At 42.2% G+C, this 139,317-nt stretch overlaps 5 protein-coding genes and 2 pseudogenes across 11 annotated transcripts; 3 read left to right on the top strand and 4 right to left on the bottom strand.

Moving 5' to 3' along the window:
• The first annotated feature begins 43,682 nt into the window (after nt 1-43,682).
• LOC110499122 (eomesodermin) lies at nt 43,683-63,573 on the top strand. 2 transcript variants are annotated; one of them, XM_036955946.1, is made up of 6 exons: nt 43,683-44,847; nt 55,417-55,571; nt 56,254-56,375; nt 61,677-61,835; nt 62,145-62,206; nt 62,506-63,573. In XM_036955946.1, the coding sequence occupies exons 1-6, from the start codon at nt 44,300-44,302 to the stop codon at nt 63,332-63,334; spliced, it is 1,875 nt and encodes a 624-aa protein (XP_036811841.1). In that variant the 5' UTR covers nt 43,683-44,299; the 3' UTR covers nt 63,335-63,573. The 2 variants fall into 2 exon arrangements, with proteins under 2 accessions (XP_036811841.1, XP_021431720.1); XM_021576045.2 differs by having other exon boundaries at nt 44,300-44,847; nt 62,539-63,334.
• A 3,144-nt stretch (nt 63,574-66,717) lies between these two features.
• On the bottom strand, nt 66,718-89,067 carry LOC110499123 (oxysterol-binding protein-related protein 7-like). The gene is made up of 21 exons (XM_021576046.2): nt 88,876-89,067; nt 81,445-81,688; nt 81,046-81,186; nt 80,913-80,966; nt 80,709-80,822; nt 79,165-79,326; nt 78,849-79,002; nt 74,996-75,117; nt 74,484-74,573; nt 74,161-74,184; nt 73,508-73,679; nt 73,314-73,405; nt 73,019-73,181; nt 72,131-72,414; nt 71,712-71,849; nt 71,543-71,606; nt 71,291-71,369; nt 70,902-71,197; nt 68,940-69,066; nt 68,642-68,764; nt 66,718-68,482 (listed from the first exon to the last, which is right to left on the bottom strand). Exons 2-21 carry the CDS (start codon nt 81,583-81,585, stop codon nt 68,374-68,376), a joined length of 2,649 nt encoding a protein of 882 aa, XP_021431721.1. The 5' UTR covers nt 81,586-81,688; nt 88,876-89,067; the 3' UTR covers nt 66,718-68,373.
• Nucleotides 89,068-89,777: 710 nt separating this feature from the next.
• Nucleotides 89,778-90,575, bottom strand: LOC110498763 (annotated as a pseudogene).
• A 593-nt stretch (nt 90,576-91,168) lies between these two features.
• On the top strand, nt 91,169-97,704 carry LOC110499124 (pyridoxine-5'-phosphate oxidase). The gene is made up of 7 exons (XM_021576047.2): nt 91,169-91,735; nt 93,463-93,587; nt 93,685-93,784; nt 94,669-94,722; nt 94,916-95,044; nt 97,119-97,189; nt 97,304-97,704. Exons 1-7 carry the CDS (start codon nt 91,547-91,549, stop codon nt 97,467-97,469), a joined length of 834 nt encoding a protein of 277 aa, XP_021431722.1. The 5' UTR covers nt 91,169-91,546; the 3' UTR covers nt 97,470-97,704.
• Nucleotides 97,705-101,669: 3,965 nt separating this feature from the next.
• On the bottom strand, nt 101,670-103,876 carry LOC110498764 (annotated as a pseudogene).
• A 2,842-nt stretch (nt 103,877-106,718) lies between these two features.
• LOC110499125 (endoplasmic reticulum membrane sensor NFE2L1) lies at nt 106,719-118,486 on the top strand. 5 transcript variants are annotated; one of them, XM_021576049.2, is made up of 6 exons: nt 106,719-106,929; nt 108,458-109,294; nt 114,167-114,385; nt 114,480-114,572; nt 114,683-114,829; nt 114,911-118,486. In XM_021576049.2, exons 2-6 carry the CDS (start codon nt 108,740-108,742, stop codon nt 116,288-116,290), a joined length of 2,394 nt encoding a protein of 797 aa, XP_021431724.2. In that variant the 5' UTR covers nt 106,719-106,929; nt 108,458-108,739; the 3' UTR covers nt 116,291-118,486. The 5 variants fall into 5 exon arrangements, with proteins under 5 accessions (XP_021431724.2, XP_021431723.2, XP_021431725.2 ...); XM_021576048.2 differs by lacking the exon at nt 106,719-106,929 and adding an exon at nt 107,082-107,672 and having other exon boundaries at nt 108,738-109,294; XM_021576050.2 differs by lacking the exon at nt 106,719-106,929 and adding an exon at nt 107,083-107,672.
• Nucleotides 118,487-118,647: 161 nt separating this feature from the next.
• Nucleotides 118,648-126,066, bottom strand: LOC110499126 (chromobox protein homolog 1). Of its 2 annotated transcripts, none has more exons than XM_021576051.2 (6): nt 125,597-126,066; nt 124,524-124,610; nt 120,115-120,340; nt 119,821-119,983; nt 119,643-119,737; nt 118,648-119,375 (listed from the first exon to the last, which is right to left on the bottom strand). In XM_021576051.2, the coding sequence occupies exons 2-6, from the start codon at nt 124,579-124,581 to the stop codon at nt 119,231-119,233; spliced, it is 687 nt and encodes a 228-aa protein (XP_021431726.1). In that variant the 5' UTR covers nt 124,582-124,610; nt 125,597-126,066; the 3' UTR covers nt 118,648-119,230. The 2 variants fall into 2 exon arrangements, with proteins under 2 accessions (XP_021431726.1, XP_021431727.1); XM_021576052.2 differs by having other exon boundaries at nt 120,115-120,292.
• Between the last annotated feature and the right edge of the window lie 13,251 nt (nt 126,067-139,317).

Below are 139,317 nucleotides of genomic sequence, written 5' to 3'. Positions count from 1 at the left end.
TTCAGATTTTTAATATTACACAAAGATAACCCAAGTAAAAACAAAATGCAGTTTTTAAGTGATCATTTGATTTATTAAGGGAAAAAAACTAAGGGGAAAAAGCATGGCCCTAAGGTGACAAAGTAATTGCCCCCCCTTGTTAAATCATGAATTTACTGTGGTTAATCACATTTTTTGGAAAGCTGAGTTCAATTTCACTAGCCACACCCAGGCCTTAAATAGAACCTGTCTGACAAAGTGAAGTAGGCCAAAAGATCTCAAAAAGCAAGACATCATGCCGCGATCCAAAGAAATTCAGCAACAGATGAGAAACAAAGTAATTGACATGTATCTGTCTAGAAAGGGTTACAAAGCCATTTCTAAAGCTTTGGGACTCCAAAGCCATTATCCACAAAGAGAGAACCGTGGTGAACCTTCCCAGCCTACCAGAATTACCCCAAGAGCGCAGTAACGACTCATTAAAAAGGTCACAAAAGAACCAACAACATCTAAAGAACTGCAGGCCTCACTTGTCTCAGTTAAGGTCAGTGTTCATGACTCAACCATAAGAAAGAGACTGGGCAAAAATGGCATCCATGGCAGAGTTCCAAGGCGAAAACCACTGCTAACCAAAAAGAACATAAAGTCTCTTCTCACTTTTGGCAAAAAACATCTTGATGATCATCAAGACCTTATTGGGAAAATATTCTGTGGACTGACGAGACAAAAATTGAAATTTTTGGAAGGTGTGCATCCTGTTACATCTGCCGTAAAAGTAACACAGCATTTCAGAAAAAAAACATCATGCCAACAGTCAAATATGGTGGTGGTAGTGTGATGCTCTGGGGCTGCTTTGCTGTGATTGATGGAACCATGAATTCTGCTCTCTACCAAATAATCCTGAAGGAGAATGTCTGGCCATCAGTTCGTGACCTCAAGCTGATGCGCACTTGGGTTCTGCAGCAGGACAATGATCCAAAACACACCAGCAAGTCCACCTCTGAATGGCTTTAAAAACAACAAAATGAGTCTCGTCAAAGTCCGGACTTGAATCCAATTGAGATGCTGTGGAGTGACCTTAAAGAGGCGGTTGATGCTCAAACCCTCCAATGTGGCTGAATTAAAACAATTCTGCAAAGAAGAGTGGGCCAAAATTCCTCCACAGCGATGTGAAAGACTCATTGCCGGTTATCACAAACGCTCGATTGAAGTTGTTGCTGCTGAGGGTGGCACAACCAGTTATTAGGTTTAGGGGGCAATTACTTTTTCACATAGGGCCATGAAGGTTCAGATAGCTTTTTTCCCCCTTAATAAATAAAATCATCACTTAAACTGCATTTTGTGTTTACTTGGGTGATCTTTGTGTAATGTTTCAATTTGTTTGATCTGAAACATTTAAGTGTGACAAATGTGCAAAAAAATAAGAAATCAGGAAGGGGGCAAATACTTTTTCACAGTACTGTATATACATACACATACGTGTGTGTGTGTGTGTGTGTGTGTGTGTATGTATATATATACACACATGTAATCTACTTGTATACCTTCATAATAGTCTGTATGACAAGTACATCAATGAATCTGTAAAACATTTTTAAAATGCTGTATTTGAAGTGTGCTGTGGTTAGATGCTTTAAAACTACACAATTTCCTTAAAAAAACAACTAAAGAAGACCTCGTAGTGAGGTTAACACCGGTAAAAGTATTTTACTGTGTTGTGGTGTGTCAGCTTTGCACCCTAAAGTGCGAAGAATATCTACAAGTGTGATCCTTCACATTTTTTAAGAATACAGAGTGGGCCTAAGCACAACAATTGCCAAGTGTTCGACTTTTATGTGGGCCCAAATTGATCACAGCTCCAAAATATAAGTTTGGTCGAAACACACAAGTATTACAAATATATTAAATAAAATGTGTCATGTAAACTTGTTTTTAAATCAATTAATATTGTAGCATGAATTACAAATTTTAACATTTTGAAATGGCAAAGAAAGAAGAGGTGGAAAACATGTTTTTATGTCTCTTGAAAAGGAAACAGGAACTGAGTAAAGAGAAGCTGTGCTGTTCGACACATTTTTTATAACATTTCACCTTAGCCAATAACATATTAATTTTATTCAGCCACTGTTTTAATTTAGAGCTATGCAGCCTAACAAAAAAAATGAGTAATCATCTCTTCTCTGTTGGGCCCTAGCTTTTAGCTGTACAGCAAAAAAACGATTTTGTTTTATTTTGCATTCCTTAATTTTACACTCATTTGGTATTAACAATTACTTGAAATGATTCAACAAAAAGTCCCTATGTACCGGAGAAGTAATTGTTAGTGAATAACTATTAATTATTGACAAATCATTGTCACACTCTGACCATTATTTGAGTTGTTTGTTTCTATGTTTTGTTTGGTCAAGGTGTGATATGAGTGGGCATTCTATGTTTCATGTCTAGTTAGTCTGTTTCTATGTGTTTTGGCCTGATATGGTTCTCAATCAGTGGCAGGTGTTTGTCGTTGTCTCTGATTGGGAACCATATTTAGGTAGCCTGTTTTGTATTGTGGTTCGTGGGTTATTGTCTATGTGTAGTTGCCTGTGTTTGCACGCGGTGGCATAGCGTCACTTTGTTTAAGTGTTCTTCATGTTTTTTCGTCATTCAATAAAATAATGGATTCATGCTGCGCTTTTGTCTACTCCATACGACGATCGTGACAATCATAATGTATACTGTTGGTCTCATGTTTTCATGAGCTGAAATAAAAGATCCCAGAAATGTTCTATAAGGACATAAAGCTTATTTCTCAAAAATGTTGTGCACAAATGTGTTTACATCACTGTTAGTGAGCATTTCTCCTTTGCCAAGATAATCCATCCACCTGAGAGGTGTGGCATATCAAAAAGCTGATTAAACTGCGTGATCATTATGCAGGTGCACCTTGTGCTGGGAACATTAAAAGGCCACTCTAAAATGTGCAGTTTTGTCACACAACACAATGCCACAGAGAGAGCATGCAATTGGCATGCTGACTGCAGGAATATCCACCAGAGCTGTTGCCAGAGAATTGGATGTTCATTTTTCTACTAAAGCCCCCTCCAATGTCATTTTAGAGAATTTGGCAGTACGTCCAACCGGCAAACGACATCTAACCACGCCAGCCCAGGACCGCCGCATGCGGTTTCTTCACCTGCAGGATCGTCTGACACCAGCCACCCGGACAGCTGATGAAACTGAGCATTTCTGTCGGTATAAAAGCCCTTTGTGGGGGAAAACCAATTCTGATTGGCTGGGCCAAGTGGGTGGACCTTTCCCCTTCCAAGCCTCCCCATGGCTGTGCCCCTGCCCAGTCATGTGAAATCCATAAATTAGGGCACAATTAATTTATTTCAATTGATTTCCTTAAATGAACTGTAACTCAGTAAAATTTTGATTTTTTTGCATGTTGCGTTTATATTTTTGTTCAGTATACAATGCATTCAGAAAGTATTCAGACACCATTACTTTTTCCACATTTCGTTACGTTACATCCATATTCTCTATGTATTCTAATAGACTGAGCAATCGGGGGAGAAGGGCCTTGGTCAGAGAGGTGACCAAGAACCCAATGGTCACTCTGACACAGCTCCAGAGGTTGGGAGAACCTTCCAGAACCATCTCTGTAGCACTTCACCAATCAGGCCTTTATGGTAGAGTGGCCAGACGGAAGCTACTCCTCAGTAAAAAGCAGATGAAAACCCACTTGGAGTTTTCCAAAAGGCACCTAAAGACTCTCAGACCATGAGAAAGAGATTCTATGGTGTGATGAAACCAAGATTGAACTCTTTGGCCTGAATGCCAAGCGTCACGTCTGGAGGAAACATGGCACCATGCCTAAGGTGAAGCATGGTGGTGGCAGCATCATGCTGTGGGATCGATGGAAAGATGAATGGAGCAAAGTACAGAAAGATCGTTGATGAAAACCTGCTCCAGAGCGCTCAGGACCTCAGAATGGGGTGAAGGTTCACCTTCAAACAGGACAATGACCCTAAGCACACAGCCAAGACAATGCAGGAGTGGCTGCGAGACAAATCTCAGAATGTCCTTGAGTGGCCCAGCCAGAGCCCGGACATCTCTGGAGAGACCTGAAAATAGCTGTGCAGTGACGCTCCCCATCCAACCTGACAGAGCTTGAGAGGATCTGCAGAGAAGAATGGGATACATCCCCAAATGCAGGTGTACCAACTTGTACCATCATACCCAAGAAGACTCGAGGCTGTAATCGCTGCCAAAGGTGCTTCAACAAAGTATTGAGTAAAGGGTCTGAATACTTTGTAAATGTGATATTTCTGTATTTTATTTGTAATAATTTTGCAAACATTTCTAAAAACCCGTTTTTGCTCTGTCATTATGAGGCATGGTGTGTATATTGATTCTGAAAAATTAGAATAAGGCTGTAATGTTACAAAATGTGTCAAAAGTCAAGGCGTCTGAGTACTTTCCGAATGCACTGATTTGTAAGTAATTTCCAGATAATTAAGGGACTGTAAAGTGTTACTTTCTATCACTGCAGAATGTGAGCGGTTTCTGCCCTGTCTCTGCTCTCTAATGCTCCTTCTTTCACTTCTGACATGACTGTTCTGCCACATTGGGCTCTACCTTCAAACAGAAACCACTGCGGGATCAACACTGGGTGAAATGTTTTGTAAGATGAGTAGTTAGTTGCAAAATGATTGCTGTACACTACACTCCTGGAAATGTACTCAATGCTAAGCTATATTCAGCATTATGGATTCCAAAAGGCTTCTTTGCCTGTTCTTATAGGAGAAACCTTTTTGTTTCCAGAGTGAACCCTTTTTGGTTGCAGGTATAACCCTTTTGGGCTCTATGTAGAACCCTCTGTGGAAAGGGTTTTACATGGAACCCAAAGTGGTTTTTACCTGGAACCAGAAGGGTTTTTTCCCTTTTAGGTTCTATATAGCACCTTTTTTTTCTAAGAGTGTGATGTTGTTCCAATGCATCCCTGTCTTGTCCTGTATCCATGGCCAGAACATTCCACCCAGCCCACTAGGTGGCCATCCAGACCACAACAACCACCTTACACAGGGCAACCTCCAACTCCACTGTCATCATAACCTATTGAATGTCAAACATAACCCGTACATGTACATCGTGGAGCATTTGCACGTTCAAATAGCATTTGATTTCAAGCAGGATATAAAACAATATTATTTCAATGATAATGAGAAAGTAATTATACAAATCAGAGAATAGGGTTTCCCAAAAGTGTTACAGTTACATTTGCAAAAGGATACAAATATATTGATCATGGTAATAAGGATGAGAAAGATGTGATTATGGTTATTCTGTCCGTCATCATTCACATTATGACCGTTGCTCTTTTATCAGTCAGTAGTTTTATTTTTTTAACTAGGCAAGTCAGTTAAGAACCAATTTGTATTTACAATGATGGCTTAGGAACAGTGGGTTAAATGCCATGTTCAGGGGCAGAATGACAGATTTTTACCTTGTCAGCTCAGGGATTTGATCTAGCAATCTTTCGGTTGCTGGCACAACACTCTAATCACTAATCTACCTGCCGCCCCCCAGTATGTTCTTATAAAAGTTAGCCTACTATTTATTTTACAGTCTAAGATCTCTGATGAACAGCAAATATACAACACAGCATCGGAGAATCACTGCCTCTGATGTGCCCCCGTCACATGTTCATTGCATGTTAATTGGAAACTAGCCCAGTGAAGGGATCGAACCCTGGATGCTGAGACTCAGTCAGTTAACACACGTTGGCATAAATTATGAGCTGCACACACACACACACACACACACACACACACACACACACACACACACACACACACACACACACACACACACACACACACACACACACACACACACACACACACACACACACACACACACACACACACAGAAGCTCTTGGGTAGAGATGTCGAGCGTCGCCGTGACGCTGTGACCTGCGTTTGAACCGCCGACCTGTGTAACCCACCCCTATTGATGGCGGGCCACGCTCTCGCTCACTCACAGCATTGCGCTTCAGCAGGCACAGCATGGCCCAAGGGGCAATGGGTGTCAGAGTGGAGGGGGAGTGAGACGTGTGGGGAAGGGATGGAGAGAGAGAGAAAGAGAGAGAGAGAGATGAGCCCGAGTCAAAAACAAACAGAGGCAGGAGTGCTAGTCTGCCAGCGGAGAAGAGTGGGGTTGATATGTTGAGTTTTTACACTACAATAATTACTGAGGCAAAGAGAAAAGATGCAGAGAGAGAGAGAGAGAGAACAATGAGCACACAATGTGCCCCCCAGGCAGGGTTAGTGAAAGTTAACTGGATAATGCCACAGTTTAAACTCATGCCCTGCCTTTCTGTCCCCAGTTCAAAATGCAAAATTAAAGCTAGGAAACAGGGCTATGGTGCAGGGGTAGAGAGGGGGAGTTAGGCAGAAATACTTACTGCAGCAGAGGATGAACATACAGTGTCTTCAGAAAGTATTCACACCCCTTGATTTATTCCACATTCTGTTTTGTTACAGACTGAATTCAACATTTATTAAATAGATTTTTGCCTCACCCATCAACACACAATACCCCACCCCATAAAAACCAAATGAAAACATGTCTTTAGAATTTTTTGCAAAAATGAAATATGAAATATGAACTATGAATTTCTGGGTAAGTCTCTTTCTAGGTAAGTCTCTAAGAGCTTTCCACACCTGGATTTTGCAACATTTGCTCATTAATTCTTTTCAAAATTCTTCAAGCTGACTGTCAAATTGGTTCTTCATCATTGATAGACAACCATTTTCAGGTCTTGTCATAGATTTTCAAGTAGATTTAAGTCAAAATTGTAACTCGGCCTTTCAGTAACATTCATTGTACTGTAACGGTCTTCTTAGTAAGCAGGATTTGGCTTTGGAAAGCAGACTGAAAAGCAGACTGAACCAGATTTTCCTCTAGGATTTTGCCTGAGCTTAGCTCCCTTCCTTGTATTTTTTTATCCTGAAAAACTCCCGTCGATTACAAGCATTCCCATAACATGCTGCAGCCATGCTTGAAAATATTGAGAGTGGTACTCAATAATGTGTTGCATTGGATTTTCCCAAAACATAATGCTTTGTATTCAGGACAAAAAGTTAATTGCATTGCCAAAATGTTTATCAGTATTATTTTAGTGCCTTGTTGCAAACAGGATGCATGTTTTGGAATATTTTTATTATGTACAGGCTTCCTTCTTTTCACTCTGTCAATTAGGTTAGTATTTGGGAGTATCTACAATGTAGTTGATCCATCCTCAGTTTTCTCCAATCACAGCCATTCAACTCTGTAACTGTTTTAAAGTCACCATTGGCCTCATGGTGAAATCCCTGAGCGGTTTCCTTCCTCTTTGTAGTGACTGGGTGTTTTGATGCACCATCCAAAGTGTAATTAATAACTTCACCGTGCTCAAAGGGATATTCAATATCTGCTTATTTTCTGTTTACATTACCCATCTACCAATAGGTGCCCTTCTTTGTGAGACATTGGAAAACCTCCCTGGTCTTTGTGGTTGAATCTGTGTGAAATTCACTTCTCGACTGAGGAACCTTACAGATAAGTGATGTGTGGGGTATAGAGATGAGGTAGTCATTCAAAAATATTAAACACTGTTATCGCACACAGAGTGAGTCCATGCAACTTATTATGTGACTTGTTAAGCAACATTTTACTCCTGAAGTTATTTTTGGCTTGCAATAACAAAGGGGTTGAACACTTATTGACTGAAGACATTTCAGCTTTTCATTTTTAATTAATTTGTAAACATTTTGAAAAACATAATTCCACTTTGACACTATGGGGTATTGTGTGTAGTTCACTGGCAAAACATCTACATGTAATTACATAAAATTCAGGCTGTAACAAAACAAAATGGGGGAAAAGTCAATGGGAATGAATACTTCTGAAGGCACTGTAGGACGTTTGAAAGGAATAGCAAGCACAAAGATAACAAATATAGCCTTAGGATGATCAGACAAAAGTGTGGTTGATCACAAGTTGTGTGTGTGTGTAAATGTAGTGTGTGCCTGTTGCAGTCGGTTCTGCTGCTAGCCTGTCTGAACCACTCAGAGCCATAGACTCGCAGGGATTCTTCTCTACACAAGCACAGTTGACAGAGAGGTGAGCTCCTCTCTCTCTCTCTATGAATCATTAATTTCATTTCCATGTACATTTTCAAATTTTGCATTAGGCGCTGGCTGCAATGTTTGTCATTCTCGAGAGTTCTATCTGAAATATTAAACAGACAGAGAGTCCGGGAAACGCTGTATCCTCAATGACACAATATCAATGACACATTTACACACCAGCAACCCCATATGTACAGCACACTGCCGGCCAATAGTAATTATGAGGAAGGTTAGTATTGGCCCTGATCTTTTTTTGTGTCAGGAACATCCAGGTATGGTACTGTAGCTACCTAATGATCTTAGACCCAGTTCTCTATGAGAATCCTAATATCAAAAACAATTGCTAAATAAGTGGAGGGAGTGAAAATGCTAAACACAATTGGTGTAAGAAGTGGGATCTACCAAAACGAACAACTAGCTCCATACTGTATCCAGGAGTGCCATTCTTTCTCTATTGTGAAAAACACGGTTTAGCGGTTTAAAGACACGTTAACAATCCTGTTATTTGGGTATCAAATAAGAGATATCATAATCGTGTTGTACCCTCAAGCCTGGCACTTGAAGTCAAACAGTTTGTTTTCAGGAGTGTAGGCCTATCCTCACACTTGTAACTTTATTCTCAGATACAGTATGTACAGTCAGTGACTGTCACTTGCGGAAAAGTAGGGTCATGTCCGCTGACGTGTGATGACAACAGAGAGATAGGGAAATGTCCATCTGAGAACACATCAGCCCAGTGATTGCCGCGTGGGCATGTTGATCGACTAGGGCCGTTCCTTTTCATCATTAGGCGGCGCCGCATGGCAAACGGGTGGTGTAGGCCCTTTTTTTCCCACACGGCAGTATCACAGCTCCGATCTGTCACCCTTCGCTCGCCCTAATGTGCGAAAGCAAGACGTGTTGTGCCTATTAGCACTTCCTGGTAAGGCTGGCACGCTGATCCCCCATCCCCAGGGAGCCTTGCAATATGGTGCCGCACGGTCACCGCCCGCCAGCTCTGGCTCCCGCTGTCACAATATATCACACATCCCCCACCAACACTGTCACTGCTACCACAGCTCAGACAGTGTAGTGTAGCACTATGGCAGGGGCCCCACTGCATACATACGGACACCAGCATCAGGGGACACTGGGTAGAGCAGAGCAGACTGTCAAGGTGGGCTGAAGTTCACATCTTGGGTGAACAACTGCTATGAACATGAACAGCCTCAACAGGAGGATAGCGTAGATGATATGGACGAACAAATCAATTCTACAGCATAGAATGCACACAGACAGGTTCGTCCGAACAAAACCTAAAAATGGAAGGCCGAGAGTGTCTCTGAAAGTCCATAGTGTGTTGAGAGAGATGCAGTGGATGTCGGTGAGGTCTCTACTCATGCAGGAAAGACAGCATAATACCTCGACTTCCACTGACTCAGTCATCTTTGTGGGTAATTTATTTTTTACAAACAACAAATGTACGTGTGAAAAGAACCACAGCGTTTCATTCTTGTAGGAGACTAAAATGGCGTCACTTTGATACTTTCCATGACAAGGATTTCCCTTCTAACGGCAAGCTGGTGTTACACTTTCGTATGAGATCATGCTTTACCATCAGCATTTAGGAACGACTTGCATGTGAAAAGGGTAATATTTCTGCCTGGATTGCACTGTTCCCACTTGACCTCAATTATATCTAAGTGGTGTTTTGTGTGAAATGCTGCATCTGAATATGATTATACTCACACTTGGCTTGCATGGACAACTTAACATGCACAACAAGAATTATACAGTTTTGAATCCAATTGCTGCAAAATAACACTCTTGAATGTGGGCATAAGGATTGTGCAGAGAGGCATTGGAAAGGTGGAGCTGGAGGAATGTTACTTAAACATTCTGACAACATCTGTTGAGGCTGCCCTACCTGCTCGTTAAAGGCCAATAAGTACCTAACACATAAACTCAGCAAAAAAAGAAACGTCCCTTTTTCAGGACCCTGTCTTTCAAAGATAATTTGTAAAAATCCAAATAACTTCCAAGACTTCATTGTCAAGGGTTTAAACACTGTTTCCCATGCTTGTTCAATGAACCATAAACAATTAATGAACATGCACCTGTGGAATGGTCGTTAAGACACTAACAGCTTACAGACGGTAGGCAATTAAGGTCATAGTTATGAAAACTTAGGACCCTAAAGAGGCCTTTCTACTGACTCTGAAAAACACCACAAGAAAGATGCCCAGGGTCCCTGCTCATCTGCGTGAACATGCCGTAGGCATACTGCAAGGAGGCATGAGGACTGCAGATGTGGCCAGGGCAATAAATTGAAATGTCTGTACTGTGAGACACCTAAGACAGTGCTACAGGGAGACAGGACAGACAGTTGATCGTCCACTCAGTGGCAGACCATGTGTAACAACACCTGCACAGGATCGGTACATCCGAACATCAAACCTGCGGGACAGGTACAGGATGGCAACAATAACTGTCCATGTTACACCAGGAACACACAATCCCTCCATCAGTGCTCAGATTGTCTGCAATAGGCTGAGAGAGGCTGGACTGTGTGTCACAGGATCATCGGACTGAGCTTGTTGTCATTGCAGGCAATCTCAACGCTGTGCGTTACAAGGAAGACATCCTCCTCCCTCATGTGGTACCCTTCCTGCAGGCTCATCCTGACATGACCCTCCAGCATGACAATGCCACCAGCCATACTGCTCATTCTGTGAGTGATTTCCAGCAAGACAGGAATGTCAGTGTTCTGCCATGGCCATCGAAGAGCCCGGATCTCAATCCCATTGAGCACATCTGGGACCTGTTGGATCGGAGGGTGAGGGCTAGGGCCATTCCCCCCAGAAATGTCCGGGAACTTGCAGGTGCCTTGGTGGAAAAGTGGGGTAACATCTCACAGCAAGAACTGGCAAATCTGGTGCAGTCCATGAGGAGGAGATGCACTGCAGTACTTAATGCAGCTGGTGGCCCCCCTTTGTTCAGGGACACATTATTCAATTTTGTTAGTCACATGTCTGTGGAACTTGTTCAGTTAATATCTCAGTTGTTGAATCTTGTTATGTTTATACAAATATTTACACATGTTAAGTTTGCTGAAAATAAATGCAGTTGACAGTGAGAGGACGTTTCTTTTTTTGCTGAGTTTATATCTATTAAAGCATTGTTTAACAAGCTCACTCTCAATCACATAGATTTGCACGCTACTGTATGAGAGTTTATCCCCCCAAAAATCTGAAGTGGCTCGTTGTGACACTATGGCTCCTAGCGGTGAGTAATACTGCCGAAAGGTGCCTCGTTATCCCAGACATCATCGCTGCTCCTACCTGCCACCCTGGCAGTACCCGCCGGGCACCGCGTTACATGGTGCTGCATCCTAGCCCAGTGCCAGAGACACAGCCCGGCAGGTTCTGACCTGAAATTAAATTAAGATTTACGTGTGCCAGGGGTGATGCCCGGGCAGGCAGGGATATTAGAGCTGTATGCTGGGAGCAGGGGAAGGGGGGGGGGGGGGTGGCAGGGGTTGTCTGCTGATCTGTCACAGCTCCACGCCTGGCTGGCCACGCTCCTATTAACATTGACGAGACAAAGGGGTGACACATCCCAGCCCGCAGCGGCAGATACACCCACACATGCATACACACACATGCACCGCATACAAACACCCATACACAAAACACACTCAAGACAGTATACACACAAAATGATATAAAATATTCTCATGCACAAAAAAAAATATACACATACACACACACACACACACACACACATAAAAAGCTATAAAAAAAAATACCAATGCGTACGCAAACCAAAATCTATTGCTCGACTCACAGCTGGGGAAAGAGCACAGTGGAGGGCAGGGGGGCCGGCACACACACGGTTCGAAAACAGCTTGGCTGATGGATGGGGGGTGGCAGGAAGCAATGCCAGAGCATGACAAGATTGAACTTTGGGACATCTCTGCTCTCGACAGCTTCAACAAGCAGAGGGCACCCGGCGGTCACGAGGGGCATGGCTTCGGTCAACGGGGGATGGCACAACACAGGAACACAGGGGGGAAGGGGAGGGGACGGATTTGGGGGAAGAGGAGGATGGGAGGGACACATGAGGCGTCACAGTGTCACCGTAATGTCAGCCGATGTCATGTGTAATCATCGTTAGCTGTCATTTTCTGAGCAATTAGAGCACTTTATATTGAGAACACTGGCTGGCAAACAGAGAGGGGCTGTTGGAGCTGTCCTTGTAGACATGTAGAGACACGCGCCATCCTCACAAGCACTGCCAGCTATAGTATCACTTGCTTTGGCTGATTTCTTACTTTTCTCACTTTCGTTCAACGTTTCTGTTCTCTTTTTATCACACCCGTCATTTTCCAGTTGTTTCTTTCTTTTGGTCACTCCGTCTCTCTTTAAAACAATGCAAAACATTTCAAAATGTTCCTGTGTGTAGTGTATAGTTATTTTACATTTTAGATTCATTTTCTCGGCATTGCTAAAATGCTGCTGCATGTAGCGACTTCTGTGTGACCGAAGGATCTGATTTGAGGAGTGCATGTCATTTTGACACAGCTAATATCAGCCATGTGGTCCCAGTCCTGTTTCTCACACCCTGGGTGATGCCTGCCCCCCTTTTTGACCTTACTCTGGCTCCCTGCACAGCACCCTCTCACCCCTCACCCCGCATGTACACACTCTATCCTCCCTACACTGCACCATGCACACCACTATGCCAGCTTCTGTCAACAGCATCCATGGTGCCTAAGTAGACATAGTGGATCGTGTGACATGAGTAAAATGAAACAATAAAATATAGTGATTTGTGTATTACTCTGTACAAAGGCATTCATGTTATTTTGTTATTGACGGCTTGGTTGTGTAAGAAAAGACAGACTGGGAGAGAGGGTTAAATAGTGATAGTGAGTGAGAGTGAGAGAGTGAGAGAGAGACAGAGAGAGACAGAGAGACAGAGAGACAGAGAGACAGACAGACAGACAGACAGACAGAGAGAGAGCGAGAGAGCAAGAGAGAGAGAAGTGGGTTGCTGAGAAGGTCAGGCGCCAGTGCGGTGTGCTGGTGGCTGGTTGCTCTGGGTACCTGCATGTGGGCGTCTGGCTGAGCAGGGTTATATATCCGGTACAGCTTCACAGCTCTGCTGCTATCATGGGCTGCCTGACTCATGCCTGGCTGACTGATTCACCAGGCCACCAGTAGGAGAGAGAAGCTGGGCATGTCTACTGGTATCAGACTGAAGCCCCTCTCTATCCCTCCGTCCTTCTATCCCTTCGCCTCCTCCTCCTCCACCTTCACAAAGCCTTAGCGTCTCTCTCCACTTGGGTGTCCTCACGCGTCACCCAGCGAGTTAGTGACATGCGTCTATCCTGGGCGCTGCTGCCATCCCATTGCCCCCTGTGCCCATGTCCTGTCTGCTAACATTGGCACCACCCGTGTCACCACCAGCCACCCGCCTCCTCAGCGCCTGTGCCCAGACTGTCTCTGTCTCTCTGTGCCTGCCCCGGCAAAGGAGAATTATTGTCGCTGGAAGATTTCCAGTCCCCTCGCCATAGTAAGCCAAAGATGATATGACACCAACACATTAAACTCTTCAGTGGTTGTCACAGGGCCTATTAGAGGGGACAAACAGCTCTGGTTATGAAACTGGCATGGTTGTGTGAGCCATGGTGGTGCAGAGTTGTTGGAAAAGAGCACCAGCAGTGACAAATGCCTGCAAGACTAAAATCGGAAGCAGTTTACGAAATGAATGGAGAAGGGGTGAGGAAACTCAAGGTTACTTTCGTAACCCTGGTTGTCACATGCGCCGAATACAAAAAGTGTAGACTTACGAGCCCTTTCCCAACAATGCAGTTAAAATCTGTTGTGACTAGGGAGCAGTATTTTCATTTTTGGAAAAAAAAACGTTCCCGTAGTAAACGGGATATTTTGTCAGGACAAGATGCTAGAATATGCATATAATTGACAGTTTAGGGTAGAAAACACTCTAAAGTTTCAAAAACTGTAAAAATATTGTCTGTGAGTATAACAGAACTGATGTTGCAGGCGAAAGTCTGAGAAAAATCCAATCCGGAAGTGCCTCCTGTTTTGAAAGTGCTGCGTTCCAATGAGTCCCTATTGAGCAGTGAATGGGCTATCAACCAGATTACTCTTTCTCCGTATTCCCAAAGGTGTCTACAGCATTGTGACGTAGTTTTACGCATTTATGTTGAAGAATACCCGTAAGCGGCTACATTGCGCAAGTGGTCACCTGATGCTCCCAGAGAGATTCTCGCGTAAAATACAGAGGTAGCCATTACTCCAATCGGTCCTACTGAAAAACGAATTGTCCCGATGGATGTATTATCGAATAGATATTTGAAAAACACCTTGAGGATTGATTATAAACAACGTTTGCCATGTTTCTGTCCATATTATGGAGCTAATTTGGAATATTTTTTACTGTTTTCGTGACTGCAATTTCCGGGTGATTTCTCAGCCAAACGTCAAGAACAAACAAAGCTATTTCGCCTAGAAAAATAAACTTTTTGGAAAAAAGGAACATTTGCTATCTAACTGGGAGTCTCGTGAGTGAAAACATCCGAAGCTCATCAAAGGTAAACGATTTCATTTGATTGCTTTTCTGATTTCCGTGACCAAATTACCTGCTGCTAGCTGGACAAAATGCTATGCTAGGCTATCGATAAACTTACACAAATGTTTGTCTAGCTTTGGCTGTAAAGCATATTTTGAAAATCTGAGATGACAGGGTGATTAAGAAAAGGCTAAGCTGTGTCTCAATATATTTCATTTGTGATTTTCATGAATAGGAATATTTTCTAGGGATATTTATGTCCGTTGCGTTATGCTAATTAGTGTCAGGTGATGATTACGCTCCCGCATGCAGGATGGGGAGTCACTAGAGGTTTTAAAAAGTATGGAAATTAACAAACAGATACAAATAAAATAGTAACACAATAAAATAACAATAACAAGGTTATATACAGGCTATATACAAGGAGAACCGAAACCGAGTCAGTGGGGTGCATGGTACTGTAGTTGGGATGATTGATTGAGGTAATATGTACATGTAGCAGTGTTATGGCTTTGGGGTAGAAGCTGTTCAGGAGCCTTTTGGTCCCAGACTTGGTGCTCCGGTACCGCTTGCCGTACCGTAGCAGAGAAAACAGACTGACTTGGGTGGCTGGAGTCTTAGACAATTTTTAGGGCCTTCCTCTGACACCGCCTAGTATAGAGGATGTGGAAGGCAGGAAGCTTGGCCCCAGTGATGTACTGGGCCGTAAGCACTACCCTCTGTAGCATCTTGCGATCAGCTGCCGAGTAGTTGCCATACCAAGCGGTGAGACAGCTAGTCAAGATGCTCTTAATGGTGCAGCTGTAGAACCTTTTTCGGATCTGAGGTCCCATGAAGACCTGAGGGCTCTGATAATATGAGTGAGATGTATCACATATGGGAAGTCTCCTTGCGGATTCACTACAGGAAGTAACCAATCACACAGCGTCTATTGGAGACACTGGTCATTCTCAAGCATGTCTCTCTTCCTTGCGCTCTGCGAGGAGGAAGAAGCTGTGATATATCTCACTCATATTATCAGAGAACCTGGGTTACGAAAGTAACCTTGAGTTCTCTTTAAAATACTTGTTTTGATGTACTGTATCACATATGGGATATGGCCAACTCCCGTATCGCAGATCTGCTCTCCAAAGCCAAGACAATTACATTTATCGCTGACCTTAGGCATAATTTAAAAATATATATATATATATATATATATTTCACCTTTATTTAACCAGGTAGGCCAGTTGAGAACAAGTTCTCATTTACAACTGCAACCTGACCAAGATAAAAAGCAAAGCAGTGCGACAAAAACAACAACACAGAGTTACACATACACAAACATACAGTCAATAACACAATAGAAACATATATGTACAGTGTGTGCAAATGTAGAAGAGTAGGGAGGTAATAATTACGTAATAATTACAATTTAGCATTAACACTGGAGTGATAGATGTGCAGATTATGATGTGCAAGTAGAGATACTGGGGTGCAAAATAGCAATTGGACAAGTAACAATATGGGGATGATTTAGTCGAGTGTGCTATTTACAGATTGGCTGTGTACAGGTACATTGATCAGTAAGCTACTCTGACAGCTGATGCTTAAAGTTAGAGAGGGAGATATAAGACTCCAGCTTCAGTGATTTTTGAAATTCGTTCCAGTCATTGGCAGCAGAGAACTGGAAGGAAAGGTGGCCAAAGGAGGTGTTGGCTTTGGGGGTGACCTGTGAAATATACCTGCTGGAGCGTGTGCTACAGGTGGGTATTGCTATGGTGACTAGTGAGCTGAGATAAGGTGGTGCTTTACCTAGCATAGACTTATAGATGACCTGGAGCTAGTGGGTTTGGCGACAAATATGTAGTGAGGGCTAGCTAATGAGAGCATACAGGTCGCAGTGGTGGGTAGTATATGGGGCTTTGGTGACAAAACGGATGGCACTGGGATAGACTACATTCAATTTGCTGAGTAGAGTGTTGGAGGCTATTTTGTAAATGACATCGCCGAAGTCAAGGATCGGTAGGATAGTCAGTTTTACGAGGGTATGTTCGGCAGCATGAGTGAAGGAGGCTTTGTTGAGAAATAGGAAGCCGATTCTAGATTTAATTTTGGATTGGGGAGCCTTAATGTGAGTCTGGAAGGAGAGTTTATAGTCTAACCAGACACTTAGGTACTTGTAGTTGTGCACATATTCCAAGTCAGAACCGTCCAGAGTAGGGATGCTAGTCGAGCGGGCGGGTGCGGGCAGCAATCGGTTGAAGAGCATGCACTTAGTTTTACTTGCATTTAAAAGCAATTGGAGGCCTCGGACGGAGTGTTGTATGGCATTGAAGCTCATTTGGAGGTTTGTTAGCACACTGTCCAAATAAAGGCCATATGTATACAGAATGGTGTCATCTGCATAGAGGTGGATCAGAGAATCACCAGCAGCAAGTATCATTGATATATACAGAGAAAAGTGTCGGCCCGAGAATTGAACCCTGTGGCACCCCCATAGAGAATGCCAGAGGTCCTGACAACAGGCTTTCCGATTTGACACACTAAACTCTATCTGAGAAGTAGTTGGTGAACCAGGTGAGGCAGTCATTTGAGAAGCCAAGGCTATTGAGTCTGCCGATAAGAATGCAGTGATTGACAGAGTCGAAAGCCTTGGCCAGGTCGATGAAGACGGCTGCACAGTACTGTCTTTTATCGATGGCGGTTATGATATTGTTTAGGACCTTGAGCGCGGCTGAGGTGCACCCATGACCAGCTTGGAAACCAGATTGCATATTCAGATTGGGTCAAGATTGTCTAGCCCAGCTGATTTGTAGGGATCCAGATTTTGCAGCTCTTTCAGAACATCAGCTGACTGGATTTGGGTGAAAGAGAAGTGGGGGGGGGGACTTGGTCAAGTTGCTGCAGGGGGTGCTGAGATTTTGGCCGGGGAAAATAGAAAAATGCTTATTGAAATTATCGATTTTCGTAGATTTATCGGTGGTAACAATGTTTCCTATCCTCAGTGCAGTGGGCAGCTGGGAGGAGGTGCTCTTATTCTCCATGGACTTTACAGTGTCACAGAACTTTCTGGAATTAGTGCTAGAGGAAGCAAATTTCTGTTTGAAAAAGCTAGCCTTAGCTTTCATAACTGACTGAGTATATTGGTTCCTGACTTCCCTGAAACATTGCATATCGCGGTGGCTATTCGATGCTAATGCAGAACACCACAGGATGTTTTTGTGCTGGTCAAGGGCAGTCAAGTCTGGGGTGAACCAGTTCTTAGTTCTACATTTTGTGAATGGGGAATGCTTATTTAAGATGGAGAGGAAAGCACTTTTAAAGAGCAACCAGGTATCCTCTACTGACGGATTGAGGTCAATATCATTCCAGGATACCCGGGCCAGGTCGATTAGAAGTGTTTTAGGGAGAGTTTGACAGTGATGAGTGGTGATCGTTTGACCGTGGACCCATTACGCACGTAGGCAATGAGGCAATGGTCGGTGAGATCTTGGTTGAAGACAGCAGAGGTGTATTTATAGGGCAAGTTGGTCAGGATGATATCTATGGATTTAGGGTTGCACCTGGTAGATTCCTTGATAATTTGTGTGAGATTGAGGGCATCTAGTTTAGATTGTAGGACGGCCGGGGTGTTAAGCATGTCCCAGTTTAGGTCACCTAACATTACGAACTCTGAAGATAGATGGGGGGCAATCAATTCACATATGGTGTCAAGGGCACAGCTGGGGGCTGAAGGGGGTCTATAACAAACGGCAACGGAGAGACTTGTTTCTGGAAAGGTGGATTTTTAAAAGTGGAAGCTTGAATTGTTTGGGCACAGACCTGGATAGTATGACAGAACTCTGCGGGCTATCTCTGCAGCAGATTGCAACTCCACCCCCTTTGCCAGTTCTACCTTGTCGGAAAATGTTATAGTTAGATGGAAATTTCAGGATTTTTGGTGGCCTTCCTGAGCCAGGATTCAGACACGGCTCGGACATCCGGGTTGGCAGAGTGTGCTAAAGCAGTGAATAAAACAAACTTAGGGAGGATGGTTTTAATGTTAACATGCATGAAACCAAGGCCTTTAGGGTTACAGAAGTCAACAAAGGAGAGCGACTGGGGAATGGGAGTGGAGCTAGGCGCTGCAGGGCCTGGGTTAACCTCTACATCACCAGAGGAACAGAGGAGGAGTAGGCTAAGGGATCAAGGCTATAAGAACTGGTTGTCTAGTGCGTTTGGAACAAAGAGTAAAAGGAGCAGATTTCTGGGTGTGGAAGAATAGATCCAAGGCATATGTACAGACAAGGGTATGGTAGGATGTGAATACAGTGGAGGTCAACCTAGGCATTGAGTGACGATGAGAGAGGTTTTGTCTCTAGAGGCACCATTTAAGCCAAGTGAGGTCACCGCATGTGTGGGGGGTGGAACAAAATTGACTAGCTAAGGCATATTGAGCAGGGCTGGAGGCTTACAGTGACATAATAACAATAATCACCAACCAGAACAGCATTGGACAAGGCATATTGACATTAGGGAGAAGCATGCGTTGCCGAGTCATCATAGGGTCCAGTGAGTCGCTAGGCGAGCTGGAGACACGGCGATTCAGACAGCTAGCTGGCTGGGGCTAGCAGGCTACCAGAAGGGCATTCGGGGGACGTCGCGACGGAAGAGCCTGTTGAAACCCCCTAGGACGGTTACGTCAGCAGACCAGTCGGGATGGATCGGCAAGGCTCTAGGATACTACCCCTAGGGGAGTACCAGAATGAAGATTGTGGGGCTCTGCCAATGACAGAGAGCCGAGAGACATTCCAAGGTTGCTGTTATGCTTAAATAGAGGTGACGTCCTGTACACAGACGTTGGGCAGATACCCAACGCTGGAGGTCTCTCATTCTCAGTAGACCCAGTGGTACTACTGAGCTGGTGGATGTCATTAACCCAAGGACTCAGAGACACATATTGAGCATGACCGAGCACCCCCTGTGGAACAGGGAGAGGCACTGTCGGAACGACATGATGTGGTCGTACGATAGTGTAGCTCAATAAGAGAGAGAATCCAGCTTGACTCCTTGGTATTCTATTCTCTGTGTCGGCATCAAACAGATCTTTTTCTGGTTGATCTGGAAGCCTAACTTGTTGAGGTGGGATACAAGGAAAGCCGTGTCTCGTACCACTTGCTCCTGTGTCAGGGAGCAAACTAGGTAATCGTTTATGTAGGTGGAGACTCCTATCCCCCTGATTGCACTAGAGCCGCCTCCACACACTTGCTGAACGTCTGGGGAGCTAATGCTAGTCCGAAGTGGACAGCGAGGTATTTGCAGGCTGTGCCTTGATAGACAAACCTGAAAAACCTCCTGTTTGTTGGCAAAATACTTACGTGAAAATAAAAGTCCTGCAGGTCGACTGAAGTGAACCAGTTGCCTGGACGAATAGAGCGAGACAGCACTTTGAGCATAAGTCTATGAGCTTTCTCAGATGGCTGTTGGGGACCCATAGGTCCAGAATGGGTGCAACCATAGGACCAGAATGGGGTGCACCCCCTCCCCCCATTTGGCAACCAGGAAGTACCGGGAATAGAACCTGGTATGGCTCTGATTGCCCCTATGCTCAAATAGAAAGGAGATGTCCCGGTCTAGTATGCAAGCTGAGTCGCCACATGCTACTGAAGCTAGAATCCCATTGAAAACGGGTGGCTTCATAGCGAGCTGCAGTCTGTACCCCTTGTAACTGTGGTCAAGACCCAGGGCTGAACTGCGCATGAACGCCAGTTCCCTGCTCTAGTGGTGAGTCTCCCAAAAGTGAAATGACTCTCACTCACCAGTGGTGCCAAAGCACCTTCTTGCGGCATTTATCGCGAGTCGCCCTTTTTATTAATGAGAGTAGTGTAAAAACACTGGGATATGAAGACAGTGCTTGGTGGCGACTGTCAATTAGTCTTCCTGCCTCGGCTGCTTGAGAAAAGCCGAAGGGAAAGCTGTGGCACAGAGTGCACTTGGGGGTTGAGTGGGCTCCCTAGGTCTTCCCTGGAATGAGCCACTGCACGAGGGTTAGGGTTTAAGGAGCACAGATGTGCCTTAATGTGTTCCACTGCATGCCCCCACTGTATGCTTCTGTCCTGAGACTTGGACTGTGGGTTTGCAGCCTGTTGCCTCGCTGGTCACTCAATTAACACTGGCTTTAGCAAACTGCCCTCAGAGAGGGAAAGACCTGGTTGCCATGGTACCCATGCCTACGGGGTAGGTGGTGGCAAGGCTAGCATTGACGCTGTAGCTGACCTGGTTTTGGAGTCGAGTAGGTGGGCATGGTTAAGCACAAAAACAACTGAACGTTATCTGAACTATGCAAGAGAGCTAAGCTTCAAAGCTGGGACCGAGAAACTGAAAAACAGCTTCTATCTCAAGGCCATCAGACTGTTAAACAGCCATCACTAACATAGAGATGCTGCTGCCAACATACAGACTCAAATATCTGGCCACTTAAATAAATGAACTTAATAAAGGTATGACTAGTCACTTTAAACAACGCCACTTAAATAATGTTTACATGTCCTACATGACTCATCTAATATGCACAGTTGAAGTTGAAAGTTTACATACAACTTAGCCAAATACATTTAGACTCAGTTTTTCACAATTCCTGACATTTAATTCTAGTAAAAATTGCCTGTCTTAAGCCAATTTATTTTAAGAATGAAATGTCAGAATAATAGTAGAGAGAATTATTTATTTTAGCTTCTATTTCTTTCATCACATTCCCAGTGGGTCAGAAGTTTACATACACTAAATTAGTATTTGGTAGCATTGCCTTTAAATTGTTTACCTTGGGTCAAACGTTTCAGGTAGCCTTCCACAAGCTTCCCACAATAAGTTGTGTGAATTGTGGCCCATTCCTCCTGACAGAGCTGGTGTAACTGAGTGAGGTTTGTAGGCCTCCTTGCCTAGCACAAGGAGGTTCTGCCCACACATTTTCTATAAGATTGAGCTCAGGGCTTGGGGTCATTGTCCATTTGGAAGACCCATTTGCGACCAAGCTTTAACTTCCTGACAGATGTCTTGACAGGTTGCTTCAATATATCCACATCATTTTCCTACCCCATGATGCCATCTATTTTGTGAAGTGCACCAGTCCCTCCTGCAGCAAAGCACCCCCACAACATGATGCTGCCACCCCCGTGCTTCACAGTTGGGATGGTGTTCTTTGGCTTGCAAGCATCCCCCCTTTTCCTCCAAAAAAGGGATTATGGGGAGAAATGGCCAAACAGTTCGATTTTTGTTTAATCAGGCCATAGGACATTTCTCCAAAAAGTACGATCTTTGTCCCCATGTGCAGTTGCAAACCGTAGTCTGGCTTTTTTATGGCGGATTTGGAGCAGTGGCTTCTTCCTTGCTGAGCGGCCTTTTAGGTTACATCGATATAGGACTCGTTTTACTGTGGATATAGATACTTTTGTACCTGTTTCCTCCAGCATCTTCACAAGGTACTTTGCTGTTGTTCTGGGATTGATTTGCACTTTTCGCACCAAAGTACGTTCATCACTAGGAGACAGAACACGTCTACTTCCTGAGCGGAATGATGGCTGCGTGGTCCCATGGTGTTTATACTTGTGTACTATTGTTTGAATAGATGAACGTGGTACCTTCAGGCATTTTGAAATTGCTACCAAGTATGAACCAAACTTGTGGAGGTCTACAATTCTTTTTTCTGCGCTCTTGGCTGATTTCTTTTGATTTTCCCATGATGTCAAGCAAAGAGGCACTGAGTTTGAAGGTAGGCCTTGAAATACATCCACAGGTACACCTACAATTGACTCAAATTATGTCATTTAGCCTATCAGAAGCTTCTAAAGCCATGACATACATTTCTGGAATTTTCCAAGCTGTTTAAAGGCACAGTCAACTTAGTGTATGTAAACGTCTGATCCAATGGAATTGTGATACAGTGAATTATAAGTGAAATAATCTGTCTGTAAACAATTGTTGGAAAAATGACTTGTGTCATGCACAAAGTAGATGTCCTAACCGACTTGCCAAAACTATAGCTTGTTAACAAGACATTTGGCGAGTGATTGAAAAATAGTTTTAATGACTCCAACCTAAGTGTATGTAAACTTACGACTTCAACTGCATACTGTTTACTGTTTTCTAAACCATCTACTGCATCTTGCCTATGCCGCACAGCCATCGCTCATCCATATTTCTATATGTACTTATTATTTTTCATCCCTTTACATTTGTGTGTATAAGGTAGATGTTGTGAATTTGTAAGATGACTTGTAAGATATTACTGCATTGTCAGAACTAGAAGCACAAGCATTTCGCTGCACTCGCATTAATATCTGCTAACCATGTGTACGTGACCAATATTATTTGGTTTGATTTGATGCTAGCGGCACAGATAGAACAACGAGACTGATATTTCACTGGATATATACAGTGCCTTGCGAAAGTATTCGGCCCCCTTGAACTTTGCGACCTTTTGCCACATTTCAGGCTTCAAACATAAAGATATAAAACTGTATTTTTTTGTGAAGAATCAACAACAAGTGGGACACAATCATGAAGTGGAACAACATTTATTGGAGATTTCAAACTTTTTTAACAAATCGAAAACTGAAAAATTGGGCGTGCAAAATTATTCAGCCCCCTTAAGTTAATACTTTGTAGCGCCACCTTTTGCTGCGATTACAGCTGTAAGTCGCTTGGGGTATGTCTCTATCAGTTTTGCACATCGAGAGACTGAAATGTTTTCCCATTCCTCCTTGCAAAACAGCTCGAGCTCAGTGAGGTTGGATGGAGAGCATTTGTGAACAGCAGTTTTCAGTTCTTTCCACATATTCTCGATTGGATTCAGGTCTGGACTTTGACTTGGCCATTCTAACACCTGGATATGTTTATTATTGAACCATTCCATTGTAGATTTTGCTTTATGTTTTGGATCATTGTCTTGTTGGAAGACAAATCTCCGTCCCAGTCTCAGGTCTTTTGCAGACTCCATCAGGTTTTCTTCCAGAATGGTCCTGTATTTGGCTCCATCCATCTTCCTATCAATTTTAACCATCTTCCCTGTCCCTGCTGAAGAAAAGCAGGCCCAAACCATGATGCTGCCACCACCATGTTTGACAGTGGGGATGGTGTGTTCAGCTGTGTTGCTTTTACGCCAAACATAACATTTTGCATTGTTGCCAAAAAGTTCAATTTTGGTTTCATCTGACCAGAGCACCTTCTTCCACATGTTTGGTGTGTGTCCCAGGTGGCTTGTGGCAAACTTTAAACAACACTTTTTATGGATATCTTTAAGAAATGGCTTTCTTCTTGCCACTCTTCCATAAAGGCCAGATTTGTGCAATATACGACTGATTGTTGTCCTATGGACAGAGTCTCCCACCTCAGCTGTAGATCTCTGCAGTTCATCCAGAGTGATCATGGGCCTCTTGGCTGCATCTCTGATCAGTCTTCTCCTTGTATGAGCTGAAAGTTTAGAGGGACGGCCAGGTCTTGGTAGATTTGCAGTGGTCTGATACTCCTTCCATTTCAATATTATCGCTTGCACAGTGCTCCTTGGGATGTTTAAAGCTTGGGAAATCTTTTTGTATCCAAATCCGGCTTTAAACTTCTTCACAACAGTATCTCGGACCTGCCTGGTGTGTTCCTTGTTCTTCATGATGCTCTCTGCGCTTTTAACGGACCTCTGAGACTATCACAGTGCAGGTGCATTTATACGGAGACTTGATTACACACAGGTGGATTGTATTTATCATCATTAGTCATTTAGGCCAACATTGGATCATTCAGAGATCCTCACTGAACTTCTGGAGAGAGTTTGCTGCACTGAAAGTAAAGGGGCTGAATAATTTTCCACGCCCAATTTTTCAGTTTTTGATTTGTTTAAAAAGTTTGAAATATCCAATAAATGTCGTTCCACTTCATGATTGTGTCCCACTTGTTGTTGATTCTTCACAAAAAAATACAGTTTTATATCTTTATGTTTGAAGCCTGAAATGTGGCAAAAGGTCGCAAAGTTCAAGGGGGCCGAATACTTTCGCAAGGCACTGTACATGTGAAGCATCCAGTTGGCATTTCCACTCGACCAGTGGCTGGCATTGGGAAAAGATGGAGCAGGATGGATTTTGCTCGACATTCTGCTAAGTTTGTCATCAATGAAACATTTGATCTCAATACAGTTTTCTGTTTCCAAAACTGATATTTATTATGAACAGAGTAGTCTAAGTTTTGTAGACTTTACCCTCTGACAAAGTTTTTTTAAATGGTATTGTTTAGAAGGAGCGCAAGGGCGAATTGAGCTATTGCACACTCGCACTTCACAGAGTAGGTATTCCCTAATGGAACTATGCAAATACATGCTCGAACACACCAATAGGCCCTCGCTAGCTCATGCTTGGCCCTGCCCACCTCCTTGCTTGTTCTGCCCACTATTTAATATTTTGCTCCCATTGGAAACGACAGGCTGTGGTCTATCTTGGGTTAGTTAGAAAACTCTTTGCTAGTGGTGAGCTAACTAAGGTATTTTAGTTTATTTGATCATTGAGACAGTAGAGTATGATTTTCTGAACCCTGACTGGAATTCAAACATGAGATTATGTTTGTTTACATATTCATAGAGCTGCTCATGAATCATATTCTCTCCAACATCTTGGACGTGACACTGAGAATAGAGACTGGCCTGTAGTTCCCAGGGTTGGTCTTACTCCCCTTCTTGTGCAAAGGAATTACTTAGGCTATTTTCATATCCTTTGGAAATGTAAATTGATCAAGAGAGAGGTTAATGACATAAGAAATGTATGGGGCAATTCGAACATCTAGATATCTTAACAACTTTGCTGGTAAGCTAGTTAGCACAGCTAACATTTTAGCAACCTTGGATACTGAAATACTTTCAAATCAGAAAGAGATTGGTTGGACCCCTAACTTGGCGTAGTAGCTCTTGACTTGGTGATTCCCAAACAAACTAGTGGTGGTGGGTAAGTTGCTAACCAACTTACTGGCAACTAAAATATGAGTTGAATTAGTTAGCCACCATTGTTTTGTTGGAAACCACCTCGCCCATCTTGTCTAGGCCAGGTATTCACAAACTGGGTGTCACGCCCTGACCGTAGAGAGCCTTTTAATGTTTCTATTTGGTTTGGTCAGGGTGTGATTTGGGGTGGGCATTCTATGTTTTGTTATCTGTGATTTTGTATTTCTATGTTTTGGCCGGGTATGGTTCTCAATCAGGGACAGCTGTCTATCATTGTCTCTGATTGAGAACCATACTTAGGTAGCCCTTTTCCCATCTGTCTTTCTGGGAAGTTGACTTTGTTTAGAGCACATAGCCTTTAGGTTCACGGTTGGTTTGTAGTGTTTATTGTTGGCGTCATCTTAAATAAAGAATATGTACGCTCACCACGCTGCACCTTGGTCCTCCTCCTTCAACAGCCGTGACAGAACTTCCCACCACCAAAGGACCAAGCAGTGTGGTAAGAAGGAGGACTGGACATGGGAGGACATTTTAAATGGCAAGGGATCCTGGACGTGGGAGGAGATCCTGGCCGGGAAGGATCGCCTGCCCTGGGAGCAGGTAGAAGCAGAGAGGAAGGCGAAATCCTCCGTAGGTGGAAGAGCCAGTAGCGGCTGGCTTCCAAGCATCATCGAGCCGCCAGCGCAAGAGGGTTTGAGTGCCTGCCTCAGACGGGGTAGCAGTGACCATAATTTGTTGAATCGAGGAGTCAGTTTGGGTCTACATCCCTAATCATGGAAACCGGCCTGCTAACCCAATAGTGCCTGCTGCGATTTAGCCTTGACAGATGTGAGATAGCTTATTAGAGGCCTTGCGGCTAATGGCTAGCTGAAGTCAGCACTGTGTATTAACGCTATTGCTGTGGGGCTAGTGTAGGCATTAGCTAGCTAGCAACCAGCTCGTGGGCTAAAGGTATGCTATAGCTAGCACAGTGCTAGCCAAAGGGAACCGTGTGCTTGGTGGTTACTGGCATTCGTTTTTTGGTAGAAAATCTCTCACGATCATAATGCAGAGAGGTTAAACTGGTCAGTCTAGTCAACACAAACGAGTGAACGTAGATTGTACTAAACAAGAGAAGGGCTTCGGGCAAAGCGTAAGCTAGCTATCGTTCGCCTCGTGGGCTATAGCCTAACTAGTTAGCACAATGCTAGCCGGAGAAGCATGTGCTTTCTTTGTCAAAGCGTTTCTCTCTGACGTCGAGCTGTGAAGCAAGGACGGTCAGTCTAGTCAATATGACACAATGAACTAAACTAGAGAGGAGAGCTAGCAATTCTACAGTCTGGACAGTTAGAAAAGCTAGTTTGGTGGTATATAGCAAGCCTTGCAGCGAGTTAGCTGGGTTAGCTAAGCCTTCTAGTGAGAGCTAGCCAAGTCTCAGTAGCTAGCCATGGAGACGTAGTGACTAGAAAAAGCATAAGAGGTAAATCTACACGAAGCAAAAAACATTCCTTTCAGTCAGTTGTTCAACACAAAGAGATGAGAGACGAGATCCTATGTTTGGCAGCGTTAACCTGTCGGAAGTGACTCTGCCAATGTAGTGACTCTTCGCAAGGAAGAGAGCGAGAAATTACCAGTGGGTGAGTGGCGCATTGTCTGTCTAGATGCTGTGTGATTGGTTACTTCCTGTAGTGAATCTGCTTGGCAACTTCCCATGTTTGATACATCAAAATTAGTATTTGGAAGAGAACTGGAAACCCATGTATGTATGAAACACATTCAAAACACACCGTATGTATAAAATAACCACATTTAATGAAATACACTTTTTCATTCATTTGCAATACGTTCTCTGTTAGTCCCAATTGTCATGAGACCACCTTTTGTATTTGTAAATTGTTTTAGTTTTTTTGTGTATGGAGTTTACTGGCGGTAAATGCCACGCTGTGTCCTTTGCAGTGTAGGCTTGTCTGACCATTGACCAGATGGCGGATCACCCAGCTCCCTGGCCTGTGAGTGTTTGTGATGAGAGAAAGAGAGAGAGAGGAGGAGCAGGCACTGTCTGAGACCAGGGGCCGCTCTCTTCTCGTTTCCCTCTATGTGTAGGTGCAGGATGGAGGAAAGATGTATAAACATAAATATCCCCAGTCCCCTCAGGGGCCCGCTCGGTACAGCAGGGCCCTCTCTGCCCCCCCAGACCCCCACCCCTCCCTTATCCCCCCACACCGTCTAATTAGGATCTTGGGCCTCATTAGGGCCGGCAACCCCAGGGCCCACTGATACAAAAGTTGATTCTATCAGACGTAATAAGTCAATGCTACGGGGACGGATGCTAATTTTAATTAATTAAATGGAAGGGAAGGGTCAGCTACAGCGACAAACAAAGGGACGTGGTGGAGGTTGATGGTGGTCAAAGCTGCCCCTGATCTAAGCTAGAGGCGGGAGCAGACTGGTGCTGGAGACCTTACATCCCCTCGTCCCTTCTGAAAGTTCACCAAAGCTTTGGATGCGCTGGCATGTGCACAGTGGATCTGTGAAGTACTATGAGAGCAATGAGAATCGTAACTACCAGAACCCTTTTTGTGTAGTTGTCAGGCCCAGTTGCCCTTTGTTACATGCGTGGGGGATACCGGCAGTGGCGACCTGGCTAGGCACAACGGAGCCAGACAGGACATGGGGTGTCCATGTAAGGGCAACAGCATGGTTCCATGGTTGTCTACTACTTCCTCTTAATTTAGGATGAGGATCTGGGTGGAAATGCTAGAGGTCATGAGAAGAGGCATAAAGCGTTTCTGGTTCTGTCCATCTGCCAGTCTGTATCACCCATGTCTTCTCTCAAGCTACTTTCCTCTACCTGTCCCTCCCTCTCCTTCTTTCTCTTTCTTCCATCTCACTCTCTGCATGGGATGCTGTTGGTTTGTCACAGCTCCACATCCCTGTCCCCCCAACCTTCACGAGTCCCCTCTCGTTGTTCACCATGTTCCCTCTCTTCATCCCTCCCTTTCTCCCCTCTTCCCCCTGACCTAGTTTTAGCATTTGATCCTGACTGGAAGGTTAACCCCTAGAGGGTGCACGGAGTCAGCCTCGCGCCATGTCAATTCCCACACAAAGGGCTGCCTTTGTCACTTCATATTTTCAAGGCTCCAAATGCAATGGCTCAACATTGTCATTTTTATATACAGGGGTCATTCTCCTATTGGAACTGCCCTCGCCTCCCTTCGTCCCCTGCTTTTGGGGCTGAAAGGCACAACTGCACTCAGTGGGGATCCATACTCTATACACAAACAATAAATGAAATAGATTTGTGTTTGTATATGACTATTCAGAGTATTCAACAAAGCAGAAAAAGTTTTGCTTCCTTCAACTAGTTTCTCACATCCCTCAGTAAACCATCTCCTCTATGGCCTATGACTCTGAGAGACAGGGTGGTTTAATAATGGGAGTGCCCTTTGTCTGAGGCCAGGCACAAATTAGTCGCCGTGTTGTCTTTCCCCTGGCCCGCGTGGCTCGACAGCAGAGTGACTGGTACCAGGGCATTCCAGGGTGTTTCTGCTCCTGGTAGGAAGTGAGCCTAGGCCCTGTTGTACGTTGTCACCCACACCGGCCGCCACCGCCACCGCCAAGCTCGGCCAGGGGTCAGCACCCATCATACACTGGGGCCTAATGCTGCTGATGAGAGGGAGCCTATCCCGGAGGTCTGTGCAGCCGCAAGGTGTGGCTACTCAGCGTCAGGATAACCTTAGCCGACAGACAGGCACAGCCACACAAGCATTAACACACAGAGTGCAAACACACACACACTCACACACACAGAATAGTGAAAATACACACATTCATACGCATACACACATAATGTACACATACACAAACATACAATCATACCACCCAGACGGGGACTCAAATGCACACTCATACAAAGCTCACACACATACTGTACATATACTGTACATGCACATCAGAACTTCTACTGACAATAAATTAGTTGCGCCATCTGTTTTCTGTCAATCAAGAACGGCAGAAGTTTTTGGAATGCCCTGTAATAGCAGGAACAACGAGAATAAATGTCTATACAGTCAGTGTACTGTAAATGTGATACTTGCTGTTCACGTTCTGAAAGGAACTCAAATTGTAAAAAAAAACATGGGATAATCTGTTATATTTGAAACTATCCACTGCTTTTTTGTCAGCCACTTGATGCATGTTTGTATCAAACAAAGAAAAACTTACACAGATTCTAAAAGCTGGATTCTTTAAAGTCAATAACTTGCCCATTCTGCACGAGAGGCATTAAGATTGCATGTCAATGGATGACTTGACAATGGCGATGAATTGTAAACTCCTATTAATGACCAAGGCTTTTCGGCAAACTCTATTTGATAGATTGATTCCAGCATTCCCCTTGATTATAGCATTCCCCTGATTATAGCATTCCCCTTGATTACAGCCTTCCCCTTGATTATAGCATTCCCCTGATTATAGCATTCCCCTTGATTATAGTATTCCCTTGATTATAGCATTCCCCTTGATTACAGCATTCCCCTTGATTATAGCATTCCCCTTGATTATAGCATTCCCCTTGATTATAGCATTCCCCTTGATTACAGCATTCCCCTGATTATAGCATTCCCCTTGATTACAGCATTCCCCTTGATTATAGCATTCCCCTTGATTACAGTATTCCCCTTGATTACAGCATTCCCCTGATTATAGCATTCCCCTTGATTACAGCATTCCCCTTGATTATAGCATTCCCTTGATTACAGCATTCCCCTTGATTACAGCATTCCCCTTGATTATAGCATTCCCCTTGATTACAGCATTCCCCTTGATTACAGCATTCCCCTTGATTATAGCATTCCCCTTGATTATAGCATTCCCCTTGATTACAGCATTCCCTTGATTACAGCATTCCCCTTGATTATAGCATTCCCCTTGATTACAGCATTCTCCTTGATTATAGCATTCCCCTTGATTACAGCATTCCCCTTGATTATAGCATTCCCCTGATTATAGCATTCCCCTTGATTATAGCATTCCCCTTGATTACAGAATTCCCCTTGATTATAGCATTCCCTTGATTATAGCATTCCCCTTGATTACAGCATTCCCCTTGATTATAGCATTCCCCTTGATTACAGCATTCCCCTTGATTACAGCATTCCCCTTGATTATAGCATTCCCCTTGATTATAGCATTCCCCTTGATTACAGCATTCCCCTTGATTACAGCATTCCCCTTGATTACAGCATTCTCCTTGATTATAGCATTCCCCTTGATTACAGCATTCTCCTTGATTATAGCATTCCCCTTGATTATAGCATTCCCCTTGATTGCAGCATTCCCCTTGATTACAGCATTCCCCTTGATTACAGCATTCCCCTTGATTCTATTCTCTTTTTTTCTGAGGACAGTGACTGCTCCCTGAAGTTGAAAATGTCAAGGCAAATGTCACAGGATAGCAATGGTCGTCCATGATTCATAATGTGTAAATCCAATCCTCAATATATTTGCTGTAAGACAGAGTCTGGTATATCCGGTGGTATCTAGGGGTCAGTGCCCCTTGGTCCTTAGATGCCCATCATGGTAGCAGGGGTGTGCGTGTGTGGAGTGGGGTGGGGTGGGGGGGTGGGGGGGGGGGTGTATCAGTATATGCCTATTCTTATCCTTTATTTTAATATACCTTTGATATCACCATACCAAAACCTAAGTGCTCTGAGATGCCTTTATCCTAGTAAAGAGTCTCCGCTTACACTCACATCAACAAGGTGATGGATTTTCATCCTGTAAAAAACAGCTGTATTTCTATAAACGTAATAAAAGTCCAAATAAGCCTGATTGTAGTAAGAATGTCTTACATATTGGGGGGGTGTTGATCTCCGGGAATGCGGCATGCCAGAGACCTGGCTCGACTGGCACCAAACCCAAATACCTTTGCCCACCCCTCATCCTGTCTCTCTCTCTGCCTCATCTATCCTGGGGGATATGGAGTCGGCCCAATTCCCCCCACTGCCCCTCCTCCCTTTCCATAGCCCATGAAATGGGAGAGCACCACTCTCCACTTCCTCCAACAGGATCAGCACTCGGCTCGGCCTCCGGACGAGACTACATTCCTACCCTCAGCATACTGTTGCTGTCCGGCTGTCACACCGGGCGGCCAGAATAGCCCTGTGACGTCCGCCCTGGTTACTAGAAAACTACCCTGTCCCGGGATCCGCGGGAGCAAGGATACACAAGACAACATCCCTGGCTCAGATGTATCCCTATCTAATGCTGAGGGGGTACGGTGGCACTCACAGACACAGATACATGACATACCCACGTAGACAGTAGACAGAAGTGCGCACACACACACACTCTCTTTCTCTCTCCAGAGTTGTTATTGTGACTTGATGAACATAAACAGTTGGCAAAGTTCATGCATTGCCAATTAAACAATGTGCAGCCATCAGTTAATAGAAGTGTTGAGTTGCATTTAAACAGAGTAATATGATTGGGGGGGGGGGTGACCTGGTGACCTCCAACTCCATTGAGTGGATCAGTACAGTACGTAATGTACAATAGTGTCACGTCCTGACCATAGAGAGTCCTTATTTTCTATGGTGTAGGTCAGGGCGTGACTGGAGGGTTAGTCTAGTTTATTATTTCTATGTGCGTGTTCTAGTTTTCATGTTTCTATGTTGGTGATTTGTATGATTCCCAATTAGAGGCAGCTGGTAATCGTTGTAATCGTTAATAAGTAGTGTTTGTTCCCACCTGTGTTTGTGGGATATTGTGTTAGTGCACGTAGCACCTCTGTAGTCAAGGGTCGTTGTTAGTTTATTTGTTTTTGTCTTTGTTAAGTTTCACTTTATCATTAAATTATGTGGAACTCAACATCCGCTGTGCCTTGGTCTGATATTTATTCCGAAGACCGTGACAAATAGCAGCAGCACCATGCTCCTAAAGACACTAGGGCACGAGAGATATTGTCCAAGATGGATCTGTTGTTAATTGCTTTTCCCCAGATGGCATCTACAGGAAGATCCGCTTAACACAGATTCTCAACTCTTCGTTCATATTGGAGTTATCAAAACAAATGAACAAGGGTTTTCCACCAGCAAACTGCGGCCTCTTGGGACTGGAAGGGAAGCGTCCGAGGCAGCGTGATGTCAGTTTGTTCTTGTTGCACATGATGCGTGTTGACTGCAGCCCTGCATTTGTCAGAGAAGGTGTCTACTCTGCAGTCAAATTGCCACAGCCCAGACTGACACTCATTAATGAGGGCCTCTAAGCAAGGGGCCAGTGGGGGGCATGAGGAGGGCAGCGGGGTGGGCAGGTGGCGAGGGGGGGTGACAAGGGCGAGGGGCCACATCCCACTAAAAATAAATGATGCAAATGATTGATACAGAAAGCGGCAGACTGATAAAGACAGATGGATTGGGAGGTGGGCTGGGCAAGACCTCTGGTTGGCAAGCTGTTGTCAGTTGGAACGCCGCTTAAAGCCACCACCACATCCAGATCATCGTCCCAACATCCCCTCCTTCACCCTATGCGCTGGTTGTGTTAGACCACTCCCAAACACAGCCCCCCTCTGTCTCCTGCCACTCACATACCACACACACACCCCAACGCCTGCCCCAGCCGCAACCCAGGAGCAAGTGGAATGAGCAGGGCCAGCCAGACCTGAGGCAGACACACACGCACATACTGTACACACACACAGCACTGTGTCCTGGGCCCTTGTGCCCTAACCCTGCTGCACTTTCCATGGCTTCACAGCCAGAGCCACATGTCCATCATTGTATTTGTGCACCAGCTCAAGTCCTTCATTACGCCTGTCTGCAACTGTCAATCATTCAATCAATCATAACATTATTTCAGTGATTGTAAAATCAGGCCCCCCAGCACAGGCTAATGGCAGGTTATGGAGAAGTGGGCAGCTTATTTTTATAGTATGTTCAGAACTAATTTCCTTCAAAAGTAGCTAATTGTACAATTTATGGGATTGTTTTCAATGAGCCAAATATGACAGTTAGAATAAACGCCTGGAATAACTGCATTGGGCTATTTTCAGAGAACAATGTTTTTATTTTATTTTATTTGTTTTACCCCTTTTTCTCCCATGGTATCCAATTGGTAGTTACAGTCTTGTCTCATCACTGCAACTCCCATACAGACCCGGGAGAGGTAAAGGTCGAGAGCCATGCATCCTCTGAAACACAACCAAACCAAGCCGCACTGCTTCTTGACACAGTGCCCACTTAACCCGGAAGCCAGCCGCACCGAGGAAACACCGTACACCGGGCGACCGTGTCAGCGTGCACTGTGCGCGACGGGACAAGGGCATCCCTGCCGGCCAAACCCTCCCTAACCCGGATGACAGAGGGCCTATTGTGCCCCCCATGGGTCTCCCGGTCACGGACGGCTGTGACAAGACCCTGTGCCATGTCTGTCACCACGAATGGATGGGTAAAAAGAGGGGGAGAAAAGGGAGACGGGGAGGCAGGCCGGTCTGGAATCAGTGTTGTTTTTATACAGGTTGAAATGGCTGATGTTGATGTTGATTATCGTGTTTGATCCAAGTTTTGCTAGCTAACTGAGAACTGCACTGAGATGAGAACAAAAAAAATATTTTGAAACATTTGAACCATTTTAGCCTAGTATTAGTATTTTATGCCAAATCATGTCACATGTTATGCTCTGAGATTTCATTAAAATTACTTTGGTAGACTGCATACATTTCCTTGTTCCCTTAGGCTCAACGACAGTTGAAGTCAGAATTTTCCATACACTTAGGTTGGAGTCATTAAAACTCGTTTTTCAACCACTCCACAAATTTCTTGTTAACAAACTATAGTTTTGGCAAGTCAGTTAGGACATCTACTTTGTGCATGACACAAGTAATTTTTCCAACAATTGATTACAGACAGATTATTTCACTTATAATTCACTGTATCACAATTACAGTGGATCAGAAGTTTACATACACTAAGTTGACTGCGGCTTTAACAGCTTGGAAAATTCCAGAAAATGATGTCATGGCTTTATAGGCTTCTGATAGGCTAATTGACATCATTTGAGTCAATTGGAGGTTTACCTGTGGATGTATTTCAATGCCTACCTTCAAACTCAATGCCTCTTTCCTTGACCTCAAAATCAAAAGAAATCAGCCAAGACCTCAGAAAAAGAATTGTAGACCTCCACAAGTCTGGTTCATCCATGGGAGCAATTTCCAAACGCCAGAAGGTACCATGTTCATCTGTACAAACAATAAGTATAAGTATAAGTAAGTATAAACACCATGGAACCACACAGCCGTCATACCGCTCAGGAAGGAGACGCGTTCTGTCTCCTAGAGATGAACGTACATTGGTGCGAAAAGTGCAAATCAATCCCAGAACAACAGCAAAGTACCTTGTGAAGATGCTGGGTGAAACAGGTATAAGTATCTATGTCCACAGTAAAACGAGTCCGGTATCGACATAACCTGACAGGCCGCTCAGCAAGGAAGAAGCCACTGCTTCAAAATCGCCATAAAAAAGCCAGACTACGGTTTGCAACTGCACATGGGGACAAAGATCGTACTTTTTGGAGAAATGTCCTCTGGTCTGATGAAACAAAAATAGAACTGTTTGGCCATAATGACCATCGTTATGTTTGGAGGAAAAAAGGTGAGGCTTGCAAGCCGAAGAACACCATCCCAACTGTGAAGCACGGGGGTGGCAGCATCATGTTGTGGGTGCTTTGCTGCAGGAGTGACTGGTGCACTTCACAAAATTGATGGCATCATGATGATGGAAAATGATGTAAATATATTGAAGCAACATCTCAAGACATCAGTCAGGAAGTTAAAGCTTGCTCGCAAATGGGTCTTCCAAATGGACAATGACCCCAAGCATACTTTCAAAGTTGTGGCAAAATGGACTAAGGACAACAAAGTCAAGGTATTGGAGTGGCCATCACAAAGCCCTGACCTCAATCCTATAGAACATTTGTGGGCAGAACTGAAAAATTGTGTGCTAGCAAGGAGGCCTACAAACCTGACTCAGTTACACCAGCTCTGTCAGGAGGAATGGGCCAAAATTCACCCAACTTATTGTGGGAAGCTTGTGGAAAGCTACCCGAAACGTTTGACCCAAGTTAAACAATTTAAAGGCAATGCTAACAAATACTAATTGAGTGTATGTAAACGTCTGACCCACTGGGAATGTGATGAAAGAAATAAATGCTGAAATAAATCATTCTCTCTACTATTATTCTGACATTTCACATTCTTAAAATAAAGTAGTGATCCTAACTGACCTCAGACAGGGAATTTTTACTAGGATTAAATGTCAGGAATTGTGAAACACTGAGTTTAAATGTATTTTTGTCACGTCCTGACCATAGAAAGTCTTTATTTTCTATGGTAGAGTAGGTCAGGGCGTGACTAGGGGTTTAATCTAGTTTGGTTTTTCTATGTTGGTGTTTTGGTGTGATTCCCAATTAGAGGCAGCTGGCTATCGTTGTCTCTAATTGGGGATCATACTTATGTAGCATTTTTTCCACCTGTGTGTTATGGGATATTGTTTTGAGTTAGTGCACGTAGCATTCTCTGTAGTCACGGTTCGTTATTTGTTTTTGTCTTTGTGAAATTTCACTTTCTTTAATAAATTATGTGGAACTCAACATACGCTGCACCTTGGTCAGATATTCATTATAACGATCGTGACAATTTGACTAAGGTGTATGTAAACTTCCGACTTCAACTGTATGTTCTTTGCGCAAATGAGCCCCTCATGTCTCCTGCCTTATTGCCGTTACATCCACTGAGTCATTGACCATCATGGCATTATCCTATGCATCAAAATCTACATCAATCCACAATAAATGTATCATCAATCAGTTTGTGAGTGTCAATATGGGGAAATATGAGGGAACAAATCAAATGTTGAGACTGGAAGGAAATAAGCATGTGGAGTGTCTGAAAGTGTTGAACATGGGGGCTGGAGGAGAAAGGATGAATTATTGAGTGAACAGACAGACAGCGCCTTTGTCTGGAAGGGGAGGGGGGAAATGGAACCCTCCACAGTTTTCATCTGAACTGACAGCATCTAACACCTTGTCCACTGGGATTTATGACATGATAATTAGGCATTAGATCTATTCAAAATGGCAGCTAAAGTGTACATCCCATAGCAGTGAAAATAAAGTCAGATGTTCAGCTTGGCACTAGCCTCTGCCTGCCTCATGTAAACTTACTGTATTACTCTGTTTGTATGAATGTAATTTCATTAAGTCAGCTTCGTCCGCACCACTGTGAAAGTGACTCCAGTGATGAGGATGCTATGAATTAGTGGCTCATCTCGTTGACTCTGCTTGTTTCGGGGCTTCAAAAGCTGTTAACCTTGTTGTTTACTCTTTCATTAAAGATGTCTTGAACTCGCTGTGAACTTACTGAAATATGCCGAATCAAGCTAAGTGACTAATGTGCCCTGCTTTTCTTTGCAGACTCTTGTTGTCCTGGGTGAATGGAAGGGAGCGGAGAGTGCAGAGCCAACCCAACACTGGAGGCTGCTGGAGAACGCTGGGAGAGATACACTGCCTGGACTTAGCGTAAGGGGGCACAGGAGTTGTGTGGTTCATTCAGCTCTTCCTCCTCCAGATACAGTGGATGTGCTAAAAGCCATTGTGCAGGTAATAGGGTAGGGGCCAGTACTGTGTTCTGGATACATATCAGACACATTTAAACCTCTACCAGTGAATGACTCAATGAACAACATGAAATCAATAAACTCAGGATCCCAACATTTGATATACGATTATCCTCTTTTCACTGTGTGTCCTCCATCAATGATAGTACGGCCCTTCTTCTTCTACATCACTCCTTTCGACACTCTCATGTCTTCATTTAACAATGCGTCTGTCACACCCTGACCGTAGAGATCCTTTTATTCTCTATGTTTGTTTGGTCACGGTGTGACTCGGTGGGAAAGTCTATGCTTTCTGGTTCTTTGTTTTTGACCGGGTATGATTCTCAATCAGGGACAGCTGTCTATCGTTGTCTCTGATTGGGAATCATACTTAGGCAACTTTTTTTCATTTGTGGGTTGTTGTCTTCGTTTAATGCATGTATAGCCTTACGAAGCTTCACGTTCGTTTTTGTTGTTTATTGTTTTGTTGGCGACATTAAAAAAATAAAGAAAAATGTACCCTCACCACGCTGCACCTTGGTCCGGTCATTTTCAAGACGATGTTCGTGACAGCGTCTCTTTTCTACCATCTCTCTGCTTCTTGCCCTGTCAGATTTAGACCAACCAGATCTTCATCTAGCTTTGTTTTGACTTCTGCACAAAAGTGTATATAAACTGGGTCTCAGCACATTAACAAAGCTGTGGCTTGACATGACGAGAGAACATTTTCCAGAGCGAGCGGCCAACCGCTACGCTTCCACAGTTACACTTCATTCTGTCACGCCTGCTCCCGCTCCCCCTCTGCCCAGCACTACGCACTCCTGCCACCATCATTACGCACTCCTGCTCCCCTCGTCACACGCATCAGCGATTCATTGCACTCACCTGGACTCAATCACCTGTGTCATTACCTCCCCTATATCTGTCTGTTCCCCAGCTCTGTTCCCCATTCCAGCGTTAATTGTCATATGTCTTTGTATTACCCGGTTCTGAAGCTGTTCCTGTCCTTTTCCATGTCTGTGTAAATTAAATGTTCACTCTCTGTACCTGCTTCTCATCTCCAGCGTCGGTTCTTACACATTCATGATTTCAATCGTATATTATGTATTTTGGGGGCAACCTAATAATAATCCCTACTTGGTTTTGCTATCATTCCAGATTCAGTGTTCTCTGGTTTACCTTATATCGGGTGACCCCAGGCCTGTACTTAGGGGTCAGCGTGTACGACAGGGGCGATGATTTCTTAATGCAGTCAGTGGGTGAACTGAGGATGTACTGGGGGCATCCTTCTGTGCATTTGGGGGGTGCATGGGAAGTGAGATGCATGGTCCCTGTAAGGGAAGACTGAGACTTACTGGCAGTGTTTTGGAATGGGGGTCGCTCTGTGCCCCCCGGAGCAAGCCAGAGGAATGCGATGGAGTGCACAGCTGCCCCGTCCCATCAAACCACAGGCACTGTGCTGTCTGAGGAGCAGGACCTTTCATGGATGGAGTTTAGGGCCTGGGATGCATCATGCACCGTTCTGTATAGAAGCACTTCCTGGTGATAAACACTCAAGCCCCTCAAGGTGGGATACAATTCCTTGGCATTTGGAAACTAGGCTTGCTCATCTTAGTTTCTGATCAGTTTCTGATCCTGCAGGTGTATGGCATTTTTAGGGAGTAATGAGGGAGTAATGAGGCTCTATATATCATGGTGTACCAGTCAAGCTTGAGAGAGAGAGAGAGAGAGAGAGAGAGAGAGAGAGAGAGAGAGAGAGAGAGAGAGAGAGAGAGAGAGAGAGAGAGAGAGAGAGAGAGAGAGAGGGAGAGAGAGGGAGAGAGGGAGAGAGGGAGAGAGGGAGAGAGAGAGAGAGAGAGAGAGAGAGAGAGAGAGAGGATAAAATACTGACACTTGAGCAACCTCCAGGACATTGAATTAGATGCACTGTCTGAGAAAGAGGCATCACGTACTGTCTGCACCCCGTGAGCCATTTTTGGCCCACCACAACATTTCTTTGCAGCACTCTTCCCCGAACATTGTAACCTCATTTTATTTTAAATGGTAAGGTGCTTCTCTTGCCTTGAATGCTTTAGCACCTATAAATAGGATTAGACCATCTAATCACAGACTGTGTGTTTAATCTTAGGTCAACTGATTTAGGTTGACTGGTCCTACAGCTGGGTCTGCTGAGTGTCCACGGCGAGCACAGAGGTCTTTGTGACTGATCTCTGAACAGTTTGCTCCAATGTTAGCATTTCCAGGCTGAAAGGTCACGTCTGGAGTCTGGGTGTGTGAGGGCAGCTCTGTGTGCTTGAGAAGGTGCAGGCAGATGTCTGTGGCTTAAAAACACTCTGGGTGTTTATGGAGGTGAGCCAGGGTTCACGGGCTGACCAGAGAATGAGCACTCTCCCACTAGCCATCACAACACTGCCCTCATCTTACGCAAGCTCTCTCTGATGGCAAATGTCAAAGGGATGCTCCATAACAATGCTTTTAGAGGCCATGTCAATGGCCAGTTTTCTCTGTGAAATCACTGGTGAAGCAAACATGGCCTCCAGCTTTCTTTAATTGAAGTTATTTTCTAGGCTAGCCATGTGTGAATTCTTGAATCAGGACTTTCCAAAAATGATTTTTTTCAAGGCCAATCCATAAAGTATGCTTGTAAATACTTGTTAAGTCATGCCATAAAGACAACCTTTATTTCAAATACTGTGCCAAGAATGCATGGAAAGTGTCTCTTAATTAAGGTCAAAGAATTATATGGATCTTCTGTCCTATCTTCAGTTGTCTGTTTGCAACTGCAGGGCCGGCATTGCCCGGCCATGGCTGGAGCTCTAGTACTGAGGGAGAAACCAACCCAGCATTGATTACCATCTAATTATAAACTAAGGAAGTGGCAACTTGTTTGTTTATAGGGTTGCAGTGGAATACATTTTCACTTCTCCAAGAGTTCATGTGATATCGGGTGCGAATGCCGCCGAGTACTAAGTGCTATCTTCTCCTCTCTCACTTCTTCTCGCAGTCTCTCGCTCTTTCTCCCTATCCTTCTACTCCCTTCACCACTTAATTTGCCCTCCCTTGGTTTTCACAGCCTCGGTAGGTGGTGCCTCCTGAAGCCTCCTTTCACACTCCGCATGGAGATTTAAATAAACATATGTTGCTTTAATTAGGGCCCCGTTGCCACGGCGCACCCAGAATGGAAGGTGGTTCTCCAGGAGCCGGTTGAGAAGCATGTGTTGCCGCTAAGTCCTTCTAATCAGAACCATTTGCAGAGCGATTACGAGGAGCTTCCCGCTTCGGCTTTCACACCTGCACCGCACCGCCTCAGCAGAATCAACACACCCAAACACAAACCGAGACTTCATCACATTTTCACAGCTGCCATGAAACACGCACCAATGTATCGGTTATAACACAGTCATACGAAGATGCGACACCTGTTGTAACGTAACGACAGATTATAACAACATTCGTAAGACTTATGTCAATTGACATAACCCTGGGATTATTATCCATTTAATGTTGAACAAAGATTCTAATTCGTCATGCTTCGTAGTGATAGTGCCAAGTGTAATGACTGCAGAGTTTTTATTTGCTCCATTCAAGAGTTTTGCAGGAGCTTCGAAACCAACTTCAAGTGTGGTGCACCACAAGTCAACATTATGATTCATACAGGCTACAACTGATTCATTGATTTGAGATCCATGTGGGTCACACTTGGGAGGCCCACCCACATTGGTGAAATGTCAAGGCACTGGTATTTATGACTAGAGGTTATGCTCTCAGTGGGAAAAGTTGACACCGAACACATGGATAACAATTATATTATAAAGTTTGACAGAATTCTGGAAAGCAGCGGTCTAAGCATGTTTCTGTTTAACGAACATAAACTAGATTGTAAACAAGTGTTGTCAACTGAGAAGCATGAATTATGTAGTTCAGTTTGACATAGTGTCCCGTGTTGTAGTCCTCCGTCTAGGCACCATACTGCCCAATCAGGTTCAGTGGGGGGTTGGGGGCACTTGTTCCCTTCCTCTCCGCACTGAGCCAAAGGGGGCATGATACAGACAGAATCAATGTATCCGCCTGAAGGCATAAGGACCGTACTGTTGTCAACAGTTTGTAAATGTAATTGTAAATGTTATGGGTAACAACCAAGCATAGTGTTCATTGATCATTTGAGGTGTCGACTAATCTATCAGTAACTTTTACGATCATGTAACCCTTTGGGTAGATATCTTCAGAGGCCACTCGCTAATGTCCGATGTGATATATGTAATACTTTTCACAAAAATGTGTCACTGTTAAGTCAAGGCGCTAGATGACAATCTTGATAAAGATCTGGATTAACCAACTGACTCCACACCGGAGCGTAAATCATTCAGAGGTCAAGCACTTCTAATGTTAAATCTGTCAGCCCATGGAAGTCTTTAAAAAGCTAATGATCCATTCTAGCTTCTTCGATTGCCAGGTCAAAGACAGCTTTTAACTGCATTTTGACCAATATATAGTAAGTACATTTTTGGGAAATAGGGCCAAACAAATATCTGAAATAGGTTGTCCACACATAAAATGTGAGGTTAGTGCCTTGTAATTCTGTTGGTCTGTTTGCTCAGATCCAAAACCGAAGAACATGTTGAGAACTAGCACGTGGCCTGTTTGTAATTGTTAGAGGATCAAATGAAAGCTGATTGTGCACACCAACGTAATGTCCTGGGGAAACCTGCAGTAGGATGACATGAGAGCAATGCGGGAGAAATGGTGGCTCTGCCCCGGAGGCTCATGGGTACGCCTGGCTGGCCTGGCCGCTGTGTTGCTCAGACTGTGGCCCTCTCGCCATTCGTGTCAACAACGATGACTTCAGCGGCGTGCCCTTGTGAGCTCACCTTGCTAGGAGATACACAGGAAGTTAAGATTAGAGCAATGACAGTGTGGAGTGGGAGGACTGTGTCATACCTGCACTTGGGGGATTTCTGTGTATTAGTGTGTGTGTGTGTGGGGGGGGGGGGATATCTGTGTTTAACATAAAGATCTTCTCTTTGAGCAGATTTAACAGTGTCTGTGTTCTTGGAACACACAAGGACAGTTGCTGGAGTCAGTCATAGACAATATTTCAGTCACCTCAGTCTCTATTTCATCTTGTACACTATTCTATTGTATTCTTCACTCTGCTACTGAGCTAATACATTTATTGTAGCGGTCACATCCCATTATTTTCACTGAATTATTAGAAATAACTCCCTTCTTTGTGAAATCAATGCATTTATGTGGTTCATTTGACAGCAAATGTCACAGATTTGACCAATTTAAGTTCAAAAACAAAATTGTTAAACATTTTAAAAGTCACGGTTAGAAGAACCTCTGGACTATTATGTATTTAAATTGTATACATCCCTTTTCAACCAATCAATAACTGATCATAATCAGGCTAATTTAAATGCATCACGCTGACAATTACTGGTATTTGTTTTTTTTTTTTTTACATTTTCTAAAACATGATTGAGTCAATATATGAAATACATGTGATATGCATTAATTTACAAAACAAAAACATTTTAGAAATGGCATTTTATTAAACATGACCAAACTCTGAAACTTTTGTGAAATTGAATCGTTCACACTCGTTCTGTTACCCGATTAGACACTTTTTTTAAATTAAATCCAACCCTTGTGGGTGTGCGGATACTTTTATCAACCCTCCCTCTGATGATGACTAAAACTTTGAAAAAAAATAGCGTTTAATTAAAATGTTGCATGTAGGCTGAGGTAAGAAAGTTGGTTTAAAGTCAGAGACGGGTTGAGAGTATATTAATCACAGTCTGGTGTCAGTGTGGTACAGAACGTGTTGCGCACATCAGTGCACGCTGTCTCAGTTAACCAAAAGCGTTGTAAATGGTTGATATTTCAACATTTCAATTATGACAACATGAATCCCAGAAATGTGCATGCATTTATATCTTAAGGTTATGATTAAACGAAAGACTAACCATTAACTTGTTTTTGTTTGTTTGTTCGTTTTTAAAACAAAAGGGCAAAATATTGTGGGCCAAAATCAGAGAAGAATAGGCTATCGAAGAATAGGCTCACCACAGTTAGGGTATGACTATCTTATCAAGCTATAGGAATAATTTACATCTGATGAACAATATGTCTATATGTATGTACATGTTTATTATCTGTTTATTTTCTCTGTATGCTGTATTCAAAATGACTAATTTATCATTAGGCTATTAGGCCTAGAACAGTAGCATTATAGTAGGTTACTACTAAGTAATCATAATAATATTGTTGATGTTGTTATTATTATAATGTTCATTATAACGGGTTAATGATTTTATCATTGCCTACCTGCATCTGCCACTACAATAAAATATTGAGTTTATTTTGATCACATGCAATTCCAGTAATCAATGGACTGTATTATTTATATTTCCTAAAATGTGTTATTGACCTTAAGTAGCCTAAAGTGAGAAAACGTTGCACTCACAACCGTTTCAGAGAGTTCAATAGTTTGACAATTGTTTATCCTGTTGTCTGCTTAGTTAGAATATATGAGCCGCACGAGCAAGTCCTTGAGAAATGGGGAGGGTCTTTGCGAAATTCAAGCCTATCACGTCCAGCTTCGGCATCAGACCCACCTCCAGCCAATTACCAATCGCAAAATGTATATATCATAGGTTAGGAAGCAGGGCATGTGTTTGAGACACTGGTAGGGACTCTTGGAAAAAAAGACAAGGCAATTATTTCCGAAGGTTAACGATAAAATCATTAACCCGTGACTTTTACTAAAAATTATGCCTATTTCTTGATATATTGAAATTGATGGTGCGTTTTCCAGAAGTCGCTAGACCTATTGTTCTATGAACTTTAGAACGTATTATTTAGTTATTGGGTGAACAAAAAACGGTAGGTGGACGAAATGTTGATTTGTGTGCCTTTATCTCAAAATCGTTAAACGCGCTTTCATTCCACTCGACTTGAAACAAAAGGGGCACGGTGAACCTATGACATTGCGCATACACTGAGACTGGGGCTGCACATGGGCGGCATAGGTCCCAATCTTTATCTCAGTATGTTGAATGGGACTGATACGCAAACTTTCGGAAAAGACACCGAAATCAACAATCACCTTCAACGCAGCAAGGATTTAGCGGAGTTCAAAATGGGAATTCAGGACACCAGGTTATATTACCAAGACGCAATTCAAAACGGACAAGACGGGTTGGTACTGCCATACCACGCAGACCAAACTGTGGCAGGTTTCGGAGCACAACCCGGGAGGTTTTACTCACCAACTCCCCTCAATAGCTGCCACTTCAGCAGTGTCAGGTCGCCAACTAGAAACGGAATGGGACAGACTTATTTACCGACGGGAGGCGACGGTTTCTCGACAACTAGCAAAGAAGTTTACCCTGCCTCTCCAGAGAGTTATTCCGCACCCTTTCAACACGGGTACCCTCGCACTCCGCTCTACCCATTACCTGGGCTACAGGTGTGCGGGAAGACGCAGGCTCTCCTCAACAACTATCCTCTGTGGGCGAAGTTCCACAAATACCAAACGGAAATGATCATAACGAAACAGGGACGGTGAGTAAAAAAGCAAATTCCCTCAGAGGGAAACGTTATTGCCTGTTTATTATAAGCCTATAGCAATAGCATCTGATGTAGACACCAAATGACAATAAACTGGGCACAGACGTCAGTTCCAAATGTATTTTTTTGGTTGAGTTGTCGACTAACGTGAATTCAACATGACACCTTGACAATGGATTTAAGCTAAACGTTGGTTAAAAAAAAAAAAATCCCTTTGATGATTTTTTTTCAAATCCAATCAGTTGTCCATGTTGATACAACATCATCACACGTATTGTTTTCGGTGGAAATGAGGTGGAAACAACATGAATTCAACCAGCAAAATGTGTTAGTTCCTTCCATAGGTACTGTAGGCCTAGGTCAATCGCGCTAAAAAGTTTTTGACAGGTCTCAAGGTATGAGAACATGTGAGCTAATCATTGGTGAGAAGTTCAGGGAAAGTTGTTCCTTGCTGCATTGCTCATGTTTTCCTCAAACTCATTCCTAAACATTGTATGTGTAGGCTACATAATGTTAGCCATATCAGTGTGTACCAAACTGCCAAAGCCGAGTATGTCACACGAAAATTAATTGGGCCTATAAGAATGAATCCAGACACGGCATGAGACTATTGACCCGCTTCAGACTAACAAAGTGCTCAGAAATATTCCGGCTTGTTTATTAGATATTAATTCATATGATGCACAAAACATAATAATGTACATGTTAAACTAGCTGGCTATTTTAGTTGTTGCTTTTTGCCCATCATGAAATCTGCATGCTATTTAAGCTTAACTTTAAATAAACTCCAACATTGTGAGCTTCTCACATATTTTTCTAGTTTTCCTTTGCATATTTTTTTTAATTACATGTTCTAACTGATTTAACTTGTGCAACATGAACATTTTAGGCAAAGCAATCCAAGTTCTCATGCGCTGGTTTGAGTCCAATGTGCTATGATGAGGAGCATAAATACTAGCCACAATATCATGGAAATATTGTTGCTGGAAAACATTATGATACTTCAGCCTGACTCCCTGAAGTGCATGCCGAGTGTATCACCACGCTGGCATAATCCGCCGTCTCTAATTGAACCATTTTCCTATTTGTTTCAAATGCAATTTTGTGCTGCTACAATGGTAAATATGAAAATAAAACCTTATTCCAAATTAAAAGAACACTCCCACTTCTCTGTAATGGTTTAAATCAGTGACAGTTGGTTCAGGTTCTGTCAATCGCATTCATCTCTCTACTCTAATCATTACTATCATGATTGTGTAGGCCTACAGTATATTGGTGCTCTGTGTATGTCTGTGTGTGCGTTTGTCAGTTTTTGATATAACCTCTCCTGGCAGATAACCCTGTGGAAAATGACAGTCTGGTCATGGTTATCTCGGCTCTTATAATTAAAGTAATTAATGCATATCTTAAAATACACATATTGCCGTGCCCCCCGCCACCCCCCTTCACACACACACACACGCAAACACAGAGGCACAGGCAACATACATGCCTACATAATCATGATATTAATGATCACATGCACATTGAATTTAAATACTGTATGTGTAAACAGACTTACCACTAAATAGCTACTCTCATGATAACATTTTCCACTGATAGTGAAAGAAAAGTATTGGAACCATTGGGTTCTCTAATGCTACTCACTTCCAATGGAGCCAAGTGAAAGGGTGAGAGAGAGACACAGAGAGAGACACACAGAGAGAGAGACAGAGAGACTCGGAGAGAGACATAGACACACAGAGAGAAAGACACAGAGAGAGACTCATAAAGAGACAGAGAGAGACCCAGAGAGAGACAGAGAGAGAGACTCATAAAGAGACAGAGAGACTCAGAGAGAGACTCATAGAGAGACAGAGAGACTCAGAGACTCATATAGAGAGACTCAGAGAGACATACTGTAGAGAGAGAGACATGGAGAGACACATAGAGAGACATACTGTAGAGAGAGAGACATGGAGAGACACATAGAGAGACATACTGTAGAGAGAGAGAGCACGCAAGTGCACAAAAGAAAGGGAGAGAGAGGGGTAGGGGGTGAAGGGCAGAGCAGGCACCAGCGAGGTTTCAGATGGCCATACACAGAGCAGTGGTGCTAGGCACCTTTTGAAGTCCAGGAAGGAAGGCAAGCTTTTTTTCCTCTTTCTTCACTCACACCTCTTCTCTGGTACAGTTAAGAGTATAGGGAGTGAGGATCCCATTCCCTCAGAAGAACAAGTCTGGCCTTTTGAAATGTGCAGCAATCCCTAGGCATGCAGCAGGGGCAAGGGTTCTCCTGCTCTTTTCAAGTGTTCCTGTAAGACAAGACCAATTAATTTAACATGGGCTTGGACCAGCCATCTCCACCACCACTGACTCTTTGACTCATGGCAGTGGCAATGGAACCATATCTGTTGGTGAGAGGTTGCTATTGATTGTGATAGTGGTCCACCATGTACTTAGATTGCTGATAGAAACATGATTGAGGAGATTATGTTAGGTGCTGGTTCAACATGATTGGAATTTAAAACTTCTTGGCGCACCCATCCTTTTAGCTGGATCATTTTCGTCAACATCCGCTGAATTGCAGAGCACCAAATTCAAATTAAATTACTAAAAATATTTAATTTTCATGAAATCACAAGTACAATATAGCAAAACACAGCTTAGCTTGTTGTTAATCCACCTGGCGAATCAGATTTCAAAAAAGCTTTTCGCCGAAAGCTATCCAAGCGTTTATGTAATGGCATCTCTCTCAGCAGACAAAACATTACAAACAGCTAGCAGCAAAGTAGATTGGTCACAAAAGTCAGAAAAGCAATAAAATGAATCGCTTATTACCTTTGATGATCTTCGGATGTTTGCACTCACGAGACTCCCAGTTACACAATAAATGTTCCTTTTGTTCCATAAAGATTATTTTTATATCCAAAATACCATTTGTTTGGCACGTTATGTTCAGAAATCCACAGCCTCGAGCAGTCACGACGGGGCAGACGAAAATTCCAAATAGTATCCGTAAAGTTCGTAGAAACATGTCAACCGTTTTTTATAATAAATCCTCAGGTTGTTTTTACAATAAATAATTGATAATATTTCAACCGTAGCTTCTTCAATAGGAGAGAGAGAGAGAAAATGTCTCCTCCAAGCTGCTCACACATGCAAAACGCTGCTGGCACCCAGCCATCCACTGATGTGATGTGATCTTTCTCGCTAATTTTTTCAGAATAAAAGCCTGAAACTATGTCTAAAAACTGTTCACACCATGTGGAAGCCATAGGAAAATGAATCTGGTTGATATCCCTTTAAATGGAGGGAAGGGATGCAATGGACCAGGGAGCTTTCAAAATAGAAGGAACTTCCTCTTTGGATTTTCCTCAGGTTTTCGCCTGCAGTATCAGTTCTATTATATTCACAGACAATATTTTGACAGTTTGGGAAACTGTAGAGTGTTTTCTATCCTAATCTGACAATTATATGCATATTCTAGATTCTGGGCCTGAGAAATAGTCAGTTTCATTTGGGTACGTTTTTCATCCAAACATCAAAATACTGCCCCCTACACTCAAGAGGTTTTAACCAAGACATGCATTTTTAGCAACAACTGCATTCAGCCATTGTTAGGTTTCAGAAACGTCTCTTGTCAAAGAAGACATGAGCATTATGTTGTGTGCTTTTTGGATTGTTGTAGTATTAAAATTTTGAATACTCTATAATTTGATGACATCTCTAACTGTTATTGATCAATAGCAAGATGTTTTCTTGGACGGAGATATGATTGAGTAAGTTCTTACAGTGTAGGCAGCCCATTTCAGAGGAAGAGTTCTGCCCTAACCTGAGACTCATGGGAATCATGGTAACCTGCTCAGAGAGAAAATACATCTCTGTCTCTCTGGTTCAATGAATCTCTGTAATGTTGTGAGAAACACATCAAGTATATATTTCTCACTTAATATGTTCAAAATTGTAACTAGGATCAATCAATCACAATGTAATTAAACCATTGTGTTTTGACTGTTTATAACCCATTTATAAATAAACAAGTAATGAACACGCCTCAAAGGATAAAGTAGAGTTTTTGTTGATTGTTTTAAGTGTCTTTGGTCCTATAAAAGTACTATATAAATCCAATGTTTGTAATATATTTTTTCACTATTCAAGTTCATGGAGTAATACTATGTTGGCCGTTGACACTGTAGCAGAAAGTGTTGGACGTTTTAGGCTTTTAGGTTTATTTACTGTAGCTGTCGAGGTGTTTCTGAAAACTGGGGTTAAATAAAAATGCACATAAGCGTTTGTAGAGATATAGCAATCAATGTCTGTCAACATCAAGTGCAACCTAGTCTGTGTCTGGGTAATGCATATATGCTCCACCTCTCTCTCTCTCCAGTGAAGCAGAAGTAGGACTATTTCAAGGTTTTGATGTCTTAGGCTTTTTAAACAACTTGTCACATCCTGTACAGATGTTAGTGTGTGCATACATAAAGTATGCAGTGTCTTGCAGAAACCTCTAATACCAACTTTTCAGAAGGAACTAACCCAAGTACTTCCTATATGCTCTGATGTTTAGGTTCTCATCGCCTCTTGAAAGATGTCGAGAATGGGGAGCATGTCAGGCCTCTACAGTGTGACCATTTTACTCACACTGTAGTAAAATAGTTTAGGAGCACAAATTTCTTTGTGTGTGACTCAATTTTTAAACTTAGGAGCACACATGCTACTTGTAAAAAAAAATATTAAAAAAAAGTCTGCGTTGCCATAGAGCCCTGCATGTATGATGGCACCCACTCATTGAAACCTTTGATTTGAAGTTCATTAGTGATGCACCCATATGACATTTTTGGCCGATACCGATATCCAATATTTTCCTTGCCAAAACAAAACTGATACCGATATCCGATATTTACAATTCTAGCAGCCTTTTAAGCATTCTACTACAGTTACACACACACACACATGGACGCAACACATGGACGCAGCGGTCTAAGGCACTGCATCTCAGTGCAAGAGGCGTCACTACAGTCCGTGGTTTGAATCCAGGCTGTATCACATCCGGCCGTGATTGGGAGTCCCATGGGGCAGCACACAATTGGCCCAGCGTTGTCCGGGTTTGGCCGGGGTAGTCTGTCAACTGACTTGCATAGTTAAATAAAGGTTACACACACGCACACACACCACACTGACCAAAAAGTTATTTTGTTGGCATTTACGTATGTCCCCATTACCAGTAAAACATAATCAAAACCTATTTCTTTCACATACTTGCTGTGCTGTTTCGTTGTCCATTTGTTCAGTCATTTCATTCTCAACCAGGACTTCTATGGAATGCCGTTTGGGTCTTTGCATGTCTATAAATATACTATTTAACACTATTTGGCGTGTGAATAACACTATTTGACATGTTAAGTAAGCTTGTTGACCAATCAGGACTTGAATGTGACTGCACATCACATAATAATTTAACGCTTTCATACATTTTTTTACGTAGTTATTACACATTGATTACACTATCACTCGTATTTCATATGTCACAATGAGTCATCGATATGTATGCTATGATGCTGGTAAAGTTGTCTCGCACACCTACAGTGCTGGCCATTTTTAAAAAAGCTAGCTAGCTCATGGATGCAAACAATGTTCTTCCCCAAAAATATAGCAAAATGACATAATCTGTTTCAATAGCTATAGTTAGCTAGCTCATAGCTAGTCATCATCTAAAATTACCCTAATTTTTAAGACCGTTCTTATTTGACTAATGGTGGTCGGACCCATCTGTAAAGCTAGCCACAATAAGGATTAGCCACAATAGTGGACTTTAAGGTTAGCCTTCAAAATAAAGTATGACATAATTTACTATTCATATTCATTTGCATCACTGTCAATTACATATTTTTATTTTGAAGGCAAACCGCAAATTCCACTATTGTGCCTAATCCTTATTGTGGCTAGCTTCACAACACATAAGCTAGCTGGCTGCTTATAATGTTTGCTTTTGGCCACAGGGTTAAGTAGCTGGCTAGCTATTTAGTTTCATGAATTGAAGTTCAATTTCAATAGGCGAACAACAAGTGGCAACTTAGCAAATACTTACTCACAAGGATTCCTAAATCATTGCTAAGAATAATGAAAATGACTGCAGTTTCTACTGGTCATTGTTTTCAGGCTGGTTGTATTGATGCTAGCTAGGTGCCAAGCTAAAGCTATCTACCCCGAAAGTTGCGGTTGAACAAATTATGCTTAATTACCAACACGGTATTGTAAACACATCGTTCGTGGCCGGTGTTTACTTGTTTCCTGACTTTTTTGTACAGCTTTGACAGTGCTATTGTATCTTTTTTGACACGCAAAGATCAAAATGGCGTTCCACAGTATGTATGTCGTGAAGCTGATAGCAGTGAGGCTATTACTGTGTAACTCCGGTAGGGCAACATCTGAAAAATAGAGCACTTGGTAGTGTTAACCGGTGCTCGACCAGTCGGCGAAAGCCAACATCACCCACGACTGAGAATGGTTGATTGTCAAGGGCAATGAATTCCATTATCTTGGCTATAATGGATTTTGCCTTTGCGTTGTCTCACTGAAATGTTCTTACTCTTTCAAATGACTGCTTGACTTGTTGACTGCTCGATCCACACAGCAGACATTGTGGGCTAGTTTAGGAATGCTGTGTGTTGCAAGTATAGTGCAAAATTTTACGTGGTGTCTTTACGTCATGTTCCTTCGTTATATATGCACGTCAGCTTTGACATCGGTTTTGCACATTGGGCGTTAAACTAGACATCGATTCCGATATGTTCACAGATATATCGTGCATTCCTAAAATTCATGCTTTCAGCAAAAATATGTTGTTTGAATATATTCTGTGTATTTTAATTACTGTCCAGCCAAAATCTAAAGTCCAATGCAAACAGTACATTATCAATCATATCTTCATAGTGTATCAAATAACATCATCTGACTATATTCCTGAGCTGCTGTTCGGTTTTCTGTCTACACAAAGGTTCTCTGTACTGTACCTCGATCCATTGGATAGAGAATAGGTGCCTATAAATACTGTGATACTCTCCTTGTGTCCAGCAGCAGCTGTAGACTGGCATGTTTTCATCACCGATGATCAAGTGTACATGTGTGGTGACATAAACTGGACCTGAAATCCTGTCCTGTTGAATCAGTGGGTGCACTCAAGCAGAAAAGTCTTCTCCCATGTGAATATGCAGTCACTCACCGGCTTCTGCTTCATTTCCCCAGGGCTACCCCCTTTCTCTTTCTCTCTAACCCAGCCGATGTTTGTTTGTCATTGAGCTTTGTTTTTCCCAACTACACCCACATGTTGAATGATTGGCTGTCTGGCAAGTATTTGACTTAAATATGCTGATTTAGTTAGAACAGGTACTACCTGTGGCACCACAGTCCCTGTCCTTCCAGACAGGTTTCGGCTAAAGACAGTAGTGTAGGAGTCAATAGACATGGACTCGTGGCATGGCTAGACCAGTCTGTGGCTGCCCACTCTCAGTCAGGCTCTCTGCCTTTCAGACTCAGCCAGAGAAGTTTCCAGATCTCATCCTGCATAATCAATCATGAAAACCCCTGAACCTCCCCCACATCTCTGTGGCTTCTGATTTCCTATAAAAGGCCTCAGTTTAAATAAGTCTGACAATATCAGTGAAGGAAAATGTCAGCTATCAGTGTTCTTGTTTTCTGTTTTAGGGTAATGGGGTTCCACTCATGACTCAAACAGTGCCAGTGTCTGTTTTCACTTATATTAAACACAGCCATGGAAGGAGAAACCTATCACCTGTTATGTCCTAGCAGCTAAGGAGCTGCCACAATATTTGGGTTTCACAGAGATTTGAGATTGATTGTTGCACTGGACTGCCCATGATTCAGGTAGACATATTCATATCCAACAGTGTGGAGATTTACTGTAAAAGGAAAAAATATCATCACCCAATTGTCTTTTGTCTTACCATAGGGTATGATGTGTGTAAGGTCTCGTGTGGGTTTTGTCAATGGCACATTTCCTCGTACAGATATGACAGCCTCTTCCATCTTGTCACATAAAAGCATGCAGAACAAACACAAACCAAACAGATTTTATAACAATGTCACAACCTAAGGTGGTCTGTTTTCTGAATACATTTTAATTTATTATATAGTATTCTGGCACAGATCCTTTGGGTTCCCTAATGTCTGTCATTGAAGAGGAGAGGTTAACGCTGTCTCAGCAGAGTACAGTTTGCCTTGACTAATTGACTGTGGTATTGAAATCTGTGAGATACACACATATGCCATGCACACACACCCAATTGGAGTAGGAGTTACCCTCCAGAGTGGATGCCCCCCCACACACACACACACACACACACACAAACAAACATTTGCCCCCAAAAGAAATGTCTCTTTATACACCTCACTTGTTTTACACTGCTAAATGCTGAAAGAGCTTGAGGGTCGAGCAGACTGAATTTAAATGAGCTGACTTTATAGGCTCACACCAAGTGGAAAAGGTAATGCCCCTTCTGTCATACCGAGGTAGACAGGGCTGTCAGTGTAAGAGGCAGAGAGTAGCTCTCTCTCAATCTCTGCTATAGTATTGTAGAATTACATACGTTACCATGGTTTCATTTAAAGCAACCTACATATAACCCTATAAAAAGTAAGTGCCTTCAGTATTAATTCGGAATATTATAGCAGAAATTGCCTTCATATTCTCACCATAGTAGTCAACCAACAAATAACCCTCTAAAACGTAAGCACCTTCAGTATTAATGATGAATATCGTAGCAGAAATTGCATTCAGGTTCTCACCATAATAGTAATTTCCTGAGTTGGCTAGTTGGTGGTGGTGATGAGAGTATCTGGAAAGGAAGTGTGTTTTTAGCACAGCTTTTTGAACCACTAAGGAGTGGGCACAGCCTTATCTGATCAAGTATCTACCTTCACTAGAGGCACACTATCTCGGTCTATGTGTTGCGTTGGAAGTGCTATACAGCTATAGCCTCAGGTACTATGAAGTATCAAAACAGCGGGCCAAAAGCATGCCGCGAATCTTGAGCAACATCAATTACCCTGTGCTTATCTCAAACAGCCGTAACCTGCAGTATCATAATGAAGGCATATACAGCCTAGTGTAAACTGATATGTATAGTGTATATGCCAGGGCGTCAAAGGGCAAGGGGTTATAAAATGTACACAGGCTTAGAGACCGTTAATCCACGCCGACAGAAAGTAATCCTGTGGTTGTGTTGTGCCATGCTGTTCCGGTAGCCTTGTGTGTGTGTGTTTTACAGTACATTATGTATGTATGAGTGTGTTTTTCCTGTTTATGGACAAACTTTACCCTCCATTTCCCCACTGTATTGCCTTGGGACAGGCTGACCTCCCCGTTACCTCCTCAGTGACTGCCCCGGTGATCAAATCAGTTCACCAAGTAAAGCTCCAGCAATCAGACGCTGCTTTCTGGCCCATCTTTTATTAACAGCCATATTAAATATTCACCTCCACTACAACACCCTGCCCCCCCTCTCCTATCACCCCGCTCTGCCCCTCAGCCATCTGACCTCACACAGAAGAAACACACACAGAGCTTTTAAAAAGAAATCCCCTCTCTATCTTGCTCGATGTTGTTTCTGACAAAGATGCCTTGGGGTTGGTTCAGATTGTAGTACAATTTGTAGCTCGAAGTAGATTTAGTCATTCTGATGGTAGTGTTGTAAAAGCTGTCAAGTCAAGAAATGTTTGTGTATTTTAATTCCAATTGTTTGTACTGTGTATATCCACATTGGAATAATGGGGGTAAAACGTTATACATGATAAGGTTATTAGAAAGAGCAATACAGTATCATATTTGTGTTTCTCTCTGAAATAATTCCACTCAAACTATATTTTGCTATTTGTTTCATTAGTCAACTGTCTTTTTGACTGTATGTGGACCAATAAAACAAATACCAAGAAATGCATTTTTTAGTGGTATTTTCCTTTCAATTAAATCTTGCCCTATAAGAATGTACTACATCTCTTTTGTTGTATTTTTTATTTATTTTTAATTTGACCCCTTTTTCTCCCCAATTTCATGGTATCCAATTGTTTTAGTAGCTACTATCTTGTCTCATCGCTACAACTCCCGTACGGGCTCGGGAGAGACGAAGTCATGCGTCCTCCGATACACAACCCAACCAAGCCGCACTGCTTCTTTACACAGCGCGCATCCAACCCGGAAGCCAGCTGCACCAATGTGTCTGAGTGCACCTGTGCACCTGACACCGTGCACCTGACAACCTTGGTTAGCTCGCACTGCGCCCGGCCCGCCACAGGAGTCGCTGGTGCGCGATGAGACAAGGACATCCCTACCTGCCAAACCCTCACGATGCTAGGCCAATTGTGCGTCGCCCCACGGACCTCCCGGTCGCGGCCGGTTACGACAGAGCCTGGGCGCGAACCGAGAGTCTCGGTTCGAGTCTCGGTTTGAGCACAGCTGGCGCTGCAGTACAGCGCCCTTAACCACTGCGCCACTCTTTTGTTGTAATTTTAACCAAATATATCTCCCTCTTCTCTCATCTGACCATGATCTCTCTTCTACTCTAGGAGGATGTTCCCCTTCCTGAGTTTCAACATCAGCGTTCTGGACCCGTCAGCCCACTACAATGTGTATGTGGACGTGGTCCTGGCTGACCAGCACCACTGGAGGTACCAGGGAGGCAAGTGGGTCCAGTGTGGCAAAGCAGAGGGCAACATGCCAGGTATGATTGTACTATAATTAAGCAATAAGGCCAAAGGGGTTGTGGTATATGAACAATATACCACTGCTAAGGGCTGTTCTTAAGATTCACTGTGGTATGTTGGCCGTATACCACAAACCCCTGAGGGGCCTTATAGCTATTATAAACTGGTTACTAACATAATTAGAACAATTAAAAGTAAGGTTTTGTCACACCCGTGGTATACGGTCTGATAAACCACGGCTTTCAGCCAATCACTATTCAGAGCTCGATCCACCCAGTTTATAATATTTCCACACCACACTCTCTGTCATCCATACAGCTCCAATCAATGACATACAGTGGTACAATCAGTGAATCCCCAATACTCCTCCAGAGTAGCCTTGAGAGTTAGAGCATCAATTTGAACTACCACGCAGCACTGCAGTCATCGAAATAGGTCAACCTGTGTCATAGCAGGTATGGTGGCTGTGTGGCACCGGACTTATTACAGTGTAGTGGTAGTTGTGGTAACATTGCCATGGTAGCTAACGATTATGTGGTGGTGGGTTAGAATGTTGTTGTGCCGATGTTAACTGGAGCTGTGATTGTGTAGTAGGGCATTTGCTTGTAAATGATTTGTGAAGCATTTATGTAGGCTTATGTAGACTTATAAAGGGCTCAAGAAGGCTTCATTAATGTTGTTATTAACTCTGTCCCATAGGGAACAGGATGTATATGCACCCAGACTCTCCCAACACAGGGGCTCACTGGATGAGGCAGGAGGTGTCGTTTGGCAAGCTCAAGCTCACCAATAACAAGGGCAGCTCCAACAACGTTGCACAGGTAACAGAATACAGTATGCTCAGAAAGTCATTTAAATACGTCATAAAATCCTAATGTTTTATGTTGTTGCTTTTTTGCTATTTGTGTGTTTGTTCAGTAGTTTGAATATTTATCCAAATTAGATTTTCTTTTGATGGTGCTTTTGATCGTATTTCCCCCCAGAAAAAAACTAGAAATAATGAAAAATATATCTATATAATGTGAGGTCGACCGATTATGATTTTTCAATGCCGATACCGATATACCAAAAAAAGCTGATACCGATTAATCGGACGATTTTTATTTATATATATATTTGTAATAATGACAATTACAACAATACTGAATGAACACTTTTATTTTAACTTAATATAATAAATACATAAATAAAAATCAATTTAGTCAAATTTAGTCAATTTTACTCAAATATATAATGAAAAATGTTCAATTTGGTTTAAATAATGCAAAAATACAGTGTTTGAGAAGAAAGTAAAAGTGCAATATGTGCCATGTAAAAAAGCTAATGTTTAAGTTCCTTGCTTAGAAAATGAGAACATATGAAAGCCGGTTGTTCCTTTTAACATGAGTCTTCAATATTCCCAGTTAAGAAGTTTTAGGTTGTAGTTATTATAGGAATTATAGGACTATTTCTCTCTATACCATTTGTATTTAATATACCTTTGACTATTGGATGTTCTTATAGGCACTATAGTATTGCCAGCCTATTCTCGGGAGTTGATAGGCTTGAAGTCATAAAGAGTGCTGTGCTTCAAGCATTGCGAAGAGCTGCTGGCAAACGCAGGAAAGTGCTGTTTGATTGAATGCTTACGAGCCTGCTGCTGCCTACCACCTTTGTCAGACTGCTCTATCAAATATCAAATCATAGACATAATTACAATATAATAAACACACAGAAATACGAGCCTTAGGTCATTAATATGGTCAAATCTGGAAACTATCATTTCGCAAACAAAACGTTTATTCTTTCAGTGAAATACGGAACCGTTCCGTATTTAATTGAACGGGTGGCATCCATAAGTCTAAATTTTGCTGGCTAAAATTCAGGCAAGTCTTTGTTAAGAAGAAATGGTCTTCACACGGTTTGCAATGAGCCAGGCGGCCCAAACTGAAGCATATACCCTGACTCTGCTTGCACTGAACGCAAGAGAAGTGACACAATTTTCCTAGTTAATATTGCCTGCTAACATGAATTTCTTTTAACTAAATGCAGGTTTAAAAAAAAAAAAATATATATATATATATATATATATATATATACACACACAGTGCTTTCGGAAAGTATTCAGACCACTTAACTTTTTCCACATTTTGTTACGTTACAGCCTTGTTGTAAAATGGATTTAGAAAACAATTATTGTCAGCAATCTACACACAATACCACAAAATGACGAAGCAAAAACAGTTTTTTTAAAAATTTTAGCAAATGTATTAAAAATAAAAACATATACCGTATTTACATAAGTATTCAGAACCAATTCTGTGAAACTCGAAATTGAGCTCAGGTGCATCCTGTTTCCATTGATCATCCTTGAAATGTTTCTACAACTTGATTGCAGTGCATGTCAGAGCAAAAACCAAGCCATGAGGTCGAAGGAATTGACCGTAGAGATCCATCATACTTAAATGGAAGAAATTTGGAACCACCAAGACTCTTCCTAGTGCTGGCCACCCAGCCAAACTGTGCCATCAGGGGAAAAGGGCCTTGTTCAAGGGAGGTGACCAGGAACCCGATGGTCATTCTGAAAGAGCTCCAGAGTTCCTCTGTGAAGATGGGAGAACCTTCCAGAAGGACAATCATCTCTGCAGCACTCCACTAATCAGGCACTCCTCAGTAAAAGGTACATGCCAGCCCACTTGGAGTTTGCCAAAAGGCACCTAAAGACTCTCAGACCATGAGAAACAAGATTCTCTGGTCTGATGAAACCAAGATGGAACTCTTTGGCCTGAATGCCAAGCGTCACATCTGAAGTAAACCTGGCACCAGCCCCCACATTTACATAAGTATTCAGACTCTTTACTCAGTACATTTGTTGAAGCACCTTTGGCAGCAATTATAGCCTCAAGTCTTCTTGGGTATGACGCTATAAGCTTGGCACACCTGTATTTTGGGAGTTTCTCCCTTTCTTCTGTGCAGATCCTCTCAAGCTCTGTCAGGTTTGATGGGGAGCGTTGCTGCACAGATATTTTCAGGTCTCTCCAGAGATGTTCAAATCTGTTGAAGTCCAGGCTCCAGCTGGGCCACTCAAGGAAATTCAGAGACTTGTCCCGAAGCCACTCCTGCGTTGTCTTGGTTGTGTGCTTAGGGTTGTTGTCCTGTTGGAAGGTGACCCTTCGCCACAGTCGGAGGTCCTGAGCGCTCTGGAGCAGGTTTTCAACAAGGATCTCTCTGTACTTTGTGCCGTTCATCTTTGCTTCGATCCTGATTAGCCTCCCAGTCCCTGCCCTTGAAACATCCCCACAGCATGATGCTGCCACCACCATGCTTCACTGTAGGGATGGTGCCAGGTTTCCTCTAGATGTGACACTTGGCATTCAGGACAAATAATTCAATATTGGTTTCATCAGACCAGAGAATCTTGTTTCTCATAGTCAGAGTCATTTAGGTGCCTTTTGGCAAATTCTAAGTGGGCTGTCATGTGTCTTTTTAGCGAGGAGTGGTTTCCATCTGGTCACTCTACCAAAAAGGCCTGATTGATGGAGTGCTGCAGAGATGGTTGTCCTTGTGGTTGTCCTTCTCCCATCGCCACAGAGGAATTCTGGAACTCTGTCAGAGTGACCGTCGGGTTCATGGTCACCTCCCTGACCAAGGTCCGCCTCCCCCGATTGTTCAATATGGCCAGGCGGCCAGTTCTAGGAAGAGTATTAGTGGTTCCAAACTTCGTCCATTTAAGAATGATGGAGGCCACTGAGTTCTTGAGGACCTTCCATGCTGCAGAAATCTTTTGGTACCCTTCCCCAGATCTGTGCCTCAATACAATCCTGTCTCGGAGCTCTACGGACAATTCTTTCTACCTCATGGCTTGGTTTTTGCTCTAACATGCAACTGTGGGAACTTACAGTGCCTTGCGAAAGTATTCGGCCCCCTTGAACTTTGCGACCTTTTGCCACATTTCAGGCTTCAAACATAAAGATATAAAACTGTATTTTTTTGTGAAGAATCAACAACAAGTGGGACACAATCATGAAGTGGAACGACATTTATTGGATATTTCAAACTTTTTTAACAAATCAAAAACTGAAAAATTGGGCGTGCAAAATTATTCAGCCCCTTTACTTTCAGTGCAGCAAACTCTCTCCAGAAGTTCAGTGAGGATCTCTGAATGATCCAATGTTGACCTAAATGACTAATGATGATAAATACAATCCACCTGTGTGTAATCAAGTCTCCGTATCAATGCACCTGCACTGTGATAGTCTCAGAGGTCCGTTAAAAGCGCAGAGAGCATCGTGAAGAACAAGGAACACACCAGGCAGGTCCGAGATACTGTTGTGAAGAAGTTTAAAGCCGGATTTGGATACAAAAAGATTTCCCAAGCTTTAAACATCCCAAGGAGCACTGTGCAAGCGATAATATTGAAATGGAAGTAGTATCAGACCACTGCAAATCTACCAAGACCTGGCCGTCCCTCTAAACTTTCAGCTCATACAAGGAGAAGACTGATCAGAGATGCAGCCAAGAGGCCAATGATCACTCCGGATGAACTGCAGAGATCTACAGCTGAGTGGGAGACTCTGTCCATAGGACAACAATCAGTCGTATATTGCACAAATCTGGCCTTTATGGAAGAGTGGCAAGAAGAAAGCCATTTCTTAAAGATATCCATAAAAAGTGTTGTTTAAAGTTTGCCACAAGCCACCTGGGAGACACACCAAACATGTGGAAGAAGGTGCTCTGGTCAGATGAAACCAAAATTGAACTTTTTGGCAACAATGCAAAACGTTATGTTTGGCGTAAAAGCAACACAGCTCATCACCCTGAACACACCATCCCCACTGTCAAACATGGTGGTGGCAGAATCATGGTTTGGGCCTGCTTATCTTCAGCAGGGACAGGGAAGATTGTTAAAATTGATGGGAAGATGGATGGAGCCAAATACAGGACCATTCTGGAAGAAAACCTGATGGAGTCTGCAAAAGACCTGAGACTGGGACGGAGATTTGTCTTCCAACAAGACAATGATCCAAAACATAAAGCAAAATCTACAATGGAATGGTTCAAAAATAAACATATTCAGGTGTTAGAATGGCCAAGTCAAAGTCCAGACCTGAATCCAATCGAGAATCTGTGGAAAGAACTGAAAACTGCTGTTCACAAATGCTCTCCATCCAACCTCACTGAGCTCGAGCTGTTTTGCAAGGAGTAATGGGAAAAAATTTCAGTCTCTCGATGTGCAACACTGATAGAGACATACCCCAAGCGACTTACAGCTGTAATCGCAGCAAAAGGTGGCGCTACAAAGTATTAACTTAAGGGGGCTGAATAATTTTGCACGGCCAATTTTTCAGTTTTTGATTTGTTAAAAAAGTTTGAAATATCCAATAAATGTCGTTCCACTTCATGATTGTGTCCCACTTGTTGTTGATTCTTCACAAAAAAATACAGTTTTATATCTTTATGTTTGAAGCCTGAAATGTGGCAAAAGGTCGCAAAGTTCAAGGGGGCCGAATACTTTCGCAAGGCACTGTATATAGGCAGGTGTGTCCCTTTCCAAATTATGTCCAATCAATTGAATTTACCACAGGTGGACTCAATCAAGTTGTAGAAACATCTCAAGGATGATCGATAGAAACAGGATGCACCTGAGCTCAATTTCGAGTCTCATAGCAAAGGGTCTGAATACTTATGGAAATAAGGTATTTCTGTTTATAATTTTTAGAAATTAGCAAACATTTATAAAAACCTGCTTTTCCTTTGTCATTATGGGGTATTGTGTGTAGATCAATGAGGGAAAATAATTATTTAATCAATTTTAGAATAAGGCTGTAACGTATTGTGGAAAACGTGGAAAAAGTGAAGGAGTCTGAATACGCTGTTTGTGTGTGTGTGTGTGTGTGTGTGTTCTCACAAATGTAGTGCACTGGGCCTTTACTAGTCCTGTATTAGCAGACCGATATAGCCATCTGTAGCGCGGACAACACATTTGTTTCAGCGCCGCCCCCCTCCCCCTTTGACCCCAAATTCTCAGCATCCCCCCTCCCCTCCCACAGCGAAAAATATCGCAGCACCCCCCACTACTTCCTAAGGCTATGATGGTCATAATGCTCTTCTATAACTAACTCTACAGTGCTGTTCCCTCCTAGATGATCGTGCTGCAGTCACTCCATAAGTACCAGCCGCGGCTGCACATCATTGAGGTGAAGGACGATGGTTCTGAGGACCCCTTCCTCACCACCAAGGCCCAGACTTTCATCTTTCCGGAGAACCAATTCATCGCTGTCACAGCCTATCAAAATGCAGACGTGAGTCACCTCGCCTGACCTCAACAGCTCATTGGGCGTGCCCTTTTCCATAGCGTATCATAGACAATTATAACTTAATTAGGAATAGAAGTATACTCGCACAAAGGTGCCAAAGCAGAAGACTTTCCCATGATAAGAAAATAAACTGTGTGTAACCCTCATTAATTATTTCATGCAGTCAGTGATCTCTCTCTCTCCCTCTCTCTCTCTGTTTCTAATGCATCTACGCTCTCACACTCTCTCTCCAACGATCTGTCTGTCCTATCCTTGCCCCCTCTCCCATCCTGTCTCCTGCTATTTCTTACACAGATCACTCAGCTGAAAATAGACCATAACCCCTTTGCTAAAGGTTTCCGGGACAGTTATGACACGTGAGTATGCCAGAAAATAACTGAATTAATAAAGAGAAAACAAAACCCTGCTCTCCAGAGGGGCCTCTAGTCTTGAATGAGAATGTTTAAAGCCGCTCTATGTCTATACAAGCAGGCGCTGAGGCACAGTGTTCACACACCTACTCAGTCCAACCGTATCAACACTAGATATCTCCATCTAATATATCATGTAAAATTGCTAACGCTAGTAGGCCTATGTATTTCTATCTCACAAAGATGTGTTGATATGAGTAGGCGTTAGAAGCCTTTTAGTTGATTGAGAGATATTTTTGGCTTAGGTTTTGTCAGGAAGTAACACCTCCCCTGCCTAGGCTGTATGCACCGCCTGACACGGACCGCCTCACCCCGTCCCCCACCGAGGGCCAGCAGTTTTTGCCGGGGACCTGCTACACACAGGGGTACCTGACGGACCAGTACATGAACCCGCTGCCCCAGAGCCGATTCTACAGCCGGGAGCACATGGCTGCCATGGGCCAGCAGTCCAAAGACCCCTCAGCCAGCCCCCACAGCCGCTGGTACCTTTCCCCCCAGCAGAGTGTCACCTCCAACCGGCTGGACTTCAACACCTACGAGAGTGACTTTGCTAGTAACAGCTTCTACAAGCCCTTTCCCCTGCAGACGTCGGCCCACCACGCGCTGGGCTACTACGGGGACAGCCCCTTCGCCTCTGCCAGCGTATCCGTCTCGGGAGCCTCCTCAGCAGCCTGGACCACCAGCCGACCCTCCCCTCAGTACCTTAACCACCCCCACCCCAGTAAAGCCGGCCCCAGTCTAGGCTGGTTCAGGCCTGTGTCCTCTTCCAACTCCTCCTCTTCAGGTCCCGCCAGGCTCCACCCCCCATCCCTGCTAGAGCCGCTCCGCCCCCCACCCCCACTACAGGACAAGCCCAAGGAGGTGGGGGGAGAGGACCCCTGGCTGGAACCCCCCTCGGTCAAATCAGTGGACTCGGCCGACTCCGGCCTGTTCGAGAGTGGGGTAGAGAGCAAGAAACCGCGAGTGTCGCCCTACGCCTCTAGCACGGAGAACTCGCCACCCACCCGCAGTGCGGAGGTCTGTGAAAAGGACAGCAGTAGTGACGCCGGCTACTACGGCTTTTACACCCACTGAGCCCCCCACCCACCACGTAAATACCCTCTCCTAGTGTCCTACCCGATCCTCTTTGTGCTTTAGTATCTCCCACATGGCCGTGTGTCTCTGCCTGTCCAATGAAGTCATGTAATGGCGCTGGACTGGAGCTCAATTGGCTACGGAAGTCCAACAACAAAAGGGTGAAGACAAGTCAGATATCTTGTACCTCAGCTATTTTCACACACACACACACACACACACACACACACACATATATATATATATATATATATATATATATATATATATATATATATATATATATATATATATATATATACTTACTTTAGAAATAGAGTAGACCTCTCTATAGCCCAAACGTGTGGCTACTCTACTCATAAGGCCCTCTCTTTGTGTGTTGGCTACGTGTTTCAGAACAAGGACCCTTTGAGGTCAGACACTAACACTTTGAAGGTGACTGTCAAAGTGTGTGAGGGCCAAAGAGCCAAGGCGATTTGACTGGGTCCACTGACACTGCCCTAGAGACACGTAGACACAACGACACGCAGACCTGTGACTTAAGTCTTTCTAACGTTTGGGGATTAGAAAATAAGACGTCTGCACACCTGCTGACAGAACCCTGCAGGGACTGTCCGGTCTTCCCACGTCACACACACACACACACACTTACACAATCGCCCACACACTTTCTCTCACACACACATGCTCACGCACAGACATTTCTCTATTCTCCCAACTCTTTTAGTATATGATCACAATTACATGCCCCAATGTACTAAGATGCAGACAAGACTGGTTGCATGTTAATAACATAATTGAATAATTTCTGACTTATCCTCCCTCTACTGTCTGAGGAGATTCCAACTCCCCCTTGTGACAGCAGTGAAAAACTGCAAGCTGAGGGTCGAGCACACAGGCGAGAGGCCAGAGGTCAGGTGTCAGAGGTGAGGGGGACCTTAGCCCTGAAGTGGCAACGCTAATCAGCCTCAAGCCCGACGGGACAGTCTTCCTCTGGTCTTCTGAAGCCTACAGCAGGTCTGTCATTTAGAACTATTGGCCTTAGCAGCCAATAGGAGTCGCCACTCTGAAAGACTCACAACACAATGGAATTCAACATATCTCACAGACACTCTGGAGGCAACTTCATTTGAATTTGTAAGCGCACAAAGGGAACCTAAATCATTGGATGAATTTACTCTCAGGCTTCCATCCCAGACCATTTCAGGGAGCTGCGTTCAGTTTTACAGGGTAAAAGTTTTTGACGGTTTCACTGTAACAGAGGTCGCCCTCTGTGTGATTTAAATCAATCTGAGAGTGCCCCCGTCAACACACAAATAAAGACCACAATCAATAACTGCATTAAAACGGGGGCCACTCGGACAACACACACTGGAAATCCTACTAACAGAGAGCTGATAATGACACACACAAACACACAGACACAATCATAATGCCAAAAGCCCATTATATGGCCTACACAGGGTAATAGTAATATAGGGTAGTATTTGTATTTATTTATTGGATTTGATGACCTCTGTTGCTTCTCCATTTCCACCCACCCTGATACCAGGCAAATATGTATCCTAGGGCTAAGAGAGAGCCAAACAGACAGGGTACATGTAGCCTATGTATTGTCACTCCCAGGCTTGGTTAGGGTGACCTGACAGACCATGTCCACCCCCAGACGTTAGGTTCATCATGTCGTGACAAAGGCGCAGCTTCCTGGCAAGGTGACAAGAGATCTATAGAGAGAGAGAGAGCCTCCAGTCTGAGCTGATCAGAGCCCTGGCCTTCACAAGGTGCTAATGACCACAGACAACTATTGGGTGACAGTCAGCCACTCACTCAGAGGACCCTGGGATAGTGGTGGTCTTAAACCACGTATTGCTGGGTTTGTGTGCTCCAATTGCAAGGCCATCAGAAAAGAGACAGGAATGTAATCAAGGCAAGACCTCATTATTTATCACACTTCTGTAGCTAAAGTATGTGATTACAGTATATGATGCACAGAGGACAGACATGGTATAATTAGCATTTAGTGAGTGACAGGCCAACCATGAAAACATGACTCATAAACACAGTCAACCACTCACACTGGAAGGTGACAAACACATCCACTTTAAAATAAAAAAAAAGAATAGAGGTCTGTGTGTCTATAGTCAACACTGCTGGCTAAGATTGAATATACTTCATGTAAGATATAATTGTATTTAAAAAAAACATACATATACAGTATACTAGATGTTCATTTTGTTGACCTCATCAAAGTGTTTTTATATTATTCATTCATGACTTATATACAGTAGGTGCCAACTTTCAAAAGGAAATTCTGCCATTTGTGTCAGGCTAATCAGGGATTCTCTGACAAAAACTGGAGCAATAGGATGGAAAAGACAATCAGGTCTGTGGTATTGCAGAACTCTATATTAAGTATGTTTGTAAACAGAAAGACATCCCTAAACGGAACTAATCTTGACTACTGTGACACCATCATAATGGAATAATGCTGCAGCACAGTAAAGGTCTCGCACAGGACATTGGACTGACTTCATGTTTTTAAATAGGGAAAGGGAATAAACTGGAACTTGAAAAGTCAAGCAAGATGTTTTCTTATGCAGAATCTTATGCTGGACACTGTACAAAAATATTATATTGCTTCCTGAACATTTTGGTTTTACCCTTAAGCAGTTTAAATGAAAAAAACAAAAAAAGGACGAGGTTTCTTAATATATCTTAACTTAAAAATCAGAGTTATTTGATAAGAGGTGGAGAGTTATTTACGTTATTTAAGTGCAATTATTTATAAGGTGTTCAATATGGCAAGAGCAATTAAAAACGTTGGTTTTATCAAATGCTATGGAAATGTGCTGACATTTTACTCTGTATCTTTTTGTATGTTACACTGGCACTGAACCTGCACTAACATGACAGCTAGTGAGTGTCTCTGTTGGGGGAAATAGAGAATTCTGTATGTGTGGTGTGGACTCCTCAGAACTGCCACCTAGTGGTAATCTTACTCCTTACAATGAGCAAAACAAACCCAACTCGTGACAATAGAAATCTTCCGTAAACACTCCATAACCGATGATATTTTCCATCCTTTAACGTTCATGTCCCCAATATCAGAATAAACCTGTGAATGGGAAATGTAGTCCCCTGGGATTGCCATTGTCTACAGAAGTAATGATGACTTTAAAAGGCTTAGAGAATAAGGTGTTGACTTGAAAGGTCAAATTCTCCATCCAACATTGGATAGTGAATCATCTTCCTTTGTGTTTAATGTGCACTGTTTGTCTTGGAGTAGGGCACCTTCCATTCTGTGAGATGAATTATCCTCACGTTTTATAGAGGTGTATAAATCATCATGAACTCAATCGGTCCGAGGAGGCTGGAAAGGGATACAGACTCAGATGATTCAGGAATGCAGTAGAGAAATGCAAAATATTGTGTTTGATTTATTCTAATGTAAAAAAAAGACTTGAATGGCAGAAAACAGAGGGGGAAAATGTTATTTATTAAAGGTGGCTTACGTGTGTATTGTACTGTTGTTTTTTATTCATGAATTAAAGTTTAACTATCTTAAATCACAACTGTTTGGTTTGGTATCTCATTGAATGTAAATACAAACTATTGAATAATAGCCATATATCCATTGTACAGTATATTACACATGTTGATATTAAGTCTAGTTTGATCATAATTTGATTATACTCATAATTCACCATTATAAAAGGTACCATAAAGCAGATGAATTATGATGAATACAGTACATTCAGTTCCCACTCAACCAGTTTCGACTTGGTAACCCCTTTCATGAGAAATATCTTTAATCATCACAATAGCATTATTAGTGTTAACTAAAATCACAAATCAAAAGCACAATTTATGCAAGCTAGATGACAAGTTATAGGTTATATTCCCATGTCAAATTGTTTGACTTACTAAAATTAACTCTTGTAAAAGAGAGGTATTTAATACACTAGTGCCACTGAAATAAATATGATTCAACAATAATTCATAAAGGGTTGTATCTTAACTTAAGATCCACTCACGTAACTAAGAATCATGCATAGATGTCTTTGGGAGATTTATGTGAAAACGTTGAGTGATGAAACACAAAAATCTAGTTAGGATTCAGCCCAGAGAGTATAAAATACACATTTCAAAATATACAATCTCTGAATATTAGTCCACAGTAAATGTTTTCTTGACCTGAGCAAATTAACCTCACACTTCCACCCCTCGAGGCCGCTCAAACTCAAACTCTGGACCGCGAAGCCAGTCCCACTGATTGTTTTCATTGATCCCCTCTAATCAGGGACTGATTTAGACCTGGCACACTAAGTGGTTGCAATTAATGATCAGGTAGAACAGAAAACCAGCTAGCTCCGGACCTCATGGGGCAAGAGTTGAATACCCCTGCTCTAGACAGTGTTTCTCAACTCGAGTCCTCCAGTACCCCCCAACAGCACACATTTTTGTTGTTGCCCCGGACTAACTCACCTGATTCAACTCATTGAGGGCTTTGCTGATTAGTTGACAAGTTGAGTCAGGTGTGCTTGTCCAGGGCTACAACATAAATTTGTATTTTTGGGGTATTCGAGTACTGGAGTTGGGAAACACTGCTCTGGACAGCAAATGCATCCTGATAGAGGAACATAAATGTACACAAACAATAGGGAATGATCGTAACTACATTGCAATGGACAATACAAGTACCAGTAGAAATGCATTAGAAAAATGAACAAAGTCTCTCTTTATCCTTCTTAGGTGATGGAACAGGTGATGCTACACTTTCAGGGAATTCTGGGAACTATTTTCAACTTGACTGTTCACTGATGACTGTTCAGTGGATCCAAGTAGTTTCCAGACTTTCCTGGAAGTTTTCTTTGTCTTGGGAGTGCATATAAGATGGTGATGATAGAAGGTGGGCTTCTCAGGACAGTTCATCCAAGCCTTCATCAATTCCCACCACGTATCCTCTGGGTTTCAATACAGACTTGGGTAATTTTGTCATTTGATTCTCGCAGGCCACCAAATGGCCCCAGTGTGTTTCCTCACCATAGTTCCAGGTTGTTTGTGTTAGCAAACCCCGGGTTCTCTCTGAATTTCCAATAGGTTCCGTTGGTCAGCCACACATCCCTCCCAGAGGAATCCACGGCTTTCCTGAATATGGAAAAGGAACAGAAAATGTAAATGACTGAATGCATACCTTGAAGTTAGGGCTACAAACTATTTTTTGGTGAAGTATTATCCTAGATATAAGATGACACACTGATTGTTATTGCTTCAGTATCACTGAAGACTAAAAGAGCAGGGACTTACTTGAAGAAGCGTGGCTTGTGCTCTTGTCCTTTCTTAGCCAGTTGTTTCCTCCGCTCCCTCTGCATGTCCTCCACTTCTTCTTTAAACTTATCACAATCATCCACCCTCCCATCCTCCAGCATCCTGAGGAAAAGAAAAACCTCATAACAAAACGCTCCAATTCATCAAACCTATCACATCGTATCAACAAGTAAGGCCCTGAATTTTTCCTGGTTTAAAAATGTAAGGACCTATCAATATAAAAACATGATTTGTAAAATTGTTTCATAATAATCAGGCCCATTGAGGCACCACTCACCTCTGGTCAGGGCGAAGGCGTGAGTCTGTGGGGGGCAGAAGAGGCTTCAAGCCTGGGGTGAGCTCGTTCAGCTCCAGTGCGAAGTTGGAAAAGCCGTAATACAGGTAGTAGTCCTTGGGCTGGGGATCTGCACAGTGAAAGAAGAGGTCAGCTACAATAATAAGCTAATGTAACCACAGTCTCAAACCACAATGTCTTTAGTTAGCATACCACTAACCATGAGAAAATGTCCTAAAACACCGATTCATCTTAACATGTGGTGTGTATTCATGGATGCCCAGGGAAACCAGGCCTCCCCAAAACATTTATCAAGAAAAAAAATAAACAAACATAAAAAACTGTGTTCATACATTTCCTTCAATATGCAAAAGACTGAATGTATCTCACCGGAGAAAGCATCAAAGCGAATGAAACAGTGCCCCTCTGTCTCAGTATGTGTAGCATATCTATCTGATGCTGTCTGGGTAAAAAGAGTATGACATTGTTGCTGCCCGTAGCATTGAATGTAAGGGGAGACAGCGAGCATTTGGCCTACCTTGATATATATATATAATATATATAATATATAACAATAAAAATAATAGCCAATCAGTGTTGAGCTAAACTGAGTGGGCTCCGCTGTGAATGGTCCTGGCGCACCCAAAAAAAAGTGTCATGACTGGGAATACAGATATGCATCTGTTGGTCACAGATACCTTTAAAAAAAAAGGTAGGATCAGAAAACCTGTCAGTATCTGGTATGACCACCATTTGCCTCATGCAGCGCGACAGAGGGGCGGCAGGGTAACCTAGTGGTTAGAGAGTTGGACTAGTAACCGAAAGGTTGCAAGTTCAAATCCCCGGTACAAATCTGTCGTTCTGCCCCTGAACAGGCAGTTAACCCACTAGGCCGTCATTGAAAATAAGAATTTGTTCTTAACTGACTTGCCTAGCTAAATAAAGGTACAATTAAAAAATAAAAAAAACATCTCCTTCACATAGAGATGTTGATTGTGGCCTGTGGAACGTTGTCCTACACCTCCTCAATGGCTGTGCGAAGTTGCTGGATATTGGAGGGAACTGGAACACCGTCGTACACGTCGATCCAGAGCATCCCAAACATGCTCAATGGATGACATGTCTGGTGAGTATGCAGACCATGGAAGAACTGGGACATTTTTAGCTTTCAGGAATTGTGTACATATCCTTGTGACATGGAGTCGTGCATTATCATGCTGAAACATGAAGTGATGTCGGTGGATGGATGGCACGACAATGGGCCTCAGGATCACGTCACGGTATCTCTGTGCATTCAAATTGCCATCGATAAAATGCATTGTCCGTATCTTATGCCTGCCCATACCATAACCCCACCGCTACCATGGGGCACTCAGTTCACAACGTGAATCAGCAAACCGCTCGCCCACATGATGCCATACACGCTGTCTGCCTTCTTCCCGGTACAGTTGAAACCGGGATTCATCCCTGAAAAGCACACTTTTCCAACGTGCCAGTGGCCATCGAAGGTGAGCGTTTGCCCACTGAGGTCAGTTACAATGACAAACTGCAGTCAGGTCAAGGCCCTGATGAGGATGGCGAGCACACAGATGAGCTTCCCTGAGACGGTTTATGACAGTTTGAGCGGAAATGATTCCGTTGTGCCAAGTCCCAGTTTCATCAGCCGTCGTGGTTACACGTGGTAACAGCTCTGGTGGACATTCCTGCAGTCAGCATTTGAATTGCATGCTCCCTCAAAACTTGAGACATCTGTGGCATTGTGTTGTGTGACAAAACTGCACATTTAGAATGACCTTTTACAACTTGGTCTTTCTAAAATAGGCTTCCTACATACTAAATATTTGTATTCAATGGGCGTCGAACATAATGAGTCCAATTTTCTTTACAGGAGAAATAAAGCCTTTATACAAGATTTCTGTTTTAAACTCTCTTTGAGTTTTTTCATTGTGTGGGTGGGATACTCACTTGGCTTCCAGATACACTGCGGAGTGGGAAAAGTGTCACAGAAGATGCCCTCATGCCACAACCCCCCAAACCGGTGGATAACACTCCCAGTCTGGTCCAGCACAGTGCCCTGCACCTCGTTCTTGATGGTGTCCGACCCCCAATAGCGGGACTTGACAAAGGTGATTTTACAAGTGCACGCGTTGCTGTTGAGGTTACGGATGATAACCTCCCCATAGTGCTCCAGGTAGCGTTGCTGGCTCAGGACATTATGGACACAGGTCACTACTTTGTTCCACTCATAGTGGTCCCCGAACCTGAAAGAGTGATTGAAGGTAGAGCATTTCACATTTTATTTTATAACAGCTAGAGAGAGTAGACAGTAAAGAAATGGCCACCAGGACACTTACCTTGGGAGAGTGACGTTCACGATCCCTGTTGGCATGATCTCCAGTGACTTTCCCCAGAACTTATTCTTCCATCGCTGGTCTGTTCAGGTGACATAAATATGTTGAGTTCCATGAGAAACAGTATTGATACAAGTGTACGATAGTATAGTTACAACCACAAAAAATCTAAAATGGTTCAAGGCAAATGTTAAGACGCTTATCGCTAGCTGACTAGAATAAATGTTTTGCTCATTTATAATCAAGAAATCTCACCCTGCCACAAGGAGAAGTTATCTGAGTCAGCGTGACACGCAGAGATGGGGGGATGGTGGCAAACCTGATGAAAGACAAGAACGGTCTAGTCTGAATCTGACAGAACTAGTCTGGCCTGGTCACTCTTCAGTCCTGCTGAGGGATGTCAGAGAAGGTTCAGTCCTCCTACCTGCTCACTGATGTAGCGGAAGCCCTTGTCCTCTCTCAGACATTCATAGGTCTCCCCCAGGAGTGGATTAAAGGGCTTGTAGCGGTTGCGGTAGTGAGCTGTAGCATAACCAGAGATGGCAAAGGCACCAATGTAGACCTACGCAAGAACAGAGAAACACCTTCAGTCTTCTAATCTAACATACTGCAGCTGTCGTTACGGGGTTTCCTTTCAATCCTGAGGCTCAATGTATACTGTACTCTAGCATATACCTTTGACAGTATGGAAAATCTTTATCGTAGTTTATTGATGTGAAAAAATGCTGCTACTTTGAGCACTTTCCCATTCAGTGTCTTTAAGATGTATCTAAAAGCCGTACATCCTTTGCGTTACCAAATATTGAAGACATATACATTAATGTATTTAAATAAAATCTTTACCATCCTCTGGTAGGGGTCCTGTGTGTTGTTGGCAATGTCCAGCAGCTCGGAGTACTCCAGCTCCTCACACAGTCTTTGTATCAGGTTGATAGGCTCGTTGAGAGCAGCAGGCATGGAGACACGGGACAGGTCCTTGCCTATATTGTTGTAGAGGATCTGCATCAGGCCCACATGGGCATTCTCTGGGCAGTGGGCAGGCAGAGTGGTACGGCGACCAGTGTTCATGGGCACAACACTGTTGGGAGCCTTAGAGATGCTGGCACGGTACTCACGAGTGGCCGAAGCTGTGAGGAAAATGTATAAATGTTTCAATACATTGAAAAACAACATATTTCATTTTTGTACATTTTTACCCCCTTTTTCTCCCCAACTTCGTGATTACGATCTTGTCTCATCGCTGCAACTTCCCAACGGGATCGGGAGAGGCGAAGGTCGAGTCATGCGTCCCCCAAAACATGACTCACCAAGCCGCGCTTCTTAACACCCGCTCGCTTAACCCGGAAGCCAGCCGCATCAATGTGTCGGAGGAAACACCGTTCAAGTGACGACCTAAGTCAGCCTGCAGGCGTCCGGCCCGCCACCTTGCTAGATCGTGATGAGCCAAGTAAAGCCCCCCTGGCCAAACTTTCCCCTCACCCGGACAACGCTGGGCCAATTGTACGCCGCCCTATGGGACTCCCGGTCATGGATCGAACCCCAGGCTGTAGTGACACCGCAACACTGAAAAACTACTTCTAATTGATAACTGGTTACAGTGTGTGTGTGTGTGTGTGTGTGTGTGTGTGTGTGTGTGTGTGTGTGTGTGTGTGTGTGTGTGTGTGTGTGTGTGTGTGTGTGTGTGTGTGTGTGTGTGTGTGTGTGTGCATGTGCGTGTGTGTTCACGCTCACCATGGCCCTCCTCGGGTTCAGAGTTGCTGGTGGTCCTGTCGCTCAGACCAGACTCGTCAGACTCAGAGGAGCTCCCATTCAGGACGTCGTCACTCGCATCAAAATACTCTGCTGCAGAGTCTGTCACTGAGGGTGTGCGGCGGGACTGGTTCCCAGATGCAGTCTAAAGAGAGGGGAAGAGTGACGAACAATAGACACCATGAGAAAGACAGCAAAACAGACAGAATCGGTGACGAAAAGCACTCACAGGTCTATTGTAAACCAAACCTGTCTCCTTGAAGGTGTGTACCCTCACCTCAGCCTGTGTGGTTGATTGGTGGTAAGTGTCCTGCAGTCTCTGACGCTCCTGGGCCAAGGCCTCATGCACAGACTTGAGGGACGTGTGCACTGATGGGGACAGGAAAATCAAGAAATTCACATTTAGCATCAGTAGTAACAGTAACACCTGAAGGCAAAGTGTGTGTGTGTCTGTGTGTATTTGGCTCTGACCTCTTTGGGACAAAGTACAGATGTCCTGCTGGATCTTCTTGCCTTCAGCGGAGGTGTTGGTGGGAGGGGACAGCTGGGAGCAGACGTAGTCTGGGATGGAGGGTACATAGTCTGGGAGGGAGGGGACAGACGCACCCAGTTGGGAAGAGCTGTTCAGGTGACTGGAGGACAGCTACAAAATTGAGGAATGGTGAAGAATGAAAAAGTAGAACAAACAGAATAGCCATTTTCTACAGTATTTGTCAGTCACTGATTCCCCACATTAGTGAGATGTTAAATATGTTCAAATGTTAGAGGGAAAATTAAGGAGAGCTGTGTACAAGCCATGCAATATAACTACTATGGAAGGCTAAAAGCTAGCGTCAAGTTCTAGGAGCATGTATGTCCTACAAGGTTTTAGCCAAAACAAATGTCTTATTTCTCAAACTTTTATCACAACTACAATTTGCAATCGTCCATCTGATATTAACGTTTACTGTAAAATCGTTGCTTTACTCTGTCCCCAAAGTTACATCTGATATGATGTTACTTTCCATTGTAAACAAATATACCCCTTTGTCTATATTTGGCTGTCTGGACAACATGGAAGAGCTAAATTAGGACTAGTTGTTCCATGCTTTGGCAGTCTGCCTAGTGTCATAGTCTTGACTCACCGATTTTGTAATCCCACGAAAAGGCTTTGGATTAAAAAGAAGCCTAAAAGTTATCAGGGGATTGGGTTGGCTAATACACAAAAGCAACACATTCTATGCATAACAGATTGGTTAGTGGTACACAATCACCTTTAAGACTTTCAGGATTTGGGGGATTTAAAAATATCTGAATATTAGTACCAAATCCATTGGAAAATTCACTGGAACAATATCCATAAGTCAAAACTAAAAGGTGAGTCTAAAGTTTTCCTAAATCACCTTCACATTTAATCTAAGAACCACAGCTAAAACCAAATGCTTTATGTGTTACAAACCTGTCTTACCATTCCGAGGGCCTCCACCCTTGACATTGTGCGTGAGTGACCCCATATCTTGCCAGACCTGGACTTCTTGGGTTTCTCAAGGGAAAGATTCTTGGTGGAATTAAAAAACAGACTCATCTTAAATTACTGAACAGGCATCCCATTGTGCACAGACATGAATTCAATTCAATTCAATTCCCTTTTCAACGTCGTCACGTTGAATGTTTTGGTTGAAATGGCGTGGAAACAATGTTAATTCAACCAGTTTTTGCCCAGTGGGATGAGCCAGTTGTCTCATTACATTACTACATTCGAGCATGGCTCACACCCTTGTCCTGCAACTCACTGGTATGCCTAGTTCCAAAGTCACCCCTAGCCCCTGGGAAAATGTGTAGACATGAAACATCTGGTTAAGTGTTGATATTTGATCCTACCCTCTGAGACGGCTGGGGTGAAACCATTACCACATTGCTAAACCTATCCTAGGAAGTTTTAGTTTGGAACTGGGCCGTAGTGGTGTTGCGTCATCTCACCTGCATGCTGATGATGCGCTGCAGCTCTCCATTGGTGAAGGCTTGCTGCCCCCCCTCCAGTGACTGCAGCCTCTGGACCAGCCGGTTCAGCTCAGACAGGTCCAACTGACAACGGTTCAGCTCTGCAAAAACAATACAGATGCTGTTAGGGCAGGTCCTAGAACAGTTCTACTGGGGAGTTAAGACCAAAACACTTGTATCTCCTAACTGTGGTCGTCCATGAGTCATGATAATTAGGAGCTATAGATATTGTTTGAATGAGTACAAAAAAATCCTATATTTATACGTTTGGCAGATGGCTGCCGTTTTGCGATACCATAACCAATTGTGCTATTGTGTATGTTTTTTCAGGTTATTTGTAACTTATTTTGTACATAATGTTTCCACCACCATGTCTTATGACCGAAAATAGATTCTAGACATCAGGACAGCGATCACTCACCCCGTACTGGAGGAATACTTTTTCATCAACGAGTCGAATGGGAAGGATTTACTTCAGACGCCCGACAAGGCCCTCATCCCCGTCATTCGCAGGAGAAAGAGACGGAGCTATCGGGGACGAAGATCCGGGTGCCTTGTAAGGATCCATCGCCGAGAGGCTAATCTACCTTTATCATCAGTCCTATTAGCCAATCAATTGATAATAAAATAGACGAACTACGGTCACGTATATCCTACCAACGGGACATTAAAAACTGTAATATCTTAAGTTTCACCTAGTCATGGCTGATCAACGACATGAATAACATAGAGCTGGTGGGTTTTAAGCTTTTTCGGCAGGATAAAACAGTGGCCTCTGGTAAGACAAGGGGTGGTGGTCTATGTAAACAACAGCTGGTATACAAAATCTAAGGAAGTCTCAAGGTTTTGCTTGCCTGAGGTAGAGTATCTCATGATAAGATGTAGACCACACTATTTACCAAGAGAGTTCACATCTGTATTTTTTTGTAGCTGTCTATGTACCACTACAAACCGATGCTGGCACTCAATGAGCTGTATAAGGCCATAAGCAAACAGGAAAATGCTCATCCAAAGGGGGCGCTCCTAATGGCCAAGGACTTTAATGCAGGGAAACTCAAATCCGTTTTACCTATTTTCTACCAGCATGTTAAATGTGCAACGAGGGAAAAAACTCTAGACCACCTTTACTTCACACACAGAGATGCATACAAAGCTCTGCCTCGCCCACCATTTGGTAAATCTGACCATAATTCTATCCTCCTGATTCCTGCTTACAAGCAAAAACTAAAGCAGGAAGCACCAGTGACTCAGTCAATAAGAAAGTGGTCAGAAGAAGCAGATGCTAAGCTACAGGACTGTTTTGCTAGTACAGACTGGAATATGTTCCGGGATTCTTCCGATGGCATTGAGGAGTACACCACATCAGTCACTGGCTCCATCAATAAGTGCATCAATGACGTCGTCCCCACAGTGACCGTACGTACATACCCCAACCAGAAGCCATGGATTACAGTCAACATCCACACTGAGCTAAAGGGTAGAGCTGCCGCTTTCAAGGAGCAGGAATCTAACCTGGAAGCTTATAAGAAATCCCACTATGCCCTCCGACAAACCATCAAACAGACACAGCGTCAATACAGGACTAAGATTGAATCGTACTACACCGGCTCCAACACTCGAGGGATGTGGAAGGGATTGCAAATTATTACAGACTATAAATGGAAGGACAGCCGCGAGCTGCCCAGTGACACAAGTCTACCAGACGTGCTAAATTACTTCTATACTCACCTTGAGGCAAATAACACTGAAGCATGCATGAGAGCATCAGCTGTTCTGGATGACTGTGTGATCACATTCTCCATAGTCGAGCGAGTTAGACCTTTAAACAGGTCAACATTCACAAGACCGCAGGGACAGACGGATTACCAGGATGTGTACTCTATGCATTTGCTGACCAACTGGCAAGTGTCTTCACTGACATTTTCAATATGTCCCTGATTGAGTCTGTAATACCAACATATTTCAAGCAGATCACCATAGTCCCTGTGCCCAAGAACACAACCTGCCTTAATGACAACCGACCCGTAGCACTCACTTCTGTAACCATGAAGTGCTTTGAAAGGCTGTCATGGCTCACATCTACACCATTATCCCAGAAACCCTAGACCCACTCCAATTTGCATACCACCCCAACAGATCCACAGATGATGCAATCTTTCCCACCTGGACAAAAGGAACACCTATGTGAGAATGTTATTCATTGACTACAGCTCAGCGTTCAACACCATAGTGCCCTCAAAGCTCATCATTAAGATAAGGACCTTGGGACTAAACATCTCCCTCTGCAACTGGTTCCTGTACTTCCTGACGGGCCGGCCCAGGTGGTAAGGGTAGGGAACAACACATGTGCCACACTGATCCTCAATACGGGGCCCCTTAGTGGTGCGTGCTCAGACCCCTCCTGTACTCCCTGTTCACTCATGACTGCATGACCAGGCACGACTCCAACACCATCATCAAGTTTTCCGATGGTATGCCTGATCACCAACATCAATAAGAGGTCAGAGACCTGGCCGTGTGGTGCCAGGACAACATCCTCTCCCTCGACGTGATCAAGACAAAGGAGACGATTGTGTACTACAGGAAAAGGAGGACCGAGCACGCCCCATTCTCATCGACGGGGCTGCAGTGGTTGAGAGCTTAAAGCAGATTGAGAGCTTAAAGTTCCTTGGTGTCCACATCACCAACAAACTATCATGGTCCAAACACACTCAGTCGTGAAGAGGGCATGACAAAGCCTATTTCCTCTCAGGAGACTGAAAATATTTGTCATGGGTCCTCAGATCCTCAAAAGGTTCTACAGCTGCGCCATCGAGAGCATCCTGGTTGTATTACTGCCTGGTATGGCAACTGTTCGGCATCCGACCCAGGACCTCTATACCAGGCAGTGTCAGATGAAGGCTCTAAAAATTGTCAAAGACTCCAGCCAACCTGATTATGGACTGTTCTCTTTGCTACCGCACGGCAAGCAGTACCAGAGTGCCAAGTCTATGTCCAAAAGGCTTCTTAAAAGCTTCTATCCCCAAGCCATAAGACTCCTGAACAGCTAATCAAAGGCTACCCAGACCCCTCTCTTACGCTGCTGCTACTCTCTGTTTATTGTCTATCATGTACATATTACCTCAATTACCTCAACTAACCGGTGCTCCCACACATTGACTCTGTACCGGTACCCTCTGTATATAGCCTCACTATTGTTATTTTACTCCTGCTGTTTTATGATTTGTTACATTCATTTTCTATTTTTTTACTTAACTTTTTTTTCTTAAAACTTCTTAATGCATTGTTGGTTAAGGGCTTGTAAGTAAGCATTTCACTGTAAGGTCTACACTTGTTGTATTCGGCGCATGTGACAAATACAATTGTATTTTATTTGATAGCCCTAACAAACAATTAAAAATATAGATATTTTACCTTTATTTAACTAGGGAAGTCAGTTAAAACCTCTACAGGATCGGTGTCCCCCCTGCAGGAGGGTTGAGCTAACATCCGCTAATGTGATTAGCGTGACGTTGTAAGTAACAAGAACATTTCCCAGGACAAAGATCTGATATGGGTAGAAAGCTTCAATTCTTGTTAAGAACAAATTCTTATTTACAATGACGGCCTACACCGGCCAAACCTGGATAACACTGGGCAAATTGTGCGCCGCCCTATGGGACTCCCAATTACGTCCGGTTTTGATACAGTCTGGATTCGAACCAGGGTGTCTGTAGTGACGCATCAAGCACTGAGATGCAGTGCCTTAGACCGCTGCGCCACTCGGGAGCCCTGAGTGTATATAACTATAACATATTGGGTGTACTTTGTATACAAGATAAGAGTGCAGTACCTTCAGCACAGCTGTCTGGGTCATGAGTCTGTTGCAACCAGGCTGACACCTTCCCATTCACCCCAGGGTTGACCGAGGGAAACTCTGACAGTGTTGGTGCAGCTATCTCACCCATGTAAGAGCCTGTAGTGCTTTGGTAGTGTTGGTAGGAAGACTGGTATACGGACGAGAGAGAGAGAGAGAGAGAGAGAGAGAGAGAGAGAGACAGACGGACAGACGGACAGACAGACAGAGACAGAGAAGAAAGAGAGTCAATACAAGACTATGAACCACCATCATTACCAACAGAGACTGGATCTCTACAAAGAGAAATTACCACGTCCTGCATGCCGTTCCGCTGTGCTAGTCCAGCCACACTGGTGCCCTGGGACAAGGCCTGGAGGAAGCCATTGTGCACTTGAGCAGCCTCGTTCTTCTTGAACATGCGGTGGGCACTCAGCTTGGTCACCCAGATGTAGAACAGTTCATGACTCTTGGCCTAGTAGACAAAAGAACAGGAAGAGTGGCGTCAAGTTCATTTGAATTACTACAGGTATCTAAAAGTAATCCAACTCAACTGTTCTTCAATTTAACCTTGGACAATACTTAATTTAGTTATATTAATTTAGTTTATTAAGTTGTTTAATCATAATGTACACTGCCGTTCAAAAGTTGGGGGTCACTGAGAAATGTCCTTGTTTTTTAAAGAAAAGCACATTTTTTGTCCATTAAAATAACGTCAAATTGATCAGAAACACAGTGTAGACATTGTTAATGTTGTAAATGACTATTGTAGCTGGAAACGTCAGATTTTCTTATGGAATATCTACATAGAAGTACAGAGGCCCATTATCAGCAACCATCACTCCTGTGTTCCAGACACCTCACAAGTCCTCAACTGGCAGCTTCATTAAATAGTACCAGCAAAACACCCATCTCAACGTCAACAGTGAAGAAGCGAATCCGGGATGTTGGCCTTCTAGGCAGATTTGCAAAGAAAAAGCGATATCTCAGACTGGCCAATAAAAAGATTAAGATGGGCAAAAGAACACAGACACTGGACAGAGGAACTCTGCCTAGGCCAGCATCCCGGATTCGCCTCTTCACTGTTGACGTTGAGACTGGTGTTTTGCTGGTACTATTTAATGAAGCTGCTAGTTGAGGACTTGTGAGGTGTCTGTTTCTCAAACTAGACACTCTAATGTACTTGTGCTCTTGCTCAGTTGTGCACTGGGGCCTCCCACTCCTCTTTCAATTCTGGTTAGAGCCAGTGTGCCCTGTTCTGTGAATGGAGTAGTATACAGCGTTGTACGAGATCTTCAGTTTCTTGGCAATTTCTCACATGGAATAGCCTTCATTTCTCAGAACAAGAATAGACTGATGAGTTTCAGAAGAAAGTTATTCGTTTCTGGCCATTTTGCGCCTGTAATCGAACCCACAAATGCTGATGCTCCAGATACTCAACTTGTCTAAAGAAGGTCAGTTTTATTGCTTCTTTAATCAGAACAACAGTTTCAGCTGTGTTGACATAATTGCAAAAGGGTTTTCTAATGATCAATTAGCCTTTTCAAATTATAAACTTGGATTAGCTAACACAACGTGCCATTGGAACACAAGAGTGATGGTTGCTGATAATGGGCCTATGTACACCTTTGTAGATATTCCATAGAAAAATCTGCCGTTTCCAGCACAATAGTCATTTATAACATTAACGATGTCTACACTGTATTTCTGATCAATTTGATGTTATTTTAATGGACAAAAATTTTTGTTTTTCTTTCAAAAACAAGGACATCACTAAGTGACACCAAACTTTTGAATGTTAGTGTATGTAGTAGTACAGTCAACAAGCTAAAATAAGGTGAAAGGGATGGGGCGTACCTTCATGTGATATAGAATGTCTCCTGCATCCAAATTGATACGATTGGATTTCTTGTTGATTGACATGACTGCAAGGCTGATATCTAATGAACCATGGAGCTTTCCCCTTGTAATCTTTAAAGTAAAAATAAGTGCTTTCCATTATTAATGGGGAGGTTTTCATAATTTAACTAAAATATATAATTAAAGAGAATGTGCACTTACATCTTGTTGGGTTTTGGAATATCGCAAGATCCCTGTTTCCAACACAAAGTACCTCTGAAAGTAGGATAAACACATGAATTAAGGCCAAAATGAACTAATTTCCAAAATAGTGATGAATGGACAGTTTGCTGACCTTGTGCCAGCCTTTCAGGGGCCATTTTCTCCTCTTGAGGAGGTATCCTTCACAGATGCCTGGGATGGTCAGGTCCTGGGGGTTGTCACCTGACGTCACGTCCACCTGAAGGTCGTCCATCACCTCCCAATCTTTAATGTTCTGAGGGTGAGACAACACCATAACAGACACATCAACAACCATCTAGAGACAGTCCTGTTGTTTGTGAAATGTTAACATCCAGTTTGAAGTTTTGTTTGGATATTTGATATTTGAACAAGTGCAGGATGGGCCTAAAACTCCTTACATATAGAATTTAATTAGTTCTGTCAGTGACTGTGAATGTGTTGATTGTTTATTGAATTTGTTGATGTTGATTCTTTGTCATTGTGACTCTCTTGGTGGAAGAGACATACTCACCCGGGAGTGACGGGAGGAGGCAGTGCTACTGCTCCGAGAGTGGGTGGGCTTGTTGCAGGTGGGAGGGGTCTTCTCCAGGCCACTCATCAGCGATTGGCTGCGGTTGAGAGTGGCCCCATAAGGATTTTGAAATGATTCCATTTTTTTAATTATAATGTCAGGCTTCCCTCCCTTGTGTTAATGGTATATTTTTCAGTGAGACTGTCCTGCTACAAACTCCCTGTCATCTTAGGAGGGTATGGGTCTGAGAAAGAAAGTAAAACACATGAAATGTGAGCAATAATCAAACAACCTTTACAGAAAAAAACAATGACTTATGTGGACAACACAGACACTGTACGTGGAAGGTTTTGAAATAGTTGTTATTTAAGATGATCTCAATGGCACCTCAACAGAGCTGCATTCTTGGCCGAAAAAGAGTACTAAATCCTATGCACCCTTCCCCCAGAGGTGTCCAACACACCTGAACACTGACACAAATCTGTGAAACATACTAAACTTCGGAGGACTTGAGGGGACTCACTCTAATCTGGTTCCCAGAGAGATGCTTCACTTGAACACATGGCCTAGGCTTACCTGGATTGTACTGGATCTACCTTGTTCACCTCAGAAAGACTGCATTTTGTCAGGAAACAAATACTCTCTCACTAAAGGCAAATCTAAGCAGTGCTATAATTCTGCAATAGTAGCCAGACTCACATCAAAATCTGAGGTAGACCAAATGGGTGTGGAAAGGGACCATCAGCACTGGCGTGTAGCTTTTTTTGAGTAAATTGCCCATTCTGAATTGAACAATTGTTTGCTGCAATTATGTGAATGAGAGGCTGAAGAGACTCTTCAACATGTTTGATTCACAAATCTCTTGTCTGAGGTCGTTGCATGAAGATATGAGGCCTGTATTCATAACTTGACAGCAGGTGTTATTTCTAAAATACGAAAACCACATCTAGGTCTTGGCAAATGGTTTCAATGGGGGCTTGTGACAGAACCTGAGATCCCTCTCAGCCTTGAACTACAGGTATTTGTGCCTCTAAGCTATTTAAGATCAATGTCAGATTTCCCATCTAGTGTAATAACCATTTCCATTTCAATATACAGTAAAGGAAGAGCCATGATATCAGAGGCCATTGCCTGTAGGCTGGTAAGAGTTGTGCTCATTTCCTCCCAACAGGCTGGGAATCTGAGAACAGGATTAGCAACCTTCCTTCTAATTGGCTTAGCCAAGTCTTTTTTAGCAACACCCCGCCTGCACATGCAATAATGACATCACAAGGCAGAGAACACTGAAGCTAGTGGTGACAACAAAACAAAGTTTGAGGCCTATGTATGGGAGTGCTAGGCCTATGCAAAAGTGACACGTCTACAGCCATCAAAAACACATTAGATGATGTGTGTTAGGCTGTGAGGCTGTGTGTCCATGTGCACCCATGCATGCTTGGCTTGGCTTGGTGTTACATGTGATGGTTGAGGACAGAGGTAGGGATGGGTGCCTCTCTGACCTCAGTCAGGAACTGGATAATGAGATTTGCTGCTAGCCAAGCTTCAAGCTTGCTTACTCAACACAGAAAAATACACAATTACAGTGCATGCTCCGTGTATTGCCTTGCATGGCATTTTTAAGCGGGCAATTTATCCATTGGATTATGAATACTATGTGGGGATGTTGCATGCTAGGTGATGTTTATGGTTTACATTTGATCACACCAATTATCTATATGTTCAAGGGACCACTTCCAACTAACTGAATCAATTTATTTTATTTTGACAGGGAGTCAATGAAGGATGAAGGATATGTTAGTCAAAACCGTCAAATAGGCCGGCACGATCTAAACGTGAATCGATTCACAATTGCAACTCGGTTCTAGAAACATAAGGCCCTCTACTTTCATATCACGTCAAAAGGATAAATGTGTCACACCCTGATCTGTTTCACCTCTCTTTGTGATTATCTCCACCCCCCTCCAGGTGTCGCCCATCTTCCCCATCATCCCCCGTGTATTTATACCTGTGTTCTCTGTCTGTCTGTTGCCAGTTCGTCTTGTTTGTTCAAGCCTACCAGCGGTTTTTGTACCAGCTCCTGCTTTTCTCCCCATCTCTCTTTTCGCGTCCTCCTGGTTTTGACCCCTGCCTACACTGAGCCTGTCTGCCATCCTGTACCTTTGCCCCACCTCTGGATTACCGACCTCTGCCTGACCTGAGCCTGCCTGCCGTCCTGTATCTTTGCCCCTGTTGCTCTAATAAACATGTTTACTTCTGCATCTGGGTCTTACCTGATTCCTGATAAAATGCTAAATATACACTTGTCCTGACATATTTCGCACCCACAGTAACCATACTAAAAGGTTATTATCGTAAACGAAAAATGAAACGAAAAATAATCATGAAAAAACGATTTAGTAAACTGAAATTAAATAATTAACAAACCCATTTGAAAAACTAAAACTCTACTGAAACTATTATCTTTGACTCCAAAACTAACTAAAATAAAGTAAAAATCATGAATTATGTTCGTATACTACATAGACACACCCGGCCTGCACAGCAGTGTAAAGGAAAACTGGAATATAACATTGCAGATAAAGTTTGGAATGACAATTTCATGTGTACAACATCTAAAGAGCTGCATCACTATACTGAGAGCTTGCCGTCTCTAAAAGGACGATTCAATGTTGGGGTAAGTTTCTCAAAAACAAGTGAAATCTCAAAAAAGATGTCTGGACCTTTCTATAACATAAAAAAACAGAGATTTGGTTGTAAAAAATACAACTTCTCCTTTAGGCCTCACCTTTAATTGCTCTTTGTTGTTACGGAAATGTACCCACTACTACGGTTTACTTTGTGCATCTACGTCATCTCGATGAGTCTACGTTTATAACTAACCAAACCTATGACCTGACCCATCACCTTATGTATTACTGCCTCACAGTGGCAAGAAGTTATATTCCTAAAAATACAAAAACTATAGGCTACAACCCATAGCGGAGTGGCTGCGGTTCCGGATTTTCAGGAACCCAACTTGCTCTTTGCTAAAAATACGGAGATTTCTACGCATGCGGGATCCATTAGTCTACCTCCTTTCAGCTGCTGCTCAGTGCTGTCACTGTGAGGTCACAGATAGAACAATGGGCCAGCTGTTTCACCGTATGTATACATATGTATGGAGTGAGGTGGCACTGGGCCGACATTCTGATGATTTTCTCACCAAAGAAAAGTCTGATCTCAATACAGTTTTCTATTCCCAAAACTATTATCAGTTGCAAACAGAGTACACTAAGTTTTGTAGACGTGACCCTTTGCCAAAATGTTGTTTACAAGGTGTGCAAGGGTGAATTTAGTTATTGTATATGTGTACTTCACAGAGAAGGCGTTCCCTAACATAAATATGCAAATACATGCTAGAACACGCTGCACACATGCTTGGCTCTGCCCACCTCCTTGCATATTCTGCTCACTATGCTTAATTTACTCCCATTGAAAACGACACAAATGAACTATCTTGGGTTGGTTATAAATATCTTTGGTGACTCCACTGCCGCTTGAACACAAATCAGTTCGAACAAACTTCCAACTGGGCACAAACTGGTGGAATCAACGTTGTTTCAAAGTCATTTTCCAACGTATTGTGGCGTGGAATCTACATGGAAAGTACATTGTACCTTCAAAGGGGAATTAAGAACTATTCTACCTCGCTGATATACTGTTTGCGTTATTTAAGCAATAAGGCCCGAGGGTTATGGTATATGGCCAATATACTCCCTTGTGCCTTATTGCATAATTATAAACTGCTTCAGCCCTGAATGCTGATTTGCTGACAGCCGTGGTATGCAGTACATTCAGAAAGTATTCAGACCCCTACACTTTTTCCACATTTTGTTACGTTACAGCCTTATTCTAAAATCGATTAAATAAAAAAAGAGCCTCATCAATCTACATACAATACCCCATAATGACAATGCGAAAACTGTTTCTTTACATTTTTGCAAATATATACAAATAAAAAACGGAATTACCTTATTTACATAAGTATTCAGACCCTTTGCTATGAGACTCGAAATTGAGCTCAGGTGCATCGTGTTTCCATCGATCATCTTTGAGATGTTTCTACAATTTGGAGTCCACTTGTGATAAATTTAATTGATCGGACATGATTTGGAAAGGCACACACCTGTCTATATAAGGTCTCACAGATGACAATGCATGTCAGAGCAAAAAGCAAGCCATGAGGTAGAAAGAATTGTCCGAGGAGCTCCAAGACAGGATTGTGTTGAGGCACAGATCTGGGGAAGGGTACCAAAACCTTTCTGCAGTATTGAAGGTCCCCAAGAACACAGTGGCCTCCATCATTCCTAGAGCTGGCCGCCCGGCCAAACTGAGCAATCAGAGAATAATGGCCTTGGCCAGGGATGTGACCAACAACCCGATAGTCACTCTGACAGAGCTCCTCTGTGGAGATAGGACAATCTTGCAGAATGATAACCATCTCAGCAGGTGCTTCAACAAAGTACTGAGTAAAGGGTCTAAATACTTATGTCAATGTGGTATTTCAGTTATTTGTATTTTTATACATTTGCAATCGTTTATATAAACCTGTTTTTGCTTTGTCAGTATTGGGTATTGTGTGTAAATTGATGAGGGGAAAAAGTATTTAATTCATTTTAAAATAAGGCTGTAACAAAATGTGGAAAAAGTCAAGTGGTCTGAATACTTTCTCTGAATGCACTTTATCAGACCGTAAATGACGGGTATGCAAAAAAACATGTATTTTTATCACTCTTATGTTGGTAACCAGTTCATAATAGCAATAAGGAACTTCGGGGGTTTGTTATATATGGCCAATATACCACGGCTAAGGGCTGTGTCCAGGCACTCCGTGTTGCACTGAACAGACCCTACCCGTAGTATTTTGGCCATATACCACACCTCCTCGGGCCTTATTGCATAATTATACCATTGCATTGTTGAATACTCATTTCTGATTAGCTTGAAGGACATTCTATTATTATTTTCCATAGAAAGCATAGCCCTTTGACTATCCCTTACATAATGCACGCTCTTCTGATTGCCAATCAGAAACAAGTATTCAACAATGCCATGGTATAATTAGTGATATTGAATTGTGTTTGGTTGTCAACGCAACCAATATCAACATTTGAAGGAGATGTATATTTTACTTGGATAGTTCCATCTGTACCATTGTCTGGATTTAATTCCAGTTTGTTTTCAAATTAATTATGTATATGTTGGATTCACATCTCCATTTCAAAAATCTAAGTTAAATAATAGGATGTTTGGTTGAGATGGAGACGTGAATCCAACATATCAATTATTAATTGTAGACAAACTAGAATTAACGCCAGACAGTGGCACAGTAGCACAGATGGAATTATCCAAGATAAGTATCATTCAAATGTTGATATTTGGTTGTGTTGACAAGGAGATGATTGTGTACTACAGGAAAAGGAGGACCGAGCACACCCCCATTCTCATCGACAGGGCTGTAGTGGAGCAGGTTGAGAGCTTCAAGTTCCTTGGTGTCCACATCAACAACAAACTAGAATGGTCCAAACACACCAAGACAGTCGTGAAGAGGGCACGACAAAGCCTATTCCCTCTCAGGAAACTAAAAAGATTTGGCATGGGTCCTGAGATCCTGAAAAAGTTCTACAGCTGCAACATCGAGAGCATCTGGTTGCATCACTGCCTGTTACGGCAATTGCTCGGCCTCTGATCGCAAGGCACTACAGAGGGTAGTGCGTACAGCCCAGTACATCACTGGGGCTAAACTGCCTGCCATCCAGGACCTCTAGACCAGGCGATGTCAGAGGAAGGCCCTAAAAATTGTCAAAGACCACAGTACGCTGCTGCTACTCTCTGTTTATCATATATGCATAGTCACTTTAACTATACCTTCATGTACATACTACCTCAATTGGGCCGACCAACCAATGCTCCCGCACATTGGCTAACCGGGCTATCTGCATTGTGTCCCGCCACCCACCACCCGCCAACCCCTCTTTTACGCTACTGCTACTCTCTGTTCATACTGTATATGCATAGTCACTTTAACTATATCTACATGTACATATTACCTCAATCAGCCTGACTAACCGGTGTCTGTATGTAGCCTCGCTACTGTAATTTTTACTGTTTTATTTCTTTACCTACCTATTGTTCGCGTAATACCTTTTTTGCACTATTGGTTAGAGCCTGTAAGTAAGCATTTGACTGTAAGGTCTACACCTGTTTGTATTCGGCACACGTAACAAATACACTTTGATTTGAAATAGCTGTGCAGCGACACTTCCCATCCAACCTGACAGAGTTTGAGAGGACCTGCAGAGAAGAATGAGAGAAACTCCCCAAATACAGGTGACCCAAGCTTGTAGCATCATACCCAAGGAGACTTGATGTTGTAATAGCTGCCAAAGGTGTTTCAACAAAGTACTGAGTAAAGGGTCTGAATACTTATGTAAATGTGGGGGGGTTGAATAAATTTGCTAAAATTGAAAGGAAAAAAACTGTTTTTGCTCAGTCATTATGGGGTATTGTGTGTAGATTGATGAGGGGAAAAAACAATTTAGTCCATTTTAGAATAAGGCTGTAATGTGGAAAAAGTAAAGGGGTCTGAATACCTTCCTAACGCACTATATAGGTTCGAACCTAGGTTTTGCCTTTTGAATTAGAAAATGTTTATTTAAACACATTTTAGATTTCTTCCAATGACTTGCCAAACCTCGGTCTGGTCTGTCGAGTCTGATTTGCGATGCGTTCCTGGAAGTATCGCGATGTTGTGCCTCTGGGATTGAAAACTCTGATGCCACTGTCTGACAATTGCGTGAGTGTACCACAGACAGGATGAAGGTGGTGATCAAACAAGTGAGTCAACTTGCTATGTAGTTAAATAATACAAACTACTTGTTACTGTCAAGAAAGCACTATGCATAAAGGCATAACCTTGGGCCTCATCACAAGGGTTAAATAGGGGCAAGGAGGCTCTTATCTAAAGCCCATTATGAATTATTGTCCCACACAACTTGACTCATGGTCTGAACTGAACAAAACCATTCAGTTTTAAATGTGGGATTTTTTTTCTCCAACCATCCATTGATTAAACATCTCCTTCATAGCCATAAGATCCTAGTCTGATTAATGATGTGCTTAATAAAGTGTTAAAACAAATGTATTCTATACTAGCCAAATCTATAATTATCTGATTTATTGCAATATTTTTGTCCAATCACAACACTTTGAAATAGGTCAACCAAATAAATACTGTAGCTTGTTTTGGTTATGTGGTTGTTTGTTTAGTTGGCTAAAGTGTGAATGTTGAAATTGCAATTCATATACAATTCTTGGAAATTCCCCTTTCCTGAAAAGTAATCTCGTCAAACTACACATTTAATAAATGCAAATATCAGTCTGTGTGCTTACCTGAAGTTCATGTGTGACCACTCTCATCATGGTAATTCTTTTTTCTTCAAATGTCCAACAAACTTTGTGATTTCCCATTTGTTTGTCAAATCACAGAGCCTCACCATATCGTTGACCATGGCTTTCTCAACAAATGTGTGGGAAAAACAAGAAATGCCTTCAAAAAGTGCTGTAGAAACGGCCAATGAGGGCTTCCCTGTCCTCAAGCAATGAGTAAAATGTGCATCCCCCAAATCCATGGAGAGCAGTGCCACTGCGCAATGTGGCCAGGGCATTATCCGCATTAGCTTAAGGAATTAGATGTGCTTATGGGGTGTTGCTAGACATGTAGACCTGACAATTTATGGTGCACCTAGGCTTGTCTGTACCTACATCTCTATTGGATAACTGCATGTTTACAAGACATTTAAATCAAGTCTCTTCAATGTTGTTCTGCAGCATAGAATACACATGATCGAATGCTTTGACATCATGTGAAAAGCTATTTTCTATAGTTAAATTAGAAACTCAAGAGGGCTATTTGAATAGGATACTTCATGTGATTTAGCACACATACATTCAATTAATACGCAACCCTGTGGGTTAGTAGGGCTTGCCCTGTGACAGACTGATATTGAATTGAGATGAATATGTTAGGTTCTCTCCCACAAACCCAGAATAGCAGCGGTAATCGGTAATAGACTGACCCAGGGGAACATTCTGTAATCCCCAGATTAGCATTTGTCAGGATCTCCCCGAGACCACTTGTGTTTATTTTGGCTAGACTGATTCTCATTACTATTGCAACATGCATGACTCTTGGTAATGACTTTTGCAAATGTTTACTCAGATTTTGATATATTAAAAAAGGATCAGCCCAGACGATTACCTCTTAACCTCTTTAACCAAGTAGGTTGGGGCATTTACTTTTTTTGCTGGAGCAGCAATGAGTGGTGGACGGGGTGGCGTTGCAGCATGGAGGCTGTCTGAGGGGTCATCATGGTCAGGCCGCTCACCAGCTTTCCCTGGACCAGGGTCACTGACGACAGCTTGGCAATAGTTCCACACCCCCTGCTGGCTCAGTAATGTCTTCCATTTACGGCCCCTAAAACAGTGGGAGGAAAAGTAAGTAGGACCATCAGATTGTACTTACCCAATAATACCACCTGGGGGCTGGTCCTCAAACTCAGAAACATCTGCTTCACCTTTGGCTCTTTAATAACAAATATAACAGTCTGGCCAATTAATAGAGGCCCCATGTTAATGTAAGGGCTGTCTGGCAGGTAGGACCTCATCACCTATGGTTAAACAATGTAAAAAACGTCATATTAAAATATTTCCAAATTCAAATGGCTATACAATTTGCCTCAAAGGCACAATATAAATAAACTGAATGTTGATTCCATGCTAGCAGAGCCTGTTCTTGAGAAGCAGAATGTCCTCTGAATTGGTGGGGTTGTTTTGGATCACAGCGATCATCTTACAGTCCTGGAACACTGTCTGCAAATCTTTCAAGAGCAACACCAGGCCACTTTCCTGTGAATAAACCAGGACTCATAAATCAGTCCACATCTCGATACCAGCTCACATCACTACTATTCCTAACTGACCGGATGCTATTCCTAACTGACCGGATGGAGGAGCTCTCCTTTCAGCGCCACACAACTATAGATGTGTGTTTGTGTGGTGCTGAAAAGACAGCTCCAGTATGCACACGACATTGACAGGTTGCTTGTGCTTGTTTTTGAGTTATAAACACATGCGCTGGACTTCACTGACCTCCTAAACTGGTTTGACCGCTGTGCCACTCAGGAGCCCTACCGTTCTATGCAGGCAATAAAACCTGTGTTGCATGGAATAAAAGTGTTCATGTGTATACATTCCAATAATACAGTATATGGTGTGAGTTACACAATACAATCCATCTTTCTGTCAATATGATTATCTTTGTACAGTGATGGTCTTGGCTCAGGTTTGACATCAAAGAAAGGATGGATATGATGGTAGTGTACAGAGCATTTTGCACATCAAGCTTTCTGTAATAACTTTCCACCCAAGAGTAAAGCATGAAGTTGCCATTTGTTTTTTCTCCAGGTGTTTTTTTAGGCTGTTGTTGCCATGCACTTGCTAGCCAGGTACTTGCTACAATGTAACTAGCTTTTTATGTAACTAGCAGGTGTAACTAGCTTTTTGTAACTAGCTTTTTATGTAACTAGCAGGTGTAACTAACTAATGACGGCTAGTTAGGAAGTCATAAGGTGTACACTGTGTGTACACTGTGTGCACGACGACTCGTGCTCCAACAACATGGTTTGACTCGACATGTAGCTGTATTCATTTAATAATGTAATTTTCTCGAAATCTAAAGGAACAACCAAGATTCGAGCAAATGCCTTAACTAGTTGAACATGTTATTTCTCCAACCTCGTGCAAATTACAAACTGACACGTTTTCATTTTCGTTTAAAAAAAAAAGTCATTTGATTTGACGGCCTGTATATGCGTAGTTTGAATCTGCGTAGTTTTGCGCATAAGCTTAGCTTGCCACCTATTTCTCCTGGAGAAGCAGTTTCTGCCTCTCTTCATACAGTATTGTTTATGGTTAAAAAAGTCAGCGAATGTTTGCGTAATATTTTACGTGAGACAGTGAACGTGATTACGTCAGTCAGGCTTTGCGTGGTTGTTGTACAAGCATGAGGCGCATACCCAGTTGCAGTACATTAAAGAATATCAGTGAAATAGGTCAATACTTTCATCCCCATGCCTCTTTGACAGCTTGCTGTCGAGCCTTATTTTCTCGGTCCTTTTGCACGAAATCTACGAGTGATTCTACAGCCATGGATCTCAGTGGCATGCGGAAAAAATACAAAGGAGACGAAGAGGTGAGAATAAACAAGAGTTTTTATTCCTTACATTCTTGTTATGACACAAGCTACCTCACTTACACTTCTAATTTGGGTTAAATGTCAATGGCAAATGCAGATACTTGCATATTCCAGCGGCACAACAATGCCTATCCAGTTTGCCCACATTGTTTCAGTGGTGTATTATTTAGCACTGTTTTTGAGTGTAAATGACCTTGATGACCCCAACATTTCCATCACATTGCACTTTAGTCAAATGTAAAATCTGCTTACAAAGCTGACTTTGCTTACGTGCAACGTCTTGTGATGTAATGAAGGGGCATCTCCCAACAGCTCCACCACTGGCGAAAGGGAGCATAACGGCCCTATAATATACACTATATATGCAAAGGTCTGTGGACACCCCTTAAAATTAGTGGATTCTGGTATTTCATCCACACCCGTTGCTGACAGGTGTATACAATCGAGCACACAGCCATGCAATCTCTGTAGACAAACAGTGGCAGTATAATTGCCTTTCTGAAGAGCTCAGTGACTTTCAACGTGGCACCATTATAGGATGTCACCTTTCCCACAAGTCAGTTTGTAAAATTTCTGCGCTGCTAGAGCTGCCCTGTGGTGTTATTGTGAAGTGGAAACGTCTTTGGAGCAACAACGGCATAGCTGCGAAGTGGTAGACCACACAAGCTCACAGAACGGGACCATTGAGTGCTGAAGCGCATTAAAAGTATTTTGTCCTCGGTTGCAACACTTACTACCAACTTCCAAACTGCTTCTAGAAGCAACGTCAGCACAATAACTGTTCCTCGGGAGCTTCATGAAATGGGTTTCCATGGCCGAAAAGGCACACAGAAGTCTAAGATCACTATGCACAATGCCAAGCATTGGCTGGAGTGGTGTAAAGCTTGCTGCCTTTGAACTCTGGAGCAGTGGAAACACGTTCTCTGGAATAATGAATCACGCTTCACCATCTGGCAGTCCGACGGACAAATCTGGGTTTGGTGGATGGATGCCATATACAAATGATTGTAAATATGTTCCCGGCCCCCCGACCATCACCTCAAGATAAAATTGGCTCGCGGCTGAATCTAGTTGATGATCCATGACGATTCTGTGCTTCCTACTTTGTGGCAACAATTTGGGGAAGGCCCTTTCAAGTTTCAGCATGACAATGCCCCCGTGCACAAAGCGAGGTCCATACAGAAATGGTTTGTCAAGATCGGTATGGAAGAACTTGACTGACCTGGACAGAGCCCTGACCTCAACCCCATCTAACTCCTTTGGGATGAATTGGAACACCGACTGCAAGCCAGACCTTATTGCCAAACATCAATGCCCGACCTCACTAATGCTCTTGTGGCTGAATGGGAGCAAGTCCACGCAGCAATGTTCCAACATCTAGTGGAAAGCCTTCCCAGAAGAGTGGAGGCTGTTATAGCAGCAAAGGGGGGACCAACTCCATATTAATTCCCATGATTTTGGAATGAGATGTTCAACAAGCAGCTGTCCACATACTAGAATAGAGAATTGTGTCACCTCTAGTCATAACATCTTTATCATCTACAATGTTATGAAAGTTCACCTCACTGCATACACCCAAGTAATTGGAGATATATCAGAAATGTATTGAAGATGGCATAATAGACATTGCTTAAAATGTGTTTCCTTAAATGTCAATGTCTGCTTATGTCTTCAATGTAATGTGCATTTTGATGTAAAAGTGTCATTATATTAACATGTCGTAGTGCTTTGAGGAGAATCAGCTCGTTTCTCTGGACCCCATCAAGCAGTTTGGAGATTGGTTTGATCAAGCCACAAAATGTCCTGAAATTGGAGAGCCCAATGCAATGTGCATCGCCACATCCACTAAGTGAGTACCCCCATAAATACTCCATCAAACACAATGCTTGCTTCTTAAGCTCAAATTGTAACACATTTTCTATCAATCTGCTTATTTCTCTGTGAAGAGAAGGACGTCCATCTGCTCGTATGGTCTTGTTAAAAGGCTACAGCGATGAAGGCTTCCGCTTCTTTACCAACTACGAGAGCCGGAAAGGTGGAGAGCTGGTTAGTGTCTGCTACTGTCATAAGGCAGGCATCTTCCTGTCCTCTCAAATGTATGTACTACTAGACTATGCCAAACTATTCTTAGGGTTGGGCAGTATACAGGATTTTACAATATACCGATATTGATGCACGGACCGGTTTGGGTTTTTACTTTACCTTCTATAACCGTATTTGAATGTATGGTTTTGTTAAATGTGATATGTGTGTAACGTCCATTTTTATAGTTTACACCTTCTACTTGAGTCATCCTTCTCCGCTCTCTATATCTATGCCGCTTTCCACACAGACGTAGCCCCGCCCCTTGTCACTCAAGGAGCGCATTTGTTGTTGCTTGACCACGAGACACTTCCGTTCAGTCTGCATGGTCAATCTAGCACATGCAACAATGTTGATGACAACAATGTTATTTCCACCTGTCTTCTTAATTTAAATCCACAAGCGTTCTATAATTACACAATTAGTTTGTGTTACATCTGCACAGCTACATTGTCTTTTCTTAGCACGTTTTAGCTAAATCCTGTTAGCTGCTAATCGCTAGTTAGCTGGCAGTGTGGAAATGATCTAAAATGAGTGCAGGAAATGCAGAAATTGATGAAAATGCAGGAAATTATTTTAGGTTGAAGTTAAATTAAACAGTATAAAACAATCAGAAGGAAGAAAGACCCATTAAAATCATGTAGAATGTATATGTTGCCACCGTAGCATCACGCACTACTCATATAAAGCAAATGTAGAACTTTTATTATTAAAATAAAAATTTAAAAAATAGTCAATTACCATCAACACTAAAAACTACTGTGATATGATATTTGGGCCATATCGCCCAGCCCTACTACTTCTGTTTGCAGACTTTACATCAGAATTTTTACTTTCCCTTCCTGTAGGAGAGCAACCCTTACGCATGTCTGTGTTTTTACTGGGAGCCCATCAACAGGCAGGTATGTGCTTCATTTTACCTCTTAAAATGTAGCCTACTTGTCAACCCATTGTTTTAATATCTTCAAATATCTTCGAACTATCGATTTTCAAAAACACATTGTGATGTGGTTTTTGAATGAATTAACTAATGCAGGATGACACTGAATGCACTGCACAGTAGTTGGCACTACCCTTGAGAATGTGTGTGTGCAGATCCGTATCGAGGGCAATGTGGAGAGAATCCCCTACCAGAGCTCCTGTGACTACTTCCACTCCCGGCCCAAGAGTAGCCAGATCGGGGCCATTGTGAGCAGACAAAGCACTGCTGTCCCTGACAGAAATGTAAAAACCAGTCCATGCTACTCCACTGTATTATTGCCATCCACCATTGAGGGACTTATTCCCTCAAAATTAGGGAAATTAATGAAATATGTTCAATCTGGGCAATTCCAGGCCAGGATAGCCCAATAATATTTTGGGGTATCGCAGATTGTTCTGCCAATTTTCACATAGAAACTTCATTGGGAGGAAAGATGCTTGACATGTATGACAAATTTTTTTTAGAAAATGATAATGAAATTGGCTATTTTAGGTCCTTTTTAAACCTATACATGCCTCCTGTAAGACCCTATAATCTGTGAACCGTAGATGATACAGACAACATCTTGGTGTCATTATACTCCTTATAGTGTGCTTCTAGTATGCTCTAACATAATGGAGTACCTCTAGATTCAGACTTTTCTTCTTCACATGAATCTATTCAACATGAAAAATATATATCTAAAGTACCCTTTTTGATTTTGTTCATTTTAAGACATACTCTACAAGTGCCTACCATTTTTAAGTTATTATTTTATAAGCATCACCCACACTGCCATGCTATGTTGTCGTCGTAGGTCTCTCTTTATCTAGTGTTGCGTTGACTCTCTTGGCGTGATGTGTGTTTTGTCCTATATTTTTATTTAAATTATTTTTAGTCCCATCCCCCATCCCCGCAGGAGGCCTTTTGCCTTTTGGTAGGCCATCATTGTAAATAATAATTTGTTCTTAACTGACTCGTCTAGTTAAATGAATAAAAATAATAATATACACAGTAAAAAATACATGTGAATGTGCAATCCTAAAGGAGGGCTGTGATTGGTAATGACCTATAATATACATGTCTATGTATTACATTTGTCATATCTTCAATGGTACCAGAGAGCCCACTCTGGAAATTGTATGTGTATATTATTCCAAACGATGTATCAAAAAGGGTACTTTTGAGATATTCATGTTGTTTATGTTGAATAAATGAATGTTAAACATTTTATTTCAGAATACTTGAAAGCACACTATAAAGAAGTATAATGACACCAAGATGTTTTTGTATCATGTATGGTTTACGGATCATAGGGTCTTACATGTACAGTATACAGTTGAAGTCGGAAGTTTACATACACCGTAGCCAAATACGTTTAAACTCAGTTTTGCACAATTTTTGACATTTAATCCTATTAAAAATTCCCTGTCTTAGGTCAGTTAGGCTCACCACTTTATTTTAAGAATGGGAAATGTCAGAATAATAGCAGAGAGAATGATTCATTTCAGCTTTTATTTGTTTTATCACATTCCCAGTGGGTCAGATGTTTACGTACACTCAATTAGTATTTGGTAGCATTGCCTTTAAATTGATTATCTTGGGTCAAATGTTTCGGGTAGCCTTCCACAAGCTTCCCACAATAAGATGGGTGAATTTTGACCCATTCCTCCTGACAAAACTGGTTCCTTGCTCGCACACACTTTTTCAGTTCTGCTCACAAATTTTCTATGGGATTGAGGTCACGGCTTTGTGATGGCCACTCCGATACCTTGACTTTGTTGTCCTTAAGCCATTTTGCCACAACCTTGGAAGTATGCTTGGGGTCATTGTCCATTTGGAAGAACCATTTGCGACCAAGCTTTAACTTCCTGACTGATGTCTTGAGATGTTGCTTCAATATATCCACATAATTTTCCTCCCTCATGATGCCATCTATTTTGTGAAGTTCACCAGTCCCTCCTGCAGCAAAGCACCCCCACAACATGATGCTGCCACCCCCGTGCTTCATGGTTGGGATGGTGTTCTTCGGCTTGCAAACCTCCCCATTTTGTGGAGTGGTTGAAATTTGTGGAGTGGTTTAAGACATACAGTTGAAGTTGGAAGTTTACATACACTTAGGTTGGAGTCATTAAAACTAGTTTTTAAAAGGGCCTAAAATGACCACTTTCATCATGATAAAAAAAAAAAGAGTGATACAAATGTAAAGGCTTGTCAAACATCCTTCCTCCCAATGAAGTTTCTCTGTGAAAATTGCCAGAATCTGAGATACACAAAATATTCTTGGTCTGTCCTGGCGTGGAATCGCCCATTTGACGGTTTTGTTTCACTCTGTAGTACCTGAGACAGAAAAATGTGGAGCTGGAGGAAAAGTACAAGGACACAGATGTCCCAATGCCTGACTATTGGTTAGTATTACTATCAAATCACCAGGAATTCTACATGACTTTGCCATGCCAAACCTGTGCAGTAAGTGGTCTTATCATGCAAGCCTGTTCTTGTTTTTGCCTGTCTTTCAACAGGGGAGGCTATATCGTCAAGCCTTACATGATAGAGTTCTGGCAGGGTCAGACCAACAGGCTACATGACCGTATTGTTTTCACACGGCCGAAAAATGGAGAGAGTGATCTAGAAGAGCATCAACATCATGCTGAGGCAGGCTGGGTGTACCAGAGGCTATCCCCTTGACAAGGACGGTTAGGGGAAATGGACTAAAGAGCAGGCTGGAGATTGGGGCTAGCGTACAACTCACTCATGATGTCAACATCATCAATCAAACCACCATCATTTCAATACATGAGGAACATTTTGATGTTGAATAACTAAGTGCTATATGATGTGTATCTTATTAATCCATCATTTGCTGTTCTGTTCAATTGGTATTGTTTTATACCAAATAAAGGAGACATTTTCTGGTTGGTTAGGAGGCCTGATTGTCTATTGTCTCCAAGGCAACAATGGAACATGATTCATGTGATGCAACTATGAACTATACAGTCTGGCACATAACCTGTGACACAAGGTTTTACTAATCTGAATATGCTATATGGAATGCTTTGCATTTTCTTACTCATGAAGTGCAAAGTCTGTCTAGTAGAGTAGTCACTGTTTGATAATGATTGACAGAAAATCAGCAATGTGTTTCCGCAGGCCTCAACAACCTCTAGAAACTGTACTTGTAAAAAGCACAATCTCCAGTACTGTGTCAGTTATTTAACGTTCGTACATGAGTTCCATTCTATTGGAGCAGGGATAGCCTACATGTTCTGTCTAGCTGTTAATATGTCTTTTAATGGCCCACAACCACAGCAGTTTCTCTGTCATAATGTAATAACGATAGCCTATTAGACTGAAGTCCTTGTGTTGAATTTGTTATGGATTGTTTCCACAGGCAATCCGTGTCTGTGGATAAAACTGCCTTTGAAATAAACGTATGTTAAGGTATATTAAGGTGTGTATGTGTATATATATATATATATATATATATATATATATATATATATATATGTACAGTTGAAGTCAGAAGTTTACATACACTTAGGTTGGAGTCATTAAAACTCGTTTTTCAACCACTCCACAAATGCCTTGTTAACAAACTATAGTTTTGGCAAGTTGTTTAGGACATCTACTTTGTGCATGACACAAGTAATTTTCCCAACACTTGTTTACAGTTAGATTATTTCACTTAGAATTCCCTGTATCACAATTCCAGTGGGTCAGAAGTTTACATACGCTAAGTTTGCTGTGCCTTTAAACAGCTTGGAAAATTCCAGAAAATATGTCATGGCTTTAGAAGCTTCCGATAGACTAATTGACATCATTTGAGTCAATTCGAGGTGTACCTATGGATGTATTTTAAGGCCTACCTTCAAAATCAGTGCCTCTTTGCTTGACATCATGGTAAAATCAAAATAAATCAGCCAAGACCTCAGAAAAAAATTGTAGACATCCACAAGTCTGGTTCATCCTTGGAAGCAATTTTCAAACGCCTGAAGGTACCACCTTCATCTGTACAAACAATAGTACGCAAGTATAAACACCATGGGACCACGCAGCCGTCATACCGCTCAGGAAGGGGACGAGTTCTGTCTCCTAGAGATGAACATACTTTGGTGTGAAAAGTGCAACTCAATCCCAGAACAACAGCAGAGGACTTTGTGAAGATGCTAGAAGAAACAGGTACAAAAGTATCTATATCCACAGTAAAATGAGTCCTATATCGACATAACCTAAAAGGCCGCTCAGCAAGGAAGAAGCCACTGCTCCAAAACCGCCATAAAAAAGCCAGACTACGGTTTGCAACTGCACATAGGAACGAAGATTGTACTTTTTGGAGAAATGTCCTATGGCCTGATTAAACAAAAGTCGAACTGTTTGGCCATAATGACCTCTGTTATTTTTGGAGGAAAAAGGGGATGCTTGCAAGCCAAAGAACACCATCCCAACTGTGAAGCACGGGGGTGGCAGCATCATGTTGTGGGGGTGCTTTGCTGCAGGAGGGACTGGTGCACTTCACAAAATAGATGGCATCATGAGGGAGGAAAATTATGTGGATACATTGAAGCAACATCTCAAGACATCAGTCAGGAAGTTAAAGCTTGGTTGCAAATGGGTCTTCCAAATGGACAATGACCCCAAGCATACTTCCAAGGTTGTGGCAAAATGGCTTAAGGAGATTTTGGATGGCTTAAGGACAACAAAGTCAAGGTATTGGAGTGGCCATCACAAAGCCCTGACCTCAATCCCATAGAAAATGTGTGGGCAGAACTGAAAAAGCATGTGAAAGCAAGGAGGCCTACAAACATGACTCAGTTACACCAGCTCTGTCAGGAGGAATGGGACAAAATCCACCCAACTTATTGTGGGAAGCCTTTGGAAGGCTTCCTGAAACGTGTGAATCCAAGTTAAACAATTTAAAGGCAATGCTACCAAATACTAATTGAGTGTATGTAAACTTCTGACCCACTGGGAATGTGATGAAAGAAATAAAAGCTGAAAGAAATAATTCTCTGCTATTATTTTGACATTTCACATTCTTAAAATAAGGTGGTGATCCTAACTGACCTAACATAGGGATTTTTTTTGACTAGGATTAAATGTCAGGAATTGTGAAAAACTGAGTTTGAATGTACTTGGCTAAGGTGCATGTAAACTTCCGACTTTAACTGTATATTATTGTTAAAAGAGCTGATGTGAGAGCAGTTGTGCCAAGGTAATTATGTGTAACATGTATATGTATAACAAACATCTATAACAAACAAACCTTTAAAGCTAAATGTATTTTTCATAATTTCATATACTTGAATGAACATACAGTGCCTTGCGAAAGTATTCGGCCCCCTTGAACTTTGCGACCTTTTGCCACATTTCAGGCTTCAAACATAAAGATATAAAACTGTATTTTTTTGTGAAGAATCAACAACAAGTGGGACACAATCATGAAGTGGAACAACATTTATTGGATATTTCAAACTTTTTTTAACAAATCAAAAACTGAAAAATTGGGCGTGCAAAATTATTCAGCCCCTTTACTTTCAGTTCAGCAAACTCTCTCCAGAAGTTCAGTGAGGATCTCTGAATGATCCAATGTTGACCTAAATGACTAATGATGATAAATACAATCCACCTGTGTGTAATCAAGTCTCTGTATAAATGCACCTGCACTGTGATAGTCTCAGAGGTCCGTTAAAAGCGCAGAGAGCATCATGAAGAACAAGGAACACACCAGGCAGGTCCGAGATACTGTTGTGAAGAAGTTTAAAGCCGGATTTGGATACAAAAAGATTTCCCAAGCTTTAAACATCCCAAGGAGCAAGGAGTGCAAGCGATAGTATTGAAATGGAAGGAGTATCAGACCACTGCAAATCTACCAAGACCTGGCCGTCCCTCTAAACTTTCAGCTCATACAAGGAGAAGACTGATCAGAGATGCAGCCAAGAGGCCCATGATCACTCTGGATGAACTGCAGAGATCTACAGCTGAGGTGGGAGACTCTGCCCATAGGACAACAATCAGTCGTATATTGCACAAAGCTGGCCTTTATGGAAGAGTGGCAAGAAGAAAGCCATTTCTTAAAGATATCCATAAAAAGTGTTGTTTAAAGTTTGCCACAAGCCACCTGGGAGACACACCAAACATGTGGAAGAAGGTGCTCTGGTCAGATGAAACCAAAATTGAACTTTTTGGCAACAATGCAAAACGTTATGTTTGGCGTAAAAGCAACACAGCTGAACACACCATCCCCACTGTCAAACATGGTGGTGGCAGCATCATGGTTTGGGCCTGCTTTTCTTCAGCAGGGACAGGGAAGATGGTTAAAATTGATGGGAAGATGGATGGAGCCAAATACAGGACCATTCTGGAAGAAAACCTGATGGAGTCTGCAAAAGACCTGAGACTGGGACGGAGACTTGTCTTCCAACAAGACAATGATCCAAAACATTAAGCAAAATCTACAATGGAATGGTTAAAAAATAAACATATCCAGGTGTTAGAATGGCCAAGTCAAAGTCCAGACCTGAATCCAATCGAGAATCTGTGGAAAGAACTGAAAACTGCTGTTCACAAATGCTCTCCATCCAACCTCACTGAGCTCGAGCTGTTTTGCAAGGAGGAATGGGAAAACATTTCAGTCTCTCGATGTGCAAAACTGATAGAGACATACCCCAAGCGACTTACAGCTGTAATCGCAGCAAAAGGTGGCGCTACAAAGTATTAACTTAAGGGGGCTGAATAATTTTGCACGCCCAATTTTTCAGTTTTTGATTTGTTAAAAAAGTTTGAAATATCCAATAAATGCCGTTCCACTTCATGATTCATGATCCCACTTGTTGTTGATTCTTCACAAAAAAATACATGTTTGAAGCCTGAAATGTGGCAAAAGGTCGCAAAGTTCAAGGGGGTCAAATACTTTCGCAAGGCACTGTATGTTCATGAGCCCTTGCTCAGACACAGGCAACATATTTGTTGCCGTACTTTGTTGCCGTCTTGAAAAGTGCAATGCTCACAGGAATTAACTGTTGAAGGTACTTTGCTATCCACACAAAGATACCACACATTCTAATATGTCTGTGCATCAAGAACCTTGAACAGTATTGTTTATATGGGTGTGAGTGAGAATTTAGATGGTAACAGTATTATCGGTGTACTTGAGTGTGGTGTCCACATTGGGAGTGTATATATATGTTTTGTGCGAATAAGATTGCTGCGTTTTTGTGAATGGTGTGGCTGTTTGTTGTTCATAGGTATTGATATGCACTTGCCTGTGTGTATGTGTGCGCATGCACATGCGTTATGTATGTTATTTCTCTGCCCTGTGGTTCTCATCACTAAGACCATGTTCAGGGGACAACATTGGGTTCTCAGCCAGTGTGGCACGGATCTTCTTGAAGCGACCAGCGTGGGATACCTTAACATGGCGCCCTTCAGGGACCGACTTATCAACTATCTTCTCCAGTCTGGCACTGAACTGGTTGTCTGTGGGGATCTTAGAGCTGTTGGAATGCTTTTTATTCCCAGTGTTATTGCCATACTCAGGGGGGGGATCTTGTACAGAACCTTGACCTCAGACTTCTTGCTTGAGAAGGTCAGCTTCCACCAGCCAGGGTCAGCCACGGCACAGACAGAGACTGGGGGGGTGCAGACCTAGGGAGGGAAAGGACACCCGGTTTTGTCAATCAGTAATGTGGGTCTTTGTGACAGTTGCACAGCAAGAGGATTCAAGTTCAAGAGACAAAGGCAGGGGGGATTCTTGAGACAATGACATGTTTCTTGTAGTTGATTGGCAGACTAAAGTGAAAATTATCCAGACCTTAAAGCTGCAAAATGTAACTTTTTGGGTGACAAATTCACATAGGAATATTAGTTATAGATCTGTCATTCTCATTGAAAGCAAGTGTAAGAAGCGGTAGATCTGTTCTATGTGCGCTATTTGTATGATTCCTATTCTTAAGTTTAGTTTTTGCGACTTCTACTTTTGTTTTTGTACAGAAGCTTCAAACATCTGAAAATACAATATTTTGGGTCATTGACTATATATTTCACAGTGGTTTAGACGGTACAATGATTCTCTGCACTGCTTGTTTTGTCACATAAACTGAAATTTGGCAAACTATTAGAATTTTAGCAACCAGGATATGGCGGAGAAATTTCTGCATATTGCACCTTTAAATAAAATTGCATAAACTGATGATGATCAACTTTTATCCCAATGGTCCAATATGCAGCTGTTTTTACCTCAATATCAAATATTTTCTGGGTCATAATTATGTACCTTACTGGGATTGTGGGAGGGGAAAACTGAAAACTGGCTGTTATTGACGGAGGTTTGGAACCAGGGGTTCGAACTGGAACAGAACAGAAAACCGGAAAAGGTTCAGGGGACAGAACCGAAAACTGGGAACAAAAGTAATATATACTGTTCCGGAACAGAACCATTATTTTAAAATCATGGGAACCGGTTAATTACTTTTAGCTAGCTAGCTCTGGTCCAACATGAAGCCAACTCTCTGAAGTTCAAAGATGTTCAACGTTCCTTCATAGAAGCCGCTCCTCCATAGGTATAATTCTGTGGGCCTATTTCAGATAATGCATGTCAAACAACAAGATGCCCAGTGCTTCAAGCCAAACCTCCTGCTCCACCCTCTCTCGCACTCTCCAACACCCACAAAATTTGTTGCATATCGCATCCTACACTTGTTTGTCCAATGCATGTAAATAGCTTGCCCGCTCTATAGCACACTCCACTGCTCTATCCGCACTGATTGGTGAAATAATTTAATGTTGAGCTAAATGTAAGAAAACAAATCTGAAGTTTAAAAAGGAACAGAAAGGAACAATAAAAAAAAAAAGTTTTTTGGTTCGAACCCGTTCAGAGCTTTATTTTGCTGGCCAGAACAGTGGAATGGAACCAAAAGAATATATGGTTCTGTTCAGAACGAAACGATTGGAAAATAATTTAAGTTCCAACCCTGTTTGGAAGTCTCTTTGTTATTGGTTTATTAACTAATTTACCACCTGGTGATGTCACCAGGCAGGCCAAAACTCCATCCAACCAAAACAGGCAGTCTTTTTAAACAGCTTTTACACTACCCCATAGTGTGGAAATATATACAAAACATCAGGGAAATCGCATTTTTGACTGCATTTGAGTTAAGTACGACAGTCAGCCTGGAGAAAGTGCTTGAAAAAATAGCTTGTTAGAGGCTTTCATCCATGCTAGATCAAACAAGGATTGGGTGATACACAAAGTTAGGCTGGATGTCACATTATATATCGATTTTTAAGGCCATTTTCAAGGGGTCAAAGGTCAAATCTGGTGAAAATGTTCATATACATTTACATTTTAGTAATTTAGCAGGTGCTCTTATCCAGAGTGACTTACAGGAACAATTAGGGTAAAGTGCCTCGCTCAAGGGCACATCGACAGACCTTTTTCCTAATAATATAAATATAAATACATTTTGCTCAAATGTCCTGGAACTCTCAACAAAAACGGAGTAGATTATCACACATAAACACTTAGACTATGGAATGGATGCATTAATAGTGACTTTTCATACAGCAATTGAGAATAATGCCTTTTGCGTCCCTTTGATATTTTAAGTTGAAATTGGTCACCAATATTGAATTTTTAAAGCATGTTATATCACATAAAGTGCCCTTCAATATAAACCACATGGATAATTCAATAGATCAAATTTATTATAGCAATAAAGACTTGCTAAAGGGCCAAAATTCAGCATTTTGACATGTCACTCAGTGCACCCCTGTGACTTCTATGAAGATTTTAACCCACTTAACCCCTACATATATCCAAGTTCTCACCATCATTGTAAAGCCCTAGTTATTTTGTTGCTTTGACAAATCCTTTCTGAAGATTATAATTTATTTCATGTGATTAGTGATTCATTTACATCCCTCATTTTAAGGTCAGTTACATGAACTTAACTCTTGTTTTAATTAATATGGTGAAACTATTCCTTTCTAAATGTTTTTTTCAAAGGTAACATTGAACATCTAATAGTCAAATCATACTGTAAAAGCAGGTGAGCTGCTCTTTTCGGACATTTTCTGGTGTTTTGTGCTGAAAAACCAAGCGGGTTGAGCATAAAACATCAACCCTGTTACCCATGCAGTGCCTTTGGAAAGTATTCAGACCACTTGACTTTTTCAACATTTTGTTACAGGACAGCCTTATTCTAAAATTGATTAAATATTTTCCCCCCTCATCAATCTACACACAGTACTGCATAATGACAAAGGGAAAACAGGTTTTTATAAATGTTTGCTAATTTATTAAAAAAATTAGAAACATAAATACCTTATTTCCATAACTATTCAGACCCTTTACTATGAGACTTGAAATTGAGCTCAGGTGCATCCTGTTTCTATCGATCATCCTTGAGATGTTTCTACAACTTGATTGGAGTCCACCTGTGGTAAATTCAATTGATGGGAGAACCTTCCAGAAGGACAACCATCTCTGCAGCACTCCACCAATCAGACCAGATGGAAGCAAAATATTGTATTTTTCTTCTCTATATTGAATACATAATTTAAACATTCACAGTAAAGGTTGGAAAAGTATGTGAACCCCTAGGCTAATTGGAGTCAGGAGTCAGAGAATCTGGAGTCCAATCAATGAGACGAGATTGGAAATGTTTCTTGCTATTCACAAGAAGCATTGTTTGATGTGAACCATGCCTCGAACAAAAGAGATCTCAGAAGACCTAAGATTAGGAATTGTTGACTTGCATAAAGCTGGAAAGGGCTACAAAAGTATCTTTAAAAGCCTCGATGTTCATCAGTCCACGGAAAGACAAATTGTCTACAAATGGAGAAAGTTCATGACTGTTGCTACTCTCCCTAGGACTGGTCGCCCTGCAAATATAACTGCAAGAGCACAGCCGCAGAATGCTAAATAAGGTTAATTATTTTTTAATAATTAACTGTTTACCATTTGCCTTTTTCTGTTTACCATTTACCATTTTTTATTTAGAATGTCTGTGTACCATTTCCAATTTTCATATTTTTTTTTTTTTTACTTTTAAATTGAATTGTGTCATGAATCATGCACAGTGATGTAGTGTACGAGTCAGGCTTTAAAGACCCAGTGCAGTCAAAAATGGGATTTCCTGTTTTTTATATATATTTTTACACACTGTGAGGTTGGAATAATATTGTGAAAATTATAATAATTCCCTTTTAAGTGTAAGAACTGTTTGAAAAGACTGCCTGAAATTTCAGCCTGTTTGGCTGGGATGGAGTTTTGGCCTGCCTGGGGACATCGCTAGGCAGTAAATTTGTCAATAGAGAAAGATTGTTTCAAACCTCTCTACCAATAACAGCTAGTTTTCAGTTTTCCCCTCCCCACCCAGACCACTCCCAGACAGTCCTAGCAAAATTATTACTTGAGAAATTGTTCTTTGCAAAGAAGCTATTTGTTTGTTTTCAAATAAAATTGTAAAAAATTATCACAGCAAGGTACTTGTTGTCCAGAAATGATTAAATATTGAGATAAAACGGTTGCATTGGACCTTTAAAATAAGAGGATGGTTAGAAAATAGTGGAAAGGAAAATACAATTTTAAGAAACAAACATGGAATAAAATGTTTCACAAAACATGTTGTTACACAGGCATAATAGCCTAGGCATAATGGTGAAACCAGTTTTTCACTTTCTGTGTGAATTATTCGATAATTCATAGGCAGCTCATCCTAATTCTCAAATGATTTGGAAGCGTGTAGCCCACAGAAATCGACTCATTTTATGGAAAGGTCTGATTGTTGTATTCAATTTCCATAATTTCTCAATCTTAATATGACATGAAGTAGTTTTTTTTTTAGACTAACTGAATAATTAATTTTTGAAGCCAGCCGATTAAATTCGAGGATTTTCACTGCGGTGATGTAAACATGCGCCTACGCATGCTCTTTGGGAAGCGTGTTTTGGTGTCAGATGCGCCGCTGTTAGCTAGCCTATGGAAATATTGTCAAGTCATGGTGGGCCATTCAATGGGGGGAGAGGGTGGATAATGACATTGTGTAATGCTAATAAAACATATGAGATAACTCTTCTGAAATCAGATAATGGTTATAGAAGGTGGCCGACTTGTGGGCATACAGGCAGATGTATAACATCTCCACGCGTAAGTATAAAATAGGTTTTTAGCTAGATAGCTAACGTTAGCCGACTAGCTTTGGTAGATAGCCAACGTTGGCTAGCAGCATAACGTTAGCTTGTAGCTAATTGCGCTTGAATGTTTTGGACAAGCGACGTGAAGTAGGCGGATGCATTATCTGCTTATTGTGTGTACGTTTAGTTGAGATTGGCAATGCAACACATTGTTTTAAAATACATAGTAACAGTTAGCGAGCTAACGTTACATTTGAGCAATTTCTCCTCCCCGTTGCTGTCACCTCAACATCCCGCCCCCATCTTTTCCCCATTGGTTAACGTTTCTGAGAATCACACGTTATGATCGAATCCTTGGTTTGTGAATGGTTCACCAGCCTGCCAGTCATCCCTGCGCCACTTGTTGCTAGGGAGGTTGCTTGATATCGGAAATGAGCGCTATCAACACTTCCCTCTGGACGATAAATACCGGTGGATGCTGGCTACGATGTTGTTAGGCTGCCTACTTTTAAACATTGACAGATATACTGATGCATCGTTTTTATTGCTATTATTTTAATGTAATTGTGTATGTGTGAGTGACACATCGGTGAGCTGCAGATCTTGAAAAGAAAATGGATGAGAGGGAGACTGCTAGGGATGGGAGTCATGAAGCGTAGCTACTGGAGGAGAACCCGAGACCCTCCCTCTTTCACCTTCACATCTATTCCTGTTATGCACTGGACTGGGTGATGCATTTCAGTTGTACATTGTCAGGTTGGCATGTCAAATTGGTCTTCTTGAATTGGGGTTGAGGTAGTGTGTTCTCTAGAGAGAGTGGTTTTCAAACCTCTCCTCAGGGACCCCCAGTTAACAATTTGATTGTAGCCCTGTACTAGCTCGCAAGGGCTTTATGATTCGTTGACAATTGGAATCAGGTGTTCTTTCTTTGGAATATATCAAATACATGGAACAGCTGGGGGTCCCCAGGGAGATGTTTGAACACTACTGCTTTAGGAAGTGGCGACATGATGGTTTGCTTTTAAGGAGTGTGTGTCTATTGTTCCCTCCCATAGAAATATGTGGAATATGAGTTTGTTTTTGCATTCACTGGTAGTGCATATGCTAGGTTTATGGTTGTGAGTTTAAAGTTTAGTTTGATTTGGCTATTCATGTTGGTTATCATTGAATTTGGTCATCTTAAATCGTTTGTGGCTGACTGCCCATTGTACACGTTTGAGGAAAAGCCTGTTTGTTTCAACATCTGAGGCCATACTCACATTTCATCTTGTCCGAACAATGTTTGATGCATTCAGCTTCTGTTATGTCATGTAATATATTCTTTTGACATTATGTAATGTCATGTTTTTATATATATTTTTACTGTGAAATCATACTGTAGTACACAGCTTAGGTTGGAGGACATTTAACCTAACAATTAATCTAAGCTTGTTTACTCAACAAATTCACATTTCTTTATCCTGTCATACGTTTTTTTTTTTAAAGGCATCAAGGTTTCATTTGGCCTTGATCTCTCTCTGTCTGTCTGTCTGTCTGTGCAGGTATGGGAGGACTTACTGATGGGGAAGACCAAAGCCTGACCTAGAACACGGTTTACCCTTTGACTGATATTGGGCGCACATACAAGACCACAGAAACCCTCTCTATTCACATTTTAAGCTAACTCTGCAAAAAGAGAAAGTCCCTCTTCTGTCATATCTGCAATTGTCATACTTTCATTGTTTATCCCAGTCTTTATCTCAGTATTAACTATTGCGCAACGCTAGTTTGTCCCCTGTTAATTTTTTACTTTTTTACTTCACTTTTTGTTCCTTTGTAAAGCAATGCTTTACCTGAAAAAGTACTTCACAGAGGGCCTGATTCAGTTCACCATCCTCCTGAGTCTCATTGGGGTGCGGGTGGACCTGGACACCTACCTGAGCAATCAGCTGCCCCCACTGCGGGAGATCATCCTAGGTCCTAGCTCGGCCTACACCCAGACGCAGTTCCACAACCTCCGCAACACGCTGGACGGGTATGGCATCCATCCCAAGAGTGTGGACCTTGACCAGTTCTTTACCACCCGCCGGCTGCTGAACCAGGTGCGCCAGCTGGATCGCCTGTCAGTGCCCAGTCCAGAGCTGAGCACGTGGCTGGTGCACCGTGACCCTGAGACTGTGGTGTCCGCCGCCAGCCAATCCAGCCCCAGCATCACCCTGGACAATGGAGCCGGCCTGGAGGACGTGAACACCTCCGAAACCCCGACCATGAGGGGTGGTGGAGGAGCGCCTGAGTCCACCTACAACCCAAGTGGAGAGGACAGCAACCTGGGAGCCGTGGCCCCTGAGGACAGCCAGGAGCAGCGCAACAGGGATGGCAATGATGACCTCACCAAAGAGGTAGGAAAGCCTGAGTAGGGGTGAGATCAAGGCAAGCTGGGGCATGGCACTTCTATTGTATTGTACAGGGAGGGATATGTTACTAGGAGGAAATAGGCCTACTTCTCAGATGACTGTATTTAGCTGTCTATCAGAGACGCCTTTATGTGTGAACCTTGATAAATCACCATTTTAATGAAATATCATTATTTCTGCCATTATTGTGTAATGTGTTTTTTGCATCATTGTAATGTCCTTCCATTAGAATCATCCTTGCCCCTAATAGTCACAGGACCACCAATTGGAGGCAGTGGTTTTGGGTGACACTAAGCCATTGTTAAAGTAGAATTAACTAAGTCTCCAAATGAATCACATGCTTTTATGGTCATTAAGTGGCTACGGTTGCATTAGTGGGCTTACATCAGGGATGGGCAACTGGCAGCCCCCGTGTGTGTGTGTGTGTGTGTGTGTGTGTGTATATGTATGTATGTATGTATGTATATATATATATATATATATATATATATATATATATATATATATATATATATATATATATATATATATATATATATATATGTATATATATATGTATATGTGTGTGTGTATATGTGTGTGTGTGACACACACACACAGTGAGGCAAAAAAGTATTTAGTCAGCCACGAATTGTGCAAGTTCTCTCACTTAAAAAGATGAGAGGCCTGTAATTTTCATCATAGGTACACTTCAACTATGACAGACAAAATGAGAAAACAAAAATCCAGAAAATCACATTGTAGGATTTTTAATGAATTTATTTGCAAATTATGGTGGAAAATAAACTTTTGTTATTGACCAAATACTTATCTCAATACTTTGTTATATACCCTTTGTTGGCAATGACAGAGGTCAAATGTTTTCTGTAAGTCTTCACAAGGTTTTCACACTATGTTGCTGGTATTTTGGCCCATTCCTCCATGCAGATCTCCTCTAGAGCAGTGATGTTTTGGGGCTGTTGCTGGGCAACACAGACTTTCAACTCCCTCCAAAGATTTTCTATGGGGTTGAGATCTGGAGACTGGCTAGGCCACTCCAGGACCTTGAAATGCTTCTTACGAAGCCACTCCTTCGTTGCCTGGGCGGTGTGTTGGGGATCATTGTCATGCTGAAAGACCCAGCCACGTTTCATCTTCAATGCCCTTGCTGATGGAAGGAGGTTTTCATTCAAAATCTCACGATACATGGCCCCATTCATTCTTTCCTTCACACGGATCAGTCGTCCTGGTCCCTTTGCAGAAAAACAGCCCCAAAGCATGATGTTTCCACCCCCATGCTTCACAGTAGGTATGGTGTTCTTTGGATGCATCTCAGCATTCTTTGTCCTCCAAACACGAAAAGTTATATTTTAGTTTTATCTGACCAAATGACATTCTCCCAACCTTCTTCTGGATCATCCAAATGCTCTCTAGCAAACTTCAGACGGGCCTGGACATGTACTGGCTTAAGCAGGGGGACACGTCTGGCACTGCAGGATTTGAGTCCCTGGCGGCGTAGTGTGTTACTGATGTTAGGCTTTGTTACTTTGGTCCCAGCTCTCTGCAGGTCATTCACTAGGTCCCCCCGTGTGGTTCTGGGATTTTTGCTCACTGTTCTTGTGATCATTTTGACCCCACGGGGTGAGATCTTGCGTGGAGCCCCAGATCGTGGGAGATTATCAGTGGTCTTGTATGTCTTCCATTTCCTAATAATTGATCCCACAGTTGATTTCTTCAAACCAAGCTGATTACCCATTGCAGATTCAGTCTTCTCAGCCTGGTGCAGGTCTACAATTTTGTTTCTGGTGTCCTTTGACAGCTCTTTGGTCTTGGCCATAGTGGAGTTTGGAGTGTGACTGTTTTGAGGTTGTGAGAGCCAGAAATCCTGCTTGTTTGTAGGTGACCAAATACTTATTTTCCACCATAATTTGCAAATAAATTCATTAAAAATCCTACAATGTGATTTTCTGGAAAAAAAATTATCATTTTGTCTGTCATAGTTGAAGTGTACCTATGATAAAAATTACAGGCCTCTCTCATCTTTTTAAGTGGGAGAACTTGCACAATTGGTGGCTGACTAAATACTTTTTTTGCCCCACTGTATATATTAGTAACTCAGTTGGGGTCTCAACTTAATAGGTTGAGTTAGAATAGTAGAATACATAAAGTGCAATTTTGAAATTTGGTCGTCCATCAGCAGTTTTTCCACGTATGTCAGTCACTGCCATTCACTCAATTAGCCCATGTTAGCCAATTAGCCCAAAATTTTACTTAAAGCCTCAAAGACTAGGGCTACAGTTGCCCATCCCTGCTTACATGATCTGAAGTTCCATGATTTTCTATGAAATATGACCTATAATTAATTATAATATGATTGAAATGCTTATCTTTTGGAAGGAAAGTTTGTTAAAAAAGCTGATTTTCTGTGTTGGAATGGTGTGGGCATGCATAACCCAACAACAGGATGTTGCCTAGGCCTATACCCGTCATGAAAAAATATTCATGCCAGTGGACTGCTGATTGGTCAACTCATCCTCTATGAGGAACTAGCATGTCTGTTTGAGACACACATTTGATGTGGGTTGTGTTTTTTTTCCCCCTCCAATTTATGCTTTGGCCACAAGAGTACAGGATGAGTCAACAACATTATTTGTGTATGCGCTAACTGAATATGAGCTTTTAAAAGTGAGATTTTGACAGGACAGTTACTTGAGGATGAAAATATCGAAATATAAAACCTACAGTATCACAGGTATAGGCATCCTTGATTATTGCACCACAGTCAAGTACAGTACCATCAAAGTATTCATACCCCTTGACTTATTCCATGTGTTATATACAGCCTAAATACAATTTTTATTATATATTAAAAAAAATTCTCACCCATCTATTCACACTACCCCATAATGAAAAAGTGAAAATGTTTTTTTTTTATATTATTTAAAATGAAATACAGAATTATCTAATTTACAAAATGATTCACACCCATGCGTCAATATGGCAGCAATTACAGCTGTGAGTCTTTCTGGGTAAGTCTCTTAAGAGCTTTGGACACCTGGATTGTACAATATTTGCACATTATTCTTTTAATAATTCTTCAAGCTCTATCAAGTTGGTTGTTAAGCCATTTTCAAGTCTTGCCATAGATTTTTTTTAAATAAAATGTTACCCCTTTTTCTCCCCAATTTCGTGGTATCCAATTGTTAGTAGCTACTCTATCTTGTCTCATCGCTACAACTCCCGTACGGGCTCAGGAGAGATGAAGGTTGAAGGTCATGCGTCCTCCACAACCCAACCAAGCCGCACTGCTTCTTAACACAGCGCGCATCCAACCCGGAAGCCAGCCGCACCAATGTGTCGGAGGAAACACCGTGCACCTGGCAACCTTGGTTAGTGTGCACTGTGCCCGGCCCGCCACAGGAGTCGCTGGTGCGCGATGAGACAAGGATATCCCTACCGCCCTAACCCGGACGACGCTAGGCCAATTGTGCGTCGCCCCACAGACCATCCGGTCGCGGCCGGTTACAACAGAGCATGGGCGCGAACCCAGAGTCTCTGGTGGCACAGCTGGCGCTGCAGTACAGCACCCTTAACCACTGCGCCACCCGGGGAGGCCTGCCATAGATTTTCAAGCCGATTTGAATCACAACTCTAACTAGGCCACTCGGGAACATTCAATATCATCTTGGTAAGCAACTCCAGTGTGTATTTGGCCTTGTGTTTTATTGTCCTTCTGAAATATTAATTTGTCTGTTGGAAAGCAGACTAAACCAGGTTTTCTTCTAGGATTTTGCCTGTGCTTAACTCTATTCTGTTTCTTTTTATCCCCAAAAACTCCCATTCCTTGCCGATGACAAGCCGATGACAAGCATAATAACGTGATGCAGCCACCACCATGCTTTTATGAAGAGCTTTTATGAAGAGCGGTACTCAGTGTTGTTGGATTTGCCCCAAACACAACGCTTTGTAATCAAGTTAATTTCTTTGCCACTTTTTTTGCAGTTTTACATTAGATCCTTATTGCAAACAGGATTAATGTATTGTTGCGTAACTACAAAGTTGTTGATCCATCCTCAGTTTTCTCCTGTCACAGCCATTAAACTCTAACTGTTTTAAAGTCACCATTGGCCTCACGGTGAAATCCCTGAGCGGTTTCCTTCCTCTCTGGCAACTGAGTTGGGAAGGAAGCCTGTTATCTTTTGTAGTGACTGGGTATATTTATACACCCTCCAAAGTGTAATTTAATAACTTCACCATGCTCAAAGGGATATTCAATGTCTGCTTTTTTTTATTTTTACCCATCTACCAATAGGTGCCCTTCTTTGCGAGGCATTGGAAAACCTCCCTGGTCTTTCTGGTTGAATCGGTGTTTGAAATTCACTGCTCGACTGAGGGACCTTACAGATAATTGTATGTGTGGGGTACAGAGATGAGGTAGTCATTCAAAAATCATGTTAAACACTTATTTCACACGGTGAGTCCATGCAACTTATTATGTGACTTGTTAAGCAAATGTTTACTCCTGAACTTATTTAGGCTTGCCATAACAAAAGGGTTGAATACTTATTGACTCAAGACTTCAGCTTTTAATTAATTTGTAAACATTTCTAAAAACATTATTCCACTTTGACATTATCGGCTATTGTGTATAGGCCAGTGACTCATCTAAATATAATACATTTAAATTCAGGCTATTAAAAAATATATATATATGTTGAAAAAGTCAAGGGGTGTGAATACTTTCTCAAGGCACTGTAGTTCTCTCCTTGTGCTTTTTATTTTGAATTAAGTTGTGTAAGACAAGATGTTGTGCAACTCAATCAAGGGGGCTCTTTTCTTTGTAGTCCTAACATATTTTTCACATCATGGATTTTTCAGGACATTGATTTGATTGACATCCTGTGGCGACAGGACATCGACCTTGGCGCGGGACGGGAAGTGTTCAACTATAGCAGTCGCCAGAAGGAGAGTGAGGCGGAAAAGCCCAGCCCAGAGGAGGAGGAAAGAGCAGAGGCACAGGAGAGATGGAGGAATGGAGTGAACCTTCAAGAGGCTCAGCCTGTGGATGGAGAGACCGGGGAGAGCATACCAGAGCAGGTAGCTAAGGGAACAGATTGTGTTCATGATCTTGTGTGTCCACTGTAGTTGATAGTAAAGGGAGTGACCTCTGTGCTGTCTGCTCCTCCCCCAGATCCTAGGCCTTGGCTCTCAGACCTCACTGTCCCTGCAGGAATGCCTAAGGCTGCTGGAGGCCACCTTCCCTTTCGGAGAAGAATCTCCTGAGGTAAAGACATTTGCATGCTGTTTTATGATATTACAAATGCTAGATTAACATTATAGTCTATGGAAATCCAAAAATAATTGTGAGACTTTTAAAGGTAAACTTCTTATCAGTTTCCAGCCCCTGTAGTCACAGCTGAGTCTGCGGTGGCCAATGAAGAAGCTCCATCCACATCTCTGGGCCTACCACTGACTCCCCCGTTGCCCCAGTTGGACCTGGAGCAGCAGTGGCAAGACATCATGGCTATCATGGAACTACAGGTTTGTACGTGTGGTTTAATCACAACTGTTTCTCCAGTAAAAAAAACTACATTTTTCTTACAATTTTTTTCTCTTTTGAAGGAAATGGAGGTTAATAACACCTCAGACAACTCCTTCCTCAGCACTACTTCCAACAGTACCAATACCAGTGGCAGCACAAGTGAGTCCGGCTCAGTTGGAAGCTTTGGACTTACTCGTTCCTCCACCCTTATTCACCAAGATGTCAGCCTTCGCCAGGCCTCCCTCCCTAGCTGCAGCCAGGACTTTCCAACACTTTTCAATCCAGAGATGGATGCCACTAGCACCCCACGGACCCCCTTGCTTAGAATGTCCTCTAGCAACTCCTCCAACGTCAACTCTACATTCGGAGCCACCAACCTGACTGGACTCTTTCTCCCACCGCCTCTGAACAGCACCAACAACATCACTTGCACTCCAGTGTTGCCTGATCCCTTCAGCACTATGCTGGAGGTGTCTATGCTGGATGAGATCAGTCTGCTGGACCTGGCAATGGAGGAGGGCTTCAACCAGGCCCAGGCCTCTCAGCTGGAGGATGAACTCGACTCGGACTCCGGCCTCTCCCTAGACTCCAGTCACAGCCCGGTCTCACCGAGCAGCTCTGAGACCTCCTGCTCCTCCGCCGCTTCCTCCTCCTCCACCTCTGCCACCTTCTCAGAGGAAGGGGCTGTGGGATACAGCACTGACTCGGAGTCAGCTGCCGTGGAACCAGAAGAAGGTGCTGTGGGGGGCTACCAGCCCGAGTTCAACAAGCTCTGCCGCATGAGCTACCAGGACCCCTCCCAGTTCCATGGGCTCCCTCAGCTCGACAACATCAACCACAATCACACCTACAATTTACCACTGTCTTCATCGTTCGATGAACACCTAGAGCTACCGATTCCCACTGGCAAGAAAATGGGCCGTGAGAAGCAGTCAAAGCTTAAGCCACAACAGGATTTCCTGGACAAACAGTCGAGTCGCGATGAGCGACGGGCTCGGGCCATGAAGATCCCCTTCTCAAACGAGAAGATCATAAATCTGCCTGTGGAGGAGTTCAACGAGCTTCTGTCCAAGCACCACCTGAGCGAGGCCCAACTGGCCCTCGTCCGCGACATTCGTAGACGTGGCAAGAACAAGATGGCGGCCCAGAACTGCCGCAAGCGCAAGCTGGATACCATCATCAACCTGGAGCAAGGGGTGCACGACCTGCGCCGTGACAAGGCGCGGCTGCTGAAGGAGAAGATGGAGTTTATTCGCTCCATCCGCCAGATGAAGCAGAAAGTGCAAAGCCTCTACCAGGAGGTGTTCACCCAGCTTCGGGATGAGGAGGGCCAGCCCTACCTCCCCAGCGAGTACTCGCTCCAGTACAGCGCCGACGGCAGCGTCCTGATCATGCCCCGCACCATGACAGATCAGCAAACCCGTAAGCCCGAAAAGAAACAAAAGGACAAAAAGAAGTGAGGAAGCTGTTGCCTTTTCTTTCATTTAGCTAAAATCACTAAGAAAGATTTCTGCAGATGCAAGAGAGGTCTTTTTTCCTTTGAGAAGATTCTTGTGAGGAGAAACTGCATTGTTGACTACTTTTCCTGCATTAGGTTTTTTCCTTTTCTTTTGTGGTTCCTGTGTTTTCTCTGGGAAACGACTTTGAAGCAGAAGTTCTTAATTTGAGTACTGAATTTTCATTGTTTGGGTGGAAAAAAAGGAACAAACAAGGAAAAGAAGGGGTTGAAAGAGTTCTCTGGATCTTTGGCACCAGGCCATGTTATTACTTCATGTTATGAAGTGAAGGGAGTCGTATCAAGTGAAGTCAGAGTTAAAGGAAAAACTAACATTAAGTCAACGTGAAACTGGGTGTAAATTCCGGTCCATTGTTAGTCAGCTTTGAACGGATTGTTAAACCGATTTTCTTGCTTGGGCTTTGGAGTGATTGGTGGAGTGACTGTTTCTGGAGTAAGTAGAAGTTGCACATGTAGAAGAAAGCTAAGACAGGGCCTGGAGATGTCAAAGGTTAAGATACCAGTGGGGTAAAGCAAGTCCATCATCCAGGATACCATTATCTTAACAATACCGCCGATACTAACCAAATGTGTTGTGCACTTCACTTGTACTCTAAGCAAAAGTCTAGCTAGTCTGACTGCACTCATTCAAAATGTGTTTATTACAAATACCACCGGTTTTGACTGGCCATTGACTTTGAGTCCCTTTGCTGTAGAACTAGGACACTGGAACACAAAAGAGGCTGGGAGAGTAGTCTTGGGCTTGCCACGATGGTGGAGCATGACAAGTATAGGAGATGGAACGCTGAGGAAGAAGGCACACGCTGCGTTACAAATGTATCAGCTTCTGTATATCTATATAGCTCTGTAATTTGTCCTCCTAAGGCTTGGCTGTATGCATCGTGCCGTGTCTCTGGCTATCCGTCTGCCGCAGGTTTAAGGATGAGCTCTGCTGGTAGTCTTTTCGTTTTCCACACATCCTCATACGGTCCAGAATAAGCTAGGTTATAAGTCTAGCTTCATCATGCTGGGTCTACTCCCTGCCCTTATTGCATCACACACTGTTGGTTGTGCCTGTAACCACATTGCAGGAATTTTACAGGCCAGGGAATATTGATTTTGATAGTCGTCTTTGCAGGAAGTATTGTATGAACTGCAACCCTGTGGAAGTGTCCCGTTTTATTACAAATCAAATGCACCCATCTTTACTATCATTGGTTTGTTTCTTGTAAAGTGACAGATGAGCCGTTCGGCTGTCGAGTAATTGCAGTGGTAGCCTTTGAAAGAGTTGTCATTCTATTTGATAGTTACCTGAAGCAATGGACAAGACAGTTGATGAATAACCTAGTTGTCGGCTTTAATAGTCTACGGTCATACGTGTCATTTAGAATTGTAAACCAATTGAATCGAACTGAGTGAACTGACAAGGATAATATGTGAAGTGAGAGCCTTGTTTTCGAATGCCTTTGTTTCACAAGCACATTTCTAAATTTGAGGGTTTTGAGAACAAAGGGTTATTGGACTGTTATCAGAACATTAGAAGTGCTATTGCCTGAGCGTATGTGTTTTTTGGGGTCAAATTGTGTTTTAGCATGTACCCCGAATCAAAAAAAGACTAGGCCATTTATTAATGCAACAGGAATAGCTGTTTAAAGAGAATGAGTACATTTGTGAACCCCAGATCTACAGTGAAGGATGGGAAAGAACTAAGTCGCTGCACTGATGAGTGTCCTATGTTCTTCATCCACATAACTTTCATAGTTCTTGTCATCATTACCCTGTGAGGGGAGCCAAAGTAAAAAATAATTTTTCATGCAGTACTAATACTTTCGCAGGGGGGAAAAAGTTGCTGTCTCAATTTAAATGAAGTTGTTTGTTGTCGCACTTCAGAAAACATTTGATATTTAAGACGTGCAAACGTTCACCTGCATTGCAACACAATGCAAAGCCCATTTAAGTTATTACTTCTTAGTGCTGCTTTTGTTAATGGTCTTGTTTGTTCAGTAAATATTTTCTCCTTTTGTCATTCTTTTCTGTAGTTTGTCTGCATTTTGCACAGCCCCTGCTTTGGTTATGTATTTTCTTTTGGTTTACTTTTAAATAATTCCTGGCAATCTGGGATTGTTATTTTATTGATTAATAAAGTGTTTATTTTCATCTGTGACTGCATCATTTGCATGATTTAATAATGAGGGGAAATGTGTCCATTTGGGGGGAATAGAATATCTGATCATTAGGTTTTGTGAAGATAAATACATGCCTTAATATATCCAACTATTTACACAAATTTGGAGCTTAGGCTCTGTCAGTATGAGACCGATGACAATTGTAACAAGTTGTTTATTCTCCAAAAACAGACAAGCAAGTCCTGTTTATGACATGTTAGAATAAGATGGACAAATGAGCAAAGTTTAAAAAAAACATGGTTTTCAAAAATGTGTTACCTCAATACACTAAAACAGTCACAAAATGAGCAAAGATTAACATTGTTTTGCACTATAAGCTACAAAACATTTACATAAAACTAAATGGCACCGTTGACTTGTTTACAAGACAATGAATGATAACATTTCCACCAGCCTACACAGTAATGTACAAGGCCTAGACCTCTTAGTCAACTGCCCTGTGAAAATGATCTTGTAGTGTCCAAATGGTCACTAGAGTGAATCTTAACATTTAACACTGCATTATACATTTTTTCCAGGGTTGTGATTTCTCAAGAGAACCCATAGCCTGTATTGACTTTGGTCATATCCAGAGATTTTAACCTGATGGGTGATATTAAACCAAAAAGGGAGTCCATGTGCTGTCGTGCTTGTCTCAGACCCTTTGCCTAGAGCCCCATAAGCCCTTGACACTACCTCTACAGTCTTCAGAACCAGCTTGATACCTCTCTCCAAAACGGCTAGTTCTTGTCGTCCTTCTTCTCCTCCTCCTCTGTGGGGTAAGAGTGCCACGTGAGCCGCTCCTCATAGAAGGATATGACCACCTGTGGACACTTCACGTTTGCTTCCTTAGCTGGTACCAGGTCTGCTTCATCTGAGTTTTTCCTACAAGAACAGGCCGTGTAGAGAGAACCACGAGTTGGATGAGTACTTAAGTGGATTGTAGTGGCGCTATGAAATAGGTTAGGATGCACAGAATGAAGAGATTGAAGGCAATGGATCTACTTTTTTTTATTGATGCATAGGCATGATAAATAACACGGTTATGTGAATTGACAGGTACATTGACTTGCGACTGCTGCATGATTAGGTCTAGTAGCATAAAGGTTTTTAAAAAAATCAAATGAATAGGGCAGTAAGGGCTATACAAACCATTTCATGAGGAACATGAGTTCTCCAGTGGAGTCAGTGGCGCCAATAATCCTCTCTGGGTCCAAACCTCGAGTGAAGCCCCTTAGTTTCTCTGGCTAAAACACAGGGCGAGTGTCACTCAATGTGAAAAAGACTAAATGATTCCATCTGTGTACACGCTTCTGTCTTTAGGACTTACGTCGTCTTTTTTCTTCTTGGGTCGACTTTCCTCTCCTTCCACATTAGGCTCTGCAGACTTCCTCTTGCCTACAGACTCATGAGCGGATTTCTGTTTCTGCAGAAACTGTGCAATTAGGTCGGGACAGTCCAAATTATCCTCTGGCTCCCATGTGTTGTCATCACTGAAGAAACAAAAGCAGTGTTAATTAAGCCAGAAAATGGCATTGGAGTGAAAAAGGGGTTTTGTTTGGTCAATACAAGCATTCCACATACGGATAAAAAATATATATATATCTGTATTGTGTAGACTCACTCCGAAAAGCCTTTCCACTTAAGAAGGTACTCCACTCTCCCTTTCACCACCCTTCGATTCAAAACTTTCTCCACCACATATTCGTCTTCCTCTTCCTCCACGGCCACCACATCCTCAGCCGCCTTCTCCTGTATCTCCTCAGCCGGTGTCGTCATCGTCACCTCAGACTGGGTGGGGGCTGTGGGTGCAGGGGGAATGATGGCTGTGGGTGCAGGGTTAATGGCGGCTGTGGGTGCAGGAGCAGCAAATCACGGCTCCAGAAAACGCCCACTCTGTTGATGGTGGCACTTATACTGAACTGTTCATTAAGGGGGCTAACTCCAGTTGAAACAATAAAGTGCCTTCCGGCCTCTGTTTTGGTAAAAAGCTAAGGGAAGGGGCCTGGAGAAATGTAACCAATCTTAAATTTATAGACAGCGCTATGGTTGCAAGGACTGACCACCCAATATATAAACATGATAGTTTTGAGGCTATACATTTACTATGTTTACAAACATTGGAGAAAAACAAGCATATTTTGGGTTCTGATGGGGTCCGACAGCTTAACTGAGTTAAGGAGGCATTCATAAGTTATTCTTCAAGAATGAATGTGTATTCAGTCATGACTGAAATTATTGGCACCCTTGATAAAGATAAGCAAAACAATCCTGAGCAATATTGTATGAAAAAAAAAGGGAAAGATTTTGTTTAACAAGTCATAAAAAAAAGTCTAAAAGATAGGAGTCAGGTTTTCCAGCACCCTCCCCTTGCAAGGATAACGGCACCAATTATTTTTCTAAAATGTTTGACGAGATTGAAGAACACATTGGGAAGGATCTTAGACCATTCCTCTATACAGAATATTGCTATCCTTCATCTGCGCTTATGGGCGGCCCTCTGATAATTTAAACAATACGTTTTCAATGGGGTTCATATCCAGAGACAGACGGCTATTGCAAAATGTTGATTTTGTGGTCGATTAACCATCTCTTTGTAGAATTTGATGTGTGCTTGGGGTTATTGTCTTGCTGCAAGATCCACTTGCGGCCAAGCTTCAGCCTCCTGGCCAGTGGCGATTTTGGCATGTAAATCTTGGTGGGGCAAACACAAACAAAATGTTGGGGAAGCATGCCAGTAAAACCACTACACATCACTAAACAATACATTAATTGCACTATAAAGGTGACAAACCGTCCACCAACTGTTAGGGCCTACATAAAGCTGTCCCAACAGCAGTCTCAACACCTTACCGCTGCTACACCTGGCTATCGGCAGAGACTTGTCTGGCAGCGAAACAGTTCATTCAGCCTCATTTACTGCCTTTCAAAAAAAACATAGCTTATATGCCTAGCTTGCTTAAACAAATGTGGTTTCTACTGACAATTGAGATGTACAAACTATAGCATAAGGGGACGACAAGCAGATAAGAGGCAATCTGTAAATTCGATTAAGACATAAGTGAGCTAGGACAGAACCATAGGATAAATAAAGGGGGCATATAAGCAGACAATGACAGCTCTTACAATATTCAATGATTGCAGTAAGCGAAATTAAGAGGAAAATAGACCAAATTATTAGGGTGAGCCACATGAGCTACTAACAGCTTACTACACAATATACACTTAGTATTACTTTCCTTGCTACAGTATACAGTGCCTTGCGAAAGTATTCGGCCCCCTTGAACTTTGCGACCTTTTGCCACATTTCAGGCTTCAAACATAAAGATATAAAACTGTATTTTTTTGTGAAGAATCAACAACAAGTGGGACACAATCATGAAGTGGAACGACATTTATTGGATATTTCAAACTTTTTTAACAAATCAAAAACTGAAAAATTGGGCGTGCAAAATTATTCAGCCCCTTTACTTTCAGTGCAGCAAACTCTCTCCAGAAGTTCAGTGAGGATCTCTGAATGATCCAATGTTGACCTAAATGACTAATGATGATAAATACAATCCACCTGTGTGTAATCAAGTCTCCGTATAAATGCACCTGCACTGTGATAGTCTCAGAGGTCCGTCAAAAGCGCAGAGAGCATCATGAAGAACAAGGAACACACCAGGCAGGTCCGAGATACTGTTGTGAAGAAGTTTAAAGACGGATTTGGATACAAAAAGATTTCCCAAGCTTTAAACATCCCAAGGAGCACTGTGCAAGCGATAATATTGAAATGGAAGGAGTATCAGACCACTGCAAATCTACCAAGACCTGGCCGTCCCTCTAAACTTTCAGCTCATACAAGGAGAAGACTGATCAGAGATGCAGCCAAGAGGCCCATGATCACTCTGGATGAACTGCAGAGATCTACAGCTGAGGTGGGAGACTCTGTCCATAGGACAACAATCAGTCGTAAATTGCACAAATCTGGCCTTTATGGAAGAGTGGCAAGAAGAAAGCCATTTCTTAAAGATATCCATAAAAAGTGTTGTTTAAAGTTTGCCACAAGCCACCTGGGAGACACACCAAACATGTGGAAGAAGGTGCTCTGGTCAGATGAAACCAAAATTGAACTTTTTGGCAACAATGCAAAACGTTATGTTTGGCGTAAAAGCAACACAGCTCATCACCCTGAACACACCATCCCCACTGTCAAACATGGTGGTGGCAGCATCATGGTTTGGGCCTGCTTTTCTTCAGCAGGGACAGGGAAGATGGTTAAAATTGATGGGAAGATGGATGGAGCCAAATACAGGACCATTCTGGAAGAAAACCTGATGGAGTCTGCAAAAGACCTGAGACTGGGACGGAGATTTGTCTTCCAACAAGACAATGATCCAAAACATAAAGCAAAATCTACAATGGAATGGTTCAAAAATAAACATATCCAGGTGTTAGAATGGCCAAGTCAAAGTCCAGACCTGAATCCAATCGAGAATCTGTGGAAAGAACTGAAAACTGCTGTTCACAAATGCTCTCCATCCAACCTCACTGAGCTCGAGCTGTTTTGCAAGGAGGAATGGGAAAAAATTTCAGTCTCTCGATGTGCAAAACTGATAGAGACATACCCCAAGCGACTTACAGCTGTAATCGCAGCAAAAGGTTGCGCTACAAAGTATTAACTTAAGGGGGCTGAATAATTTTGCACGGCCAATTTTTCAGTTTTTGATTTGTTAAAAAAAATTGAAATATCCAATAAATGTCGTTCCACTTCATGATTGTGTCCCACTTGTTGTTGATTCTTCACAAAAAAATACAGTTTTATATCTTTATGTTTGAAGCCTGGAATGTGGCAAAAGGTCGCAAAGTTCAAGGGGGCCGAATACTTTCGCAAGGCACTGTACACACCTCTCTGGTATATTATTTATGCAGCAGCGTACAACTCATTTTTGGACTCACCTTGTTGTGCTCACTTGAACAGGCAGTCTCTCATGGGCAAATTGTCAAACTTTGCCATCTAAGTCTGGCCTCCTCTGGATTTGTGGTGATTTCAAGACAACTGTGTTTACATTTGTTTGTGATAATAACCCCAAGAACATATCAAAATCCAAAAAGAAATGGTTAACTCCCCCCCCGACAAAAAAACTACATTTCGCAATGGCCATCTCAGTCTCTGGACATGAACCCGTTGTAAACCTGTGGTTTGATTTTGAAGAGGGCCGTCCATAAGGCAGACAAAGAATATCAAGGATCTGGGAAGATTCGTAATGGAGGATTGGTCTAAGACACCTCCCAATGTGTTCTCCAATCTCATATTTTAGAAAAAGGCTCAGTGCCGTTATCCTCACAAGAGGGTGCTAGGGTATTGAAAACAGGGGTGCTAATAATTTTGACCTCTTTCTTTTTCTAAATGTATTTTCTACTACATGTTTAACAAAACCTCTAAGCAATTGTATTTGTATAAAATAATTTCACTTTTTTTTTTGAGGATACAACAGCTCAGTGTTTATTATTTATTTTATACCGTTTTTTTTGCTCATCTTTATCAAAAATGGAAGTAGCAACTGCAGATTGTCCCTTTAAAGCCTACAAATGCTAAGTTATATGGCAAGGCTCTCCAACCCTGGTCCCAGAGAGCTAACATCTTGTAGGTTTTCACTCCAACCTCAATCAAACACCTAATACTTATAATTAGCTTGTTGATAAACTGAATCAGGTTACTTACAACTGGGGTTATATTGAAAACCCACAGGGTGGTAGCTCTCCAGGAACAGGGTTGGAGAGCCCTGTTCTATGGCATCTTGTGAGACAAATAGCCTCACCTTCTGAATTGATATACTGTAATTCAGTTAAACAAATGAGAGGTAGATGGGAAACTCACAACACTGAGTGCCACACATAAATGATAAACGTCTATGTTTACCCATTGCTGCAGAAGTATATTTGTAAGTAGAAATAGCAGCTTGAGTTTTGCAAAAACATGTGATCCCTTACCCCACACAGACGAAACAGTGACATTGTATATATGAAATATGAAAAATGTTATAAGACCTTCAGTAAGAGTGGGAGCATCATCATTAGAAGGTTCTGTAATCTCGCTCATACTCATCAGGTAGACCGTGGGACCAACAGTTGTTCCTGGTCAAAGTCAAGAATAGGGCAATGAGGATCAGGAATCAATAAAAGGTAGACAGGAAACAAAATAGCATTGGAGAGAAGGCGAATCATCAGTGGCTACATGTCTATATATACATTTCTTTGTACGTTTTACCCCTTTCTCCCCAATTTCCAATTGGTAGTTACAGTCTTGTTTCCAGTTCTCTATCAGGGGCCCTTTGCATAGGTGAGTAAAAAATAATGTAAGAACTTGGTTATTACAGGTTTACTATGCCTAATGTCACAGTATTTTGTTATTTTGGGGGGTAGATAATTCAAAGGGATGTCCAGCAAGAGACCAGTGCGCAAATTTCAAACATCCAATGAGCACAGCGCTCAATAGAAGTCAAAGACTATGGATAGGTTGGCCACTGGCAGTTCCAATTTTAATTGCCGTGGCAATCATGCAGGAGATGGTGCATTAACACACATTCTTCAATCTGTAAACAATCGGAGGGCTTGCTAGCTACCGCTTACAATAGGAGGTGATACCAAAGTCAAAGATCGTTAAAAAATGATTTGGTCATTTGCAAATGCAAATAATGATCAGTTAGCCAAAGATGGGTTGAAAACTCTCAGTTAGCAGTCTAGCTTGCTGCCTGTGTTTATTTAACTGTTTAACGTTAACTAGCTATTAGCCAGCATTAGAGTCATGGTCATGGACCAGCAGCGACTCGGGCGAGCTCTCTCTCCACTTCTAGTATACACGCCACTCTCCTCCATATTGATTTAAAAAGAAAACAAAAGCAGCGTTACTACGCTAGCATGCACATTCTTAATGTGTTAGCTATCTAGCTAAGCAATCTAACAAAGACGCAATGTATATGGACATGCATTGTATATTATCTTTCCGTAGCTAGATACAAGCTGTCGCTATATAACAGTAGCTAGAAACTATTTCCCAACACAAATGTGCAGGTAGCTAACGTTAAGAGAGCAAGGATATAATTCATGGAACGTTAACTCACCTCAAAACGAGTTATTCGATAGTGAAAACAGTCTGTCTTTAAATGATGCTGAGACAGAAAAATAACTTGTTTTATATTTTCTTATATAAATCAGTTTCGTTTATTATATTAAATCAAATATGAGCTTGCGTAAGCTAAATAGATCGTGTCCGCCCCCCTTAATGTCCGATTTTTAAAAAACTACGTTTATACACGTGCATCGATTCCACATTGTGTGGATTTCTCGAAGAAACAAGTTCTCGTGTAGCTAGCTGGCTAGGTTTCTCAGATGCTGTAGAGATTAGCTAGTCGGTCGAGCTGAAGCGTACGAGCGAGGTATCTATCCGCCCCCCTCGAACAACCCAGCATTTTCTTCTGAATGCGAATAATTGTATCCTGTCCATAACAAGAGTGTCGGTGATATAACATTTAACATGAAGGAAAACGGGCGAGTTTGTAATTTAATAAAACTAAATTATTTTAGTTTGCCCGGAAACGGATATAACGTCGCGGCTAACGTCTGATTTTATTTAACGGAAATACCTCTCTCTCTTTATTTTTTTTTATTTTATTAACAACAAATCAATACAGAAAGTACATGAGAGAACACAATATATAGATTATATACAATGGACAATCGAGCTAGGGGGTACAATATCACATTACAATTACACAAGGACCTTAAGGGATATACATACACTTACAATTCTAACAGCTTTTTTGTTAGTACAGTATTTAACTGTCTTAAAATACAGTTCAATTTATTTTTGTAGGGTAAGAAAATGTGTTTTGTTGTTTGTAAATTTACATTTGTGTATATGAAATTTGGCCAAAAGAATAATGAAATTAATTACATAAAAATGTTTCAGCTTATTTCTATCGTTTGTAAAGAATCCAAGCAGTACATCTCTCCACAATAGTGTAAAATCTTCATAAATGTGTTAAATTAGAAATCTACTGATGTCTTGCCACAGTTTTCTTACATGAATACAATGCCAAAAAAGATGCAACACTGTTTCTGGGTGGTCATTACAAAAGGAGCAATTTGAGTTGATATTTTCCTTCAACTACTTCATTTAGTGGTTGGCAGGATAATATTTATGAATAATTTAAATCTTAATTTGGTTAACAATTAGGTATGTGTGTGGCAACATCCCAACTTTTTTCCAACATATATTATCATTATCCATTCCAATAAGGCATGACATAAGGTACAACATCCTGCTGAAACAATGTTCGTATCGCTCTGTTGTTGAATGGACCAAAAGAGAAACAAATCTTTCCTACTGATGAGTCAACAGGGTCAATAGAAGGTAGGCTCTGAGGGTCAGGTCTTGACACGTTCCTATCTCCTTGCTTATTTTACTGTCAAGATATAAAGATAGCCATATGTTAGTCTAGAGATACCTTCGGCCTTGGTTATTAGGACTCTACCTTTTAAAGATAAGTCCCTCTGTAGCCATTGATTTAGCTTCTTCTGGGTATTTTTAATAAGAGGGTTCAAATTTAGTAAGCCTCTAGACTTTTGATCCTTTGTAATGGTTATGCCTAAATATGTAAGTTCTTCTTTTACTGGAATACCATAATATGAAGGTGTCACACAATCTTTGACAGCTATGAGTTCACATTTATTAATGTTAAGATATAGACCAGATGCTTTGGAAAAGGATTGTATCACATTGATCGATATGGGAATTTGGTTAGCGTCTTTCAGAAAAGGTGTAGTATCATCAGCCAGCTGGCTTATAATCATTTCTTTACCAGCTATGGAAATACCTTGTACAAAACTATTATTTTAAGAATTTGCAAGAAGTTGGGTGATTAATAAAAACAGGTACGGTGAGATAGGACAACCTTGCCTAATTCCTCTCTTTAACTCAAATCTAGGTGAGGTGCCATATTTCAATTTGATAGAGCTGTTACCATTTGCATAGAATCTTAATAGCCTTACAGAAAGAAATCCCCAAAGCCATTTCTCTCAAGGGAGTGGAAGAGAAACTGATGCTCTACTGTGTTAAATGCTTTATAAAAATCAAAAAAATAATATGAAGTTATTAGGTCTGAGTAGTCAAGTATGTCTAATACTAGTCTGACATTGTTAGAAATATGTCTGTTCCTCATGAAGCCAGACTGTGTTTCATCAATGATTGCATCTAGGACTTCTTTAATTATTTTTGCAAGTATTAAGGCTAATATCTTATAGTCATTATTAAGAAGACAAATTGGACACCAGTTATCGATGAGCAGCACTTATTTTTTAGGCTTAGGTATCTGTGTTATTAACCCCTGACTCATTGTAGGAGGGAGAAGATTGTTTTTAATACTCTCTAAAAAAAAGACTTCAAATAGGAAGGGAGCTACTTGCTCAAAAAATAATTTGTAAAATTCTGATGTAATTCCATCAACACCTGGTGATTTATTGTTCTTTAGATGTTTGATAGACTCTATAATCTATTAAACTTTGATGGGTTCATCACACTGTTTAGATTCTATATCACTGATAGAGTGAACATTATTCAGTGAGTTAAAAAACATATCTGTCGATTCCTGACATTACGTAGAGCTGTACAATTTTCTGTAAAAACTGCTACAGTATTTAGCGATTAATTTTTGGTCATCTGTAATAACACCATCAATGTTTAACTTATGGATAGTGTTATTTTTAGAGTAACATTTCTCAAGTCTAAAGAAATAGGATGAATTCTGTTCTCCCTCCTCAATCCATTTTTTCCTAGATCTAATAAAGGCTCCTTCTGCTTTTAATCTATATATATTATCCAGTTTATTTTGTAACTCAATTAGTTCCATCTTCTCCTCCTCTGAGAGGTCGGCTTGGGATCTCTGAGAAAGGGAAGATATCTTAATGATCACCTTTTCCTCCTCAGCTCTTCTGGTCTTAGCAAGATTACTACCATACATTTCTAAGGTATTTGGACACCTCAAATTTAAAGAGCTCTCAGTTCTTGCAATAAGATTTTTCTTCACAAGCCCTTTCCCAAAAGTGTGAGAGCAGATCTTTAACCTCAAATTGAACTTCATCATTATTTAACAATGAGCTACTTAGCTTCCAGTAGGATGCTCTACCAAGGTTAGTATCAGGGGTAAATATTTTGATATCAATGTAAAAGGGAGTAGTACAAATATTTGTAGTAACACACTCACTATCAATACATTTGGATATAAGCCAAAAATCTATTCTGGATTGTCTTGTACCTGTTTTGTTACTCCAAGTGAATGATCTGTCGGCCGGAAACCTCTCTCTCCATATATCAGTAAGTTCAAACCTTTCCATAAAAAGTATTAAACCCAAATTCTGATTGGTCGGCCTACCTGGGGGCCATCTATCAGTTTAATTATCTATAGTAATGTTAAAGTCCCCTCCTATCAATAATAACGAATTGGCAAATTTAGATAACCAATGAAATATATGTTTCTCCATAGATTCAAGTAACTCATACCTGTATTTAATAAATTGGGAGGTCTTCAGTTTTTTTTAATGTAATTATATTCCTGAAAGATTTCCCGCTAAATTGGCTAGGTTTAACCAACAAGCTTTAATGGCCTGGAAAATATGCATCCTGCTCAAATTTTCCCAACATAATGCTCTTTTGTGGAATAATTCAGACATAACTGTAAGGAATAAGTCATTGTTCTACCCCAGCAGGCATGAGAGGAATATTGACTTTGTTCTTGATGTTTTCGACAACAGGGGTAATATTCTTACATATGAACAATTTATAACATTGAAAGAGTTTCCAATACCTTTCAGATAGTTTATTTCTGTGATCAAACCCGTTCCCAGTGGTCCAACTACACTAATGAAAACTCATCTTAGCTTTGGTAATGATCACAAAGCTTATCCAGAACTCAGATTGGAAAGCGTGGGCTTACTTGAGAAATCTTTTTGTAATAAATATATAAGACAAATTCTTCATTTACAAAACCAACTTCCACCGAGAGGAACATTTTTCTGGAACATGCTTATTCCTGACATTGTCTGGAAAAATGCACGGTTAAGGCCTTACAAATATTGTATACCAAACAAAGTTAAGGAAGTGCACTTCAAAGTTTTACATAAGATATATCCATGTAATTCTATGTTATCCAAATGTATGGCTATTGATGGTAGATTCTCACTTTTTTCACAGAAAACACACCTGTCTCACTTGTTATTTGAATGGTAATTTGTGTCAGAATTTTGGGAAAAACTTGAAAAATACTTATTTACCATTACGAACACTACCCATGTTTTCGACATGAAGGATATATGTTACTATTAACTACCTTATTAAAGCATTTACCCTGGTGAATAACATTTTCCTGAAACATTATGTTTCTATAATTTTTTATTACTTCATCAATTTTTTTGTGTTTTAGTATTTTCTCATTAATACCTGCATTCTGTTTTGTATGATGTAACAATGTAAATTGTTGATCTGTATTTTGAATTTAAAAAATATACACTGCTCAAAAAAATAAAGGGAACACTTAAACAACACAATGTAAACTGTACACTCAAACTGTACACTTAGGAAGCAACACTGATTGACAATAAATTTCACATGCTGTTGTGCAAATGGAATAGACAACAGGTGGAAATTATAGGCAATTAGCAAGACACCCCCAATAAAGGAGTGCAGGTGGTGACCACAGACCACTTCTCAGTTCTTATGCTTCCTGGCTGAAATTTTGGTCACTTTTGAATGCTGGCGGTGCTTTCACTCTAGTGGTAGCATGAGACAGAGTCTACAACCCACACAAGTGGCTCAGGTAGTGCAGCTCATCCAGGATGGCACATCAATGCGAGCTGTGGCAAGAAGTTTTGCTGTGTCTGTCAGCGTAGTGTCCAGAGCATGGATGCGCTACCAGGAGACAGGCCAGTACATCAGGAGACGTGGAGGAGGCCGTAGGAGGGCAACAACCCAGCAGCAGGACCGCTACCTCCGCCTTTGTGCAAGGAGGAGCAGGAGGAGCACTGCCAGAGCCCTGCAAAATGACCTCCAGCAGGCCACAAATGTGCATGTGTCTCCTCAAATGGTCAGAAACAGACTCAATGAGGGTAGTATGAGGGCCCGATGTCCACAGGTGGGGGTGGTGCTTACAGCCCAACACCGTGCAGGACATTTGGCATTTGCCAGAGAACACCAAGATTGGCAAATCCGCCACTGTGCTCTTCACAGATGAAAGCAGGTTCACACTGAGCATGTGACAGACGTGACAGAGTCTGGAGACGCCGTGGAGAACGTTCTGCTGCCTGCAACATCCTCCAGCATGACCGGTTTGGCGATGGGTCAGTCATGGTGTGGGGTGGCATTTATTTGGGGGGCCGTACAGCCCTCCATGTGCTCGCCAGAGGTAGCCTGACTGCCATTAGGTACCGAGATGAGATCCTCAGACCCCTTGTGAGACCATATGCTGGTGCGGTTGGCCCTGGGTTCCTCCTAATGCAAGACAATGCTAGACCTCATGTGGCTGGAGTGTGTCAGCTGTTCCTGCAAGAGGAAGGCATTGATGCTATGGACTGGCCCACCCAGTCCTGAATCCAATTGAGCACATCTGGGACATCATGTCTCGCTCCATCCACCATCCAGTTGCACCACAGACTGTCCAGGAGTTGGCGGGTGCTTTAGTCCAGGTCTGGGAGGAGATCCCTCAGGAGACCATCCGCCACCTCATCAGGAGCATGCCCAGGCGTTGTAGGGAGGTCATACAGGCACGTGGAGGCCACACACACTACTGAGTCTCATTTTGGCTTGTTTTAAGGACATTACATCAAAGTTGGATCAGCCTGTAGTGTGGTTTTCCTCTTTAATTTTGAGTGTGACTCCAAATCCAGACCTCCATGGGTTGATGAATTTGATTTCCATTGATAATTTTTGTGTGATTTTGTTGTCAGCACATTCAACTATGTAAAGAAAAAAGTATTTAATAAGAATATTTCATTCATTCAGATCTAGGATGTGTTATTTTAGTGTTCCCTTTATTTTTTTGAGCAGTGTGTATAAAAAAATAACTGAAAAGCAAGCAAAAACAAGCAATAAACTATCTGGAATCATTGGGAAGTCACTTCCCTTGACCATAATGCCCCGTGAAACACCGCTTCCTATTCATTTTCAGTCACCGCAAACGCGTTGTGGGAAGTGGTGAAAAATGGCAAACCCAGACTATTTGCATTGCCCATCCCCTCCCTGCTGCTACTCTGTTATTTATGCATAGTCACTTTAATAACTCCACCTACATGTACATATTACCTCAACTAACCAGTGTATATAACCTCGCTATTGTTATTCTACTGCTGCTCTTTTATTATTTGTTACTTTTTTTAAAACTTGTTTTTAGGTATTTTTCTTAAAACTGCATCTTAAGAAGACATCCTCTTCTGCAAACCACTGGAAACCAGGACAACAGGAGAGGATATTTTTAAAGTACTGGACAGCTTTGTGTCATCAAATGGACTTGGTGGTCAAGATGTGTTGGTATCTGTACTGATGGCTGAAAAGCCATGACAGGTAGACATATGGAAGTGGTAACGCAAGCAGTTGCTCCCGACGCCACTTGGGTACACTGCAGCATCCGAGAGGCTCTTGCTGCCAAGCGAATGCCTGACAGCTTCAAAGACGTTTTGGACACTACAGTGAAAATGGTTCACTTTGTTAAAGCTAGGCCCTGAACTCGTGTATTTTCTGCACTATGCAATGATATGGGCAGTGACCATGTAACGCTTTTACAACATACTGGTTATCAAGGGGCAAAGTACTTACATGTTTTTTTTTAAATTGAGAGACAAGTTTTCACACGACGGGCCTATCTGGGTGATGTTTTTTCTCGCCTGAATGATCTGAATCTAGGATTACAGAGACTCTCCGCAACTATACTCAATGTGCGGGACAAAATTGAGGCTATGATTAAGAAGTTAGAGCTCTTCTCTGTCTGCATTAACAAGGACAACACACAGGTATTTCCATCATTGTATGAATTTTTGTGTGTGCTTATGAACTCAAGCACGAGTGAGCTGGGTGCGCAATTACTTTCCCAAAACGGATGTCACAAACAACTGGATTCGTTATTTAATGCCCAGCCTCCAGTCCACTTATATATGAACATATGAACAATATGAACACATATGAACAAGAGAGCCTCATCGAAATTGCAACAAGCGGTTCTGTGAACATTTTATTTACATCAGAAGCCACTGCCAGATTTCACATAGGGCTGCGCTCAGAGTATCCTGCCTTGGCAAATCGCCCTTTGCAACCACGTACCTATGTGAGAGTGGATTCCCGGCCCTCACTAGCATGAATACAGGCAAAGACTGTGTATGGAAAATTATTTAAGACTATGACTCTCTCCAATAACAACCCAACCCAGCGGTTTGGCCTGGAAAGGTTTTTTCACCTGGTCACATACAGCTTATGTGTTGTGAATTGAAGTCCACAAGCGAAGGGAAGAGGTGAGAAGAGGAGAGCACATGGAGGTGAGAAGGAATAGACGTGGCTGTGTGTTTACGCGTGATCAGGGGTGTATACATTCGTATACAACGTTTCTTTAAACAGAAGATAAACATACTTGAATTTAATAGAAACTCTTGTTTGCAACTGGACTAATAATTACATCCTATATCAGCTAGATGCAGGCATGAGTGTGCAAGGCGGTATTGAATGTCATCATCTGTCCATGTGTGCACCTACAGTTGAAGTCGGAAGTTTTAAAAACTAGGTTTTTCAACCACTCCACAAATTTCTTATAAACAAACTATAGTTTTGGCAAGTCGGTTAGGACATCTACTTTGTGCATGACAAGTAATTTTTCCAACAATTTTTTAATGACAGGTTATTTCACTTATAATTCCCTGTATCACAATTCCAGTGGTTCAGAAGTTTACATACACTAAATTGACTGTGCCTTTAAACAGCTTGGAAAATTCCAAAAATGATGTCATGGCTTTAGAAGCTTCTGATAGGCTAATTGACATTATTTGAGTCCATTGGCAATGTTCCTGTGGATGTATTTCAAGACCTACCTACAAACTCAGTGCCTCTTTGCTTGAAATCATGGGAAAATCAAAAGAAATCAGCAAAAATTGTAGACCTCCACAAGTCTGGTTCATCATTGGGAGCAATTTACAAACGCCTGAAGGTACCACGTTCATCTGCAAGTATAAACACCATGGGACCGCACAGCCGTCATACACAGAAAATACCCGAGCTCTGAAACAAGCTTCCAGAAAATTGGAACGGAAATGGCGCCACACCAAACTGGAAGTCTTCCGACTAGCTTGGAAACCGAAGAGCCCTTACTGCTGCTCGATCATCCTATTTTTCCAACTTAATTGAGGAAAATAAGAACAATCCGAAATTCCTTTTTGATACTGTCGCAAAGCTAACTAAAAAGCAGCATTCCCCAAGAGAGGATGGCTTTCACTTTAGCAGTGATAAATTCATGAACTTCTTTGAGGAAAAGATCATGATTATTAGAAAGCAAATTACGGACTCCTCTTTAAATCTGCGTATTCCTTCAAAGCTCAGTTGTCCTGAGTCTGCACAACTCCGCCAGGACCTAGGATCAAGAGAGACGCTCAAGTGTTTTAGTACTATATCTCTGTACACAATGATGAAAATAATCATGGCCTCTAAACCTTCAAGCTGCATACTAGACCCTATTCCAACTAAACTACTGAAAGAGCTGCTTCCTGTGATTTGACCTCCTATATTGAACACCAAACTCACTAAAAGTGGCAGTAATAAAGCCAAACCTTGACCCAGAAAATATAAAAAACTATCGGCCTATATCGAATCTTCCATTCCTCTCAAAAATGTTAGAAAAGGCTGTTGCGCAGCAACTCACTGCCTTCCTGAAGACAAACAATGTATACGAAATGCTTCAGTCTGGTTTTAGACCCCATCATAGCACTGAGACTGCACTTGTGAAGGTGGTAAATTACCTTTTAATGGCATCAGACCGAGGCTCTGCATCTGTCCTCGTGCTCCTAGACCTTAGTGCTGCTTTTGATACCATCGATCACCACATTCTTTTGGAGAGATTGGAAACCCAAATTGGTCTACACGGACAAGTTCTTGCCTGGTTTAGATCTTATCTGTCGGAAAGATATCAGTTTGTCTCTGTGAATGGTTTGTCCTCTGACAAATCAACTGTAAATTTTGGTGTTCCGTTTTAGGACCACTATTGTTTTCACTATATATTTTACCTCTTGGGGATGTCATTCGAAAACATAATGTTAACTTTCACTGCTATGCGGATGACACACAGCTGTACATTTCAATGAAACATGGTGAAGCCCCAAAATTGCCCTCGCTAGAAGCATGTGTTTCAGACATAAGGAAGTGGATGGCTGCAAACTTTCTACTTTTAAACTCGGACAAAACAGAGATGCTTGTTCTAGGTCCCAAGAAACAAAGAGATCTTCTGTTGAATCTGACAATTAATCTTAATGGTTGTACAGTCGTCTCAAATAAAACTGTGAAGGACCTCGGCGTTACTCTGGACCCTGAAGAACATATCAAGACCATTTCAAGGACAGCTTTTTTCCATCTACGTAACATTGCAAAAATCAGAAACTTTCTGTCCAAAAATGATGCAGAAAAATTAAGCCATGCTTTTGTCACTTCTAGGTTAGACTACTGCAATGCTCTACTTTCCGGCTACCCGGATAAAGCACTAAATAAACTTCAGTTAGTGTTAGAATCCTGACTAGAACCAAAAAATTTGATCATATTACTCCAGTGCTAGCCTCCCTACACTGGCTTCCTGTCAAAGCAAGGGCTGATTTCAAGGTTTTACTGCTAACCTACAAAGCATTACATGGGCTTGCTCCTACCTATCTCTCTGATTTGGTCCTGCCGTACATACCTACACGTATTCTACAAGTCACAAGACGCAGGCCTCCTAATTGTCCCTAGAATTTCTAAGCAAACAGCTGGAGGCAGGGCTTTCTCCTATAGAGCTCCATTTTTATGGAACGGTCTGCCTACCCATGTCAGAGCCCTGTCAAACTCGGTCTCAACCTTTAAGTCTTTACTGAAGACTCATCTCTTCAGTGGGTCATATTTGAGTGTTTTTTGGCCCAGGAGTGGGAAGGTGAACGGAAAGGCTCTGGAGCAACGAACCGCCCTTGCTGTCTCTGCCTGGCCGGTTCTCTTCTTTCCACTGGGATTCTCTGCCTCTAACCCTATTACAGGGACTGAGTCACTGGCTTACTGGGGCTCTCTCATACCGTCCCTGGGAGGGGTGCATCACCTGAGTGGGTTGAGTCACTGATGTGATCGTCCTGTCTGGGTTGGCGCCCCTCCCCCCCTTGGGTTGTGCCGTGGCGGAGATCTTTGTGGGCTATACTCAGCCTTGTCTCAGGATGGTAAGTTGGTGGTTGAAGATATCCCTCTAGTGGTGTGGGGGCTGTGCTTTGGCAAAGTGGGTGGGGTTATATCCTTCCTGTTTGGCCCTGTCCGGGGGTGTCCTCGGATGGGGCCACAGTGTCTCCTGACCCCTCCTGTCTCAGCCTCCAGTATTTATCCTGCAGTAGTTTATGTGTCGGGGGGCTAGGGTCAGTTTGTTATATCTGGAGTACTTCTCCTGTCCTATTCGGTGTCCTGTGTGAATTTAAGTGTGCTTTCTCTAATTCTCTCTTTCTCTCTTTCTTTCTCTCTCTCGGAGGACCTGAGCCCTAGGACCATGCCTCAGGACTACCTGACATGATGACTCCTTGCTGTCCCCAGCCCACCTGGCCGTGCTGCTGCTCCAGTTTCAACTGTTCTGCCTTATTATTATTGGACCATGCTGGTCATTTATGAACATTTAAACATCTTGGCCATGTTCTGTTATAATCTCCACCCGGCACAGCCAGAAGAGGACTGGCCACCCCACATAGCCTGGTTCCTCTCTAGGTTTCTTCCTAGGTTTAGGCCTTTCTAGGGAGTTTTTCCTAGCCACCATGCTTCTACACCTGCATTGCTTGCTGTTTGGGGTTTTAGGCTGGGTTTCTGTACAGCACTTTGAGATATCAGCTGATGTACGAAGGGCTATATAAAAAATACAAAAATATGATACCGCTCAGGAAGAAGACGCGTTCTGTCTCCTACAGATTAACGTACTTTGGTGCGAAACTTGCAAATCAATCCCAGAACAACAGCAAAGGACCTTGTGAAGATGCTGGAGGAAACAGGCACAAAAGTATCTATATCCACTGTAAAGAGTCCTAAATCAACATTCCTTGAAAGGCCGCTCAGCAAGGAAGAAGCCACTGCTCCAAAACCTCCATAAAAAAGCTAGATTACGGTTTGCAACTGCATATGGGATGGTACTTTTTGGAGAAATGTCCTCTGGTCTGATGAAACAAAAATAGAACTGTTTGGCCATAATGACCACCATTATGTTTGGAGGAAAAAGGGGAGCCTTGCAAGCCAAAGAACACCATCCCAACCGTGAAGCACGGGGGTGGCAGCTTCAACTGTTGTGGGAGTGCTTTGCTGCAGGAGGGACTGGTGCACTTCACAAAATAGATGGCCTCATGAGGGAGGACAATTATGTGGATATATTGAAGCAACATCTCAAGACATCAGCCAGGAAGTTAAAGCTTTGTTGCAAATGGGTCTTCCAAATGGATAATGACCCCAAGCATACTTCCAAAGTTGTGGCAAAATGGCTTAAAGACAACCAAGTGAAGGTATTGGAGTGGCCATCACATAGCCCTGACTTCAACCCTATAGAAATGTGTGGGCAGAACTGAAAAAGCGTGTGCGAGCACGGAGGCCTACAAACCTGACTCAGTTACACCAGCTTTGTCAGGAGGAATGGGCCAAAATTCACCCAACTTATTGTGGGAAGTTTGTGGAAGACTACCTGAAATGTTTGACCCAAGTTAAACAATTTAAAGGCAATGCTACCAAATACTAGTTGAGTGTATGTAAACTTCTGACCCACTGGGAATGTGATGAAAGAAACAAAAGCTGAAATAAATCATTCTCTCTACTATTATTCTGACATTTCACATTCTTAAAATAAAGCAGTGATCCTAACTGGCCTTAGACAGGGAATTTTTACTAGGATTAAATGTCAGGAATTGTGAAAAACTGAGTTTAAATGTATTTGGCTAAGGTGCATGTAAACTTCTGACTTCAACTGTACATTGTAAACTTGAATTCATAGGCTAGGTTGTAGCAACCTCATGATGGGTATAGGGAACATTTGAGTATCATCTAATAGCGTAAACCTATCGCTGTTACATTGAACTGAGTGAACGGAATATGAATGACAATCATCCAATATGCTGTAATAGAAATAAGTCCATGTTCAAGAAAAAATAAAAAATAAGATTTTAAAAGATTAATCGGTCTCCCCAATCTTAAACATCACTGACCGCTGCTGGTGTGTAGGTTATAGGGTGTCTAATTAATTTTTTATTTTTTTCAATATGGTGACTTAAAATAGACTGTTCTTGTACAGACATCACACCCTTACCTAAACAGAACCCTCACCCGAGTAGATATCCAAGGGAGAGAAACTGGGAATTGAATAATTGCAGTTGACATAGCTAAGTAAATGGAAGAATACTCTTATTGCAATGTGGAAGGCTTATAAAGAGCCTTTGGTTGTGCATAGTGTAGTCTATGTTGTTACCAGGGAACAGCACCCTCTTCAAAGTAGGAGGTGAAGATCTCCCGCACACAGATTGCCTCGCTTGTGCGTTGTTGGACCCCATCCTTGAAACATCCTGCAGAGCAGCAGACTCCTCCTCTGGCACACGGCGAGCTGCAGACCCCCCCCCCTGTTCCTCGTGTCCATCCTCATGAAGTTATGCAGGACACAGGTAACCTTCACATGCCTTAATTCCCCCAAGAGGCAGTCCCAGATGGCCCTGGTCACCCAACCTTGCAGTGCCCTACATGGCAACTGTAGGCAATCATTTTGAGGAATCTCCAGTTACAAGGTATCTGTAGGAATATTGAAGATAATGTCATTAGACTTTTACATCACCAGGTCATTGTGGATTACTCAAATATAATATCCCTTACAACACATCATGATACCATTGGATAGATAGATGCATGTGCACACACACATGTGCATGTGTAGCATGTGTCAATAGCAGGATCATATCAAGGATAGCATCACAAATGAATACATAAATACCACTTGAAGATTGATGAGTTGATCATTTGAATCAGCTGTGTAGTGCTAAGGCAAAAACAACCCTACCCTCTCACAGGAAGCAGTGCAGGTCTTAATCCAGGCACGTGTCATCTCCTGTCTGGACTACTGCAACTCGCTGTTGGCTGGGCTCCCCGCTTGTAAGATCAAACCCCTGCAACTTATCCAGAACGCTTCTCTGCTCATTTAGTCACTCTTAAAGAGTTGCCAATCAGCTTAAATGCAGTAGGTTTTTTCATATTGGACATACAGTACATATTGCACCATACATAATTGCAATAAATGATAGGAGTGCACACCAAAAAAAACCCTGTTGACCATTTAGGCTTGAAAAAATAAAGAATGAACACATACATCACATATCTTACATAAATACTTTTGATTATTCTTTGTATGCTAAGTATTATAAAATACATTCATAATTGTGAACATTTTCCATTATTTTCACACTAATTCTTAATTTACAAAGTATACACAACATGACACTTATTCTAAAGGATTCCAAAAATCCATGACTCTTTGAGTCAGACTCTGACAGGCAATATCAGTTAACTGCGTTGTTTCAGGTGCAATGTTTATGG

Source organism: Oncorhynchus mykiss, chromosome 20, assembly GCF_013265735.2.
Source record: "Oncorhynchus mykiss isolate Arlee chromosome 20, USDA_OmykA_1.1, whole genome shotgun sequence".
In the NCBI taxonomy this organism is placed as follows: Eukaryota; Metazoa; Chordata; class Actinopteri; order Salmoniformes; family Salmonidae; genus Oncorhynchus; species Oncorhynchus mykiss.
The sequence above is the reverse complement of the archived record's forward strand: the minus strand, read 5'-3'. Positions and strand labels throughout refer to the sequence as shown.

What these genes read in the sequence shown, in the direction of transcription:
- LOC110499124 (XM_021576047.2), top strand. Translation starts at nt 91,547, where the DNA reads ATGAGGCGCATACCCAGTTGCAGTACATTAAAGAATATCAGTGAAATA. An exon ending in GGGAGCCCATCAACAGGCAG is followed by an intron (nt 94,723 to 94,915) that starts GTATGTGCTTCA and finishes GTGTGTGTGCAG; the next exon opens with ATCCGTATCGAGGGCAATGT. An exon ending in CTGCTGTCCCTGACAGAAAT is followed by an intron (nt 95,045 to 97,118) that starts GTAAAAACCAGT and finishes TTCACTCTGTAG; the next exon opens with TACCTGAGACAGAAAAATGT.
- LOC110499126 (XM_021576051.2), bottom strand. Translation starts at nt 124,581, where the DNA reads ATGAGTATGAGCGAGATTACAGAACCTTCTAATGATGATGCTCCCACT. An exon ending in AAGTGGAAAGGCTTTTCGGA is followed by an intron (nt 119,984 to 120,114) that starts GTGAGTCTACAC and finishes TTGTTTCTTCAG; the next exon opens with TGATGACAACACATGGGAGC. An exon ending in CTCATGTTCCTCATGAAATG is followed by an intron (nt 119,376 to 119,642) that starts GTTTGTATAGCC and finishes CTGTTCTTGTAG; the next exon opens with GAAAAACTCAGATGAAGCAG.
- LOC110499125 (XM_021576048.2), top strand. Translation starts at nt 107,648, where the DNA reads ATGCATTTCAGTTGTACATTGTCAG. An exon ending in GGGAGAGCATACCAGAGCAG is followed by an intron (nt 114,386 to 114,479) that starts GTAGCTAAGGGA and finishes CTCCTCCCCCAG; the next exon opens with ATCCTAGGCCTTGGCTCTCA. An exon ending in TCGGAGAAGAATCTCCTGAG is followed by an intron (nt 114,573 to 114,682) that starts GTAAAGACATTT and finishes ACTTCTTATCAG; the next exon opens with TTTCCAGCCCCTGTAGTCAC.
- LOC110499123 (XM_021576046.2), bottom strand. Translation starts at nt 81,585, where the DNA reads ATGGAATCATTTCAAAATCCTTATGGGGCCACTCTCAACCGCAGCCAA. An exon ending in CCTCCTCCCGTCACTCCCGG is followed by an intron (nt 81,187 to 81,444) that starts GTGAGTATGTCT and finishes TCTCACCCTCAG; the next exon opens with AACATTAAAGATTGGGAGGT. An exon ending in GTGAACGTCACTCTCCCAAG is followed by an intron (nt 71,198 to 71,290) that starts GTAAGTGTCCTG and finishes TCACTCTTTCAG; the next exon opens with GTTCGGGGACCACTATGAGT.
- LOC110499122 (XM_036955946.1), top strand. Translation starts at nt 44,300, where the DNA reads ATGGGCGGCATAGGTCCCAATCTTTATCTCAGTATGTTGAATGGGACT. An exon ending in GCTCCAACAACGTTGCACAG is followed by an intron (nt 56,376 to 61,676) that starts GTAACAGAATAC and finishes GTTCCCTCCTAG; the next exon opens with ATGATCGTGCTGCAGTCACT. An exon ending in CAGCCTATCAAAATGCAGAC is followed by an intron (nt 61,836 to 62,144) that starts GTGAGTCACCTC and finishes TTTCTTACACAG; the next exon opens with ATCACTCAGCTGAAAATAGA.